The 128,287-nt window shown below is 42.2% G+C and overlaps 2 protein-coding genes and 1 pseudogene across 7 annotated transcripts; all 3 read left to right on the forward strand.

The window, feature by feature from the left end:
- Positions 1-60,403: 60,403 nt before the first annotated feature.
- Positions 60,404-115,662, forward strand: LOC134480543 (uncharacterized). Of its 5 annotated transcripts, XM_063268093.1 has the most exons (7): positions 60,404-60,441; positions 60,595-60,956; positions 103,891-104,159; positions 108,255-108,414; positions 109,749-109,880; positions 110,551-110,734; positions 114,876-115,662. In XM_063268093.1, the coding sequence occupies exons 3-7, from the start codon at positions 104,069-104,071 to the stop codon at positions 114,879-114,881; spliced, it is 573 nt and encodes a 190-aa protein (XP_063124163.1). In that variant the 5' UTR covers positions 60,404-60,441; positions 60,595-60,956; positions 103,891-104,068; the 3' UTR covers positions 114,882-115,662. The 5 variants fall into 5 exon arrangements, with proteins under 5 accessions (XP_063124163.1, XP_063124162.1, XP_063124165.1 ...); XM_063268092.1 differs by lacking the exon at positions 60,404-60,441 and having other exon boundaries at positions 60,531-60,956; XM_063268094.1 differs by lacking the exons at positions 60,404-60,441; positions 60,595-60,956 and having other exon boundaries at positions 103,518-104,159.
- On the forward strand, positions 60,508-81,292 carry LOC134480541 (uncharacterized). Of its 2 annotated transcripts, none has more exons than XM_063268087.1 (5): positions 60,508-61,048; positions 74,652-74,811; positions 76,145-76,276; positions 76,938-77,121; positions 80,502-81,292. In XM_063268087.1, exons 1-5 carry the CDS (start codon positions 61,042-61,044, stop codon positions 80,505-80,507), a joined length of 489 nt encoding a protein of 162 aa, XP_063124157.1. In that variant the 5' UTR covers positions 60,508-61,041; the 3' UTR covers positions 80,508-81,292. The 2 variants fall into 2 exon arrangements, with proteins under 2 accessions (XP_063124157.1, XP_063124156.1); XM_063268086.1 differs by lacking the exon at positions 60,508-61,048 and adding an exon at positions 73,745-73,936.
- Positions 65,446-66,375, forward strand: LOC134480265 (reticulocalbin-1-like; annotated as a pseudogene).
- Positions 115,663-128,287: the final 12,625 nt, after the last annotated feature.

Consider the following 128,287-nt stretch of genomic DNA (forward strand, 5'->3'; position numbering starts at 1 on the left):
CTAGCCAGTGAGGCTAACTGAAGAACAGAGGCTAGCCAGTGAGCCTGACTGAAGAGCAGAGGCTAGCCAGTGAGCCAGGCTGAAGAGCAAAGGCTAGCCAGTGAGCCTGACTGAAGAGCAGAGGGTAGCCAGTGAGCCTGACTGAAGAGCACAGGCTAGCCAGTGTGCCTGACTGAAGAGCACAGGCTAGCCAGTGAGCCTGACTGAAGAGCACAGGCTAGCCAGTGAGCCAGGCTGAAGAGCAGAGGCTAGCCAGTGAGCCTGATTGAAGAGCAGAGGCTAGCCAGTGAGCCAGGCTGAAGAGCAGAGGCTAGCCAGTGAGCCTGACTGAAGAGCAGAGGCTAGCCAGTGAGCCTGACTGAAGAGCAGAGGCTAGCCAGTGAGCCTAACTGAATAGCAGAAGCTAGCCAGTGAAGATGACTGAAGAGCAGAGGCTAGCCAGTAAGCCTGACTGAAGAGCAGAGGCTAGCCAGTGAGCCTGACTGAAGAGCAGAGGCTAGCCAGTGAGCCTGACTGAAGAGCAGAGGCTAGTCAGTGAGCCTATCTGAAGAGCAGAGGCTAGCCAGTGAACCTGACTGAAGAGCAGAGGCTAGCCAGTGAGGCTGACTGAAGAACAGAGGGTAGCCAGTGAGTCTGACTGAAGAGCAGAGGCTAGTCAGTGAGCCAGTCTGAAGAGCACAGGCTAGCCAGTGAGCCAGGCTGAAGAGCAAAGGCTAGCCAGTGAGCCTGACTGAAGAGCAGAGGCTAGCCAGTGAGCCTGACTGAAGAGCAGAGTCTAGTCAGTGAGCCAGGCTGAAGAGCAGAGGCTAGCCAGTGAGCCTGACTGAAGACCAGAGGCTAGCCAGTGAGCCAGGCTGAAGAGCACAGGCTAGCCAGTGATTCTGACTGTAGAGCAGTGGCTAGCCAGTGAGCCTGACTGAGGAGCAGAGGCTAGCCAGTGAGACTGACTGAAGAGCAGAGGCTAGCCAGTGAGCCTGACTGAAGAGCACAGGCTAGCCAGTGAGCCTGACTGAAGAGCACAGGCTAGCCAGTGAGCCAGGCTGAAGGCTGAAGAGCAGTGATTTTAACCTTTATTTCTAAGTTCTTCAGTTTTCCTAAAAGACAAATGTTTGCATCCATAAAGATTGACTTAAAAGGTTCTCCTTGCTCTCTTCTTCTTATCTCCTTTCCTCTTGCTCTTATGATACAATAATTTCCTTACTCTCAATGCCTTACTCTCAACGCTATGCCTTTACTTCTAAGTTCTTCTTGAGTTCTGTTCTCTTCAGTTCAGTTCTGTCTAAAAAGCTTTCTGTCTCTTTGTCCTCAGCATTTGTATATCTTTCTGAACACAGCATCACATGGTGAAAAGTTCACCACAAGTTTGCACAGGAATTCAAATCATAAGTTGGATAATCAGTTTACGACAGAGAATGTTTACATGCACATCCATGAAGAGTAATCATCAGGATAAACTATCACCATCTGTCACTGGCTCTGCATGTTCATGGAGAGTTAAAAGCTGTAATTTTTATGAGAAAAGAATAAGTGAAATTACCTATAGGCAAATCCAGTCAATTATTTATGTTCAGTCCTTGCACCTATAGTAAATCATTAGTTCTCTTTTTATGAACTTTGGTTAATTGGTTTATACCCTCTTAGGATGGGCTCTAATTTGTAGATGCCTGCTTGGTATTGCAGAAGCAATTCACTCATGAAACTTTAAGAAGGAAGAGTTCTCAATGCAATTTTGATTAACAGAGAAAACGTAATAGCTGTCCCATTATAAAGGAGCTTAAAATTTCTAATCTAATTTTAGGAATTCTTATAGAACCATCATAAGAATTAAGAAATCATCTATTTGTCCGTACATCATCACGCCAAGACAATACATCTTCGTTGCTCTGTGGTGATCTGCTCAAAAGAGTGGGGTAAAGAGCATGACAAATACAGAGGCAGATACTTGCAGCCAACCATTTAGCTGAGATCAGGGTCCCCAATGGGGGAGGAAGAGAAAGGATTGAGGGAGCTGAAGGGGTTTACAGCCCCATAAGAAAAACAGTAAGAAACACCCATAGCTCCCAGGGCTGAAACCACCATCCAAAGAGTACACATGGACAGACCCATGGCTATAGCTGCATATGTAGAAGAGGATGGCCTTCTTGGGCACAAATGGGAGGAGATGCCCTTGGTCTTGTCAAGGCTTGATGCCCCAGTGTAGGGAAAACCAGAACAGGGAGGCAGGTAGGCCTGGGTGTTTGGGTAGGTGTGGTAACACCCTCACAGTAGAAGGGGGAGGGGGTCTTATAAGGGGTTTTGTGGAAACCAGGAAAATGGATAACATTCGAAATGTAACAAAAGCCCTCTCTGGGGAAGGGACAGCTGATAAGGTGCTCTGAGCCCCTACTTCCCTGCTGCCTCCCTTTGATCGCGACTGTGGTGCATGGTGTCAGCCTGGGACTCTCCATGGGCTGCTGCTGGCACTGGTCCTGGCGTTCATGCCAAGAGCATGATGAGCAAGGAGCACATGGTTTGTCCTGATTCAGAGCAGGGCCAGTGGCCACCAGAGAATAAGCACAGCTTCCTGTACGATCATGAGGTCTTCCTGGGCAAGGAGGACTCCAAGACCTTTGATAGCTAATCCTGGACGAGAGCAGGAGAAGTTGGGGAAAATTGTTGATCCAATTGACAGTGATTAAGGCAGCCTTGTTACTACTGAGGATCTGAAAGTTTGGATCAAACAGGTACAGAAAAGATACATCAACCAAAATGTGGCTAAACTCTGGAAGGATTATGATAGGGACATAGATGAAAAATCTCCTGGGAAGAATACCAGCAGGCTACCTATGGCTACTTCCTGGGAAACCTTGCTGAATTCCAAGATAGCTCTGATCATCACAACTTTAAAAAGTTGCCTCCACGAGATGAGAGGAGGTTTAAGGCCTTGACGGTGACCTGACAGCTACTCAGTACGGGTTCATTGCTTTTCTGCACTAAGAGGATTTAGAACATATGAAGGAGATTGTAGTTCTGGAAACGCTGGAGAATATCGACAAGAACGGGGATGGTTTTGTGGACTAGGATGAGTACATTGTGGACATCTTTTTCTCACGAGGACAATTGCCCTGAGACCGACTGGGTTTTGCCTGGGGAGCAGTTCAATGATTTCCCAGATCTGAACAAGGATGGGAAACTGGATTAGGATGAGATTCACCATTGGATCCTCCCTCAGGACTATGACCATGCACAGGCTGAGGCCCAGCATCTGGTGTATGAATCAGATAAAAACAAGGATGAGATGCTGACCAAGGAGGAGATTCCACACAACTGGACCATGTTTGTGGGAAGCCATTCCACCAATTACAGGGAAGATCTTACCAAAAATCATGATGATCTTGAAAGAAACTCATCCTCATGTGGCCAACAGTCACATGCTTTCTACGGATATTCTGGGTGATTGCTGTATTTGTCAAGTATATAGCAGTTGTGTCCCTAAACAATAAGAAACCTTTCTAAAGCTCAAAAACATCATACATTGCAACACAAACAATAAGAGTAGGAGATTTAAACATGCCACTTTCATCAATGGACAGATCAGGGAAACAGAAATTAAACAGAGACACAGAAAGACTAACAGGTTATGAAACAAATGGATTTAACATATATTTATATAACACTCCACCCTAAAACCAAAGGATATACCTTCTTCTCAGCATCCCATTGTACCTTCTCCAAAATTGACCATATAATCGTTCACAAAACAGGCCTCAACAGATACAGGAAGGTAGAAATAATCCCATGCCTCGTATCAAAAAACCACGGACTAAGGCTGCTGATCAATAACAACAAATAGGACAGAAAGCCCACATATACATGGAAGTTGAAGTCAATGACAACTTGGTCATTGGAGATATAAGAAAGAAATTAAAGACTTCTTAGAATTTAATGAAAATGAAGATACAACATACCCAAACTTATGGGACACAATAAAAGCAGCGTTAAGAGGAAAACTCATAGCTCTGAGTGCCTGCAAAAAGAAACAAGAGAGAGCATATGTCAGCAGCTTGACAGCACACCTAAAAGCTCTAGAAAAAATTAAATAAACCCTAAAGGAGTAGAAGGCAGGAAATAATCAAACTCAGGGCTGAAATCAAACAAGAAGAAACAAAACCGAGTATCAAAAGAATCAGCAAACCCAGGAGCTGGTTCTTTGAGAAAATCAACGAGATACATAAACGCTTAGCCATATTAACCAGAGTTCACAGAGAGTGTATCCAAATTAATAAAATCAGAAATAAAAGGGAGACATAACAACAAAATCTGAAGAAATTAAAAAGATCATCAGATCCTACTACAAAAACATATATTCAACAAAACTGGAAAATGTGAAGTAAATGGACAATTTTTTATACAGATACCAGGTACCACAGTTAAATCAGGAACAAATAAACCATCGAAACAACCCCATAACTCATAAAGACATAGAAACTGCTATTAAACATCTCCCATCCAAAAAGAACCCAGGACTACATGGATTTAGTGCAGAATTCTATCAGACCTTCATAGAAGACTTCATACCAATACTGTCCAAACTATTCCTCAAAATAGAAACAGACAGAGCACTACCAAATTCCTTCTATGAAGCCACAATTACTCTTATACCTAGACCACACAAAGATACAACAAAGACAGAGAAATTCAGACCTATTTTATTTATGAATATTGATCAAAAATGCTCAATAAAATTCTTGCAAACTGAATCCAAGAACACATCCAAACAATCATCCATCATGGTCAAGTAGGCCTCATGGCAAGGATGCCGGGATGATTTAATATACGGAAGTCCATCAATGAAATTCATCATATAAACAAAGTCAATACCACATGATCATTTCATTAGATGCTGAGAAATCATTTGACAAAATTCATTACCCTTTCATTAATAAAGTCCTGGAAAGATCAGGAATTGAAGGCCTGAATCTAAATATAGGAAAATGCAAAATACATCAAACCTGTACCTAACATCAAACTAAACTTAGAATATTGAAGGAATCCCACTAAAATCAGGGACTAGACAAGGCTACCCACTCTTTCCCTACTTAAGTACAATATGGTACTTAACGTCCTAGCCATAGCAATCAAACAATGAAAGTAGGTCAAAGGGAAAAAATTAGAAGGGATGAAGTCAAAACACTAATATTTGAAGATGATATGATAGTCTACTTAAGCAACACCAAAATTCTACCAGAGAACTACTTAACCTGATCAACAACTTCAGCAAACTGTCCAAGTATAAAATTAACCCAAACAATTCAGTAGTCTTCCTCTACTCAAAGGGTAAACAGGCTGAGAAAGAAATTAGGGAAATGACACCCTTCACAATAGTCCCAAATAATATAAAATAACTTGCTGTTACTTGAACCAAGCAAGTAAAAATATCTGTATGACAAGAACTTCAAATCTCTGAAGAAATGGAAGAAGGTCTCAGAAGATGGAAAGATCTCCCATGCTCATAGATTGGCAGGATGAATATGGTAAAAAATGACCATTTTGCCAAAGGCAATCTACAGATTCAATGCCATCACCATCAGTATTCCTACTCAATTCTTTATAAAGGTAGAAAGTACAGTTTGCCATCATTCGGTATACCATAAAACCCAGGATAGCAAAAACTATACTCAACAATAAAAGAACTTCTGGGGGAATCACCATCTCTGACCTCAAGCAGTATTACAGAGCAATAGTTTGTATGGTATTGGCATATAGACAGGCAGCTCAGGGGAACATGATTGAAGACACAGAAAAGAACCCACACACCTATGGTCATTTGATCTTTGACAAAGGAGGTAAAACATCCAATGGAAGAAAGATAGTATTTTTAACAAATGGTGCTGATTCAACTGGAGGTCAACATGTAGAAGAATGCAAGTTGACCCATTCTTATTACCCTGGACAAAGCTTAAGTCCAAGTGGATCAAGGACCTCCACATCAAACCAGATACACTAAAAGTAATGGATAAAAAGTAGGGAAGAGTCTCGAAGACATGAGCACTAAGGAAAATTTCCTGAACAAAATACCAATGGCTTATGCTTTAAGATCAAGAATCGACAAATGGGACCTCATAAAACTGAAAAGCTTCTGTAAGGCAAAGGACAGTATCATTAGGACAAAAAGGCAACCCACAGATTGGGAAAAAATCTTTACCAATCCTGCATCTGATGGAGGGCTTATATCCAAAGTATACACAAAACAGAAGAAGTTAGAGTACTGAGAGCCAAACACCCCTGTTAATAAATGGGGTTCGGAGCTAAAGAAAACATTCTCAGCTGAGAAATATAGAATAGCTGAAAAGCACCTAAAGAAATGCTCAACATCCTTAGTCATCAGAGAAATGCAAATCAAAACAACCCTAAGAATCCACCTCACACCAGTCAGGATGTCTAAGATCAAAACATCAGGTGACAACAGATGCTGGCGAGGATGTGGAGAAAGAGGAACACTCGTCCATTGTTGCTGGGATTGCAAACTGGTACAAGAACTCTGGAAATCAGTCTGAACGTTCCTGGAAAATTGGACATTGCACTACCTGAGCACACAGCTATACCTGTCCTGGGCATATACCCAAAAGATACTCCAACATAAAACAAACACATATGATCCACTATGTTCATAGCAGCCTTATTCATAATAGCCAGAAGCTGGAATGAACCCAGATGCCCTTCAACAGAGAAATTTATTCGAAAAATGTGGTACATCTGCACAATGGAGTACCACTCAGCTATCAAAAACAATGACTACGTTCAATTCATAGGCAAATGGAAAGAACTAGAAAATATCATCCACAGTGAGGTAATCCAATCACAGAAAAACACACTTGGTATGCTGTTGGGAGCGATGGCCTTGAAGCCCTCCATTATTGATGTTATTATTATGGTTAGAATTAAGTATGACGGGGTTCATGGAAAATCCCCAGCCAGCTGCAGAAGACTAATACAAAAGAGCTGGTCAAGATGAATAATCATATGATAACGTGTGACGTTAAGATACCCAATGTCATGACCTGTAACCTTTCTGAAAAACCAACATCCTGCTGACTAATAGATATTACAAACCTGTGACCTTTCTGACAACCTGTCAACATCAGCCGATTCCCTGACCACATGAATATTGTGTCCTTGGCGTGGGTAAATGTTTCTTACTTCTATCCTCTCTCTGTTACCCTTTTTATGGTACAAATTCAGCCTTGGGGAAAAATAAAATTGTCGCCTTGATCAGACTCTTGTCGTGGAGTCCTTCTTCACATCTCTTGTCCCTCATTCTCTTCCAGATACTCAGCACCCCTTGTTGACAGTATGCACTCATTGATAAGTGGATATTGACCAAAACCTCGAATTACCCAAGATGCAATCTACAGATCTCAGGAAACTCAAGAAGAAGGATGACCAAAGTGCATATGCTCCCACTCCTTCTTAAAATGGGGAACAAAAATATCCATAGGAGGGGATATGGAGGCCAAATCTAAAGCAGAGACTGAAGGAACAGCCATTCAGAGTCTGCCCCACATGTGGCCCATATGTATACAGCCACCAAAACTAGGTAAGATTGATGAAGCTAAAAAGTGCTTACTGAAAGGGACCGGATATACATCTCCCCTGAGAGACACATCCAGAGCATGTCAAATAAAGAGGTCAGTGCTGGCAGTAAACTGCTGAACTGAGAACAGGACGCAGGAAGTCAGAAGAAGGAATTAGAAGAAGGATTCAAAGAGCTGAAGGACTTGCAACCCCATAAGAACAGCAATGCCAACCAAATAAACCACTAGCAAAAGACTATACATGGACTGACCCAGGGGTCCAACTGCATATGTAGGAGAGAATATCCTTGTTGGGGCACCTGTGGAAGGGGAAGCCCTTGTTCTTAACAAGTTTTGACCCTGGGTGCAGGGAAATGTCCGGGAAGGGGTTTCTAAGTGGCATGGATTGGGGGACCATATATATGGGAGAGGGCACGGCAGGGGGGCTTATGGACCAAAAGCTGGGAAAGGGAATAACATTTGAATAAAACATATATATCTATTAAAAAAAACTGAAATTTAAAAAAATTATACTAATACCAAAAAATAATCAAAAAATGTGAATAAAAAAAATTTTAGACCCACACCCGCGGATCCCGGCCCGCAGCAGCTCTCTGCTCCCAAACCCCGTGGGAGAGAGACCTCACCGCCTGATCAGGTGGGCACTCCTGAGGCTGCAGAGCGGAGGAGACCACCAACACTGCCCACCCCTGCCCACATCCCTGGCCCAAGAGGCAACTGTATAAGGCCTCTGGGTTCCCATAGGGGAGGGCCCAGGAGCGGCAGGACCCCTGCGCCTGAGACACTGCCGGAACCTGAAGGAAACAGACCGGATAAACAGTTCTCTGCACCCAAATCCCGTGGGAGGGAGAGCTAAACCTTCAGAGAGGCGGACACGCCTGGGAAACCAGAAGAGACTGCACTCTGTGCACATCCAGACGCCAGAGGAAAACACCAAACGCCATCTGGAACCCTGGTGCACGGAGGCTCCCGGAAAGAGTGGCGCAGATCTTCCCGGTTGCTGCCGCCGCGGAGAGGACTTAGGCAGTACCTCACGAGCAAACTTGAGCCTTTGAACCGCAGGTAGGACCAACTTTTCCCCTGCAAGAAACCTGCCTGGTGAACTCAGGACACACAGAGGCAAAATTCCTGTAGGACCGGGCACTTCCTGTGTTTCAGAGCTGTTTTTAATGATGTTGCTCAGAATGTTTTCTTTCCAGATGATGATTGAGAAGCTAATTTAAAAAAAAATGGTGCCAGGTACCACAAGAGTAACAGAACTGTGCTGTTTTCTCGGGTTTTGTTTTTTTTACTTTTTTTTTTTTTTTAATGGAGTGTGCTGGATGTCTCTACAGTTTTGTTCAGATGACTGCAGAACCTGGAAAAGCTGTTGCTGCTGTTGATGCATAACACACTGCTATTATTGGTCTTTTTATATAAATATAAATATATATATATATATATATATATACAGATATATAATTTGAATTTTTTGAAACTTTACCTGTGCTGTCAACTTTCGAAAAAAGTATCCCCGTTTACTGTGTTGAGTTGGCACTGTACAGAAATTAACAGCCATATTGGTCTAGAAATGTTGAACTTAAGTTTTTTCCATTTGTACAGGGGTAACACACTGTATTAAATATGTAAGGTCTTATATACGTGGGTTTGATTACAAAAACTAATAAAGTATTCTCTAAATTAAAAAAAAATTTTAGGTTTTGGAAAAAGATGAATGCCAGGTATTTGAAAAACTGTATGACGATCGTAAACACTTTAATATACTTGAGAAATTTTTTACATATTAATGAACTGCATCTTTTTTTTAAATAGTGAATGGAAATCCAGTCCCTTCCTGTCTGTGAGTCTAGGTATCCAGATGTAGTGGAATTCATTATTTGTTGAGTCCTGAACCTTTGAGCCTGCTTCTAACACAGCTCATGCCAAGGAAACTAGGCCAAGGTGATATCTAAGCCATTGACCAAACTATCTGGACTAACAATCACACGTGAAATTCCACCTTGTAAATGGGACGAGAGGAATAAAAGATACCTTTAAGGATTTAAAAAACATGAAATGTATCCAAAAATATCCAATAAAAAAGTTTAAAATAAAAATAACTTAGGAAATACAAAATACTGGGGTGCCATTCCACAATCATGATGTGTTTCTTCTTTGATAGCTTACAGGTTAATTTACTTCTCTATAACTGTTTTCTTATTTCAAAGTAAGTAATGGCATCATCTGTGGAGTGATGGTGAGAACAAAAGCTTTGCCGAACTTGAATAATCGATCCCTCCCGAGCATGTGCTTAACATTCTAAGCACAGGGAAATTTCCTGAGGGGATTAAAGAACAAAATCCAAACATAAAACAGGAACAACAAGGATGTAAAAACATTCTGCATGCTGGGTATGAAGGCGTGTTGCAACTTTAATCAGCTTTGTAGGTATTTCTACTAATCCCACAAAGAAACAAAAATCCTATCACAGTCCTAGCAGTTGCATCCAACAAAGAGAGAGCTGTGAGGTATGCCTGCTGCTTCTTTCCCCAGATACCCCTGGGCCTCAGGCCTGCACCCAGTGAGCTGGACCAAGAGCAGCCAGGTTGAAATTCCTGCTGCCATGCCAGGATTCTGCAGGAACATTTCCCTTTGACAACAAGGAACCTGTGTGGAGTAGACCTCTTGGTGAGTCTTCAAGGACTCTATGTGTCCTATTCTACAGGGAGAAGCCCTGCCAGGTCTTTGGCAAGGACAGCCAGTTGTTTGGGTAAGTCTCTGGTCCTGTGGCAGAGGGCGAGGAATGGCAGAAAGAATGGCAGCTCCACTGAGAGCAAAGGCTACCCCTTCTAGGCCTATGACCTCTTAATTAATTTATCTTCTCACCCGATGCCCTATTCACATTTTCTTACTATCATACAACTGTGATCTTGATGAGCAGCTGGGCTCTTGTTTTCTTAATCAGTTCTTTGTTGTCACAGACGTTTTTAACTTACTCCAGCCCCTGAGAATTATTCATACCTTCTGTATGCAGTAGGACCCTTGGTGGGCCTGTCATCTCAAAAATAGAAGATTCGGTAATCCAAAAGATTGGACTCCAGTTTACCTCAGGCCAGGAAAGAAGTCAGCCACCATTAGTAAAAGAGCAAGGGAAAAATTACATACGAAAAACAAGTGGCTTAATCAGTAGAAAAGATCCTCAACTTCTAAGGCCCGCATATCTGCACCCCTCTCTTCTGAGCTTTGTATAGTGATGTTGTATAACTCCAGATGGTAGTAAAAGGCAGAGTTCTTCCCAGAAAGGTCAGACATGATTTTCACTCTTACATCTCTGAGGTGGGGTGGCATTATAGCACACATTCATGTTGAATTATTATAACACCTATGATAAGAAGACAGAATCCATATATCACAATGCCAAATAGACTCCCGCCTGAACGTATGGACCCATTAAAATTGAGGTTCAACCTGAACTCAGGCCATTCCACTCCCTTCCCATCCTCCTGATTCTTATGTTTGCTACAAGTAAAAGATCATGGTGCAGTCCCCAATATTCTCATACCTAGACTTGTCTATTCAGGAAGAATGATATTGGAGAAGTGAAGGCTATATAGTTACAATGTAGTAACACAAGGTCCAAGTTGACATTTGCTCACTGATGTCCAATTTAATTGTCTTGTTATATTTGAGAAAGGGAGGATGTCCTACATAATATATAAAACGGACAGAAATTTATTATTTTATATATGCCCTGTAGTTGATCACTATGTTCCCAAGTAAAAGGAGTTTTTATTGCAAAAAAATAGGATTATAGACCATTGATTTTCTGAAATACATGGATATGTAAATGGAAACAATGTCGGCTTTCAAGGACTACACAGTAAGCAAATATTTCCAGGTTTTATACACTCAGAGGTATAGAAGAAATATATTGGCCTCCAGAAAAAGGGAAAAGCTTAGGAATCGAAATGTGTGTCACATGCATTGTCTCGAGAAGTAGATTTACTTTTAAGAAAAATCTCCCTCCTCCTTGGTCCCTAGAGTTTTGGGTGCTAAAGAAAATCTGTTCTCTAATTCAGGGTTGTAAGCAACCCTCCCCAGCAAAAGCATTGTTGACTTCTAATGAAGCAGAGAGACATATCTAGCTTTGAAATAGAGGTTGCCAAATGGTATTCCCAGTGACACATGGGAGACTGGAGGAAAGGGTCCCCACAGAAATTCATCAGTGTGGGGAGAGCTGGTTAGTAGGTAGGCCATAGAATTTTCCAGTGACATCACCAGTAAGACGTTCACTGGACACTCTATTGTATCTAAGAGAGCCCTAGAATCTTCTGTGATGTCACCAGTGTTGTGGTGACACCAACTGCCTTTGGGATCTTTCTTCAGTTCCCTTTGGGTTCACAAGCAGGCATGTTTCGCCAGCTGCTCAGGCTATTTCGGAAGGAAAGGGGAGATCAAGGAGAGACCACACCAGGTCAGAGGGAAGCTGACCCCGTCTCTAGTGAAACAGGAAGGAGGAAATCATTCTGGGGAAGGCTTGGTGAGTCCTGGGCAGAGTTGGGGAACATCCTCAAGGAGGTAGGTTTGAGATGTGCCTTCTAAGACTAGGCCTTACAAGCTGGAGCCTTGGGATTTTTCAAAGGCAAACCAAGAGTCAGGAGTTCCTGATCTTTAATTTGAGACAAAGCCATAAAGTTGTAAGACTTCAGTGTCTTTTCTTGAAGCTTTTTAACTGTGAGTGTCAATGATTGGCAGGAGGAGGCACTGTGAGATTAACAATGTGACCATCCATGTTTGGGAGTTGAAGCACTTCATCCTCTAGATTACTGTAGGTTACATAAGTCTCTGATGGCGAGAACAAAGAAGGATGCACCCCTAGTCATGAATTGAGTTCTCAGACACTTTGGGCTGGACCACACTTGGTTAGAGCTTGATGGTGGTAAGCATTATGAAGTCATTATGAACTCCAGGATTATCTGCACCACATCTGATATGAGATAACAATGTCGCAGATGTTTATGTCTCAGTCAGATTATAACTTTCAGTGCCGGTGATTGTGTAATAGTGAGTGTGGCACGTGTATGGCATTAGAGGTTGGGAAGAGGGACATAGCTTAAGAATCAACATTTAAGAAAGCTTTTCTGCTCTTTCAGGGATTCACCCAGTCTCTATCATTTCCCCTTCCTCAACCTCCTTTTCGGATTCAGAATGATCTATTCTGCCCATTGGTTCAAATATGCAAATTCAGTTGGGTTTATCTGTCTACAGGTTTTGGTAGGAAGGCATCATCCCAAAATGTCATCAGTAAGCAAGAGGAGTGTCTAAAGGAACTGGAGGAACTCAAATTTGAAATCCAGAAGTGTCAATTCGAGAGGGATGAACTTTATCAAATCCTGGATCTTTATATCTATGATGAGTGGGACCACAGGTAGTCATTATGCCCAGTAACCTGTTCACTGTCTTGCGCTTTCTCTCTGCTACCTCAAGATTTACTCATAGCACGAGAGAGTTTCACCTCTCATCCTGGATTTTAAGGAGCTTTGGCAGGCATTTGCTTGTGAGATGAGCTAGGTGCTGTGTGTTTAGGGTCAACCTCTTTTGTACTTGACCCCGAGCCTCTTGGATTAGCATTGGTTCTGTCAACAGCTAGAAGGACCTGGTCACACTTGCTGCAACTGTGTGTGTGAATGAAATCCCTGCGCGTCATCACTCTTTCCTCTGAATTTCTTCATCATACACTGATTCTATGGCACCTCCATGGATGTAGTTGGCATTCTAAATGTGTTTGGATATGGGTTGGTGTGTATGTATGTGGCAGTATTTGTTGGTGGTTTACTCAGGATCAGGACGTCTGGGACCTTTGATGGGGTCTGAGGATTTGTTTGATCAACAGTTTGCAGGTCATGATAGTGATGAGTACGTGGAGGCCCACACTGATCAACAGAGCACTTTGCTCCTTCTGTATACCTTGGTGGCACCCAGGACTCTCCTGAGGGGAGGGGGTGCTACAAATCCTCTTCCCTGTCAAACTTAGTTATGCCCTCTGGGAATTCATGTAACCATAGAAACCAGGATTGAGTATACCTGCTTTCAAAACAAGAGAAATGTCATCACAGCTTTCTCTTGGGCCCAAAGCTGTGGCACAGACTGGAGGAATCTTCTTCCTGAACTAGTCAATTCCATCATGCTCACCTGGCCAGCTCTTGAAGGTCAGGTCCCTCCAACTGGTACCTTGGCTCTGTTGTCCTGTGCCCAGGATAATAAACTTAACCAGTACAAATACTTTGAAGGAGCAAGTATGTGGAACATACTGAGTTTAAGTAATAGAGAGAACAGTCTGATTTCACCTAATTTGTTTCACCTGCTTTGATCTTTAGTTTTTTATTTTTTTAACTATCCAGGGATTGTTTATTGTGACCTAGAAATGGTCACTGTGGTCTTGACAGTTGTTATTCCCAAACAGGCAGCTCTCAGGCTCTGCCCCCTCCTATATAGTGAGTCTTTGCAGAACCATATCTCTCAGGATTCCAAGGAGTCCTTATTTCAAAACAAATGTTTGCTTATTTACAGAGAAATATTTTCTGTGGATTGAGTCTCACTGTTGGGATTTGGTCTGGTTTTTGACTTTGCCATTTTCTTCCCTTCCACCATTCCTTGAATTTGAAATTTTTTATTATATATTTTTATTTACATTTCACCTAATTCTGAAATCGTGAGTTCAAAACATTATTTGTTCCTTTGGCCATGACCTAACCCAGGCTGCATGTCGAATTGCCAGTCCTTCAATCTGAACATGAGATGAGAATGATGGCTATGCAAATGATGACCAACTCAATAAGTGATGCCATGGAGAGGTACAAGGAGCTCATACAATTGAACAGTTCCTACCGGTGAGTCGCTGACAGAGATGAGAACCCAGCACTAGGCTGGGAATGCTTCTGTCCTGTATGACTTTGAACAAAAGTCAGGGCTCTGGTAGTGTAGTGTCTGACTCTTAACAAGAAGCCTGCCTCCTGGCAAGGGTCTTAGATTTGTAGCTCTTGGACTCAGTTGTCGTACATGTGAGGGGTGTAGAAGACCCTCCAATTGTTATTTTCCCAGTTAAAGTTCCTCTAGATAGAAAAGGTTTGCACCATGATGGGAATAGCAGTCAAATCTGAATCTCTAGGACTCTGACAGGAGATTCAAAGATCTGTGATCCATGAGAAACACATGGAAAGAGTCTATAGCTATTTGGTCTTCAACTACCCCTCAGAGGGGCTTTCCCCACAACGTGAAGATGGTTTCACCATACCATGGACATACGAGCTCCCTTATGGACCATCTCTTCTTCCTTGATTTATATAAACCGTCTTAGTGTCAGGATTTTCAGAAGTACTTTGATTCATGTGGAATGTGGATTCTGGGTTTGACCTCCTCTAATTGGTGCTAACCTGCATAGTGTGGCTCTATTCTGGGGATTTCTGAGGATGAGGACCCTTGAAGGGATGATTGTACTTGCAGGAGTGACAGGCAAATAGAAGCTGGCTGGGTTTTACCATTTTTTGTTTGTGGTTCAGCATCAGGCACTCCCAGCTCCTGCGTGAACAAGCTCAATTGAAGAACAATATACAGATTTTGCTGAATGAGAAGAGAGAACTGCTGGTGGAGCAGACTGAACTGCCAGCATCCTCTGTGGAGACAAAGAGGCTCTGTGAATAGGCCGGAATGAACATCTGTGCCCCCAGTGCCACGCAACAGCAGGTAGGGTTAGGGCTCAGGGTCAGGTTGTCCTCAGGTCTTACCATAAACATAGACAAACCAATGTAACTGTCTATTGACTGATCAATGTCCTGACCTAGGTCTCATCCACGTGTACATTCATGTGATTGTTTACAAGGCTTTCTGTGGAGATAGCCCCTTTTCAAGAAACTGCATGTTTGGAAAGCAAATGCTCCTGCTCTTCGAGAATCTGCACTTCATTAAGGGAGATACGTTGATCACACAGCAGAGCACTACATGCCATTATGTATGGAGGGTGCTATGTGGGAGCCCCTCTTTAGACTAGAGCAGGGCTTTGAGGGATGAAGCAAAAGCCCAGAGCCCATTTTCTTTACAGGGATGGTGTGAGACTCAGGAAGTAAGTAGTTTTCAAGGAGGAGAGCCTGGTGGAAATGCCAAAGAAATGGTTCTCATTGTCATTTGTGGTGGCTTTTGTTCTTCCTCCCCTCATGTCCCTGTATATGAAGATGGTGACTTCATGCTTCACAGATCTTGGGTAACTACAGAGCCTGTGTATCAGCATGTCAGTCCTGTCTTATTTGAGTGCTCCTGGAGACTTAGTCCTTTAAGCCTAGGTCTCTCAACAAACATGAAGCTTCCTGTTTTGTGCTGGCCAGCAGTCTTTGCATCATTCGTCCAGTTCCAAGATGAGCCCCCTCTCTTATTTGTCTCAACACATACTTAAACCATTCAGCTATTTTAAAAATAAGGATTAGATTTCTTCACTTTACCTGAACAGAGTTATCCCCCGGGAAAATTCTGGAGTCTTATTAGCTTCACCATGATATTGCATGGAATCCTAGAGTGTAACCCTCTGCTGACATTGCTTTGCTGACTATATCATGGGCACTGCATTCTTTCAGGATAGATACCCTCTCAATATTGTACACAGTGCTGCATTTCAGAAAATTCACTGTATGTTATTTATTTAGCCTTTTTCTGACTGACATTGAGGTTGTTTTAGTATCACAGGAACTCCAATGTGATGAAATGTTTTGGGAACTGACCATGAGTCACTGTCTTCTCTGATGCTTCCAAAGTCTTCTATGAAGGAAACAGGGTAGTTTTAGTGAGGGGCCTATGATGAGTCAGCATAGAGCTTGATGGAGTCTTTTCCTAGAAATCTCTCTTGGGGATTTGATGATGTGTTGTTTAGGCTATCTGTTCAGAACATGTAACTTACTTGTCGGACCAGCAAGTATCTGCATAGAAAGGTTTCCTGAAGTGGAAATGAGTACAGGCCAGGGCAGCACATCTTGCTTGTGTCTAAGAGACTTGTACACAGCATTGTTCCCACTAATTCCTCACTCAACAGGAAATGTGCTGCATAAGAGCAAAGTTTTCATTTGTGCATGCAAGTGTGTATCTGTGTGTCTGTGTTTGTGTGTGTGTTTGTGTGTGTGTGTGTGTGGTGTGTGTGTGTGTGTGTGTGGTGTGTGTGTGGGTATATGTGTGTGTGTGTGTGTTTTTGCAGTAGTGAACGTATGTTTCCCTCTATTTCCAAGTTTCATGAGAAACTTCACCAGCCATCCACATTCCCAGCCTAGGCAGGACCAAGGGCTATTCATTCCATTTGTGCCCAAGAAGACCAGCCTCTGATACACATGCAGATGAGGCCATGGCACAGTCCCTGTATAGTGATTGGTACTGGTTTAGTCTCTGGGAACTCTGCTTGGCAGCCATGGTTGTTCTCATGGGGTTGCAAGTCCCTTCAGCTCTTTCAATCTTTCTCTAATTCCTCCAACTGAGGTCCAGTTCTCAGTTCAATGGTTTGCTGCTAGCATTCTCCACTGTATTTGACATTATCTGGCTGTGCCTCTCAGGAGACATCTATATCCAGTTCCTGTCAGCCTGCACTTCTTAGCTTCATCCACCTCATCTAGTTTGAAGGCTGTATATGTATAAGCCACATGTGGGGTAGACTCTGAATGGCCATTCCTTCATGCTCTGTTCTAAACTTTGCATCCCTGTCCCTTCAATAGGGATTCTTCTTCTCCTTTAAAGGAAGGAGTGAAGAATCAGCATTTTGGTCATCCTTCCTGAATTTCATTTGGTCTGTGAATCTTGGAGAATTTGAGCATTTGGGCTAATATCCACTTATCAATGAGTGCATACCATGTGTGTGTTTCTGTCATTGGGTTAACTCACTCAGGAGGATATGTTTTAGTTCGTTCTCTTTGCCTATGAATTTCATGAAGTCATTGTTTTTGATATCTCTGTAGTAGTCCATTGTGTAGATGTACCACAGTTTCTGTTTCCATTTCTCTGTTGAAGGGCATCTGGGATCTTTTCATTTTCTGACTATTATTAATAAGGCTGCTATGAACATGGTGGAGCATGTGCCCTGTCGTATGTTGGAGCATCTTTTGGGTATATGTGCAAGAGAGGTATAGCTGGGTCCTCCGCTAGTGCAATGTCTAATTTTCTGAGGAACCTCCAGACTGATATCCAGAATGGTTGTACCAGTCTGCAATCTCACCAACAATGGAGGAGTGTTCCTCTTTCTCACATCCGGGCAAGCATCTTCTATAGCCTGAGTGTTTGATCTTAGCCATTCAGACTGGTGTGAGGTGGAATCTCAGGGTTGTTTTGATTTGCATTTCCCACATAACTAAAGATGTTGAACATTTCTTTTGGTGCTTCTCAGCCACTCCATATTCCTCAGCTATGAATTCTTTGTTTAGCTCTGTTCTGCAATTTTTAATAGGGTTATTAGTCTCCCTGCAGTCCAACTTCATGAGTTCTTGTATATTTTGGATATTAGCCCTCTATCAGTTGTAGGATTAGTAAAGGTCTTTTCCCAATCTGTTGTTTGCTGTTTTGTCCTAACCACAGTGTCCTTTGTCTTACAGAAGCTTTGTACCTTTATGAGGTCCCATTTGTCTATTCTTGATCTTAGAGCATAAGCCATTCGTGTTTTGTTCAGGAAATTTTTTCCAGTGTCCATGTGTTCAAGATTCTTCCCCGCTTTTGCTTCAATTAGTTTGAGTGATCTGGTTTGATGTAGAGGTCCTTGATCCACCTGGACTTAAGCTTTACACAGGGCAATAAGAAGAGGATGATTTGTCCTCCTCCATATGCTGACCTCCATTTGAACCAGCACCCTTGGGTAAAAATGCTATCCTTTTTCCACTGGATGCTTTTGTCTCCTTTGTCAAAAATCAAGGGACCATAGGTGTGCTGGTTCATTTCTGGTTCTGCAGTTCTATTCCACGGGTCTATCTGTTTGTCTCTGTACCAATACCATACAGTTTTATCACTAATGCTCTGTAAACTGCTTGAGTTCAGGGATGGTGATTCCCAGGGAAGTCCTTTTATTGTTGAGGATAGTTTTAGCTATCCTGCGTTACTTGTTATTCCAAATGAATTTGCAAATTGTTCTGTCTAACCCTATGAAGAATTGGAATCGAATTTTGATGGAGATTGCATTGCAACTGTAGGTCACTTTGGGAAAATGGCCATTTTTACTATCTTCATACTGCCAAGCCATGAACATGGGAGATCTTTCCATTTTCTGAGACCTTCTTCAATTTTTTTCTTCATTTCATGAAGTTCTTGTCACACAGATCTTTCACTTGTTTGATAAAAGTCACACTGAGGTATTTTTATATGATTTGGGACTATTATGAAAGGTGTCATTTCCCTAATTTCTTTCTCAGCTTGTTTATCTTTTGTGTAGAGGAAGGCTACTGATTTGTTTGAATTAATTTTATACCCAACCACTTTGCTGAAGTTGTTTATCAGGCTTAGGAGTTCTCTGTTGTAACTTTTGGGGTGTCCCATGTATACTACCCTATCCTCTGCAACAGTGATATTTTGACTTCTTCCTCTCCAATCTGAATCCTTTTGACCTCCCTTTGTTGTCTGAGTTCTGGCTAATGCTGGGGACAACATACAATGGAGACATCTCAGTAGCCCGCAGTAGCTTTTTGTAAAAAATGGTTGTTTGCATTTCTCCAAACCTTAGCCCTGGACAAGGGCTGTATAGATTTCATTTGTGTGGGACTGTCTATCAGTTGTCCTTGGTGTGCACAATTATTGTATTATATCTGACTTTCCTACTTCTTTCTCCTCCTGCTCTGGTGAATTCTGTGAAACTAGATGTTCCTTGATGTTATGATTCTTAGACAATTGGAAATTGATGCATAGGGGCACAGCACAGCACAGCCCTACTGGCCCAGGTGGATACTGTGTGTTCTCATCTTGGAAAAAATGTAATAACTGCAGAATTGTAGTTCTAGATTATGGTTTGACTTGCAAAGACAGCTTGAAGAAAATAAGAGAAAATAAATTAGAGCCAACATTGGGACCCTAAGAAACGAAAAAGTTATTGAAGTTAGTAAGTAAGTTTTACATAATATTATTGACTGGTTAAGGAAGTATAGGATATATAAAATAATATACTAGTAAACTAAGTCTAACTACTGGAACCCTTATGAGAGTCATTGTGTGCAAGGAACAGAACGCTAGTGGAATTAGTGTGCTAAGGGTTAACTTGATTCTTTCTGGCCACTGCCTGGCAGTTTTGCCTATGTCATTTATCATTAGAGTGTCACAGGAAAACGCAATTAGCTGATCTCGGAGCTTTGGACTCTGAAGTATAAAAGTAAAGAGTTAAAGTTTAAATAATGATAAGTTTACAATTATTATTATTATATTGGCCACAGGCCTGGGTATAGGGCAAGCCTGAAACTTTGGAGAACAGTTGTAATTCTTAGTTCTTGGTGAGATGTAGTCATTCTTTGCATTTGATTTGGCAATGATTATAAAATCTCTTTTTTCTACCCGCTTTTGGAATATTAATAAAGGACTGGGGCAAGAGAAAGGCTACAGAACATGTGAAGAGTAAATGAGAGAGAGCATGAGGGAGTGAATGAGAGAGTAAATGACAGAGCAAATGTAAGAACAAATGTGATTGCAAATGCGAGAGCATGAGAAGAGCATGTGAAAAGTGAGTGGAGAGAGAATGTGAAGAGTGAATGAGGGAGCTAATGAGAGAGCTAATGAGAGAGCGAGTCTGAGAACAAATGTGAGAGCCAGGGAGAGAGCAGGAGGAGAGAATGTGAAAATGAGTGAGGAGAGAATGTGAGGTGTGTGTGAAGACTGTGTGTGTGCGTGACAGGAGAGTGCATGTGCTGTGTGTGAGATATGTGTGAGGTGTGTGTGAAGATTGTGTGTGTGCGTGACAGGAGAGTGCATGTGCTGTGTGTGAGATATGTGTGAGGTGTGTATGAAGATTGTGTGTGTGCGTGACAGGAGAGTGCATGTGGTGTGTGTGAGATATGTATGAGGTGTGTATGAAGACTGTGTGTGTGAGTGACAGGAGAGTGCGTGTGGTGTGTGTGAGATATGTATGAGGTGTGTATGAAGAGTGTGTGTGAGAATGAAAGGGTAATGAACAGACATGTGCACGATTGTGGGAGTTTGAGAAAAGAAAACTGCAATAAAAAAAGCAGAGTGCACAAAAGAATGCAGAGTGTGTGCAGCCTCAAGCTGAGAGAGAGAGAGAGAGAGAGAGAGAGAGAGAGAGAGAGAGAGAGAGAATGACTTTAAGCCTTGAAGTTGCCTATCAGTTTGTACCCAAAGAGGAGTCTGTGGATATGTATTATGTGCCTTCCAGATAACCCTGCTTCCAGGTGAGAACTCTGATCCTGTGACCGAGGGCCAGGAAAGGCTGACAGAATGGCTGCTCCCCTGAGGGCAAGGGATAAAACTTTTAGATCTATGACCTCCTAATTTATCTTTTCACCTGAAGACTTATTATTCAAATTTTCTTACTGGGATAAAACTATGATCCTGGTGAGCGTTTTGTCTCTTGGATGCTCAATCAGTTCTTTGTTGTCACAGACTGTTTGAGCTTACTCCAGTCACTGGGACTTATTCACACCTTCAATTTTCCTGAACTTTTCAGATTTCTAACATTTGTGGCAAACTGCGTGGCAAAAGCAATGAGTGTTGAGCACTTCCCTGGGGTCCAGTGCATATGGAGCTATGGGTGTATGGATATGGTAAGTCCCTAGGAGTTACTCTAAGAAAGTAGGACTGTGCTCTTAGTATCCCTGCCTGACCTCACTTCACTTTGCCAGCTTTGTGGGCTTCTACACTGCTGCTCTGAGAAGAACTGAAAACTAAGGGAATAGATGTGTAGCCTCCCATTACCTTTGTAATTGTTAGGATATTAGTAAGATAGGTTTGATTGAAATATACTCTCAAAAATATTAACAAAACCATTGCCTCTTGTGTACCATCTGGATGAAGTACCAAGTTCACAGACATTTCTTCACAAACTTCTGAAAGCCAGCAAATTGGAGCATGAAGAAAGCCAAGTCCAAGGCATTCAAAACCAGCATCCTCACCAATGCAACCAGAAAAGGCTTTGGTAATAGAAGGGAGGTAGTGAGACAGTTGGCCCACATACACTCAGAGAAGACTGTGGCAGGAGAATTGGGAAAGGATTGTGGGAGAGTAATTAGGTATCAGTAGTCAGTGAGCAGAACGTAAAGTGAAAAAGAAAAAATATATGAATAGAAATAAAATAAAGTTCTTTAACAAAATGGGATACAATGTATTGCTGAACTAACTCACCTGTGATTACATTTTCACATGCTTTAACAGATAGAGAGACTAGATGTGATAAAGTAGGATGCTCTTGTCATTTACATATATTATGTATACAAGATAAATGAAGTGGAGAACATGCAGTTCAAAGATCCATTGTTCCCTCACAAGTATGTGGCTCTGCTTCCCTTTATCAGAACTGTGGAGGCCTCTGCTCTTCCAGGGCTCAGGGCTCAACCAAAATGCAGTCCCCTATGATCTCTGGCCAAGTGCTCTTGTGTTCCCAACAGAACTCTGCCTCAGGCTGCAGAGGCACTGAAGGGCCAGCCTTCACCTTCAAGGTGCAACCACTCTTTCAGTCTTTCCAGGCTCTCTGTTACTCAACTGAAGGCTTCAGCAGAGGCCTTTCATCTCAATAACAGAACCTTACCTGAACCAAAATATTGGGAAGCCATTCTACACTCCTGATTGGCTGGTTACCTGAGACCAAACAACATAGCTCTCTTCTTTATGCCTGTTTTCCTGATTTGAAAGTAAATAATGTGATCATCTGTGGTGTTGGTGGTAAGAATAAAATTCTTAACATGAATAATAGGACCATGCAGAGCATGGGCTTCACATTCTAGGTACAGAGTGAAGAGGTAGAGGGAATTACCAAAGAAAACAATAAGAATCCTAACAACAATTACAGAAATAATGAAATGAAATAAAACAAAAACAAAAGCAAAAACAAAAATACTTTGTGGGTGCTGGTATTAAAGGCATGTATTAATTCTGACCAGCTTTGTAGGAATTTCCAATAAAAAACAAACAAACAAACAAACAGCCTTATTACACTTGCAGCAAGTGCAGGAGAGAAAGCTTGGAGAAATCCTGTGTTGCTGCCCCCATGCTGTGATTCTGCAGCAACAACTTCCTTGGGAATAGGAACCTGTATGCAGTGGGATCCCTTGCTGGGCCTATCATCTCAAAAAGAGGGGCTTCCCTAATCCAAACCTTAGAATGCAGTTTACTTCAGGCCAGGAATGAAGTCAACCATCATTAGGGAAAGAGCAAGGGAAAAATTATACAGGAAAAAATATGTGCCTTAATCAGAAAAGATCCTCAACTTCTAAGGCCTCCACAATCTCCACCCCTCTCTTCTGAGCTTGGCATAGTGATGTTGTATAACTCCAGATGGTAGGAAAAGGCAGAGTTCTTCCCAGAAAAGATCATACATGATTTTCACCCTGACATATGTGAGTTGAGGTGGCATCGTATCACAGAGTCAGCACACCCGGGATAAGGACACAGAAGCCACAGATGACAATGCCACATGGACTCCCTCCTGAACTTATGGACCCATTAAAATTGAGGTTTAGCCTAACCTTAGGCCATTCCTCTCCCTGCCCATCCGCCTGATTTTTATGTTTGCTCTGAGTAAAAGATCAGAGTGTAGCCCCAAATATCCTCATGATTGGACTTGGAAATTCAGGAAGAATGATATTGGAGAATGGATGGCTATGTGGTTACAATGTGGTAACTAGGTTCTGACCAGGAACCTCGTCCTTAGCTAATGGGGACTTTAATGCCGGGCTTCCTGCTTGTTCCAGTGCAGGCTAAGACTTCAGGGTCAGGCCAGCTCCTGAGCCCCACACGGCTGCCTGCATACTCTTGTGACTGCATTAGAGCCAGAGTGCTCTCCACCCTATCCTCCTCTCTCCTCTTTGTCACAGCCATGGTCCCCAAGAGCACTTGTCAAACACATTTATACATCTATCTCTATCTCAAAGTCAGGTTCCCAGAGAATGAATCCCCATAGCTGACCATAAATGAGGATTCACTGTGTGTGTGTGTATATATATATAGTATTTTAGAACACAGAATGGGGATTCTTGGTGAAAGCTTCATGGACATGTATTGTAGAACTAGAGTTTTAAAAAGGTTACTCATTGTCAGAGTCCGGATGTGCAGGGCCGGACGTGCCTGAGGGAGAGCCAGAGATAGGACTTGCCAAACCTGCTATCAGTCCCAAGGACATTGACCATCTATATCCACCCCTCCCCTTCCTTCACCCCCCTGAGTGAGATGAGCCACCCTACCTGCCTGCTGAGCTGCTAGAGAGCACGTACTCCTTGCTGATGTAATTTCTCGACGAAAGTAACTGTGCACCATTTGAATTGACCAATCATGTGTAACCGAGAGAATGCCCCTAACCTCCTTTATATAAACCCCCGAGTTTGGAGGCTCGGGGTCGATTCCTCTGTCCCTGTGTGAGATATGTGTCGACCCAGGGTCCCGCTCAGACCCGGGATCTCGTTAATTAAAGCTACCTCTTGCTGTTACATCAAGAATGGCTACTCGAGATTCCTGGGGGCACCCCAGCCCGCGATCGGACCGAGAGATGGGGCTCCCCGTTTTGGGGTATGCTCTTTCATTTGGGGGCTCGTCCGGGATCTGAGCGTGACCCCTCCGGAACCCTGAATGCCACTTGGAGGTACGTTAGTGTGAGTGCTGGAAGGCGGCCGCTGTGTGTGAGTGTGTGTGAATTAAGTCTTGTAGTCTGTGTTTTTCAGTACCGGTTTAAGGTCTTGGTGCACTGTCATGGCAGATGAAGGATTCCTGCCCTGTGCACGGGTGGAAGAAGGATTCCCACCCAGTAGAAAGCTAGCTTGAGAGTGCACTGTCTGGGCAGAAGGAGGATTCCTGCCCTGTGCACGGGTGGAAGAAGGGTCCCCACCCCGAATAGGCGCCTGTGAGTAGATGAAGGATTCCTACTCCGAATAGTCTTTTTTTTTTCTTTTTCCTTTGTAGAAAGCGCACAGGGGGATGCCTCAATCGCACAGGATCTGGGACGCATGAGAACGTTCCACAAGCTGAATTTTGCAGGGAGGACCCGGCAACTGACAGTCAAAAAGATCTGACTGTGTTTAAAATCTTGGACCGACGACTGTGTTTGAAATCATGTTTTGCTTTGTTCGTCGAAGAGTTTTACTTGGTCCCCTTAATGCTTAGTGAGTAAGAAACTTAATCTTATGGACCCTGCTCTAGTGGCGGTGTGTTGGTTGATAGCCAAAGTTAATTTTTAAAACAGTGTTTTATCTGTGCTTGTGCTCGCAGCCAGCTGAGATAAGCTAGAGAAAGATTTAAATTTTGCTTGGGAGTAAGGAATCTTAAAGGCAGAGTTTCAGCCGTTTTGACACTTAGTGAGTAGCTGCCTAAAAGATCAGAAATGCTTTCAACAGGCTATCAAGAAAAAAAAGAGAGAGAGAGAGAGAGAGAGAGAGAGAGAGAGAGGCTGTGTTAGAAATGCTACAGGAGGAACTATCTGAAAAGGCTGAGAGCGAGGTGGAGAGGACTATAAGGAAAACAAGAACAAGAAGAATTTCTGACATTTGCTCACAGTAGGAGAGCGCTCATTTAGAGAAGTTCTTTAAGGGAGCCTGCCTTATCAGGCGGTTGTCAAGGTCAGGATTAATGTTTTCTTTTCCATGGGCCTTTAAACCCAGTGAGACAGTTTGGTAAAGGGCTGCTACTGAGGTCCTGATAGCCCCAGGTGAATTGGTTACGATTCTTTTGTCAGCCACCTGGCATCTAGCACCCAGGTTCTAACCATCTCTCCATCCTTTGGTTATACTCCTTGAGGGAAAAATCTAAGTCTAGAGAGATAGTCGATAACAGATCTGCTGCCTCTCTGCTCACCTTTCCGTTTCATAGACAAAGCTTGTGCTTATTTGTACAATGGCTTTTTGTCCAAGAAGGCCTCCTGGTTTAGCTGTGTGACTAAATGCTGTTTGCCCTCTTCATGCTTGTTAGTAACTGTTACAGGTTTTCTTTACCACTGAGGAAAGACGGGATCCTACTAGAGGCCAGAAAAAATGTTCCAGACACGGAGAGAAGGCCCTGACTTCTGCCTGCTCTCTTCAGACCCCTGAAGGTAGGGAGTGCTCCAGGTCTGCCGCCAGGCTCCAAGGGTGGTCTCTGAGGGGCTGGAAAATGCCCCACCAATTTGGCTAAGATAAGGAAAGGATATGAACAGAAAGTTACAGAAACTTGAAGGGTTAAGCTAAGTCACTGAGAGAGTTATTGTAAGTTGCAGAGAAAAATAGCTGTAGAAGAAGGTGCAGACAGAGAGATTGAAAAAAAGAAAAAAAGAAAGAGTATAAAAAGAGCAGGAAGCTAGGGAAGAAAAGAGACAAAAAGAAGAAGAAGTTAGAGAGCTAAAGTTAGATAAAAGATGAGAGAGGAACATATACTGGCCACAGTAGTTAGGGAACCTAGGAAGATAGTACCTGGCAACAGAAGAGAATTCCTGGCTAAAGATCAGTGTGCCTAATGCAAAGAAAAAGGACACTGGGGCAGGGACTGCCCAAGAAAGAACAAGAGGGGCCACTGGAGAGCTTCTTGGTCCTAGAGTGCTGGACAGGGACCCAATGCTCTGTGCTCCTATGCCCCCCAGTGGGCCAATATCCAAAGACCTTGAGTGCAAGGGGCTACTGGCAACGAACAATACTTATGGACTGCCCGAAGAACAGTGGACCTTGGCGTGGGCCGGGTAACCCACCCACTAATTCATGGTCATCCCTGACTGCCCCTATCCCTTGCTCATGAGAAAATTGCTCTCCAAATTGGCTTGCCTGGGATGAAATCGCTGGGTGAGGCCATGTGTATGCATATCTACAGAATGTGAATGTGGAGCTTAAGACCTGTCTCAGTGCACCAGTACCTGATGCTGGGAGGTGTGTGGCTTAGGGCTGTTCTGCTTGGAACACACCGTTCCTGCCAGCTGGGCACTGGCAATTATCACCCAATCCAGGACTTAAACTGTGATAGAGTGGCTGATGTTTTGCCTTTAAATAGAGTGTCCCAAAAGATGGGACCACGGTCAGCTGCCATGGACTAGGTTCTCCACTGGTTGGGGACAATTTGGTCACTTTGCTGCCCAATCCAGACCTGGAGCCACCACAGTACAGGTGTCAAGCACTGACAGAAGCCCATGGGTGGAGGAAAGACCTCTGCAACTGGCTGATTGACCCCTGCTGAAAGCCGAGGACCTTGTCCACAAACGGGAACAGTTCTCTTCATGCATGAAGGTCAGAGACAAGTGGGTGCTGCCATGGTGGACAACACGATGTCATCTGGGATGGCTGAACTTCTACCCCGCAGCACATCAGCACTTCAGATGCCTTTACCATCTCTTGGATGCCCTGGTGAAGCCAACAACTGCAAGAGACGGCCTCGATAGTCATCAAGAAGATACTGGAAGAAATCTTCCCCCAGTCTGGAGTACCCAAGGTAATCTGGTCAGACAACAGCCCTATTTTCGTTGCCAAGGTATGCCAGGGTGTGGCCAAGTATTTAGAGGTCGATTGGAAATTACATTGTATCTACAGACCTCAAAGTTCAGGACAGGTAGAGTAAATAAATAAAACTCTAAAAGAGACCCTGTCCAAATTAAATTAACCATGGAGACTGGCGCAGACTGGGTGACACTCCGTCCCTCTTGCTCTCTTCAGAGCAAGAAATACCCCTTCCAGATTCAGCCTTACCCCCTTTGAGATCTTATATGGGGCCTCAGCCCCCCTGACTGTATTAGATGATGTTACTGAACCAACACGTCATAGTGCCATAGTAATAATGATTTGTGTGCAAGGCTAAAAGACCTACAGGTGATACAGAAAGAAATCTGCTCACAGCTGACAGCACCCTATGCCCTGGAGACCCCTGAGACATCCCATCAGTTCCAGGTCAGAGACTGCAGCTACACTGAGCCCAGACACTCGAGCCTCGCTGGAAAGGACCATACCTGGTGCTGCTGACCACCCTGACAGCTGTCAATTCTCAGCCCTCACCAGTCGTGTACTAGCTGTTGGGGCTGAGAGTTGGGACCTAGAGGGAAATTCAGTCATGTTTGTCCTGGGTTCTATCAAGATAGGTGTGGGATAGGCTTGATTTCCATTACAAATGATGTAACAGTGCATATGTTAGTACTCTTAATACTTCTTGGGACCGTGCCTCAGGGATCACAGTCTGTATAAGCTTAGAAGTTCTAAAAGCTAGTCATGACCTTGGTGTATAGGCTTAGATAGTGTCCAGATTAGAATCCTCATGTTAAGACAACAATACCAAGCTGTTATGCTAGATGAAGCTGAGTTCTCCATGAAGTTCTAAGATTAGAACTATTAACAAAAAAGGAGAAGCGAATGTAGAACTAGAGTTTTAAAAAGGTTACTCATTGTCAGAGTCCGGATGTTCAGGGCCGGATGTGCCTGAGGGAGAGCCAGAGATAGGACTTGCCAAACCAGCTATCAGCCCCAAGGACATTGACCATCAGTAGCCACCCCCTCCCCTTCCTTCACCCCCCTGAATGAGATGAGCCACCCTACCTGCCTGCCGAGCTGCTAGAGAGCACATACTCCTTGCTGATGTAATTTCGCGCTGAACGTAACTGTGCACCATTTGAATTGACCAATCATGTGTAACTGCGCGAATGCCCCTAACCTCCCCTATATAAACCCCCGAGTTTGGAGGCTCGGGGTCGATTCCTCTGTCTCCTGTGTGAGATATGTGTCGACCCGGGATGCCGCTAAGACCCGGAATCTCCTTAATAAAAGCTACCTCTTGCTGTTACATCAAGAATGGCTACATGTGATTCCTGGGGGCACCCCAGCCCGCGATCGGAGCAAGAGACGGTCCTCCCCATTTTGGGGTACACTCTTTCAGTATCTTTGCTAGATGTCTTTGCACTGGGATCTTTCCACATGACTTAGATATCCTTGCTATGGGGTCATTACCCGTCACCTTGCCATTTCAATTTTGTGTTTCTTTTGGATGCTAACGCTGTTTGACATAAGATCCAAGGATGAACTTCCATAATGGGCTATGGTTTCAGACTTGATTTACAGCCATGTGGCCCTCGGGTTGCTTCCTTTTGATCCTAGAGGTTGATTAATCTTTCCAGCAAGGCTTCCAGTACTTGATAGGATTGTGCTACATGGTGTCAGAGCAGAGTTATACAGAATTCATATACTGGCCTTCCTCTGACAGTGCTTACCCTTGACAAGTCCTCAAACAGGGCAGCGCTTGCAGAAAAAAAAAAACCCTGCAGGCAATAAATCATATATCTGGGTCTACCCCTGGCTCCTTGAGAAATGAAAGAGGAATATGGTCTTGGCTTACTGGTAGTCTTGTCCCAAGACTAGGGAAGGGGACTCCAGAGAGCACTAAGCCTTCTCCACATCCATCAAAGTCTGTATAGCCTGTGGCTTTCATTTGGTCGGTGTGGTGATCTTAAAATGTACTAGGTATTTCTGCCATGTTATGTCTCTATACCTACACATGACCTCAGGTATACAGTCACATTGGAAATATACAAAACCTTGCATCTGAATTGTAAAATTCAATGTGTGTTATATTTAAAATACCACAATAATTGAGTGGCCATTGCTACAGTAAATATTATAAGGGAGTTCCTACCCGACCGTAGATCATTTAGTTCCCAAATAAAAGACACAAAACTTTTAGATTTATAATAAGCTTTAAAGTACTAGAACTGGGCAGACATCAACCCTCTGTGCTATTTTTTCTGCTTCCCTGTCAATAACCCTGAGGTATAGCTTGCCGTGCTCTGCCTGGGCCACGCCTGTTCTGACAGGCTGGCCCTCATGGCAATACACTCATGATCCACCTACCCTATGGGGTGGTGTCTCCTTCCTTCTCCGCCATGTCCTTTCCCTCTCCTCGTGGACCCTGCCTGAGCCCCCAGGCCCAGGGAAACTTTACTCTGTCCCTTCTCTTCTGCCCAGCGCATGTTGTAGGGATTTTATTAACCAATCAGGGATAACTTAGGAGGCAAAAAGAAAGAAAGAAAGAAAGAAAGAAAGAAAGAGAAAGAAAGAAAGAAAGAAAGAAAGAAAGAAAGAAAGAAAGAAAGAAAGAAAATCTGGTATACATGAGGATCTCCTTGTCTTGGAGCAACCAGACCTTAGGGTACAGAATTTACCATTTGAATATACAGCAGCAGCAGACATATTATAGGCCGATCTACTTTGTAGTTGGACTCAAAGCTTGGCTCTCACACCCATTGGATGTTCAACTGTGGAGAAGTTATTTTATCTTTGTGTGATTCAATTCCCTTATCTGCACAGTGAGGACGATAACGAGTGTTAATTCACAGAGTTGTCTTGGGGACTGACGAGTTAATATATCTAGTATTTAAACATGAAACACCATCTACTTTGCATAATTAATAAAAGTCTGTGGAAAGGGCAAAGTAATAAAGGCAGAAGAACATTTGATTTGGAAATGGGGCCATACAACTACATCTAATAACAAATTGAGAATCAGGGAATGGTGGAAGACTAAGGCCAGAGAATTAGGAAATCAAGGCCAGCCTGGGCTGCGTAATAAGATCCTATCTCAAAATATCAAGACAAGTCATGGTCGTAGTAATAATAAATCAAGAAATAGCCATTGTAAAGAATTTACAAAAAGCAAAGCAGTGGAGCAGAGTGGATGCTGTGTGTCAAATCCCTCTGCTGTCCATCTCTGGGACCAAGTATGCATCAGATCAGTGACAGGAATGGGGTGCTCAGAGCCTGGAGCAAAGGGATGCTGGCTGCATGGCCACATTTGAACAGTGCTAAAGCAGGACTAAATGCTAAGAAAAAAAAGCCATATGCAAACCATGTAAATTTTAATGTCCTCCAGAAAGGCAAAACCACAATAATTTTACTGTTTGTCAAGATGCTTGTGTCACCAAACTTCTAATATTGGTAAGGATGTGAAAAACTCTTGTGATGCAAACCAGTTGCCAATAAGAATAGCAACTACTGTCCTGACCAAGGTGACCTGGATGCTGTCAAATAGGCCGAGGCAGCCTGGACAGCCATCAGAGTATGTTTAACACACAGATATCTGTCATTTCAAAAGGGGAAAATTGAAGCCTGACTTTTCCCCCCACTTTTTGCAAAACCAAGAATACTCCAGCATTGAGGCTTACAAATAAAAATGTGCCAAGAAACTTCATAGAATATGCATTTCTCTTGTGTGTGCTCCTGAGTGTGTGTGTTTTGTTTGTGTTTTGTGTGTGTTTTGTGTATGTGTATGTGTGAGTGAGTGTGTATGTGTGAGTGTGTGTGTTTTGTGTGCATGTGTGTATGTCTGTGTGTATGTGTGTGAATGTGTGTGTGAGTGTGTGTGTTTTGTGTGCATGTGTGTGTGTCTGTGTGTATGTGTGTGAGTGTGTGTGTGAGTGTGTGTGATTTGTGTGCATGTGTGTGTGTGTGTGTGTGTGTGTGTGTCTGTGTGCACAAATGCTTCAATTATCTGCTATGGTGAATACTATCCCCAACTCAATTATGAAAGTTAGTATTAAGCTGTGAGTAGTATGTGGAGAGTGTTCACAAAGAATAATTAGGAGTCCTCTTCTGTTAAGTTGTCTGAGACTTCCAAATGCTGCATGCTGTGAGTGGGCCTCACATCTCAGCACACTAATTCTATTAAGTACAATTCCCGTGTGTTTTTCTTAAAAAATTTTCTATGAAAACCTTTATTAATTTTTTCTCCCATTCATTTTTTGTGTTGGGGACAAGGGTCTATGTTTTGGTTTTTTTTCGTTTTTTCTTTTTTTTTTCTTCCTTAATTTAGGTCCACAGGATTTTCTGTAGCATTTGAGGAAGTCCTAGACTTAGGACACTGGATCCATATACTTTAGGGAATTAGCCAGTTCACTGAGCACATTTTTTGTTTGTTTGGTTTCTGTGTTTCTTTTGAGATCTCACTGTGGGAACAGAGGAAGTCCTGAGGAACTGCAGCCCTAAGTGGATGTGTGCTATAAACCTGATATGACCATGCCATGGACCCAAAGCCATTTATCCATGGGGAAAAGGCAAAGGCCCCCATAACCCTTGAGGCTCAGAGACATGACAAAGCCTTCTCAGGATGGTGTTGATAGTGTGTGCAGAAAAAGTCTACTCTACCTTTCTCCCTGTCCCCATCAGGATATTTACAGCCTGAAGACTGCCAGCTGCAGAGACTGCTCCCACTGAGATTAGCTAAATCTGCCCCTTGTCAGTTACATATGCATAGTCCTCCCCTCCTTGTTTATCTGCATGTAATCCCCACCTCCTTGCTTCCCTGTGCAGAAACCCTGCTTCCTGGCCAGCTCTATACAATAAACCTGCTGAGTTTCTGGGATGCTGCATTTTCTCCAGCTCAGGGACCCAGCCTTCCCCATGTATGTGTGTCCAATGTCATTCTTCATTTCCTCCTCACCCACATCAGGCCCAAGTCCCTGGAGCCACACAAAGGACTTGGCAATCTCAGTCTGCTCCACTTTGAAGGAAGTGCTTTCTACACTGAAATCTAAAGCACACAGTGGGTTCAGCTCCCTCTCAAGTGTCTTTGGTGAGGGTTGGGGTGGGTGTGAGACCAGTTGCATTCTGACTATTGCAGTAGAGTAAGGATTCACAGTTTGCTTTTGGTGAAGGTGAGCTCCCCAAGAGGCTATCATTGCCAACGTTTTCCCAAGTCACCTTCTAGGAGGTCAACTGACTCCTAGGTGAGTCTTTGGTTACACTGCTTCAGTTTTCTGTGGCTACACTGTCCAAATGGCACCCACTGGTCACACATGGCTATTTGAGATGAACTGATCTTAGAACTAAAATCTGCCTCTTTAGTCACAGCAGGTAAACCAGGAGGCAAACAGCCAGCCAGAATCCATAGCCAGAAACACAGCAGATATAGAATATTTCTATCATCTAGAAATTTCTCCTGGACTGCAGTGGTCTAGGTTCTTGGTGTCTGGTTTTTCCTTTAGGGAGAATTATTTGCCGTACTAATATCAAAAGGTTTATTTTTAAAGCAACTTTACCAAAATATGACTTACTCACCCCCAAATTAATCCAGTTTAAGTCTACAATGTAATGGTTCCCCATAAATCTATCCGAGTTCGATGGTAGACCACGGAACAAAAGAAAGACAGTTTATGCAGTTATGTAAAATGGTATGCATCAATATTGACCACTGCATAATTATACTGTACTACTTTTGATTTCTTCAAAATTCAGGCCTTTTATTGATAGTTTTATAAAAATACATTATCCTAGAGTTGAGAAAATATTATACAATATTTCATCTGTGCTTTTTATTTCATTGAGACTTTAATATTTTTGCATCTTTTGCTAGTATTGTTAGATTCTTTATAAGAGTTTTATTTTGTGGATTTTTTTGCCGATCTGGTCACTATTTGATGCCATTTCAATGTTCTCAGGATTTTGATGACAATAATACCACAATGATAAAGTGATACTCATTTTCTTGAGCCATTTACATATGTATATACACACATATGGGAAGTTATGTATACATATTTCTATGCTATACTGTGTAGAATACAATTCTATTATACGTCAACATATACAGTTTGCTCAATATGATTTCTGTGACTGTTATCCGTCATAGGGAAATATTAAGAGCCTGAATAAACATGGACAATATTTGCAGAATGCACATAAAATTGAAGATGGTATATAAGCAAAAATGTGAAGTATATCACTTAGAGCTTTCATATCGAATGCACTTTAAAATTTTCAATAGATTAAAAAAATTTAAGTCATCTTTACCCAGTTTCATTTTTTTTTCACAATGTATCTCCTGGATGATTTGAATTATATATGCTGCTCAAGATCCTTTTAACAACAGTAACCTAATGCCTTAAATGTGTTTCTGATATTTCTATTCACTTGATCACTGTTCAATAATTGTACCAAGTTGATAGCTGTAATTTTTTATGACTTTAAGAATGTAAATTTCATGTGTGTGTATACACTTTTGATCCTAACTCTTTGGAGGCATAAGCAGGTGGATTTCTTTTTTGAGTCAACCTGGTCTACATAGGAAAACCCTATCTTAAAAAAATCAATCAATGAATAAGCAAATAAAAGAAGAATTTAAAACACTTGAAATTAATATGAACACAACCACATCTTTAATAACAATTGATTTTTTATTGCAGATAATTCATATAATCTAAAATGTTATATAGTGTCATAGGGGAACTCAATTTCATCATAAAATAAACCTGCTTTTCTCTTTTTATTGGTTGCTCTTAGTTAACATTTTCATACACATATATAATTTATCCTGATTATTCTCTCCCCCACATCGTCTCATCCCCTCCCCTATGACTTAAACTTATACAGTCTTCTAAATTTAGGCTTTCCAAATTCAGGATTTCTCTTTTATTTATTATACATTCCTTTACTTTTCCATCTACAGTTTATGATATCTTAATAAGAAACCCATTCTATCATTAGCATTATCTCAGTGTTTGGTAGGAGACATTCACATTCTTCAGTAGCTTGTCATCAGTGCAGGAAATGACATCGAGGTCTCTCTCTGTATCTGTCTCCCTCTCTGTCTCTCTGTCTCTTCTGTCTCTCTGTCTCTCCGTCTCTCTCTGTCTCTCTGTCTCTCTGTCTCTCTCTCCATCCCCTCCCCAGTTGTTTTGTTTTCTAATACAAGGTCTCACACTTTAGTCTAGCCTTGAACTCAAGGCAATCCACCTACCTCAGCCTTGTGAGTGTTGGGATTCCAGGCATACACCAGTGAATTCACTTGCCCAGTGAATTTTGTGACTCTCGTACATCCCTTTACCATTTCTGAATTATTTTTAATATTGCTGTGACCTTTTTCTAGCTTCTAGATGTACATACATTAACTTGATTAGAACGTTTTATTTTTAAAGATTTATTTATTTATGTACATGAGCACTCTGTTTGCGAGTGTGCCTGCCTGTCAGAAGAGAACTTCAGACAGAAGAGGGCATTGGGTCCCACTACAGATAGTTGTGGGTCACCATGTGGTTGCTGGGAATTGAACTTGGGAGCAATGGAGAAGCAGCGCTCTTAACCACCAAGCCATCTCTCCAGCCTGATAAAAAAGATTCTAAATTTCATTCTTTTAGTGTTTGTTTGCATCTTTCTTCTTGAGAACACTGTGATGGAATGTCCAAATGGTAATTGGTGGCGGTTGGTAGAAGGAGCCATATGTGTGATGCTGCCATATGTGTGAGGGGCTGGCAACAAGGTGCAGAGCCAAGACCATGGCCCGGTGCCCTGAGGCTCGCCTGCTGGATGTGGGCTCACAGCCAGGTGAGGATGCCTTCAGGTGAGGACAGCAGGTGGTGGCTTGCGCCCTGCTGAGCCGGCCTAGGAGAGTGGCAACCACAATCACCATGCCCAAGCCTCCAGCCTGGGGCACCTGGAAGATCCGGAGGCTTCGGCCGCCGTTAGGTCACGGTGGGCCTGGGGGCCTCAGAAGCAGCCCTGGGCCTCCTCAGAGCCCTGAGAGGGACTGACGGGCTTGGGCGCAGCCGGGAGCTCCTCAACAGGCGCCTCCGCGTGTCGCACTTCCGCGTGTTGTCTGCCCCACGGAGTGGGCACACGTGTCCTTCCCACCCCGCCGTTCGACCGCGCCCGAGCCGGGCCTCAGGGCACGCGGAGCTCGTGGGTGAGCGCGGGGCCTGAGGGGGCGGGGCGCTCGCGTTATATTTCGCGCCCTCAGCAGCGCGTGTGCCTGGGCGAGTTTTCCTTCTGCGGGTGCCGGCAGCCAGGGCGCCTCCGCCCAAGCTGACTCCTCTCTCTCCCTCTCCGACCCCGGCAGGGCCCAGAGGTGATTCTGCCTGCACGATGTCCTCCTTGCTGGAGGCGAGCTCTTCGCAGGCGCCACGTCGCAAACAAAAAGAGAGAAAAAAAGAAAAGAAAAAGCAGAAGAAGAGACCAGGGAAGCCGGCCTTAGCGGCCTTGGGGACACCTCGGCCACGGGAGGACGCGCTATGACAGCGGCGGGGTTTCCAACGGAGACTGCAGCCTCTCAGTGTCCAGGAACGAAGCCCAGGCCAGCCCTGCCAGGGGACCTCGAGGCGTGGAGCTCGCGCTGACCCTAGCCCGACCTCCGGTCTGGTCCCCAGGGACAGCAAGCAGCAAGCAGGGCGGGCTGCACCGCCAGAGCAACAGAATCAAGGTAGGTAGGAGACCCGCCTCTGTCCTTGGCTGGTTCTGGCCCCGCCCCCTCCCCTCCCCACCCTCCCCTTCCCCCTGTCCTGGGAAAGCAGTGGCAGAAGGAGGCAATGCAAAGTGAGCCCATTGGGTAGGGGAAGGGAGGGTTCAGGGATGTATGGAGAGCTGAAGTAGGGATTGGAAAGCCCAAGGCATTGGGAAAGAATGGAGAGGTAATCTGGAGTGTGCTGTTAATGGACGGGGATCCTGGGAAAATATTTTCTTAAAACCTCAGGCAATGAATGTATTATTTAATAGATTTCTTCTGATCTACTTTGAAATTGGTTGCCCCTTGCAAGAGATTGTATTTGGAGGATGTAAAATACCCTCCTTCAATTACTCGGAGAAAGGGAACATAAACACAGATTTCCTCTTTTTTAGCCTCCAAAGCTCTGAGAGATTACAGTTCTGCATAATTTAATTCTTTCCTGCCTGCTATGAGCAGACCTCCAGATCAGCAAGTTCCTTTGGAATGGTTTTGCTTGTTTTTGTTTATTTTCCATGGTGCTGATTAGAAAGCCATGAATTTTAAATTTCGAGAGGTGACACCCAGAGTTTATGGTGGTTTCCTTCACACATTGCAGTGTAGTTGCAGCATAAAAAAAATACTTCTTGTGACAAGAAGTGGAAAAAGAAAGTTGATGAGCAATGAAAAGTAGAGCCTTGAGCCAGATCAGCCATTTGGCTTCCTCAAATATGGAGCAAGCATGGAATGTGGCTTTTTCAGAATAGAGGGGGTTTTTAGGATTGGGCAGTGAATGCTGTCTGGGGCTAACCCGTCCCTTTTGTGGCTGACAACCCTTAGGAGAAGGTCAGTATGTGCCAACAGCACAGAGTGGGCACTGGTGGTGTTTGAACTCAGAAGTGCTCAGGAACTGTGAAAGTTTCTCTGTTATCACCCTGGAGCCATCTAGTGAAAAAGACCACTGTGATGCTGTGTAAGAGGCCATTGTGAGGGCTGGAGAGATGGCTCAGTGGGTAAGAGCACCAAGTGTTCTTCCAGAGGTCCTGAGTTCAAATGCCAGCAACCACATGGTGGCTCACAACCATCTGTAATGAGTACTGATGCCCTCTTCTGGTGTGTCTGAAGACAGCTGCATTGTCTCACATATAAATAAATAAATCTTACAAAAGATTGTCATCTACTGCAGTTTCTATGTGGACAGGGCTTAAAGATCAAGTACATTGCCTGTCTTTAAAGATCAAGTGTATCACCTAACTTTTAAACCAAGAAATGTAGTGTCTTTTTTGCTGCTTCTGTACCTTTTAGTGATGTATCTTTTCTCCTATTACGTCGTTTGTTTCCGTGATAGTTGTTTTCAAGTGTATATGATTATCAATCCTATTTGCAGAGCTATTCAATATTTCTGTTTTCATTGGTTAAATATTTGTGGTGAATTTACATTGTTATATCAGTAAAATGCTATGTGAAAATTTTAGAGAATATACCGGTTTGGGTAATTGTAATAACCTTTCCCCTTAGTGGTGGCCTGTTTACACATTGAAAAGACTGGAATGTATTACCATCCAGAGCAGGATTGATAGGGAAGCACAAAGGACAGCGACAGTGTTGTTCCCTTTGACAGTTGTGGGAGCAAAGAATGAAGTGTGAGTTGCCTCTTTGTGACTTACAAAATTGAGACTGAGTATCATTACTGTAGAAGCCCATGGAAAAAATGATGAAGTTTTCAGAAATCACCAGTTAAAGAAATGGTGATATTGCTTATATTGAATTCTGAGTTTCAAAGTTATGTTTCATTTCTCTTTATTCCATAATGAAGCTTTTTATTAATTTTTTTATTCACCATTACACCCTTAGATGCACAGGGCTAGGATTGTAGTAGGTGCTCAATAAATCTCTGACCATCAGGGCAGAGGAATGATAAGAAAGGATGTATTTTCTGTAAGTTCTGTTACTTTCGGGAACAAGTGGTTTTCGGCTTACCATTCATAGCTTGGTATCTTGTCCCACATACGACAACTTGACAGAACCCCCTTTCTGGCCATTATGTTGAACTTATTTTTCTCTTAATCATTCTTGAAAATCATGGAAGTAGTGTGGAAACTTGATTGTACCTGCAGTATAGCAAAAGAGGCCAGTCTAGATAGATAAGCAGTTAAGTTTCTCCATGAGGTGATGTCTTAAAACATCTAGACTTTAGGAATTTAGTGTTGTGTTTTCTAAAGATACATCGTACAGTACACAGATAACATCGTAATAGAATAAAGGAGTCTTTTGATTTAGCCCCAAATTCCATAAAGCAATGACTACTGTACAGTTCTCTTGGCCATATGAATAGCGGAAATTATATTTCACTTTTTTAAAGAAACAATGAAACTACTTAATCTTAAGCAAAGCCAATGGGAAAAGTTTGCTGTGGTGTTTCTCTTTGGTTTCTTGTGCTCTTTCTAGAGGACGACTTTAAGAAGTCAGGGCGGTCAGGTGGTCAGCGTGGTCAGGCAGTCATGAGTAGATGGTTAAGCAATGTGCTAGGGCCCCATAGGCCAGTGAGCCAGGCTGAAGAGCAGAGGCTAGCCAGTGAGCCTGACTGAAGAGCAGAGGCTAGCCAGTGAGCCTGACTGAAGAGCAGAGGCTAGCCAGTGAGCCTGACTGAAGAGCAGAGGCTAGCCAGTGAGCCTGACTGAAGAGTAGAAGCTAGCCAGTGAGCCTGACTGAAGAGCAGAGGCTAGCCAGTGAGCCAGGCTGAAGAGCAGAGGCTAGCCAGTGATCCAGGCTGAAGGCTGAAGAGCAGTGATTTTAACCTTTATTTCTAAGTTCTTCAGTTTTCTTAAAAGTTTCTACAAAGTTTTGCCTCCATAAAGTTTGGCTTAAAAGGTTCTCCTTGCTCTCTTCTTCTGATCTCCTTTCCTCTTGCTCTATGTCACAATAATTTCCTTACTCTCAATGCCTTACTCTCAACGCTATGCTTTACTTCTAAGTTCTTCTTGAGTTCTGTTCTGTTCTGTTCTGTTCTGTTCTGTCTAAAAAGCTTTCTCTCTCTTTGTCCTCAGCATTTGTATATCTTTCTGAACACAGCATCACATGGTGAAAAGTTCACCACAAGTTTGCACAGGAATTCAAATCATAAGTTGGATAATCAGTTTATGACAGAGAATGTTTACATGCATATCCATGAAGAGTAATCATCAGGATAAACTATCACCAGCTGTCACTAGCTCTGCACATTCATAGAGAGTTAAAAGCTGTAATTTTTATGAGAAAAGAATAAGTGAAATTACCTATAGGCAAATCCAGTCAATTATATATGTTCAGTCCTTGCATCTATAGTAAATCATTAGTTCTCTTTTTATGAACTTTGGTTAATTGGTTTACACCCTCTTAGGATGGGCTCTAATTTGTAGATGCCTGCTTGGTATTGCAGAAGCAATTCACTCATGACACTTTAAGAATAGAAGAGATTTCAATGCAATTTTGATTACCAGATAAAACATAATAGCAGTCCTATTATAAAAGCTTAAAATTACTAATCTAATTTTAGGAATTCTTATAGAACCATCCTTAGGAATTAAGAAATCATCTATTTGTCTACAGATCATCACTCCAAGACAATACATCTTCGTTGCTCTGTGGTGATCTGCTCAAAAGAGTGGGGTAAAGAGCATGACAAATACAGAGGCAGATGCTTGCAGCCAACAATTCAGCTGAGATCAGGGTCCCCAATGGAGAAGTAAGAGAAAGAATTTAGGGAGCTGAAGGGCTGTACAGCCCCATAAGAACAACAGTAAGAAACAACCAGAGCTCCCAGGGCTGAAATCACCATCCAAAGAGTACACATGGACAGACCCATGGCTACAGCTGCATATGTAGAAGAGGATGGCCTTCTTGGGTACAAATGGGAGGAGAAGCCCTTAGTCTTGTCAAGGCTTGATGGCCCAGCGTAGGGGAAAACAGAACAGGGAGGCAGGTAGGCCTTGGTGTTTGGGTGGGTGTGGTAACACCCTCATAGTAGAAGGGGGAGGTATGTTATAAGGGGTTTTGTGGATGGGATACCAGGAAAAGGGATAACATTTGAAATGTAACAAAAGCCCTCTCTGGGGGATGGACAGCGGCTAAGGTGCTCTGAGCCCCTACTTCCCTGCTGCCTCCCTTTGATCACGACTCTGGTGCCAGATGTCAGCCTGGGACACTCCATGGGCTGCTGCTGGCACTGGTCTTGGCGTTCAGGGCCAAAAGCATGATGAGCAAGGAGCACTTCGTTTGTCCCGATTCAGAGCAGGGCTAGTGGCCACCAGAGAACAAGCACAGCTTCCTGTACGATCATGAGGTCTTCCTGGGCAAGGAGGACTCCAAGACCTATGATAGCTAATCCTGGACGAGAGCAGGAGAGGCTGGGGAAAATTGTTGATCCAATTGACAGTGATGGAGGCGGCCTTGTTACTTCTGAAGACCTGAAAGTTTGGGTCAAACAGGTACAGAAAAGATACATCTACCATAATGTGGCTAAACTCTGGAAGAATTATGATAGGGACATAGAGGAAAAGATCTCCTGGTAAGAATACAAGCAGCCACCTATGGCTACTACCTCGGAAACCTTGATGAATTCCAAGATAACTCTGATCATCACAACTTTAAAAAGATGCCTCCAGGGGAATCACTATCCCTGAATTCAAGCAGTATTACAGAGCAATAGTGATAAAAACTGCATGGTATTGGTACAGAGACAGACAGATAGACCAATGGAATAGAATTGAAGACCCAGAAATGAACCCACACACCTATGGTCACTTGATTTTTGACAAAGGAGCCAAAACCATCCAATGGAAAAAAGATAGCATTTTCAGCAAATGGTGCTGGTTCAACTGGAGGTCAACATGTAGAAGAATGCAGATTGATCCATGCTTATCACCCTGTACAAAGCTTAAGTCCAAGTGGATCAAGGACCTCCACATCAAACCTGATACACTCAAACTAATAGAAGAAAAACTAGGGAAGCATCTGGAACACATGGGCACTGGAAAAAATTTCCTGAACAAAACACCAATGGCTTATGCTCTGAGATCAAGAATCGACAAATGGGATCTCATAAAACTGCAAAGCTTCTGTAAGGCAAAGGACACTGTGGTTAGGACAAATCGGCAACCAACAGATTCGGAAAAGATCTTTACCAATCCTACAACATATAGAGGCCTTATATCCAAAATATACAAAGAACTCAAGAAGTTAGACCGCAGGGAGACAAATAACCCTATTAAAAAATGGGGTTCAGAGCTAAACAAAGAATTCACAGCTGAGGAATGCCGAATGGCTGAGAAACACCTAAAGAAATGTTCAACATCTTTAGTCATAAGGGAAATGCAAATCAAAACAACCCTGAGATTTCACCTCACACCAGTGAGAATGGCTAAGATCAAAAACTCAGGTGACAGCAGATGCTGGCGAGGATGTGGAGAAAGAGGAACACTCCTCCATTGTTGGTGGGATTGCAGACTGGTAAAACCATTCTGGAAATCAGTCTGGAGGTTCCTCAGAAAATTGGACATTGAACTGCCTGGGGATCCAGCTATACCTCTCTTGGGCATATACCCAAAAGATGCCCCAACATATAAATAAGACACGTGCTCCACTATGTTCATCGCAGCCTTATTTATAATAGCCAGAAGCTGGAAAGAACCCAGATGCCCTTCAACAGAGGAATGGATACAGAAAATGTGGTACATCTATACAATGGAATATTACTCAGCTATCAAAAACAACGGCTTTATGAAATTCGTAGGCAAATGGTTGGAACTGGAAAATATCATCCTGAGTGAGCTAACCCTATCACAGAAAGACATACATGGTATGCACTCACTGATAAGTGGCTATTAGCCCAAATGCTTGAATTACCCTAGATGCCTAGAACAAATGAAACTCAAGACGGATGATCAAAATGTGAATGCTTCACTCCTTCTCTAAAAGGGGAACAAGAATACCCTTGGCAGGGAAGAGAGAGGCAAAGATTAAAACAGAGACTGAAGGAACTCCCATTCAGAGCCTGCCCCACATGTGGTCCATACATATACAGCCACCCAATTATACAAGATGGATGAAGCAAAGAAGTGCAGACCGACAGGAGCCGGATGTAGATCGCTCCTGAGAGACACAGCCAGAATACAGCATATACAGAGGCGAATGCCAGCAGCAAACCACTGAACTGAGAATAGGACCCCCGTTGAAGGAATCAGAGAAAGAACTGGAAGAGCTTGAAGGGGCTCGAGACCCCATATGTACAACAATGCCAAGCAACCAGAGCTTCCAGGGACTAAGCCACTACCTAAAGACTATACATGGACTGACCCTGGACTCTGACCTCATAGGTAGCAATGAATATCCCAGTAAGAGCACCAGTGGAAGGGGAAACCCTGGGTCCTGCTAAGACTGAACCCCCAGTGAACTAGACTGTTGGGGGGAGGGCAGCAATGGGGGGAGGGTTGGGAGGGGAACACCCATAAGGCAGGGGAGGGGGAGGGGGATGTTTGCCCGGAAACCAAAGAATTATTATTAAGTATTAAATAAATTTAAAAAAAACTGAAAACAACAAAAAAAATGTAAGTTAAAATTATCCAATAAAAAGATTCAAAGCCAAAAAAAAAAAAAGGTGCCTCCACGAGATGAAATGAGAGGAGGTTTAAGGCCTTGACGGTGACCTGACAGCTACTCAGGTCAGGTTCATTGCTTTTCTGCACTAAGAGGATTTAAAGCATATGAAGGAGATTGTAGTTCTGGAAACCCTGGAGGATATCGACAAGAACGGGGATGGTTTTGTGGACCAGGATGAGTACATTTTGGACATCTTTTTCCCATGTGGACAATTCCCCTATGACAGACTGGGTTTTGTCTGGGGAGCAGTTCAATGATTTCCTAGATCTGAACAAGGATGGGAAGCTGGACTAGGATGAGATTCACCACTGGATCCTCCCTCAGGACTATGACCATGCACAGGCTGAGGCCTGGCATCTGGTATATGAGTCAGACAAAAGCAAGGATGAGATGCTAACCAAGGAGGAGATTCTAGACAACTGGACCATGTTTATGGGAAGCCAAGCCACCAATTATGCGGAAGATCTTACCAAAAATCATGATGAACTTTGAAAGACATTCATCTTCGTGTGGCCAATGGTCACAGGCTTCCTGCGGATGTTCTGGGTTATTGCTATATTTGTAAAGTGTATAGCAGTTGTGTCCCTAAACAATGAGAAACCTTTCTAAAGCTCAAAAAAAATCATATATTGCACCACAAACAATAATAGTTGGAGATTTAAACACACCACTTTCATCAATGGACAGATCAAGGGAACAGAAATTAAACAGAGACATAGAAAGACTAACAGAAGTTATGAAACAAATGGATTTAACTTATATTTATAGAACATTCCATACTAAAACGAAAGGATATACCTTCTTCTCAGCATCTCATGGAACCTATTCAAAAATTGACCATATAATCGGTCACAAAACAAGCCTCAACAGGTACAGGAAGATAGAAGTAATCCCATGCATTTATCAAAAAACCACAGACTAAGGCTGCTGATCAATAACAACAAATAGAACAGAAAGCCCACATATACATGGAAGTTGAAGTCAATAACAACTTGTTCATTGGAGACATAAGAAAGAAATTAAAGACTTCTTAGAACTTAATGAAAGTGAAGATACAACATACTCAAACTTATGGGACACAATAAAAGCAGTGCAAAGAGGAAAACTCACAGCTCTGAGTGCCTGCAAAAAGAAACAGGAGAGAGCATCTGTCATCAGCTTGACGGCACACCTAAAAGCACTAGAAAAAAAATTAAATAAACCCTAGAGGAGTAGAAGGCAGGAAATAATCAAACTCAGGGCTGAAATCAAACAAGAAGAAACAAAATTGAGTATCAAAAGAATCAGCAAACCCAGGAACTGGTTCTTTGAGAAAATCAACAAGATAAATAAACACTTAGCCATACTAACCAGAGGTCACGGAGAGTGTATCCAAATTAATAAAATCAGAAATAAAAGGGAGACATACAACAAAATCTGAAGAAATTAAAAAGATCATCAGATCCTACTACAAAAACATATATTCAACAAAACTGGAAAATGTGAAGGAAATGGACAATTTTCTATACAGATACCAGGTACCACAGTTAAATCAGGAACAAATAAACCATCTAAACAACCCCATAACTCCTAAAGAAATAGAAACTGCTATTAAACATCTCCCATCCAAAAAGAGCCCAGGACCAGATGGATTTAGTGCAGAATTCTATCAGACCTTCATAGAAGAGTTCATACCAATACTGTCCAAAATACTCCGCAAAATACAAACAGACAGAGCACTACCAAATTCCTTCCATGAAGCCACAATTACTCTTATACCTAAACCACCCAAAGATACAACAAAGATAAAGAAAATCAGATCAGTTTGCTTTATGATTATTGATGCAAAAATGCTCAATAAAATTCTTGCAAATTGAATCCAAGAACACATCCAAATGATCATCCATCATGATCAAGTAGGCCTCATGGCAAGGATGCAGGGATGGTTTAATATACAGAAATCCATCAACGAAATTCACCATATAATCAAACTCAAAGGAAAAAAAACACATGATCATTTCATTAGATGCTGAGAAATCATTTGACAAAATTCATTACCCTTTCATTAATAAAGTCCTGGAAAGATCAGGAATTAAAGGCCCATATCTAAATATAGGAAAATGCAAAATACATCAAACCAGTAGCTAACATCAAACTAAACTGAGAAAATTGAAGGAATCCCACTAAACCAGGAACTAGACACGGCTGACCACTCTTTCCCTACTTTTTCAATATGGTACTTAAAGTCCTAGCCATAGCAATCAAACAATGAAAGTAGGTCAAAGGGAAAAAATTAGAAGGGATGAAGTCAAAATACTAATATTTGAAGATGATATGATAGTCTACATAAGCACCACCAAAATTCCACCAGGGAACTACTTAATGTGATCAACAACTTCAGCAAACTGTCTGAGTATAAAATTAACTCAAACAATTCAGTACTCTTCCTCTACTCAAAGGGTAAGCAGGCTGAGAAAGAAATTAGGGAAATGACAGCCTTCACAATAGTCCCAAATAATGTAAAATAACTTGCTGTTACTTGAACCAAGCAAGTAAAAAATCTGTATGACAAGAACTTCAAGTCTCTGAAGAAATTGAAGTAGATCTCAGAAGATGGAAAGATCTCCCATGCTCATAGATTGGCAGGATGAATATGGTAAAAAATGGCTATTTTGCCAAAAGCAATCTACAGATTCAATGCCATCACCATCAATATTCCTACTCAATTCTTTATAAAGGTAGAAAGTGCAATTTGCCATCATTTGGTATACCATAAAACCCAGGATAGCAAAAACTATACTCAACAATAAAAGAACTTCTGGGGGAATCACCATCTCTGACCTCAAGCAGTATTACAGAGCAATAGTTTGTATGGTATTGGCATACAGACAGGCAGATCAGTGGAATATAATTGAAGACACAGAAATGAACCCACACACCTATGGTCATTTGATCTTTGACAAAGGAGTTAAATCATCCAATGGAAGAAACATAGCATTTTTAACAAGTGGTGCTTGTTCAACTGGAGGTAAGCATGTAGAAGAATGTAAGTTGACCCATCCTTATTGCCCTGGACAAAGCTTAAGTCCAAGTGGATCAAGGGCCTCCACATCAAACCAGATACACTAAAATTAATCGAAAAAAAGTAGGGAAGAGTCCCGAAGACATAAGAACTAAGGAAAATTTCCTGAACAAAATACCAATAGCTTATGCTTTAAGATCAAGAATCGACAAATGGGCCCTCATAAAACTGAAAAGCTTCTGTAAGGCAAAGAACAGTGTCATTAGGACAAAAAGGCAACCTACAGATTGGGAAAAAATCTTGACCAATCCTGCATCTGATAGAGGACTAATATCCAAAGTATACACAAAACACAAGAAGTTAGAGTACAGAGAGCCAAACATCCCTGTTAATAAATGGGGTTCGGAGCTGAAGAAAACATTCTCAGCTGAGGAATATCGAACAGCTGAAAAGCACATAAAGAAATGCTCAACATCCTTAGTCATCTGGGAAATGCAAATCAAAACAACCCTAAGAATCCACCTCACACCAGTCAGGATGGCTAAGATCAAAAACTCAGGTGACAACAGATGCTGGCGAGGATGTGGAGAAAGAGGAACACTCCTCCATTGTTGCTGGGATTGCAAACTGGTACAAGCACTCTGGAAATCAGTCTGAAGGTTCCTCAGAAAATTGGACATTCCACTACCTGAGCACACAGCTATACCTGTCCTGGGCATATACTCAATAGATGCTCCAACATACAACAACAAACATGCTGCACTAAGTTCATAGCAGACTTATTCATAATAGCCAGAAGCTGGAATGAACCCAGATGCCCTTCAACAGAGGAATGGATTTGAAAAATGTGGTACATCTACACAATGGAGTACCACTCAGCTATCAAAAACAATGACTACGTTCAATTCATAGGCAAATGGAAAGAACTAGAAAATATCATCCACAGTGAGGTAATCCAATCACAGAAAAACACACTTGGTATGCTGTTGGGAGCAATGGCCTTGAAGCCCTCCATTATTGATGTTATTATTATGGTTAGCATTAAGCATGACTGGGTTCATGGAAAATCCACAGCCACCTCAGAAGACTAATACAAATGTGGTGGTCAAGATGAATAATCATATGATAATGTGTGATGTTAAGATACCCAATGTCATGACCTGTAACCTTTCTGAAAAACCAACAGCCTGCTGACTAATAGATATGACAAACCTGTGATCTTTCTGACATCCTGTCAACATCAGCCGATTCCCTGACCACACGAATATTGTGTCCTTGGCGTGCGTAAATGTTTCTTACTTCACCCCTCTCTCTCTTACCTTTTTATGGTACAAATTCATCCTTGGGGAAAAATAAAATTGTCACCTTGATCAGACACTTGTCTTGGCGTCCTTCTTCGCGTCTCTTGTCCCTCATTCTCTTCCAGGTACTCAGCACCCCTCATTGACAATATGCACTCATTGATAAGTGGATATTGACCAAAACCTCAAATTACCCAAGATGCAATCTACAGATCTCAGGAAACTCAAGAAGAAGGATGACCAAAGTGCAGATGCTCCCACTCCTTCTTAAAAAGGGGAACAAAAATATCCACAGGAGGCCAAATCTAAAGCAGAGACCGAAGGAACAGCCATTCAGAGCCTGCCCCACATGTGGCCCATATATATACAGCCACCAAAACTAGGTAAGATTGATGAAGCTAAAAAGTGCTTACTGAAAGGGACCGGATATACATCTCCCCTGAGAGACACATCCAGAGCATGACAAATAAAGAGGTCAGTGCTGGCAGTAAACTACTGAACTGAGAACAGGATGCCCTTTATGGGAATTAGAGGAAGGATTCAAAGAGCTGAAGGGCTTGCAACCCCATATGAACAGCAATGCCAACCAAATAAACCACTAGCAAAAGACTATACGTGGACTGACCCAGGGGTCCAACTGCATATGTAGGAGAGAATAGCCTTGTTGGGGCACCTGTGGAAGTGGAAGCCCTTGTTCTTAACAAGGTGGGACCCTCAGTGCAGGGGATTGTCCGGGAAGGGGTTTCTAAGTGGCGTGGATTGGGGGACCATACATATGGGAGAGGGCACGGCAGGGGGGCTTAAGGACCAAAAGCTGCAAAACGGAATAAGTTTTGAATAAAAAATGTATATATATTTAAAAAACTAAAATTTTAAATAATGATAATAATACTAAGAAATATTCAGAAAAAGAAACTGTGAATAAGAAAGAAATTTTAGGATTTGGAAAAAGATGAATGCCAGGTATTTGAAAAACTGTATGATCATGGTAAACACTTTAATATACATGAGAAATTTTTTTACATGTTAATGAACTGCATCTTTTGTTTAAATAGTGAATGGAAATCCAGTCCCTTCCTGGCTGTGAGTCTAGGTATCCAGATGTAGTGGAATTCATTATTTGTTGGTCCTGAATCTTTGAAACTGCTTCTAACACAGCTTATGCCAAGGAAACTAGGCCAAGGTGATATCTAAGCCATTGACCAAACTATCTGGACTAACAATCACAGGTGAAATTCCACCTTGTAAATGGGAGGAGAGGAATAAAAGATACCTTTAAGGATTTAAAAAAGATGAAATGTACCCAAAAAAAATCCAATAAAAAAGTTTAAAATAAAAATAACTTAGGAAATACAAAATACTGGGGTGCCACTCCACAATCATGATGTGTTTCTTCTGTGATAGCTTACAGGTTAATTTACTTCTCTATGACTGTTTTCTTATTTCAAAGTAAGTAATGGCATCATCTGTGGAGTGGATGGTGAGAACAAAAGCTTTGCCTAACTTGAATAATCGATCCCTCCTGAGCATGTGCTTAACATTCTAAGCACACGGAAATTTCCTGAGGGGATTAAAAAACAAAATCCAAACATAAAACAGGAACGACAACGATGTAAAAACATTCTGCACTCTGGGTATGAAGGCATGTTGCAACTTTAATCAGCTTTGTAGGTATTTCTAATAAACACACAAGAAACAAAAATCCTATCACAGTCCTAGCAGTTGCATCCAACAAAGAGAGAGCTGTGAGGTAGTGTGTGCTGCTTCTTTCCCCAGATACCCCTGGGCCTCAGGCCTGCACCCAGTGAATTGGACCAAGAGCAGCCAGGTTGAAATTCCTGCTGCCATGGCAGGATTCTGCAGGAACATTTCCCTTTGACAACAAGGAACCTGTGTGGAGGAGACCTCTTGGTGAGTCCTCAAGGACTCTACATGTCCTATTCTATAGGGAGAAGCCCTGCCAGGTCTTTGGCAAGGCCAGCCATTTGTATGGGGAAGTCTCTGGTCCTGTGGCAGAGAACGAGGAATGGCAGAAAGAATGGCAGCTCCACTGAGATCAAAGGATAACCCTTCTAGGCCTATGACCTCCTAATTAATTTATCTTTCACCCGATGCCCTATTCACATTTTCTTAATCTCATACAACTGTGATCTTGATGAGAACTGGGCTCTTGTTTTCTTAATCAGTTCTTTGTTGTAACAGACCTTTTTAACTTACTCCAGCCCCTGAGACTTATTCATACCTTCTGTATGCAGTAGGACCCTTGGTGGGACTGTCATCTCGAAAATAGAAGGTTCGGTAATCCAAAAGATTGGACTCCAGTTTACCTCAGGCCAGGAAAGAAGTCAGCCACCATTAGTAAAAGAGCAAGGGAAAAATAACATAGGAAAAACAAGTGGCTTAATCAGTAGAAAAGATCCTCAACTTCTAAGGCCCGCACATATGCACCCCTCTCTTCTGAGCTTTGTATAGTGATGTTGTATAACTCCAGATGGTAGTAAAAGGGAGAGTTCTTCCCAGAAAGGTCAGACATGATTTTCACTCTTACATCTCTGAGGTGGGCTGGCATTATAGCACACATTCATGTTGAATTATTATAACACCTATGATAAGAAGACAGAATCCGTATATCACAATGCCAAATAGACTCCCACCTGAACGTATGGACCCATTAAAATTGAGGTTCAACCTGAACTCAGGCCATTCCACTCCCTTCCCGTCCTCCTGATTCTTATGTTTGCTACAAGTAAAAGATCATGTTGTAGTCCCCAATATTCTCATGCCTAGATTTGTCTATTCACGGAGAAGGATATTGGAGAAGTGATGGTTATATAGTTACAATGTAGTAACACAAGGTCCAGGTTGACATTTGCTCACTGATGTCCAATTTAATTGTCTTGTTATATTTGAGAAAGGGAGGATGTCCTACATAATATATAAAACAGACAGAAATTTATTGTTTTATATATGCTCTGTAGTTGATCCCTATGTTCCCAAGTAATAGGAGTTTTTATTGCAAAAAAATAGGATTATAGACCATTGATTTTGTGAAATACATGGATATGTAAATGGAAACAAGGTCGGCTTTCAAGGACTGCACAGTAAGCAAATATTTCCAGGTTTTATACACTCAGAGGTATAGAAGAAATATATTGGCCTCCAGAAAAAGGGAAAAAGCTTAGAAATCGAAATACATGTCACATGCATTGTCTCGAGTAGTAGATTTACTTCTAAGAAAAATCTCCCTCCTCCTTGGTCCCTAGAGATTTGGGTGCTAAGAAAAATCTGTTCTCCAATTCAGGGTTGTAAGCAACCCTCCGCAGCAAAAGCATTGTTGACTTCTAATGAAGCAGAGAGACATATCTAGCTTTGAAATAGAGGTTGCCAAATGGTATTCCCAGTGACACATGGGAGACTGGAGGAAAGGGTCCCCACAGAAATTCATCAGTGTGGGGAGAGCTGGTTAGTAGGTAGGCCATAGAATTTTCCAGTGACATCACCAGTAAGCCGTTCACTGGACACTCTATTGTATCTAAGAGATCCCTAGAATCTTCTGTGATGTCACCAGTGTTGTGGTGACACCAATTGCCTTTGGGATATTACTTCAGTTCCCTTTGGGTTCACAAGCAGGCATGTTTCGCCAGCTGCTCAGGCTATTTCGGAAGGAAAGTGTTGATCAAGGAGAGACCGCACCAGGTCAGAGGGAAGCTGACCCCCTCTCTAGTGAAACAGGAAGGAGGAAATCATTCTTGGGAAGGCTTGGTGAGTCGTGGACAGAGTTGGGGAACATCCTCAAGGAGGTAGGTTTGAGATGTGCCTTCTAAGACTAGGCCTTACAAGCTGGAGCCTTGGGATTTTTCAAAGGCAAACCAAGAGTCAGGAGTTCCTGATCTTTAATTTGAGAGAAAGCCATAAAGTTGTAAGACTTCAGTGTCTTTTCTTGAAGCTTTTTAACTATGAGTGTCAATGATTGGCAGGAGGAGGCACTGTGAGATTAACAATGTGACCATCCATGTTTGGGAGTTGAAGCACTTCATCCTCTAGATTACTGTACGTTACATAAGTCTTGATGGCGAGAACAAGGAAGGATGCACCCCTAGTCATGAATTGAGTTCTCAGACACTTTGGGCTGGACCACACTTGGTTAGAGCTTGATGGTGCTAAGCATTATGAACTCCAGGATTAACTGCACCACATCTGATATGAGATAACATTATCCCAGATGTTTATGTCTCAGTCAGGTTATAACTTTCAGTGCCAGGGGTCCTATAATAGTGAGTGTAGCATGTGTATGGCATTAGAGGTTGGGAAGAGGGTCATAGCTTAAAGTCCACCTTCAAAATAGCTTTTCTGCTCTTTCAGGGATTCACGCAGTCTACCATTTCATCTTCCTCAACAGCCTTTTGGTATTCAGAATGGTCTTTTCCTCCCATGGGCCATCAAATATGCAAATTAACTTGGGTTTATCTATCTACAGGTTTTGGTAGGAAGGCATCATCCCAAAGTGTCATCAGTCAGCAAGAGGAGTGTCTAAAGGAACTGGAGGAACTCAAATTTGAAATCCAGAAGTGTCAATTCGAGAGGGATGAACTTTACCAAATCCTGGACCTTTATATCTATGATGCTTGGGACCACAGGTAGTCATTATGCCCAGTAACCTGTTCACTGTCTTGTGCTCTCTCTCTGCTAACCTGAGATTTCCTCATAGCACGAGAGAGTTTCACCTCTCATCCTGGATTTTAAGGAGACTTGGCATGCATTAGCTTGTGAGGTAAGCTAGGTGCTGTGTGTGTTTAGGGTTAACCTTTTTTGTAGTTTAGCCTGAGGTGGTTGGAGAGGCATTGGTTCTGTCCACAGCTGGAAGGACCTGGTCACACTTGCTGCAACTGTGTGTGTGAATGAAATGCCTGCACGTCATCACTCTTTCCTCTGAATTTGTTCATTATACACTGATTCTATGGCACCTCCATGGATGTAGTTGGCATTCTAAATGTGTTTGGATATGGGTTGGTATGTATATATGTGGATGTATTTGTTGGTGTTTTACTCAGGATCAGGATGTCTGGGACCTTCGATGGGGTCTGAGGATTTGTGTGATGGACAGTTTGCAGGTCATGATAGTGATGAGTACGTGGAGGCCCACATTGATCAACAGAGCACTTTGCTCCTTCTGTATACCTTGGTGGCACACAGGACTCTCCTGATGGGAGGAGGTGCTATAAATCCTCTTCCCTGTCAAACATAGTTATGCCCTCTGAGAATTCATGTAACGATAGAAACCAAGGATTGAGTATACCTGCTTTCAAAACAAGAGAAATGTCATCACAGCTTTCTCTTGGACCCAAAGCTGTGGCACGGACTGGAGGAATCTTCTTCCTGAACTAGTGAATTCCATCATGCTCACCTGGCCAGCTCTTGAAGGTCAGGTCCCTCCAATTGGTACCGCAGCTCTGTTGTCCTGTGCCCAGGATAATAAACTTAACCAGTACAAATACTTTGAAGGAGCAAGTATGTGGTATATACTGAGTTTACATAATCGAGAGAACAGTCTGATTTCACCTAATTTATTTCACCTGCTTTGATCTTTAGTTTTTTATTTTTTTCAACTATCCAGGGATTGTTTATTGTGACCTAGAAATGGTCACTGTGGTCTTGACAGTTGTTATTCCCAAACAGGCAGCTCTCAGGCTCTGCCCACTCCCATATAGTGAGTCTTTGCAGAATCATATCTCCCCAGGATTCCAAGGAGTCCTTATTTCAAAACAAGTGTTTGCTTATTTACATGGAAATATTTTCTGTGGATTGAGTCTCACTGTTGGGTTTTGGTCTGGTTTTTGACTTTGCCACTTTCTTCCCTTCCACCATTCCTTGAATTTGAACTTTTTTATTTACATTTCACCTAATTCTGAAATCATGATTTCAAAACATTATTTGTTCCTTTGGCCATGACCTAACCCAGGCTGGATGTCGAATTGCCAGTACTTCAGTCTGAACATGAGATGAGAATGATGGCTATGCAAATGATGACCAACTCAATAAGTGATGCCATGGAGAGGTACAAGGAGCTCATACAAGTGAACAGTTCCTACTGGTGAGTCGCTGACAGAGATGAGAACCCAGCACTAGGCAGGAAATGCTTCTGTTCTGTATGACTTTGAACAAAAGTCAGGGCTCTGGTTCTGTAGTGTCTGACTCTTAACAAGAAGCCTGCCTCCTGGCAAGGGTCTTGGATTTGTAGCTCTTGGACTCAGTTGTCGTACATGTGAAGGGTGTAGAAGACCCGCCAATCGTTATTTTCCGCATTAAGGTTCCTCTAGATAGAAAAGGTTTGCACCATGATGGGAATAGCAATCAACTCTGAATCTCTAGGACTCTGACAGGATGTCTATGATCCATGAGAAACACATGGAAAGATTGTATAGCTATTGGATCTTCTATCCTCCCTCAGAGGGCATTTGACCTCTACTTGTAGATGACTTCAGCATACTATGGACATATGAGCTCCCTTATGGACCATTTCTTCTTCCTTGATTTATATAAACCGTCTTAGTGTCAGGATTATCAGAATTACTTTGATTCATGTGGAATGTGGATTCTGGATTTGACCTCCTCTAATTGGTGCTAACTTGTATAGTGTGGCTGTATTCTGGGGATGTCTGGGGATGAGGACCCTTGAAGGGATGATTGGACTTGCAGGAGTGACAGGCAAATAGAAGCTGGCTGGGATTTACCATTTTTTGTTTGTGGTTCAGCATCAGGCACTCCCAGCTCCTGCGTGAACAAACTCAATTGAAGAACAATATACAGATTTTGCTGAATGAGAAGAGCGAACTGCTGGTGGAGCAGACTGAACTGCCAGCATCCTCTGTGGAGGCAAAGAGGCTCTGTGAAGAGTCCGGAATGAACATCTGTGTCCCCAGTGCCAAGCAACAGCAGGTATGGTTAGGCCTCATGGTCAGGTTGTCCTCATGTCTTACCATAAACATAGACAAACTGTCTATTGGCTGATCCATGTACTGTCTTCTGTCTCATCCAAGTGTTCATGTATGTCATGGTTTACAAGGGTTTCCGTGGAGATAGCCCTTTTTCAAGAAACTGCATGTTTGGAAAACAAATGCTCCTGCTCTTTGAGAATCTGCAGTTCATTAAGGGAGATAGGTTGATAACACAGCACAGCACTACATGCCATTATGTGTGGAGGGTGCTATGTGTGGCTTGTGTGTTTGCGAGTTAGTATTAGTGTGTCTGTGTGTCTGTGTGTGTGTTTGTGTGTGCACACATGCATGCATGCTTCCATTGACAGTACACTCATCTGATGACCAGGATAAGGAAGGATTAGAGGACAGAATGCAGGACATTCTGAAGCAGAAAGAACCGATCACCCAGGAAAGTGGCTTGGGAGGAACATTGTAGAAGCATTTTGATATCTTTGAGATCAGTCAGGAACACAGACTGGCAGAAGCCAATTGGATTTCCTGTCCCTATATAACTATCCTTTTTGGATGGCTGACCACTGACAAGGTTTTCCCCATCAGTCACCTAAAGAACTGCCAAGAGTATTGTTCTGGTTCAGTTTATGTGAATTTTGTCCATGACACAATATGTATAATCCTCAGGATTTCTTTGTATTTTGTACTTCTTTCTTCCTGTTAACTCTCTGATAAGATCTGAGGACATTTTCTCTTCTGTCCTCTCACAAATTGCATTACAATAACCATAGTCTTACAGGGGTGCTGTTATGTATCTACATCACAATAAACTTTACTGTTCCTAGTGTGTGCTATGAGGATTTGCATGGTGCACATTCTCAGTGATTACAGGATCTGTGCAGTGAGCATGAATTTGAAGTGAGATGGCTTCTCTGTGTATTTTCAGATTCTGTGGTTACAAATTGAACATAGGCAGGTTCCTTCAGTGCTAACATAATCAGAACTTTCACCACAATTCTGGGCATATTCTCCAGAAGGAATCCACATGGTATTCTAGGTTGCTCATACCATTCTTGAACTCAGATTCAGACCCAGCTACAATGTTATTATTCAATATAATATACCTGGACCAGTGACAAAATATGCTCATTTTTCTCTAAATTCCAGCACAGTGCATAGTCCACAGTTCAAATTCTAGCAGTTTCAAAAGGTGAGATATAAATCCAAGCCCAGGTACTCTATGACACTTGGGGATGCAGGGACTGACCTCAGCTGACAGGTCATGCTTGATTGTCCAACTGAATAGAGCTGATATAAGAGGGAGAGCTGAATTGACAACCACTCACTAAACCGTTTTCCCTTGCTCTGCTAGGTCTGAAATTCTCCAGCAGAAACTTGAACAAGACACAGACCAGGACAAGATCGCCCTTGGAGAAAAGAGCTACAGGAGGAGAACTAAGTGTGCACAGCAAATACACCACTATTGCATCTCATCTCTAATGTCCATAGCAATTGTGGGCTGCATTTTCCTCCTTTAGTTTAACTTCTTTGGATTGAATAGGCTGTCCTTTCACCTCCCCTCTCTCCAGTACGTGTGCACTTTTGGAGGGACCCAGAGAAGGGCTGATGCATATCAATCAAGAGCTGCTGGTCATCCAGAAAGACTGTGCACGTGTAAATTTAAACTTGTCCTGATGGGTCATCCAGAAGAGTTTCATGGAGATCAGTTCACAATATTGGAAAGACTTTGTGACAAAGTCTGTAATATCATTTATACTCAGTATTGGTAGGCTTTTTCCTTAATTCCCCCACTCCAACAAAACAGACCTACTTCCACTCCTCTTCAAAAGATTATTGCCATCACTAACTGCTTGTCTACTATGTCTCCAAGGCAAGCCACAGGCCATAAGTCTATTCTGCAAAAGGAGCAGCAAAAAATGCTTACTGCAATTCCTCTATTTAAAGTTTGGTTAATTTTTAATTGTTTTGGTTATTTGGTTTTCCTTCTATTCATTTGAAGATTTGTTATTTATCTGTTGTTGTTTTGTTCATTTGCGTTTCTATTTTGATAAGGATATAGACTGTATATATTGACTACATGCATCTGGTTACTATCCAGTAAATTGGATGTATTCTGGTGAATAAAGGGGTAATCTCAAACTCTTCACTCTTAAGAACCTTCTTTATTGATCATTAGTGTCTATATCTGAAGTCCCACAGCTGTCAGGGAGGGATGGATCTGTGCATTCTCATGGGGACTGGGCATCAGTCTTACTTCCCAGTAAGAAAGAGATTCAAAGGCAGTTACGCAGTCACTGTTCACTGTGTTTCCAACTCTATGAATTTCAAGTTCATCATGCATAGATTACCCACTGTGTATGCTTGCTGTCAAATATATAGTTACCTCTAAATTATACTCTGTGGATGAGAGTGTTGAACAAATTAATGGGATATAGATTAATTTTTCTGTAATATCTCCCAAGAAATATAAACATGGTATAATTGAGTTGAAAGCAATCGGGAAGCCTGCACCCAAATTCCGTGGCAGAGAGTGCTGAACACCCAGGAATGCAGATAATCCTGAGACCACAGGACCGAAAGCCACTTCAGCCCAGCTCTGCCCACATCTCTGGCCCTATATTAATCTGCATGCTGCCTCTGGAAACAGGAATAGAGGAGCAGTCAGCGGCAGGAACCTGCTTGGTTCAGCCTGGACCCAGAACCTACCTGGGCCCTGAGCATATTTGAAGAAAACCAGAAGCATACAATTCTCTGTTTCCTGATTGTGGCTTTTTTTTTTTTTTTGAAGCTCTAAACACCATTTTGTTGTTGTTGAATTTTAATTGGATAGTTTTTCATTTCAAATTCAAATGTTATTCCTTCCTTGTTTTCCAGAAATAAGTCTGAATACCATCGCCCTCCCCCTCTTCTATAAAGGTATTCCCATCACCTCCATCCACTTTCCCAGCCTAGGCAGGACCAAAGGCTGCTCATTCCATTTGTGCCCAAGAAGACCATCCTCTGATGCACATGCAGATGGGGCCATGGCATGGTCCCTGTATAGTGATTGGTACTGATTTAGTCTCTGGGAACTCTGCTTGGCAGGCATGGTTGTTCTTATGGGGTTGCAAGTCCCTTCAGCTCTTTCAATCTTTCTGTAATCCCTCCAACTGAAGTCTAGTTCTCAGTTCAATGGTTTGCTGCTAGCATTCGCCACTGTATTTGACATGATCTGGCTGTGCCTCTCAGGAGACATCTATATCCAGTTCCTTTCAGCCTGCACTTCTCAGCTTCATCCACCTTATCTAGTTTGAAGACTGTATGTGTATAGGCCACTCGTGGGGTAGACTCTGAATGGCCATTCCTCCAGGCTCTGTTCTGAACTTTGCCTCCCTATCCCTTCAATAGTGATTCTTCTTCTCCTTTAAAGGAAGGAGTGAAGCATCAGTATTTTGGTCATCCTTCCTGAATTTGATTTGGTTTGTGAATCTTGGGGAATTCCAGCATTTGGGCTAATATCCACTTATCAATGAGTGCATACCATGTGTGTGTTTCTGTGATTGGGTTAACTCACTCAGGATGATATTTTCTTTTTTTTTTTTAACTTGAGTATTTCTTATATACATTTCGAGTGTTATTCCCTTTCCCGGTTTCCAGGCAAACATCCCCCTCCCCCCTCCCCTTCCCCATAGGTAATGGATTCACAGTTTGCTTTTGGTGAAGGTAAGCTCCCCAAGAGGCTATCATTGCCAACGTTTTCCCAAGTCACCTTCTAGGAGGTCAACTGACTCCTAGGTGAGTCTTTGGTTACACTGCTTCCGTTTTCTGTGGCTACACTGTCCAAATGGCACCCACTGGTCACACAGGGCTATTTGAGATGAACTGAACTTAGAACTAAAATCTGCCTCTTTAGTCACAGCAGGCAAACCAGGAGGCAAACAGCCAGCCAGAATCCATAGCCAGAAACACAGCAGATATAGAATATTTCTATCATCTAGAAATTTCTCCTGGACAGCAGTGGTCTAGGTTCTTGGTGTCTGGTTTTTCCTTCAGGGAGAATTACTTACTGTACTAATATCCAAAGGTTTATTTTTAAATCTACCCGAGTTCGTTGCTAGACCACGGAACAAAAGAATGAGAGTGTATGCAGCTATGTAAAATGGTATGCAACAGTATTGACCACTGCATAATTATACTGCACTAATTTGAATTCTTCAAAATTCAGGCCTTTTATTGATAGTTGTACAAAAATACATTATCCTAGAGTTGAGAAAATATACAGTATTTCATCTGGGTTTTTTTTTTCATTGAGACTTTAATATTTTTGCATCTTTTGCTAGTATCGTTAGATTCTTTATAAGAGTTTTATTTTTTGGAGTTTTTTTATTTTTTTTTTTTTTGTTTTTTGCCAATCTGGTCAGTATTTGATGCCATTTCAACGTTCTCAGGATTTTGATGAAAATAATACTACAATGATAAAGTGATACTCATTTTCTTGAGCCATTTACATACGTATATACACACATATATGGGAAGTTATATATACATATTTCTATGCTATACTGTGTAGAATACAATTCTATTATACGTCAACATATACATTTTGCTCAATATGATTTCTGTGAAAGTTATCAGTCATGGGGAAATATTAAGAGCCTGAATAAACATGGACAATATTTGCAGAATGCACATAAAATTGAAGATGGTATATAAGCAAAAATGTGAAGTATATCACTTACAGCTTTCATATCGAATGCACTTTAAAATTTTTAATAGATTAAAAAATTTAAACCATCTTTACCCAGTTTCTTGTTTTTTTTCGAAATGTGTCTCCTGGATGATTTGAATTATATATGCTGCTCAAGATCCTTTTAACAACAGTGACCTAAAGCCTTAAATGTGTTTCTGATATTTCCATTCACTTGATCACTCTTCAATATTTGTACCAAGTTGATAACTGTACTTTCTTTTTTATCACTTTAAGAATGTAACTTTCATGTGTGAGTATACACTTTTGATCCTAACTCTTTGAAGGCATAAGCAGGTGGATCTGTTTTTTGAGGTCAACCTGGTCTATATAGGAAAACCCTATCTTAAAAAAAATCAATCAATAAATAAGCAAATAAATAAAAAGAATTTAAAACATTTCTAATTAATATGAACACAAACACATCTTTAATAACAATTGATTTTTTATTGCAGATAATTCATATAATCAATTTACAAAATGTTACATAATGTCATATGGGAACTCAATTTCATTGTAAAATAAACCTGCTTTTCTCTTTTAATTGGTTGCTCTTAGTTAACATTTTTATACGCATATATAATTTATTCTGATTTTTCTCTCCCCACATCGTCTCATCCCCTCCCCTATGACTTCAACATATACAGTCTTCTAAATTTAGGATTTCCAATGTCTGATTTCTCTTTTAATTATTATACATTCCTTTACTTTTCCATCTATAGTTTATGATATCTTAATAAGAAACCCATTCTGTCATTAGCACTCTCTGTGCTTGGTAGGAGACATTCACATTCTTCAGTAGCTTGTCATCAGTGCAGGAAATGACATCGAGCTCTCTCTCTGTTTCTGTCTCTCTCTATCTCTGTCTCTCTGTCTCTGTCTCCCTCTCTGTCTCTGTCTCCCTCTCTGTCTCTTCTGTCTCTCTGTATCTCTGTCTCTCTCTCCATCCCCTCCGCAACTGTTTTGTTTTCTAATATAAGGTCTCACACTTTAGTCTTGAAATCAAGGCAATCCACCTACCTCAGCCTTGTGAGTGTTGGGATTCCAGGCATACACCATGTTGCCCAGTGAATTTTGTGACTCTCGTACACCCCTTTACCATTTCTGAATTACTTTTAATATTGCTGTGACTCTTTTCTAGCTACTAGATGTAGATACATTAACTGATTAGAAGGTTTTATTTTTAAAGATTTATTTATTTATGTACATGAACACTCTGCAAGTGTGCCTGCATGTCAGAAGAGAGATTCAGACAGAAGAGGGCATTGGATCCCACTACAGATAGTTGTAGGTCACAATGTGGTTGCTGGGAATTGAACTTGGGAGCACTGGAGAAGCAGCGCTCTTAACCACCAAGCCGTCTCTCCAGCCTGATAAAAAAAAGATTTTAAATTTCATTCTTTTCGTGTTTGTTTGCATCTTTCTTCTTGAGAACACTGTAATGGAATGTCCAAATGGTAATTAGTGGCGGTTGGTAGAAGGAGCCATATGTGTGATGCTGCCATATGTGTGAGGGGCTGGCAACAAGGTGCAGACCCAAGACCATGGCCCTGAGCACTGAGGCTCGCCTGCTGGATGTGGGCTCTCAGCCCCATCAGGATGCCTTCAGGTGAGGACAGCAGGTGGTGGCTTGTGCCCTGCTGAGCCAGCCTAGGAGAGTGGCAACCACAATCGCCATGCCCAAGCCTCCAGCCTGGGGCACCAGGAAGCTCCAGAGGTGATGGCCGCGGGTTGGTCACGGTGGGCCTGGAGGCCAGAAGAAGCCGCCCCGGCCTCCGTGGGCCCTGAGAGGGGACTGACGGGCCTGAGCGGAGCCCGGAGATCCACACCACGCGCCTCCGCGTGTCGCGCCTCCCCGTGTTGTCTGCGCCACGGAGTGGGCACACGTGTCCTTCCCACCCCGCAGCTCGACCGCGCCCGAGCCGGGCCTCAGGGCACGCGGAGCTCGTGGGTGAGCGCGGGGCCTGAGGGGGCGGGGCGCTCGCGTTATATTTAGCGCCCGCAGCAGCGCCTGTGCCTGGGCGAGTTTTCCTTCCGCGGGTGCCAGCAGCCCGGGCTCCGCCGCCCAAGCTGACTCCTCTCTCTCCCTCTCCGACCCCGGCAGGGCCCAGAGGTGATTCTGCCTGCACGACGTCCTCCTTCCTGGAGACGAGCTCTTCGCAGGCGCCACGTCGCGAACAAAAAGAGAAAAGAAAAAAATGAAAAGAAAAATCAGAAGCTGACAGAGAAGGGGGCGGTAACGGCGTTGGGGGTCACCTCGGCCACGGGAGGGCGCGCTAAGACAGTGGCGGGGTTTCCAAGGGCGACTCCACCCTGAAGTTTCCAGGGAAGAAGCCGAGGCTAGTCCTGCCAGGGGACCTGGAGGCCTGGCGCCTGGGCGGACCCCTAGCCCGACCTCCTGTCTGCTCCCCAGGGACAGCAAGCAGCAAGCAGGGCGGGCTGCACCTTAAGAGCAGCATCATCAAGGTACATAGGAGACCCGCGTCCCTCCTACAGCTCCTTCTGGGCCGCCCCCACCCCAGCCCTGGGAAAGCAGTGGCAGAAGGAGGCAATGCAAAGTGAGCCCATTGGGTAGGGGAAGGGAGGGTTCAGGGATGTATGGAGAGCTGAAGCAGGGATTGGAAAGCCTATGGCATTGGGAAAGAATGGAGAGGTGCTCTGGAGTGTGCATGAGAGCTGTGCTCTGACATCCCCAGAGCAACTTGGGGTTGTCACCTCTCTCTAGATTGACTTAGAATTAAATGACCTGTACCTGCCAGGGCAGGACAGGCTTTTCAGAGGCAGCTTAGCCTGGTGGCACACTCCCTGTAATTTTTCCATTGTATGTTAAAGGATGGGGATATTGGGAATATATTTTCTTAATACCTCAGGCAATTTATGCAGATTACAGTTCTGCATAATTTAATTCTTTCCTGCCTGCTATGAGCAGGCCTCCAGATCAGCAAGTTCCTTTGGAATGGTTTTCTTGTTTTTGTTTATTTTCCATGGTGCTGATTAGAAAGCCATGAATTGTTTTGTGAATTTTAAATTTCAAGAGGTGACACCCAGAGTTTATGGTGGTTTCCTTCAAACACTGCAGTGTAGTTGCAGCATAAAAACATACTTCTTGTGACAAGAACAGGAAAAAGAAAGTTGATGAGCTAAGGAAAGAGGAGCCTTGAGCCAGATCAACCATTTGGCTTCCTCAAATATGGAGCAAGCATGGAATGTGGCTTTTTCAGAATCGAGGGGGTTTTTAGGATTGGGCAGTGAATGCTGTCTGGTGCTAACCCGTCCCTTTTGTGGCTGACAACCCTTAGGAGAAGGTCAGAATGTGCCAACAGCACAGAGTGGGCACTGGTGGTGTTTGAACTCAGAAGTGCTCAGGAACTGTGAAAGTTTCTCTGTTATCACCCTGGATCCATCTAGTGAAATAGACCACTGTGATGCTGTGTAAGAGGCCATTGTGAGGGCTGGAGAGATGGCTCAATGGGTAAGAGCACCAAGTGTTCTTCCAGAGGTCCTGAGTTCAAATGCCCGCGACCACATGGTGGCTCTCAACCATCTGTAAGGAGTACTGATGCCCTCTTCTGTTGTGTCTGAAGACAGCTGCATGGTCTCACATATAAATAAATAAATCTTACAAAAGATTGTCATCTACTGTAGTTTCTGTGTGGACAGGGCACAGTTGAAGGGGCTTAAAAATCAAGTACATTGCCTGTCTTTAGAGATCAAGTGTATCATCTAACTTTCAAACTAAGAAATGTAGTGTCTTTTTTGCTGCTTCTGTACTTTTTAGTGATGTAACTTTTCTCCTATTACGTCATTTGTTTCCATGATAGTTGTTTTCAAGTATATATGATTATCGCTCCTATTTGCAGAGCTATTCAATATTTTCATTGGATAAATATTTGTGGTGAATTTACATTGTGATATCAGTAAAATGCTATGTGAAAATTTTAGAGAATATACGGGTTTGGGTAATTTTAATAACCTTTCCCCTCAAGTGGTGGCCTGTTTTCACATTGAAAAGACTGGAATTCATTACCATCCATAGCAGGATTGATAGGGAAGCGAAATGGACAGTGACAGTGTTGTTCTCTTTGACAGTTGTGGGAGCCAAGAAAGAAGTGTGACTTGCTTTTTGTGACTTACAATATCAAGACTGAGTATCATTACTGTAGAAGCCCATGGAAAAAATGATGAAGTTTTCAGAAATCACCAGTTAAAGAAATGGTGGTTTTCTTATATTGAATTCTGAGTTTCAAAGTTATGTTTCATTTTTCTTTATTAGTTAATGAGGCTTTTTATTAAGCTTTTTATTCACCATTACACCCTTAGATGCACAGTGCTAGGATCGTAGTAGGTGCTCAATAAATCACTGACCATTGGGGAGGAGGAATGATAAGAAAGTATGTATTTTCTGTAAGTTCTGTTAGTTTTGGGAACAGGTGGTTTTAAGTTGACCAGTTATAGCTTGGTATCTTGACCCACATAACACAACTTGACAGAACCCCCTTTCTAGCCATTATGTTCAACATATTTTACTCTTAATCATTCTTGAAAATCATGGAATTAGTGTGGAAAATTGATTTTACCTGCAGTATAGCAAAAAAGGCCAGTCTAGATAGGTAAGCAGATATGTTTCTCCATGAGCTGATGTCTTAAAACATCTAGATTTAGGAATTTAGTTTTGTGTTTTCTAAACATACATCGTACAGCATACAGATAACATCGTAATAGAATAAAGGAATCTTTTGATTTAGCACCAAATTCCCTAAAGCAATGACTACTGCACAGTTCTCTTGGACATATAAATAGCCTAAATTATATTTCACTCTTTTAAAGAAATAATGAAAGCACTTAAGGTTAAAGCAGAGCCCATGGGAAAAGTTTGCTGTGGTGTTTCTCTTTGGTTTCTTGTGCTCTTTCTAGAGAATGACTTTAAGAAGTCAGGGCGGTCAGGTGGTCAGTGTGGTCACGTAGTCATGAGCAGATGGTTAAGCAATGTGCTAGGGCTCCATCGGCCAGTGAGCCCAGCTGAAGAGGAGAGTCTAGCCAGTGAGCCTGACTGAAGAGCAGATGCTAGCCAGTGAGCCTGACTGAAGAGCAGAGGCTAGCCAGTGAGCCAGGCTGAAGAGCAGAGGCTAGCCAGTGAGCCTGAATGAAGAGCAGAGGCTAGCCAGTGAGCCTGAATGAAGAGCAGAGGCTAGCCAGTGAGCCTGACTGAAGAGCAGAGGCTAGCCAGTGAGCCTGACTGAAGAGCAGAGGCTAGCCAGTGAGCCTGACTGAAGAGCAGAGGCTAGCCAGTGAGCCTGACTGAAGAGCAGAGGCTAGCCAGTGAGCCTGAATGAAGAGCAGAGGCTAGCCAGTGAGCCTGACTGAAGAGCAGAGGCTAGCCAGTGAGCCAGGCTGAAGAGCAGAGGCTAGCCAGTGAGCCTGAATGAAGAGCAGAGGCTAGCCAGTGAGCCTGAATGAAGAGCAGAGGCTAGCCAGTGAGTCTGACTGAAGAGCACAGGCTAACCAGTGAACCTGACTGAAGAGCACAGGCTAGCCAGTGAGCCTGACTGAAGGCTGAAGAGCAGTGATTTTAACCTTTATTTCTAAGTTCTTCAGTTTTCCTAAAAGACAAAAGTTTCCCTCCATAAAGTTTGACTAAAGAGGTTCTCCTTGCTCTCTTCTTCTTATCTCCTTTCCTCTTGCTCTTATGACACAATAATTTCCTTACTCTCAAGGCCTTCCTCTCAACGCTATGCCTTTACTTCTAAGTTCTTCTTGAATTCTGTTCTCTTCAGTTCAGTTCTGTCTAAAAAGCTTCTCTCTCTTTGTACTCAGTATTTGTATATCTTTCTGAACACAGCATCACATGGTGAAATGTTCACCACAAGTTTGCACAGGAATTCAAATCATAAGTTGGATAATCAGTTTACGACAGAGAATGTTTACATGCATATCCATGAAGAGTAATCCTCAGGATAAACAGTCACCATCTGTCACCAGCTCCGCACATTCATGGAGAGTTAAAAGCTGTAATTTTTATGAGAAAAAAATAAGTGAAATTACCTATAGGCAAATCCAGTCAGTTATTTATGTTCAGTCCTTGCACCTATAGTAAATGATTCGTTCTCTTTTTATGAACTTTGGTTAATTGGTTTATACCCTCTTAGGATGGGCTCTAATTTGTAGATGCCTCCTTGGTATTGGAGAAGCAATTCACTCATGAAACTTTAAGAATAGAAGAGATCTCAATGCAATTTTGATTACCAGAGAAAACATAATAGCAATCCTATTATAAAAGCTTAAAATTACTAATCTAATTTAGGAATTCTTATAGAACCATCATTAGGAATTAAGAAATCAACTATTTGTCTATACATCATCACGCCAAGACAATACATCTTCGTTGCTCTGTGGTGATCTGCTCAAAAGAGTGGGGTAAATAGCATGACAAATACAGAGGCAGATGCTTGCAGTCAACCATTTAGCTGAAAACAGGGTCCCAAAGGGAGAGTTAAGAGAAAGGATTGAGGGAGCTGAAGGGGTTTACAGCCACATAAGAACAACAGTAAGAAACACCCAGAGCTCCCAGGGCCTAAACCACCATCCAAAGAGTACACATGGACAGACCCATGGCTACAGCTGAATATGTAGAAGAGAATGGCCTTCTTGGGCACAAATGGGAGGAGAAGCCCTTGGTCTTGTCAAGGCTTGATGCCCCAGTATAGAGGAAACCAGAACAGGGAGGCAGGTCGGCCTGGGAGTTTGGGTGGGTGGTAACACCCTCACAGTAGAAGGGGGAGGCCTGTTATAAGGGGTTTAGTGGATGGGAAACCAGGAAGAGGGATAACATTTGAAATGTAATAAAAGCCCTCTCTGGGGATGGACAGCGGCTAAGGTGCTCTGAGCAACTACTTCCCTGCTGCCTCCCTTTGATCACGACTGTGGTGTATGGTGTCAGCCTGGGACTCCCCATGGGATGCTGCTGGCACTGGTCCTGGTGTTCAGGGCCAAGAGCATGATGAGCAAGGAGCACATGGTTTGTCCCGATTAAGAGCTGGGCGAGTGGCAACCAGAGGACTAGGACAGTTTCCTGTACCATCATGAGGACTTCCTGGGCAAGGAGGACTCCAAGACCTTTGATAGTAAGCCTGGACGAGAGCAGGAGAGGCTGGGGAAAATTGTTGATCCAATTGACAGTGATGGAGGTGGCCTTGTTACTACTGAAGACCTGAAAGTTTGGATAAAACAGGTACAGAAAAGATACATCAACCAAAATGTGGCTAAACTCTGGAACGATTGGGATAGGGACATATACGAAAAGATCTCCTGGGAAGAATACAATCAGGCCAACTATGGCTACTACCTGGTTAACCTTGCTGAATTCCAAGATAGCTCTGATCATCACAACTTTAAAAAGTTGCCTCCATGAGATGAGAGGAGGTTTAAGGCCTTGACGGTGACCTGACAGCTACTCAGGACGGGTTCATTGCTTTTCTGCACTAAGAGGATTTAGAACATATGAAGGAGATTGTAGTTCTGGAAACGCTGGAGAATATTGACAAGAACGGGGATGGTTTTGTGGACTAGGATGAGTACATTGTGGACATCTTTTTCTCACGAGGACAATTGCCCTGAGACCGACTGGGTTTTGTCTGGGGAGCAGTTCAATGATTTCCCAGATCTGAACAAGGATGGGAAACTGGATTAGGATGAGATTCACCATTGGATCCTCCCTCAGGACTATGACCATGCACAGGCTGAGGCCCAGCATCTGGTGTATGAGTCAGATAAAAATAAGGATGAGATGCTGACCAAGGAGGAGATTCTAGACAACTGGACCATGTTTGTGAGAAGCCATTTCACCAATCACAGGGAAGATCTTACCAAAAATCATGATCATCTTTGAAAGACACTCATCCTCATATGGCCAATGGTCACAGGCTTTCTACAGATATTCTGCGTGATTGCTATATTTGTCAAGTATATAGCAGTTGTGTCCCTAAACAATGAGAAACCTTTCTAAAGCTCAAAAAAATCATACTTTGCACCACAAACAATAATAGTAGGAGATTTAAACACCCCACTTTCATCAATGGACATATCAGGGAAACAGAAATTAAACAGAGACATAGAAAGACTAACAGAAGTTATGAACCAAATGTATTTAACATATATTTATAGAACACTCCACCCTAAAACCAAAGGATATACCTTCTTCTCAGCATCCCACGGTACCTTCTCCAAAATTGACCATATAATCGGTCACAAAACAGGCCTCAACAGATACAGGAAGATAGAAATAATCCCATGTATCCTATCAAAAAACCACGGACTAAGGCTACTGATCAATAACAACAAATAGGACAGAAAGCCCACATATACATGGAATTTGAAGTCAGTGACAACTTGGTCATTGGAGACATAAGAAAGAAATTAAAGACTTCTTAGAAGCAAATGAAAATGAAGATACAACATACTGAAACTTATGGAACACAATAAAAGCAGCGCTAAGAGGAAAACTCATAGCTCTGAGTGCCTGCAAAAAGAAACAAGAGAGAGCATATGTCAGCAGCTTGACAGCACACCTCAAAGCTCTAGAAAAAAATTAAATAAACCCTAGAGAAGTAGAAAGCAGGAAATAATGAAACTCAGGGCTGAAATCAAACAAGAAGAAACAAAACCGAGTATCAAAAGAATCAGCAAACCCAGGAGCTGGTTCTTTGAGAAAATCAACAAGATAAATAAACGCTTAGCCATACTAACCAGAGGTCACAGAGAGTGTATCCAAATTAATAAAATCAGAAATAAAAGGGAGACATAACAGCAAAATCTGAAGAAATTAAAAAGATCATCAAATCCTACTACAAAAACGTATATTCAACAAAACTGGAAAATGTAGAGGAAATGGACACTTTTCTATACAGATACCAGGTACCACAGTTAAATCAGGAATAAATATACCTTCGAAACAAACCCGTAACTCATAAAGACATAGAAACTACTATTAAACATCTCCCATCCAAAAACAGCCCAGGACCAGATGGATTTAGTGCAGAATTCTATCAGACCTTCATAGATGACTTCATACCAATACTATCCAAACTATTCCGCAAAATAGAAACAGACAGAGCACTACCAAATTCCTTCTATGAAGCCACAATTACTCTTATACCTAAACCATACAAAGATAAAACAAAGATAGAGAAATTCAGACCTATTTGATTTATGAATATTGATCAAAAAAGCTCAATAAAATTCTTGCAAACTGAATCTAAGAACACATTCCAACGATCATCCATCATGATCAAGTAGGCCTCATGGCAGGATGCAGGGATGGTTTAATATACGGAAGTCCATCAACGAAATTCATCATATAAACAAAGTCAAAACCACATGATCATTTCATTAGATGCTGAGAAATCTTTTGACAAAATTCATTAATAAGTCCTGGAAAGTTCAGGAATTCAAGGCCTGAATCTAAATATAGGAATATGCAAAATACATCAAACCAGTAGCTAACATCAAACTAAACTGAGAAAATTGAAGGAATCCCACTAAAATCAGGGAGTAGACAGGGCTGCCCACTCTTTCCCTACTTTTTAATATGGTACTTAAAGTCCTAGCCATAGCAATCACACAATGAAATTAGGTCAATGAGAAAAAATTAGAAGGGATGAAGTCAAAACACTAATATTTGAAGATGATATGATAGTCTACTTAAGCAACACGAAAATTCCACCAGAGAACTACTTAATGTGATCAACAACTTCAGCAAACTGTCCAAGTATAAAATTAACTCAAACAATTCAGTAGCTTTCCTCTACTCAAAGGGTAAACAGGCTGAGAAAGAAATTAGGGAAATGACACCCTTCCCAATAGTCCCAAATAATATAAAATAACTTGCTGTTACTTGAACCAAGCAAGTAAAAAATCTGTATGACAAGAACTTCAAATCTCTGAAGAAAGAAATTGAAGACGATCTCAGAAGATGGAAATATCTCCCATGCTCATAGATTGGCAGGATGAATATGGTAAAAAATGGCTATTTTGCCAAAAGCAATATACAGATTCAATGCCAACACCAACAATATTCCTACTCAATTCTTTATAAAGGTAGAAAGTACAATTTGCCGTCATTTGGTATACCATAAAACCCAGGATAGCAAAAACTATACTCAACTATAAAAGAACTTCTGGGGGAATCACCATCTCTGACCTCAAGCAGTATTACAGAGCAATAGTTTGAATGGTATTGGCATACAGACAGGCAGATCAGCGGAACATAATTGAAGACACAGAAATGAACCCACACACCTATGGTCATTTGATCTTTGACAAAGGAGTTAAAACATCCAATGGTAGAAACATAGCATTTTTAACAAATGGTGCTGGATCAACTAGAGGTCAGCAGGCAGAAGAGTGCAAGTTGACCCATCATTATTACCCTGTACAAACCTTAAGTCCAAGTGGATCAAGGACCTCCACATCAAACCAGATACACTACAAGTAATAGATAAAATTAGGGAAGGGTCCCGAAGACATAAGAACTAAGGAAAATTTCCTGAACAAAATACCAATGGCTTATGCTTTAAGATTAAGAATCGACAAATGGGGGAACCTCATAAAACTGAAAAGCTTCTGTAAGGCAAAGGAGAGTGTCATTCAGACAAAAAGGCAACCAACAGATTGGGAAAGAATCTTTACCAATCCTGCATCTGATAGAGGGCTAATATCCAAACTATACACAAAACACAAGAAGTTAGACTACAGAGAGCCAAACAACCCTGTTAAGAAATGGGGTACAGAGCTAAAGAAAACATTCTCAGCTGAGGAATATCGAATACCTGAAAAGCACCTAAAGAAATGCTCAACATCCTTAGTCATCTGGGAAATGCAAATCAAAACAGGCTGAGAATCCACCTCACACCAGTCAGGATGGCTAAGATCAAAAACTCAGGTGACAACAGATGCTGGTGAGGATGTGGAGAAAGAGGAACACTCCTCCATTGTTGCTGGGATGGCAAACTGGTACAAGCACTCTGGAAATCAGTCGGAAGGTTCCTGAGAAAATTGGACATTGCACTACCTGAGCACACAGCTATACCTGTCCTGGGCATATACCCAAAAGATACTCCAACATAAAACAAACACATATGATCCACTGAGTTTATAGCAGCCTTATTCATAATAGCCAGAACCTGAAGTGAACCCAGATGCCCTTCAACAGAGGAATGGATTCGAAAAATGTGGTACATCTACACAATGGAGTACCACTCAGCTATCAAAAACAATGACTACGTTCAATTCATAGGCAAATGGAAAAAACTAGAAAATATCATCCACAGTGAGGTAATCCAATCACAGAAAAACACACTTGGTATGCTCTTGGGAGCGATGGCCTTGAAGCCCTCCATTATTGATGTTATTATTATGGTTAGCATTAAGTATGACTGGGTTCATGGAAAATCCCCAGCCAGCTGCAGAAGACTAATACAAATGTGGTGGTCAAGATGAATAATCATATGATAACGTGTGACGTTAAGATACCCAATGTCATGACCTGTAACCTTTCTGAAAAACCAATATCATCCTGCTGACTAATAGATATGACAAACCTGTGACCTTTCTGACAACCTGTCAACATCAGCCGATTCCCTGACCACATGAATATTGTGTCCTTGGCGTGGGTAATTGTTTCTTACTTCTCTCCTCTCTCTGTTACCCTTTTTATGGTACAAATTCAGCCTTGGGGAAAAATAAAATTGTCGCCTTGATCAGACTCTTGTCTTGGAGTCCTTCGTCACGTCTCTTGTCCCCCATTCTCTTCCAGATTCTCAGCACCCCTCATTGACAGTATGTACTCATTGATAAGTGGATATTGACCAAAACCTCAAATTACCCAAGATGCAATCTACAGATCTCAGGAAACTCAAGAAGAAGGATGACCAAAGTGCAGATGTTCCACTCCTTCTTAAAATGGGGAACAAAAGTATCCATAGGAGGGGATATGGAGGCCAAATCTAAAGCAGAGACTGAAGGAACAGCCATTCAGAGCCTGCCCCACATGTGGCCCATATATATAGAGCCACCAAACTAGGTAAGATTGATGAAGCTAAAAAGTGCTTACTGAAAGGGACCGGATATACATCTCCCCTGAGAGACACATCCAGAGCATTTCAAATAAAGAGGTCAGTGCTGGCAGTAAACTAGTGAACTGAGAACAGGACGCCCTTTATGGGAATTAGAGGAAGGATTCAAAGAGCTGAAGGGCTTGCAACCCCATAAGAACAGCAATGCCAACCAAATAAACCACTAGCAAAAGACTATACATGGACTGACCCAGGGGTCCAACTGCATATGTAGGAGAGAATAGGCTTGTTGGGGCACCTGTGGAAGTGGAAGCCCTTGTTCTTAACAAAGTTGGACCCTGAGTGCAGGGGAATGTCCGGGAAGGGGTTTCTAAGTGGCATGGATTGGGGGACCATATATATGGGAGAGGGCACGGCAGGGGGTTTATGGACCAAAAGCTAGGAAAGGGTATAACGTTTGAATAAAACATATATATCTATTAAAAAAACTAAAATTTAAAAAAATGATACTAATGCCAAAAAATAATCAAAAAATGTGAATAAGAAAGACAGTTTAATATTTGGAAAAAGATGAATGCCAGGTATTTGAAAAACTGTATGACCATGGTAAACACTTTAATATACGTGAGAAATTTTTTACATGTTAATGAACTGCATCTTTTTTTTAAATAGTGAATGGAATTACAGTCCCTTCCTGGCTGTGAGGCTAGGTATCCAGATGTAGTGGAATTCATTATTTGTTGAGTCCTGAAACTTTGTGTCTGCTTCTAACTCAGCTTATGCCAAGGAAACTAGGCCAAGGTGATATCTAAGCCATTGACCAAACCATCTGGACTAACAATCACAGGTGAAATTCCACCTTGTAAATGGGAGGAGAGGAATAAAAGATACCTTTAAAGATTTAAAAAAAATGAAATGTACCCAAAAAAATCCAATAAAAAAGTTTAAAATAAAAATAAATTAGGAAATACAAAATACTGTGTTACCATTCCACAATAATGATGTGTTTCTTCTGTGATAGCTTACAGGTTAATTTACTTTTCTATGACTGTTTTCTTATTTGAAAGTAAGTAATGGCATCATCTGTGGAATGATGGTGAGAACAAAACCTTTGCCTAACTTGAATAATCGATCCCTCCTGAGCATGTGCTTAACATTCTAAGCACAGGGAAATTTCCTGAGGGAATTAAAGAACAAAATCCAAACATAAAACAGGAACAACAATGATTTAAAAACATTCTGCACTCTGGGTATGAAGGCCTGTTACAACTTTAATCAGCTTTGTAGGTATTTCTAATAAACACACAAAGAAACAAAAATCCTATCACAGTCCTAGCAGTTGCATCCAACAAAGAGAGAGCTGTGAGGTAGTGTGTGCTGCTTCTTTCCCCAGATACCCCTGGGCCTCAGGCCTGCACCCAGTGAGCTGGACCAAGAGCAGCCAGGTTGAAATTCCTGCTGCCATGGCAGGATTCTACAGGAACATTTCCCTTTGACAACAAGGAACCTGTGTGGAGGAGACCTCTTGGTGAGTCCTCAAGGACTCTACATGTCCTATTCTGCAGGGAGAAGCCCTGCCAGGTCTTTGGCAAGGCCAGCCAGTTGTCTGGGGAAGTCTCTGGTCCTGTGGCAGAGGGCGAGGAATGGCAGAAAGAATGGAAGCTCCACTGAGAGCAAACGATAACCCTTCTAGGCCTATGAACTCCGAATTGATTTATCTTGTCAGCTGATGCCCTATTCACATTTTCTTACTATCATACAACTGTGATCTTGATGAGCAGCTGGTCTCTTGTTTTCTTAATCAGTTCTTTGTTGTCACAGACCTTTTTAACTTACTCCAGCCCATGAGACTTACTCATACCTTCTCTATGCAGTAGGACCCTTGGTGGGCCTGTCATCTCAAAAATAGAAGGTTCAGTAATCCACAAGATTGGACTCCAGTTTGCCTCAGGCCAGGAAAGAAGTCAGCTACCATTAGTAAAAGAGCAAGGGAAAAATTACATAGGAAAAACAAGTGGCTTAATCAGAAGAAAAGATCCTCAACTTCTAAGGCCCGCACATCTGCACCCCTCTCTTCTGAGCTTTGTATAGTGATGTTGTATAACTCCAGATGGTAGTAAAAGGCAGAGTTCTTCCCAGAAACGTCATACATGATTTTCACTCTTACATCTGTGAGGTTTGGTGGCATTATAGCACACATTCAGGTGGGATTATAAAACCTAGGATAAGAAGACAGAATCCACATATCACAATGCCAAATGGACACCCTCCAGAACTTATGGACTCATTAAAATTGAGCTTCAACCTGACCTCACGCCATTCCACTCCCTTCCCGTCCTCCTGATTGTTATGTTTGCTAGAAGTAAAAGATCATGGTGCAGCCCCCAATATTCTCATGCGTGGACTTGGCTATTCAGGAAGAATGATATTGTAAAAGTGATGGCTATGTAGTTACAATGTAGTAACACAAGGTCCAGGTTGACATTTGCTCACTGATGTCCAATTTAATTGTCTTGTTATATTTGAGAAAGGGAAGATATCCTACATAATATATAAAATGGACAGAAACTTATTCTTTTATATATGCCCTGTAGTTGATCCCTATGTTCCCATGGAAAAGGAGTTTTTATTGCAAAAAAAATAGGATTATAGACCATTGATTTTGTGAAATACATGGATATGTAAATGGAAACAATGTCGGCTGTCAAGGACTGCACAGTAAGCAAATATTTCCAGGTTTTATACACTCAGAGGTATAGAAGAAATATATTGGCCTCCAGAAAAAGGGAAAACCTTAGGAATGGAAATGTGTGTCACATGCATTGTCTCAAGTAGTAGATTTACTTTTAAGTAAAGTCTCCCTCCTCCTTGGTCCCTAGAGATTTGGGTGCTAAGAAAAATCTGCTCTCAAATTCAGGGTTGTAAGCAACCCTCCCCAGCAAAAGCATTGTTGACTTCTAATGAAGCAGAGAGAAATATCTAGCTTTGAAATAGAGGTTGCCAAATGGTATTCCCAGCGACACATGAGAGACTGGAGGAAAGGGTCCCCACAGAAAATCATTAGTTTGGGGAGAGCTGGTTATTAGGTAGGCCATAGAACTTTCCAGTGACATCACCAGTAAGCACTTCACTGGGCAATCTATTGTATCCAAGAGATCCCTAGAATCTTCTGTGATGTCACCAGTGTTGTGGTGACACCAACTGCCTTTGGGATCTTTCTTCAGTTCCCTTTGGGTTCACAAGCAGTCATGTTTCGCCAGCTGATCAGGCTATTTCGGAAGGAAAGGGGAGATCAAGGAGAGACCATACCAGGTCAGAGGGAAGCTGACCTCCTCTCTAGTGAAACAGGAAGGAGGAAATCATTCTGGGGAAGGCTTGGTGAGTCTGGGCAGAGTTGGGGAACATCCTCAAGGAGGTAGGTTTGAGATGTGCCTTCTAAGGCTAGGCCTTACAAGCAGGAGCCTTGGGATTTCTCAAAGGCAAACCAAGAGTCAGGAGTTCCTAATCTTAAATTTGAGAGAAAGACATAAAGTGGTAAGCCTTCAGTGTCTTTTCTTGAAGTTTTTTAACTGTGAGTGTCAATGAATGGCAGGAGGAGGCACTGTGAGATTAACAATGTGACCATCCATGGTTGGGAGTTGAAGCACTTCATCCTCTAGATTACTGTAGGTTACATAAGTCTATGATGGCGAGAACAAGGAAGGATGCACCCCTAGTCATGAATTGAGTTCTCAGACACTTTGGGCTGGAACACAGATGATTAGAGCTTGATGGAGCTAAGCATTATGAACTCCAGGATTAACTGCACCACATCTGATATGAGATAATATTATCCCAGATGTTTATGTCTCAGTCAGGTTATAACTTTCAGTGTCAGGGGTCCTATAATAGTGACTGTGGCACGTGTATGGCATTAGAGGTTGGGAAGAGGGTCATAGCTTAAAGTCCAGCTTCAAAATAGCTTTTCTGCTCTTTTTGGGATTCACCCAGTCTACCATTTCATCTTCCTCAACTGCCTTTTGGTATTCAGAATGGTCTTTTCCTCCCATGGGCCATCAAATATGCAAATTCACTTGGGTTTATCTATCTACAGGTTTTGGTAGGAAGGCATCATCCCAAAATGTCATCAGTCAGCAAGTGGAGTGTGTAAAGGAACTGGAGGAACTCAAATTTGAAATCCAGAAGTGTCAATTCGAGAGGGATGAACTTTACCAAATCCTGGACCTTTATATCTATGATGATTGGGACCACAGGTAATCATTATGCCCAGTAACCTGTTCACTGTCTTGTGCTCTCTCTCTGCTAACCCAAGATTTCCTCATAGCACGAGAGAGTTTCACCTCTCATCCTGGATTTTAAGGAGAGTTGGCAGGCATTAGCTTGTGAGATAAGCTAGGTGCTGTGTGTTTGGGGTTAACCTGTTTTGTAGTTGAGCCTGAGGTGGTTGGAGATGCATTGGTTCTGTCAACAGCTGGAAGGACCTGGTCACACTTACTGCAACTGTGTGTGTGAATGAAATGCCTGCAGGTCATCACTCTTTTCCTCTGAATTTGTTCATTATACACTGATTCTATGGCACCTCCATGGATGTAGTTGGCATTCTAAATGTGTTTGGATATGGGTTGGTATGTATATATGTGGATGTATTTGTTGGTGTTTTCCTCAGGATCAGGACGTCTGGGACCTTTGATGGGGTCTGAGTATTTGTGTGATGGACAGTTTGCAGGTCATGATAGTGATGAGTACGTGGGCCCACATTGATCTACAGAGCACTTTGCTCCTTCTGTATACCTTGGTGGCACACAGGACTCTCCTGAGGGGAGGAGGTGCTATAAATCCTCTTCCCTATCAAACATATTTATGCCCTCTGAGAATTCATGTAACAATAGAAACCAAGGATTGAGTATACGTGCTTTCAAAACAAGAGAAATGTCATCACAGCTTTCTCTTGGGCCCAAAGCTGTGGCACAGACTGGAGGAATTTTCTTCCTGAACTAGTCAATTCCATCATGCTCACCTGGCCAGCTCTTGAAGGTCAGGTCCCTCCAATTGGTCCCTTGGCTCTGTTGTCCTGTGCCCAGGATAATAAACTTAACCAGTACAAATACTTTGAAGGAGCAAGTATGTGGTACATACTGAGTTCAAGTAATCGAGAGAACAGTCTGATTTTACCTAATTTGTTTCACCTGCTTTTGATCTTTACTTTTTTATTTTTTTAACTATCCAGGGATTGTTCATTGTGACCTAGAAATGGTCACTGTGGTCTTGACCGTTGTTATCCCCAAACAGGCAGCTCTCAGGCTCTGCCCTCTCCTATATAGTGAGTCTTTGCAGAACCATATCTCCCCAAGATTCCAAGGAGTCCTTATTTCAAAACAAATGTTTGCTTATGTACATGGAAATATTTTCTGTGGATTGAGTCTCACTGTTGGGTTTTGGTCTGGTTTTTCAGTTTGCCACTTTCTTCCCTTCCACCATTCCTTGAATTTGAACTGTTTTATTATATATTTTTTATTTACATTTCACCTAATTCTGAAATCATGAGTTCAAAATGTTATTTGTTCCTTTGGCCATGACCTAACCCAGGCTGGATGTTGAATTGCCAGTCCTTCAATCTGAACATGAGATGAGAATGATGGCTATGCAAATGATGACCAACTCAATAAGTGATGCCATGGAGAGGTACAAGGAGCTCATACAAGTGAACAGTTCCTACCGGTGAGTCGCTGACAGAGATGAGAACCCAGCACTAGGCAGGGAATGCTTCTGTCCTGTGTGACTTTGAACCAAAGTCAGGGCTCTGGTTCTGTAGTGTCTGACTCTTAACAAGAAGCCTGCCTTGTGGCAAGGGTCTTAGATTTGTAGCTCTTGAACTCAGTTGTCCTACATGTGAAGGGTGTAGAAGACCTTCCAATTGTTATTTTCCCCATTAAGGATCCTCTAGATAGAAAAGGTTTGCACCATAATGGGAATATCAATCAACTCTGAATCTCTAGAACTCTGACAGGATGTCTATGATCCATGAGAAACACATGGAAAGATTATACAGCTATTGGATCTTCAACCACCCCTCAGAGGGGATTTCCCCACTCCGTGAAGTTGTTTTCAGCATACTATGGACATATAAGCACCCATATGGACCATTTCTTCTTCCTTGATTTATATAAACCGTCTTAGTGTCAGGATTTTCAGAAGTACTTTGATTCACAGGGAATGTGTCCTCTGGATTTGACCTCCTCTAATTGGTGTTAACTTGTATAGTGTGGCTCTATTCTGGGGATTTCTGGGGATGAGGGCCCTTGAAGGGATGATTGGACTTGCAGGAGTGACAGGCAAATAGAAGCTGGCTGGGATTTACCATTGTTTGTTTGTGGTTCAGCATCAGGCAATCCCAGCTCCTGCGTGAACAAGCTCAATTGAAGAACAATATACAGATTTTGCTGAATGAGAAGAGAAAACTGCTGGTGGAGCAGACTGAACTGCCAGCATCCTCTGTGGAGACAAAGAGGTTCTGTGAAGATGCTGGAATGAACATCTGTGTCCCCAGAGCCAAGCAGCAGCAGGTAGGGTTAGGACTCAGGGTCAGGCTGTCCTCATGTCTTACCATAAACATAGACAAACCAATGTAACTGTCTATTGACTGATCCATGTCCTGACCTAGGTCTCATCCAAGTATTCATTCATGTGATGGTTTACAAGGCTTTCTGTGGAGATAGCCCCTTTTCAAGAAACTGCATGTTTGGAAAGCAAATGCTCCTGCTCTTCTAGATTGTGCAGTTTATTAAGGGAGATGGGTTGATCACACAGCACAGCACTACATGCCATTATGTGTGGAGGGTGCTATGTGGGAGCCCCTCTTTAGACTAGAGCAGGGCTTTGAGAGATGAAGCAAAAGCCCAGAGCCCATTTTCTTTACAGGGTCATGTGAGATTCCAGGAACAAATAGTTTAGAAGGAGGAGAGCCTGGTGGAAATGCCAAAGAAATGGTTCTCATTGTCATCTTTTGGTGGATTTGTTCTTTCTCCCCCATTTTCCCTGTATATCGAGACCATCTCTTCATGCTTCCTGAATCATGGGTACCTGACAGAGCCTGAGGAGCAGCATGTCAGTCCTGTTTTGTTCGAGTGTTGCTGGAGAGTTCATATCTTGACCTTATACTCTGTAGATGCTTGGAAAAGCAGGGATGTGGAAAGGTGTTCTCAAAACCTGACAATTGGCATGAGAGATTTGAGACTTCAAGAACAGAGTTATCTACCCCCATTCTCACCAAGAAGAGTGCTATCTAGGCCTTTTTATTCCTCTCGGAAAGAATGGCTGAGTAGTGATTCTCTCTTAAAATACATGCTTTGAATAGTCTATATTATGTTGTTCCTCCAGCATGATGGGATCTTCATTGTTTTCTGCCGACTTGTGATTTTTGGTGTGTGTGTGTGTGTGTGTGTGTGTGTGTGTGTGTGTGTGTGTGTGTGTGTGTGTGTTTCTTTGTGCATAATTGCACAGGTGAGTCTCTATTGCCATGTTTCATGAGAAAAAGAATATAAAAGTTCCCTTTGCATCCATGAATATCAAATATAGCACTCCAATCACTTGGAATCTCCACCTAACTCTGTACAGCAAAAGAACCCAAAACACTTGTAAAGTTAGATTTTAAAGTGATTGGGGAAAAATGATTGGTCTGCATCGAAATCCTTTGGAGCACATCAAAGGAATGGAGTACATGGAGGTAAGGGGGGCTGCTTTATAAAATGCATTGATTTATGATCCTTCTCTGTTCTTTGTGAATTGTGAAAGCCCACTGGAAGATTGTGTCACTCACTGTGTCTTCTCCAAGGTTGCTTTCCACATTGCCTGCTACCATTTCTTTCCAGCTACCTTGGCACACTACAGCTTCCCCTGGGAGTTTGGCTTGGATTTCATTCATTGAGAATTTGAGTTGCTTGGAGTTGTATCATCATCCAGCAAAAGTCCCATAGCTATGCTGTGGTGCAAGAACAGGGCAGTTTCAGGAGCCCCTTTAGGTGCACAGATAATCTAAAGCGCTCCCCTATGTTATCTGTGTAGCATTCTGCAAGTGCTGTCAATCACCATCATTTTCTCTCAGTTAATTTCAGCCTCAATGGAGTTAGGAGAAATGATGAAATTCAGACGGGTCTGTTAGTGGACAATCAGAAAGGCCTGTGAGAAGCCATGTTCTTTAAGTGGAAAAGAAGTGTTAGTTGACCCAGAGATCCCAGAGAAAAGATTAGGTGTCCAACTAGAGCAACTAGAGCACATCTGGGTTGTAGTGGTCCAAGGAGGGAAACTGTATGAGAGGTTGGAGCCCTTCAGTGGATTATGACTCAGTGTGAGACAATCCATGTAAGCATTTATTTATTTACTCCAAATATCTGTGACACAATCACATTATAGGTAGAAACATTGTTCATATGAATCCTGGTTATGGAGATTTCCTATGATTCTGGGGGCATAGCTTTGGGCATGAAGTCACTCAGGCTATGGTAAAGACAGCTCCTATTAGAAGAAGCTGCACTCTATGGGGAAAGTCTGAAACAGTGAACAAGAACAGGAGTCTAGTCCACCACCAACATATGATCCTTTGCTGGGAAACAAGACTGCTCTACTCAGCCTTGGGAACTTGCTAAGCCAGACTGGTAAAAGGGAAAGAACCCTGATTCTATGTTGGTTTATGGGAGGGCAGCACAACACTGACTGAGCTGTCTATAGGCTAAGACAACTATGTACATATCCCACTCAACATTTGTTTTTATGCCTCCAGAGTATCCTGGGGAATCATTCTATTAAGTATTAAAAGGGAAAGTAAACACTGCAATGTGCTATGTTTATATTGTGTAAACACAAATGGCTTGCATGTTTGCCAGTTTGTATTAGTGTGTCTGTGTGTGTGTTTGTGTGCACACATGCATGCATGCTTCCATTGACAGTACAGTCATCTGATGACCAGGATAAGGAAGGATTAGAGGAAAGGATGCAGGACACTCTGAAGCAGAAATAACCGATTAACCAGGAAAGTGGCTTGGGAGGAACATTGTTGAAGCATTCTGATATTTTTGAGAGCAGTCAGGTAGGAACACAGACTGGCAGAAGCCAATTGGATTTCCTGTCCCTATATAACTATCCTTTTTGGATGGCTGACCACTGACAAGGTTTTCACCATCAGTCACCTAAAGAAATATTCAGAGTATTGTTCTGGTACAGTTTATGTGAATATTGTCCATGACACAATATGTATAATCCTCAGGATTTCTTTATATTTTGTACTTCTTTCTTCCTGTTAACTCTCTGATAAGATCTGAGGACATTTTCTCTTCTGTCCTCTCACAAATTGCATTACAATAACCATAGTCTTACAGGGGTGCTGTTATGTATCTCCATCAATATAAACTTTAATGTTCCTTGTGTGTGCTATGAGGATTTGCATGGTGCACATTCTCAGTGATTACAGGATATGTGCAGTGAGCATGGATTTGAAGTGAGATGGCTTCTCTGTGTATTTGCAGATCAGTTGTTACAAATTGAACCTAAGCAGGTTCCTTCAGTGCTGACATAATCAGAACTTTCACCTCAATTCTGGGCATGTTCTCCAGAAGGCATCCACATGGTATTCTAGGTTGCTCATACCATTCTTGAACTCAGATTCAGACCCAGCTACAAGGTATTATTCAATATAATAAACCTGGACCAGTGACAAAATATGCTCATTTTTCTCTCAATTCCAGTACAGTGCATAGTCCACAGTTCAAATTCTAGCAGTTTGAAAAGCTGAGATATAAATCCAAGCCCAGGTACTCTAGGACACTTGGGGATGCAGGGACTGACCTCAGCTGACAGGTCATGCTGGATTGTCCAACTGAATAGAGCTGATGTAAGAGGGAGAGCTGAATTGACAACCACTCACTAAACCTTTTTTCCCTTGCTCTGCTAGGTCTGAAATTCTCCAGCAGAAACTCGAACATGACACAGTCCAGGACAAGATCTCCCTTGGAGAGAAGAACTACAGGAGGAGAACTAAGTGTGCACAGCAAATACACCACTATTGCATCTCATCTGTACTGTCCATAGCAATTGTGGACTGCATTTTCCTCTTTTATTTTAACTTCTTTGGATTGAATAGGCCTTACTTTCACCTCAGCTCTCTCCAGCAAGTGTACACTTTTGGAGGGACCCAGAAAAGTGCTGATGCACATCAATCAAGAGCTGCTGGTCATCCAGAAAGACTGTGCACGTGTAAATTTGTACTTGTCCTGATGGGTCATCCAGAAGAGTTTCATGGAGATCAGGTCACAACATTGGAAAGACTATGAAACAAAGTCTGTAATATCATTTATTCTCAGTATTGGCAGGCTTTTTCCTTAATACCCCCACTCCAACAAAACAGACCTACTTCCACTCCTCTTGAAAAGATTATTACCATCACTAACTGCTTGTCTACTATGTCTCCAAGGCAAGCCACAGGCTATAAGTCTATTCTGCAAAAGGAGCAGCAAAAAATGCTTAGCGCAATTCCTCTATTTAAAGTATGCTTGAGTTTTGATTATTTTGGTTTTTTGGTTTTCCTTCTATTCATTTGAAGATTTGTTATTTATCTGTTGTTGTTGTTTTGTTCATTTGCTTTTCTATTTTGATAAGGATATAGACTGTATATATTTACTACCTGCATCTGGTTACTATCAAGTAAATTGGATGTATTCTGGTGAATAAAGGAGTAATCTCAAACTCTTCACTCTTAAGAACCTTCTTTATTGATCATTAGTGTCAACATCTGAAGTCCCACAGTGATCAGGGAGGGATGGATCTCTGAATTCTCATCGGGACTGGGCATCACATCACTTCCCAGTTAGACGGAGATTCAAGGGCAATTACACAGTTCACTGTGTTTCCAACTCTGTGAATTTCAACTTCATCATACATATATTACCCACTGTGTATGCTTGCTCTCAAATATATAGTTACCTCTAAATTATACTCTGTGGATGAGAGTGTTGAACAAATTAATGGGATAAACATTAATTTTTCTGTAACACCTCCCAGGACATATAAACCTGGTATAAGGGAGTTTAAAGCAATCGGGAATCCTGCACCCAAATTCCATGGCGGAGAGTGCGGAACTCCCACGAATGCAGATAATCCTGAGACCACAGGACAGAAAGCCACTTCTGCCCAGCTCTGCCCACATCTCTGGCACAATATTAATCTGCATGATGCCTCTGGAAAGAGGAATAGAGGAGCAGTCAGCGGCAGGAACCTGCTTGGTCCAGCCTGGGCCCAGAACCTACCTGGGCCCTGAGCATAGGGCCCTGAGCATATTTGAAGAAAACCATAGGCATACAATTCTCTGTTTCCTTATTGTGGCTTTTGTTATTTGAAGCTCTAAACACCATTTTGTTGTTGTTGAATTTTAATTGGATATTTTTCATTTCGAATTCAAATGTTATTCCTTCCTTGTTTTCCAGAAATAAGTCCGAATACCATTGCACTCCCCCTCTTCTATAAAGGTATTCCCTTCACCATCCATCCACTTTCCCAGCCTAGGCAGGACCAAGGGCTGCTCACTCCATTTGTGTCCAAGAAGGCCATCCTCTGATACACATGCAGATGAGGCCATGGCACAGTCCCTGTATAGTGGTTGGGTAGTGGTTTAGTCTCTGGGAACTCTGCTTGGCAGGTATGGTTGTTCTTATGGGGTTGCAAGTCCCTTCAACTCTTTCAATCTTTCTGTAATTCCTCCAACTGATGTCCAGTTCTCAGTTCAATGGTTTGCTGCTAGCATTTGCCACTGTATTTGACATGATCTGGCTGTGCCTCTCAGGAGACATCTATATCCAGTTCCTGTCAGCAATGCACCTCTTAGCTTCATCCACCTTATCTAGTTTGGAGGCTGTATGTGTATAGGCCACTCATGGGGTAGACTCTGAATGGCCATTCCTCCAGGCTCTGTTCTAAACTTTGCCTCCCTATCCCTTCAGTAGGGATTCTTCTTCTCCTTTAAAGGAAGGAGTGAAGCATCAGCATTTTGGTCATCCTCACTGGATTTCATTTGGTCTGTGAATCTTGAGGAATTTGAGCATTTGGGCTAATATCCACTTATCAATGAGTGCATACCATGTGTGTGTTTCTGTGACTGGGTTAACTCACTCAGGAGGATATGTATTAGTTCATTCTCTTTGCCTATGAATTTCATGAAGTCATTGTTTTTGAGATCTCTGTAGTACTCCATTGTGTAGATGAACCACACTTTCTGTTTCCATTCCTCTTTTGAAGGGCATCTGGGATCTTTTCATTTTCTGACTATTATAAATACAGCTGCTAAGAACATGGTGGAGCATGTGCCTTGTTGTATGTTGGAGCAGCTTTTGGGTATATGTGCAAGAGAGGTACAGCTGGGTCGTCAGTTAGTGCAATGTCAAATTTTCTGAGGAACCTCCAGACTGATATCCAGAATGGTTGTACCAGTCAGCAATCTCACCAACAATGGAGGAGTGTTCCTCTTTCTCACATCCGTGCAAGCGTCTTCTGTCGCCTGAGTGTTTTGTCTTAGCCATTCAGACTGGTGTGAGGTGGAATCTCAGGGATGTTTTGATTTGTATTTCCTTTATTACTAAAGATGTTGAACATTTCTTTTGGTGCTTCTCAGCCACTCCATATTCCTCAGCTGTTAATTCTTGTTCAGCTCTGAACCGCAGTTTTTAATAGGATTAGTAGTATCCCTACAATGCAACGTCATGAGTTCTTTGTATATTTTGGATATTAGCCCTCTATCAGTTGTAGGATTAGTACAGGTCTTTTCCCAATCTGTTGATTGGTGTTTTGTCCTAACCACAGTGTCCTTTGTCTTACAGAAGCTTTGTACCTTTATGAGGTCCCATTTGTCTACTCTTGATCTTAGAGCATAAGCCATTCGTGTTTTGTTCAGGAAATTTTTCCAGTGTCCTTGTGTTCAAGATGCTTCCCCACTTTTGCTTCTATTCGTTTGAGTGTATCTGGTTTGATGTAGAGGTTCTTGATCCACCTGGACTTAAGCTTTCTACAGGGCAATAAGAAGAGGATGATTTGTACTCCTCCATATGCTGACCTCCAGTGGAACCAGCACCATTTGCTGAAAATGCTATCTTTTTTTCCACGGGATGATTTTGTCTCCTTTGTCAAAAATCAAGTGACAGTAGGTTTGTGGGTTCATTTCTGGGTCTGCAGTTCTATTCCACTGGTCTATCTTCCTTTCTCTGTACCAATACCATACAGTTTTCCACAAGTGCTCTCTAATACTGCTTGAGTTCTGGGATAGTGATTCCCCCTGAAGTCCTTTTATTGTTGAGGATACTTTTAGCTATCCTGGGTTTTTTGTTATTCCAGATGAATTTGCAAATTATTCCTTCTAAACCTATGAAGAATTGTATTGGAATTTTGATGGGGATTGCACTGAATCTGTAGGTCACTTTGGGAAAAATGGACATTTTTTACCCTCTTCATCCTGTCAACCCACGAGCATGGGAGATCTTTCCATTTTCTGATATCTTCTTCAATTTCTTTCTTCATATACATGAAGTTCTTTTCACACACATCTTTCACTTGTTTGATAAATTCACACTGAGGTATTTTTATGTTATTTGGGACTACTATGAATGGTGTCATTTCCCGAATTTCTTTCTGAACTTGTTTATCTTTTGAGTAGAGGAAGGCTACTGATTTGTTTGAGTTAATTTTATACCCAGGCACATTGCCGAAGTTGTTTATCAGTCTTAGGATTTCTCTGGTGTAACTTTTTGGGTGTCTCAATTATACTGTCCTATCGTCCTCAATAGTGATAATTTTCTTCTTCCTTTCCAATCTGTATCCCCTTGACCTCCTCTTTTTGTCTGATTGCTTTGGCTAATGCTGGGGACAACATACAATGACAGGGACTGCCAGCAGTAGGCCGGGATGGAGACATCTCAGAAGCCTGCAGCAGCTCCTTGTAAAGTAGGGTGGCTTCTGGAACCCTGAGTATCAGGAGACACATCCCACCAGGGGCCCACCATGTGAAATAAGAGGCTGCCTACAGTAGTCCGGGATGGAGACATCTCAGTAGCCCACAGTAGCTCTTTGTAAAAACTGGTTGTTTCCATTTCCCTAACCTTATCACTGGACAAGGGCTGTATAGATTTCATTTGTGTGTGACTGCCTATCAGTAGGTCTTGATGTGCACAATTATTGTATTATATCTGACTTTCCTACTTCTTTCTCCTTCTGCTCTGGTGAATTCTGTGAAACTAGATGTTCCTTGATGTTATGATTTTAGAAAATTGGAAATTGATGCATAGGGGCACAGCACAGCATAGCCCTAGAGGCCCAGTTGCATACTGTGTATTCTCATCTTGGAAAAAATGTAATAACTGCACAATTGTAGTTCCAGAATAAGGTTTGACTTGCAAAGATAGCTTGAAGAAAATAAGAGAAAATGAATTAGAGCCAACATTGGGACCCTAAGAAAGGGAAAAGTTATTGAAGTTAGGATATAAATTTTCCATAATATTTCAGACTGGTTCCTGGATATGGAAGTATAGAATATATAAAATAATATACTAGTAAACTAAGTCAAGCTACTGGAACTCTTATGAGAGTCATTGTGTGCAAGGAACAGAAAGCTAGCTGAATTACTGAGCTAAGAGTTACCTTGATTCTTTCTGGCCACCGCCTGGCAGTTTTGCCTATGTCGTTTATCATTAGAGCTTCACAGGAAAGTGCAGGTAGCTGACCTCGGAGCTTTGATCTCTGAAGTATAAAAGTAAAGAGTTAAAGTTTAAATAACGATAAGTTTACAATTATTATCATTATATTGGCCACAGGCCTGGGTACAGGGGAAGCCTGAAACTTTGGAGAACAGTGTAATTCTTAGTTCTTGGTGAGATGTAGTCATTCTTTGCATTTGATTTGGCAATGATTATAAATGTCTTTTTCCTACCCGCTTTTGGATTATTAATAAAGGAGTGGGGCAAGAGAAAGGCTACAGAACATGTGAAGAGTAAATGAGAGAGAGCATGAGGAAGTGAAGGAGAGAGTAAATGACAGACCTAATGTAAGAACAAATGTGAGAGCGATGAGAGAGCATGAACCTGCCAATGTGTGTAGCTTTACCTTATTACCTCATCATGTGAAATAGCCAATCATATGTGAACATGTCTATGTGTCTCGTTTGAATCCACCAATCCCCGTAACTATGCATCTGCTTCTGTACGCCTGCTTCTGCTTCCCCAAACCCTATAAAAGCCCCATGCTGGAGCTGCTGGGCGCGCTAGTCCTCTGAAGAGACTGTGTGCCCGCAGGTACCTGTGTTTTCCAATAAACCCTCTTGCTGATTGCATCCGAGTGGCCTCGGCTCGGTCATTGGGCGCTTGGGGCTCCTCCTGAGGGAAAGGTCCTCTCGGGAGATCTTTCATTTGGAGGCTCGTCCGGGATTCGGAGATCCTCCGCCCAGAGATCATCGACCACCCACCGGGAGGTAAGCTGGCTGGCGTTTGTCTTGTCTGTCCCCTCTTGTCCTGTGAACAATTGATCAATAGGCTCAGATCTGGGGACTATCTGGGTGGGCCAGAGAAGGAGCTGACGAGCTCAGACTTCTCCCCCGCAGCCCTGGAAGACGTTCCAAGGATGGTTGGAGGAGAGGGAGGTCTGGATCCGTGGCGCCTCCGTCCATTTTCGGAGGGATCCGGACCCTCGATGACTCCGTCTGAATTTTATTGGAGTAGAGGATCCAAGACCCTCGGTGACTCCGTCTGAATTTTTGGTTTCAGTTTGGTACCGAAGCCGCGCGGCGCGTCTGTCTGTTACTTGTTTGACTGTTGGAATTGTTTATCTTCTTTGTGACCTGACTATGGTTTTCTGGACGTGTTGGTGTCTGTTGTTTGTGTTCTGTTTTTGTGTTTGGTATCCCAGAAGCATCTAAGGTGAAGCTGCAGTTTGGGCCAGGTACTGAAGGTACCAGGCACCTGTGGAAATTGCTTATAGGATGCTTTGTCTTGGTCTTGTTTCTCTGGTTTGTTTTCTGTGAAATTGTCAAGTGTCTTTTTGGCTTTTGTTTCGTGTTTGAATTTGGACTGACGACTGTGTTTAAAATCTTGGACTGACGACTGTGTTTGAAATCATGAAACTGTTTGCTTTGTTCGTCAAAGAATTTTACTTGGTCATCTTGGTGCTTAAGTTAAAAATTGAAAATAATTTGCTTGAGAGAAATTGTTTTCTGCCAGGGAGTTTTGTCTCTCTCTCTTGAGCCTCCTCCCCAAGGAGAGATGCCCCAGGTTGGGGGGGGGGGGAGAAAAGCCCCTAAAATTGTTTCAAAAAAAATCTACAACAAACTGTGAAAAACTTTGTTTTGCCCATCAAAATTTAGAATTCAGACTTTGGCTGTGGCCAAGGTCAGGATTAATGTCTTCTTTTCCATGGGCCTTTAACCCAGTGAGACAGTTTGGTAAAGGGCTGCTACTGAGGTCCTGAAAGTCTCAGGTCAACCGATTACAATTCTTTTGTCAGCCACATGGTATCTAGCACCCAGGTTCTAACCATCTCTCCATCCTTTTGTTATTAGTTGTTACTAGAAGCCTAGTGTCATTTGGAGGCTGGTTCTCTTGAGAGGCAAAGCCACCAAGCCGACGCTGAAGAGAGATACTCCTTGAGGGAAAATCTAAGTTTAGAGAGATAGTCGATAACAGATCGGCTGCCTCTCTGCTCACCTTTCTGTTTCATAGACAAAGCTTGTGCTTATTTGTACAATGGCCTTTTTGTCCAAGAAAGGCCTCCTGGTTTAGCTGTGTGACTGAATGCTATTTGCCCTCTTCAGTGGATCTCTATTCTCAAGATTCTCTTGTTTCCCCACCATCCCATTTGAGATGCTTGTTAGTAACTGTTACAGATCTTCTTTACCACCGAGGAAAGACAGAATCCTGCTAGAGGCCAGAAAGAATGTTCTAGACATGGGTGGAAGGCCCTTACTCCTGACTGACTTCAATATGCCTGAAGGTAGGGAGTGCTCCAGGTCTGCTGCCAGGCTCCAAGGGTGGGTCTCTGAGGGGCTGGAAAACGCCCCACCAATCTGGCTAAGATAAAAAAAAAGATATGAAGAGAAAGTTAGAGAAATTTGAAGGGTTAAGCTAAGTTGCTGAGAGTTAGTATAAGTTACAGAGAAAGTAAGGTTGAACAAACAGACAAAAAAGAATAGGAAATTAGAGAGCTAAAGAGAGATAAAAGACAAGAGAGGAACATGTACTGGCCACAGTCGTTAGGGAACCTAGGAAGACAGTACCTGGATACAGAAGAGAATTCCTGGCTAAAAGTCAGTGTGCCTGATGCAAAGAAAAAGGACCCTGGGTCAAGGTCTGCCCCAGGAAGAACAAGAGGGGCCTCTCCAGTGGCTCTTAGGCAAGCCTCTTGGTCCTAGAGTGCTGGCTATGCAAAAAGATAGAAGGAAAGCCTGTCCAGTTGTTGTGTGAATGCCGGGGGCCTAACACTCTGTGCTCCTACGTCCAAATGGACTAGTGTCCGGAGAAAGACCTTGGGTACAGGGGGCTACTGGCAACAAACAATACTTGTGGACTGCTCAGCTTTGTAGGTATTTCCAATAAAAAGCAAACAAACAAACAAACAGCCTTATTACAGTTGCAGCAGGTGCAGGAGAGAAAGCTGGGAGATATCCTGTGCTGCTGCCCTCATGCTGTGATTCTGCAGCAACAACTTCCTTGGGAATAGGAACCTGTATGCAGTGGGATCCCTTGCTGGGCCTGTCATCTCAAAAATAGGGGCTTCGCTAATCCAAAACCTTGGAATCCAGTTTACTTCAGGCCAGGAATGAAGTCAACCATCATTAGGGAAAGAGCAAGGGGAAAATTACATAGGAAAAAATATGCGCCTTAGTCAGAAATGATCCTCAACTTCTAAGGCCTCCACAATCTCCACCCCTCTCTTATGAGCTGTGCATAGTGATGTTGTACAACTCCAGATGGTAGGAAAAGGCAGAGTTCTTTCCAGAAACAATCATACATGATTTTCACCCTGACATCTGTGAGGTGAGGTGGCATCATTTCACAGAGTCAGCACACCCGGGATGAGGACACAGAAGCCACAGATGACAATGCCAAATGGACTCCCTCCTGAACTTATGAAACCATTAAAATTGAGGTTTAGCCTAACCTTAGGCCATTCCACTCCCTGCCCATCCAGCTGATTTTTATGTTTGCTCTGAGTAAAAGATCAGAGTGTAGCCCCAAATATCCTCATGATTGGACTTGGAAATTCAGGAAGAATGATATTATAGAATGGATGGCTATGTGGTTACAATGTGGTAACTAGGTTCTGACCAGGAACCTCGTCCTTAGCCAATGGGGACTTTAAGGTGGGGCCTCCTGCTTGTCCAGTGCAGGCTAAGACTTCAGGGTCAGGCCAGCTCCTGAGCCCCACACAGGGCTGCCTGCATACCCTTGTGATTGCATTAGAGCCAGAGTACTCTCCACCCTATTCTCTTCTCTCCTCTTTGTCACAGCCATGGTCCCCAAGAGCACCTGTCAAACACCTTTATACATCTATCTCTATCTCAAAGTCAGGTTCCCAGAGAATCAATCCCCATAGCTGACCATAAATGAGTATTCACTGTGTGTGTGTGTATATATAGTATTTTAGAACACAGAATGGGGATTCTTGGTGAAAGCTTCGTGGACATGTGTCTTTGCTAGATGTCTTTGCACTGGGATCTTTCCACATGACTTAGATATCCTTGCCATGAGTTCATTACCCATCCCCTTTCCATTTCAGTTTCGTTTTTCTTTTGGATGCTACTGCTGTTTGACATAAGATCCAAGGATGAACTTCCATACTGGGCTATGGTTTCAGACTTGATTTACAGCCATGTGGCCCTCGGGTTGCTTCCATTTGATCTTAGAGGTTGATTAATCTTTCCAGCAAGGCTTCCAGTACTTGATAGGATTGTGCTACATGCTGTCAGAGCAGAGTTATACAGAATTTATATGCTGTCCTTCCACTGATGGTGCTTACCTTTGCCAAGACCTCAAAAAGGGCAGCGCTTGGAAAAATACACTGCAGGCAAAGAAATCATATATGTGGGTCTACCCCTGGCTCTGTGAGAAATGACAGAGGAATATGGTCTTGGCTTACTGGAAGTCTTATCCCAAGTCTAGGGAAGGGGACTCCAGAGAGCACTAAGCCTTCTCCTCATCCATCATAGTCTGTATAGCCTCTGGCTTTCATTTGGTTGGTGTGGTGACCTTAAAATGTTCTAGGTATTTCTGCCATGTTCTGTCTCTATACCTAGACATGACCTCAGGTGTACAGTCACATTGGAAACATAAAAAGCCTTGCACCTGAATTGTGAGATTCAATGTGTGTTATATTTAAAATACCACAATAATTGAGTGGCCATTGCTACAGTAAATATTATTAGGGGGTTTCTACCCCACCGTAGATAATTTAGTTCCCAAATAAAAGACACAAAACTTTTAGATTTATAATAAGCCTTAAAGTATTAGAGCTGGGCAGAAATCAACCCTCTGTGCTATTTTTTCTGCTTCCCTGTCCATAACCCCGAGGTATTGCTTGCCATGCTCTGCCTGGGTCACTCCTGTTCTGACAGGCTGGCCCTCATGGTAATACACTCACGATCCACCTGCCCTATGGGGTGGTGTCTCCTTCCTTCTCCTCCATGTCTTTTCCCTCTCCTCGTGGACCCTGCCTGAGTCCCCAGGCCCAGGGAAACTTTGCTCTGTCCCCTCTCTTCTGCACAGCCCTTGTTGTAAGGATTTTATTAACCAATCAGGGATAACATAGGAGGCAAAAAAAAAAAAAAAATCTGGTATACATGAGGATCTCCTTGTCTTGGAGCAACCAGGCGTTAGGGTACAGAATTTAGCATTTGAATATACAGCAGCACAGACCAACCCATTATATGCCGATCTACTTTGTAGTTGGACTCAAAGCTTGGCTCTCACACCCGTTAGATGTTCAACCCTGGAGAAGTTATTTTACCTTTGTGTGACTCAATTCCCTTATCTGCACAATGAGGATGATAACGAGTGTTTAATTCACAGAGTTGTCTTTGGGACTGATGAGTCAATATATTTAGTAGTTAAGTAGTGGCTATCATTGCCAACGTTTTCCCAAGTCACCTTCTAGGAGGTCAACTGACTCCTAGGTGAGTCTTTGGTTACACTGCTTCAGTTTTCTGTGGCTACACTGTTCAAATGGCATCCACTGGTCACACATGGCTATTTGAGATGAACTAAACTTAGAACTAAAATCTGCCTCTTTAGTCACAGCAGGCAAACCAGGAGGCAAACAGCCAGCCAGAATCCATAGCCAGAAACACTGCAGATATAGAATATTTCTATCATCTACAAATTTCTCATGGACAGCAGTGGTCTAGGTTCTTGGTGTCTGGTTTTTCCTTCAGGGAGAATTACTTGCTGTACTAATATCCAACGGTTTATTTTTAAAGCAACTTTACCAAAATTTGACTTACTCACCCCGAAATTAATCCAGTTTAAGTCTACAATGTAATGGTTCCCCATAAATCTATCCGAGTTCGACGGTAGACCACAGAACAAAAGAAAGACAGTTTATGCAGTTATGTAAAAATCGTATGCATCAATATTGACCACTGCATAATTATACTGTACTACTTTTGATTTCTTCAAAATTCAGGCCTTTTATTGATAGTTTTACAAAAATACATTATCCTAGAGTTGAGAAAATATTATACAATATTTTATCTGGGCTTTTTATTTCATTGAGACTTTAATATTTTTGCATCTTTTGCTAGTATTGTTAGATTCTTTATATGAGTTTTATTTTGTGGATTTTTTTGCCGATCTGGTCACTATTTGATGCCATTTCAATGTTCTCAGGATTTTGATGACAATAATACCACAATGATAATGTGATATTCATTTTCTTGAGCCATTTATATATGTATATACACACATATGGGAAGTTATGTATACATATTTCTATGCTATACTGTGTAGAATACAATTCTATTATACGTCAACATATACAGTTTGCTCAATATGATTTCTGTGAATGTTATCAGTCATGGGGAAATATTAAGAGCCTGAATAAACATGGACAGTATTTGCAGAATGCACATAAAATTGAAGATGGTATATAAGCAAAAGTGTGAAGTATATCACTTAGAGCTTTCATATCGAATGCACTTTAAAATTTTTAATAGATTAAAAAAATTTAAATCATCTTTACCCAGTTTCATTTTTTTTCACAATGTATCTCCTGGATGATTTGAATTATATATGCTGCTCAAGATCCTTTAAACAACAGTAACCTAATGCCTTACATGTGTTTCTGATATTTCTATTCACTTGATCACTGTTCAATAATTGTACCAAGTTGATAGCTGTAATTTTTTATGACTTTAAGAATGTAAATTTCATGTGTGTGTATACACTTTTGATCCTAACTCTTTGAAGGCATAGGCAGGTGCATCTCTTTTTTGAGTCAACTTGGTCTACATAGGAAAACCCTATCTTAAAAAAATCAATCAATGAATAAGCAAATAAAAAAGAATTTGAAACACTTGAAATTAATATGAACACAACCACATCTTTAATAACAATTGATTTTTTTTATTGCAGATAATTCATATAATCCAAAATGTTATATAGTGTCATATGGGAACTCAATTTCATCGTAAAATAAACCTGCTTTTCTCTTTTCATTGGTTGCTCTTAGTTAACATTTTCATACACATATATAATTTATTCTGATTATTCTCTCCCCCACATCGTCTCATCCCCTCCCCTATGACTTAAACTTATACAGTCTTCTAAATTTAGGCTTTCCAAATTTAGGATTTCTCTTTTATTTTTATACATTCCTTTACTTTTCCATCTACATTTTATGATATCTTAATAAGAAACCCATTCTATCATTGGCATTATCTCAGTGTTTGGTAGGAGACATTCACATTCTTCAGTAGCTTCTCATCAGTGCAGGAAATGACATCGAGGTCTCTCTCTGTCTCTGTCTCTGTCTCTGTCTCTGTCTCTGTCTCTGTCTCTCTCTCTCTCTCTCTCTCTCTCTCTGTCTCTGTCTCTCTCTGGCGCTGGCTCTCTGTCTCTGTCTCCCTCTCCGTCTTTCTCTGTCTCTCTGTCTCTCTCTCCATCCCCTCCCCAATTGTTTTGTTTTCTAATACAAGGTCTCACACTTTAGTCTAGCCTTGAACTCAAGGCAATCCACCTACCTCAGCCTTGTGAGTGTTGGGATTCCAGGCATACACCATCTTGCCCAGTGAATTTTGTGACTCTCGTACATCCCTTTACCATTTCTGAATTATTTTTAATATTGCTGTGACCCTTTTCTAGCTTCTAGATGTAGATACATTAACTGATTAGAAGGTTTTATTTTTAAAGATTTATTTATTTATGTACATGAGCACTCTGTTTGCGAGTGTGCCTGAATGTCAGAAGAGAGCTTCAGACAGAAGAGGGCATTGGATCCCACTACAGATAGTTGTCGGTCACAATGTAGTTGCTGGGAATTGAACTTGGGAGCACTGGAGAAGCAGCGCTCTTAACCACCAAGCCATCTCTCCAGCCTGATAAAAAAGATTTTAAATTTCATTCTTTTCGTGTTTGTTTGCATCTTTCTTCTTGAGAACACTGTGATGGAATGTCCAAATGGTAATTATTGGCGGTTGGTAGAAGGAGCCATATGTGTGATGCTGCCATATGTGTGAGGGGCTGGCAACAAGGTGCAGACCCAAGACCATGGCCCTGTGCCCTGAGGCTCGCCTGCTGGATGTGGGCTCACAGCCCCATCAGGATGCCTTCAGGTGAGGACAGCAGGTGGTGGCTTGTGCCCTGCTGAGCTGGCCTAGGAGAGTGGCAACCACAATCGCCCTGCCCAAGCCTTGAGCCTGGGGCAGCTGGAAGCTCCGGAGGCGATGGCCACAGTTAGGTCACGCTGGGCCTGGGGGCCGCAGAAGCCGCCCTGCGCCTCCTCAGAGCCCTGAGAGGGGACTGACCCGCCTGGACTGAGCCCGGAGCTCCGCACCACAGGCCTCCCGGTGTCGCGCCTCGCCCCGTTGTCTGCCCCACGGAGTGGGCACACGCGTCCTTCCCACCCCGCCGTTCGACCGCGCCCGAGCCGGGCCTCAGGGCACGCGGAGCTCGTGGGTGAGCGCAGGGCCTGAGGGGACGGGGCGCGCGCGTTATATTTGGCGCCGGCAGCAGCGCGTGTGCCTGGGCGAGTGTTCCTTCCGCAGGTGCCGGCAGCCGGGCGCCGCCGCCCAAGCTGACTCCTCTCTCTCCCTCTCCGACCCCGGCAGGGCCCAGAGGTGATTCTGCCTGCAAGATGTCCTCCTTCCTGGAGACGAGCTCTTCGCAGGCGCCACGTCGCGAACAAAAAGAGAAAGAAAAAAAGAAAAGAAAAAGCAGAAGAAGAGACCAGGGACGGGGACCTTAGCGGCTTTGGGGGTCAGCTCCGCCTGGGGCAGGCGCGCTATGACAGTGGCTGGGTTTCCAACAGACACTGCAGCCTCGCAGTGTCCAGGGAAGAAGCCCAGGCCAGCCCTGCCAGGGGACCTCGTGGCCTGGCGCTTGCCCGGACCCCTAGCCGGACCTCGGTCTGGTCCCCAGGGACAGCAAGCAGCAAGCAGGGCGGGCTGCACCGCCAGAGCAGCAGAATCAAGGTAGGTAGGAGACCGGCGTCCCTACTTGCCTGGTTCTGGCCCTGCCCCCCCACCCCCCTTCCCCCTGTCCTGGGAAAGCAGTGGCAGAAGGAGGCTATGCAAAGTGAGCCCATTGGGTAGGGGAAGGGAGGGTTCAGGGATGTATGGAGAGCTGAAGTAGGGATTGGAAAGCCCATGGCATTGGGAAAGAGTGGAGAGGTAATCTGGAGTGTGCTGTTAAAGGACTGGGATCGTGGGAAAATATTTTCTTAAAACCTCAGGCAATGAATGTATTATTTAATAGATTTCTTCTGATCTACTTTGAAATTGGTTGCCCCTTGCAAGAGATTGTATTTGGAGGATGTAAAATACACTCCTTCAATTACTCGGAGAAAGGGAACATAAAGAGATTTCCTCTTTTTTAGCCTCCAAAGCTCTGAGAGATTACAGTTCTGCATAATTTAATTCTTTCCTACCTGCTATAAGCAGGCCTCCAGATCAGCAAGTTCCTTTGGAATGGTTTTCTTGTTTTTGTTTATTTTCCATGGTGCTGATTAGAAAGCCATGAATTGTTTTGTGAATTTTAAATTTCAAGAGGTGACACCCAGAGTTGATGTTGGTTTCCTTCACACATTGCAGTGTAGTTGCAGCATAAAAAAAAAAAAATACTTCTTGTGACAAGAAGTGGAAAAAGAAAGTTGATGAGCTAAGAAAAGAAGAGCCTTGAGCCAGATCAACATTTGGCTTCCTCAAATATGGAGCAAGCATGGAATGTGGCTTTTTCAGAATCGAGGGGGTTTTTAGGATAGGGCAGTGAATGCTGTCTGGTGCTAACCTGTCCCTTTTGTGGCTGACAACCCTTAGGAGAAGGTCAGAATGTGCCAACAGCACAGAGTGGGCACTGGTGGTGTTTGAACTCAGAAGTGCTCAGGAACTGTGAAAGTTTCTCTGTTATCACCCTGGAGCCATCTAGTGAAATAGACCACTGTGATGCTGTGTAAGAGGCCATTGTGAGGGCTGGAGAGATGGCTCAGTGGATAAGAACACCAAGTGTTCTTCCAGAGGTCCTAAGTTCAAATGCCAGCAACCACATGGTGGCTCACAACCATCTGTAATGAGTACTGATGCCCTCTTCTGGTGTGTCTGAAGACAGCTGCATTGTCTCACATATAAATAAATAAATCTTACAAAAGATTGTCATCTACTGCAGTTTCTATGTGGACAGGGCACAGTTGAAGGGATTAAAGATCAAGTACATTGCCTGTCTTTAAAGATCAAGTGTATCATCTAACTTTTAAACCAAGAAATGTAGTGTCTTTTTTGCTGCTTGTGTAGCTTTTAGTGATGTATCTTTTCTCCTAGTACGTCCTTTGTTTCCATAATAGTTGTTTTCAAGTATATATGATTATCGCTCCTATTTGCAGAGCTATTCAATATTTTCATTGGTTAAATATTTGTGGTGAATTTACATTGTGATATCAGTAAAATGCTATGTGAAAATTTTAGAGAATATACCGGTTTGGGTAATTTTAATAACCTTTGCCCTCAAGTGGTGGCCTGTTTTCACATTGAAAAGACTGGAATTCATGACCATCCATAAAAGGATTGATAGGGAAGCACAATGGACAGCAACAGTGTTGTTCCCTTTGACAGTTGAGGGAGCCAAGAAAGAAGTGTGACTTGCTTTTTGTGATTTACCAAATCAAGACTCAGTATCATTACTATAGAAGCCCATGGAAAAAATGATGAAGTTTTCAGAAATCACCAGTTGAAGAAATGGTGGTGGTTTTGCTTATATTGAATTCTGAGTTTCAAAGTTATGTTTCATTTTTCTTTATTCCTTAATGAGGCTTTTTATTAAGTTTTTTAATCACCATTACACACTTAGATGCACTATGCTAGGATCGTAGTAGGTGCTCATTAAATCACTGATCATTGGGGAGGAGGAATGATAAGAAAGTATGTATTATCTGTAAGTTCTGTTAGTTTTGGGAACAGGTGGTTTTAGGTTTACCATCATACTTTGGTATCTTGTCCCACATAAGACAACTTGACAGAACCCCCTTTCTGGCCATTATGTTCAACTTATTTTTCTCTTAATCATTCTTGAAAATTATGGAAGTAGTGTGGAAAATTGATTGTACCTGCAGTATAGCAAAAAAGCCCAGTCTAGATAGGAAGCAGTTATGTTTCTCCATGAGCTGATGTCTTAAAACATCTAGATTTTAGGAATTTGGTGTTGTGTTTTCAAACATACATCTTACAGCATACAGATAACATCGTGAGAGAATAAAGGAATCTTTTGATTTAGCACCAAATTCCCTAAAGCAATGACTACTGCACAGCTCTCTTGGCCATATGAATAGCCGAAATTATATTTCACTCTTTTAAAGAAATAATGAAAGCACTTAAGGTTAAAGCAGAGCCCATGGGAAAAGTTTACTGTGGTGTTTCTCTTTGGTTTCTTGTGCTCTTTCTAGAGAATGACTTTGAGAAGTCAGGGCGACCGGTCAGGTGGTCAGTGTGGTCAGGCAGTCATGAGCAGATGGTTAAGCGATATGCTAGGGCCCCATAGGCCAGTGAGCCCAGCTGAGAAGCAGAGTCTAGCCAGTGAGCCTAACTGAATAGCAGAGGCTAGACAGTGAACCTGACTGAAGAGCAGAGGCTAGCCAGTGAGCCAAGCTGAAGAGCAGAGGCTAGCCAGTGAGCCTAGCTGAAGAGCAGAGGCTAGCCAGTGAGCCTGACTGAAGAGCAGAGGCTAGCCAGTGAGCCCAGCTGAAAAGCAGAGTCTAGGCAGTGAGCCAGGCTGAAGAGCACAGGCTAGCCTGTGAGTCTGACTGAAGAGCAGAGGCTAGCCAGTGAGCCCAGCTGAAAAGCAGAGTCTAGGCAGTGAGCCAGGCTGAAGAGCACAGGCTAGCCTGTGAGTCTTACTGAAGAGCAGAGGCTAGCCAGTGAGCCAGGCTGAAGAGCAGAGGCTAGCCAGTGAGCCTGACTGAAGAGCAGAGGCTAGTCAGTGAGCCTAACTGAAGAGCAGAGGCTAGCCAGTGAGCCTGACTGAAGAGCAGAGGCTAGCCAGGGAACCTGACTGAAGAGCACAGGGTAGACAGTGAGCCTGACTAAAGAGCACAGGCTAGCCAGTGAGCCTGACTGAAGAGCAGAGGCTAGCCAGTGAGGCTGACTGAAGAGCACAGGTTAGCCAGTGAGCCAGGCTGAAGAACAGAGGCTAGCCAGTGACCCTGACTGAAGAGCAGAGGCTAGCCAATGAGTCTGACTGAAGAGCAGAGGCTAGACAGTGAGCCAGGCTGAAGAGCACAGGCTAGACAGTGAGCCTGACTGAAGAGCAGAGGCTAGCCAGTGAGCCTGACTGAAGAGCACAGGCTAGCCAGTGAGCCAGGCTGAAGACTGAAGAGTAGTGATTTTAACCTTTATTTATAAGTTCTTCCGTTTTCCTAGAATTTCTACAAAGGTTTGCCTCCATAAAGTTTGACTTATAAGGTTCTCCTTGCTCTCTTCTTCTTATCTCCTTTCCTCTTGCTCTTATGACACAATAATTTCCTTACTCTCAATGCCTTACTCTCAACGCTATGCCTTTATTTCTAAGTTCTTCTTGAGTTCTGTTCTCTTCAGTTCAGTTCTGTCTAAAAAGCTTTCTCTCTCTTTGTCCTCAGCATTTGTATATATTTCTGAACACAGCATCACATGGTGAAAAGTCACCACAAATTTGCACAGGAATTCAAATCATAAGTTGGATAATCAGTTTACGACAGAGAATGTTTACATGCATATCCATGAAGAGTAATCATCAGGATAAACTGTCACCATCTGTCACTGGCTCTGCATGTTCATGGAGAGTTAAAAGCTGTAATTTTTATGAGAAAAGAATAAGTGAAATTGCCTATAGGCAAATCCAGTCAATTATTTACGTTCAGTCCTTGCACCTATAGTAAATCATTAGTTCTTTTTTAATGAACTTTTGTTAATTGGTTTATACCCTCTTAGAATGGGTTCTAATTTGTAGGTGCCTGCTTGCTATTGCAGAAGCAATTCACTCATGAAAGTTTAAGAAGGAAGAGTTCTCAATGCAATTTTGATTACCAGAGAAAACATAATAGCTGTCCCATTATAAAGGAGCTTAAAATTACTAATCTAATTTTAGGAATTCTTATAGAACCATCATAAGAATTAAGAAATCATCTATTTGTCTGTACATCATTAGGCCAAGACAATACATCTTCGTTGCTCTGTGGTGATCTGCTCAAAAGAGTGGGGTAAAGAGCATGACAAATACAGAGGCAGATACTTGCAGCCAACCATTCAGCTGAGAGCAGGGTCCCCAATGGAGGAGTAAGAGAAAGGATTGAGGGAGCTGAAGGGGTTTATAGTCCCATAAGAACAACACTAAGAAACACCCAGAGCTCCCAGGACCGAAACCACCATCGAAAGAGTACACATGGACAGACCCATGGCTACAGCTGCATATGTAGAAGAGGATGGCCTTCTTGGGGACAAATGGGAGGAGAAGCCCTTGGTCTTGTCAAAGCTTGATGCCCCAGTGTAGAGAAAACCAGAACAGGGAGGCAGATAGGCCTGGGTGTTTGGGTGGGTGTGGTAACACCCTCACAGTAGAAGGGGGAGGGGGTTTTATAAGGGGTTTTGTGGAAACCAGGAAAACGGATAACGTTTGAAATGTAACAAAAGCCCTCTCTGGGGAAGGGACAGCGGATAAGCTGCTCTGAGCCCCTACTTCCCTGCTGCCTCCCTTTGATTGCGACTGTGGTGCATGGTGTCAGCCTGGAACACTCCATGGGCTGCTGCTGGCACTGGTCCTGGCGTTCATGCCAAGAGCATGATGAGCAAGGAGCACATGGTTTGTCCCGATTCAGAGCAGGGCGAGTGGCCACCAGAGAATAAGCACAGCTTCCTGTACGATCATGAGGTCTTCCTGGGCAAGGAGGACTCCAAGACCTTTGATAGCTAATCCTGGACGAGAGCAGAAGAGGCTGGGGAAAATTGTTGATCCAATTGACAGTGATGAAGACAGCCTTGTTACTACTGAAGACCTGAAAGTTTGGATCAAACAGGTACAGAAAAGATACATTAACTAAAATGTGGCTAAACTCTGGAAGGATTATGATAGGGACATAGATGAAAAATCTCCTGGGAAGAATACAAGCAGGCTACCTATGGCTACTACCTGGGAAACCTTGCTGAATTCCAAGATAGCTCTGATCATCACAACTTTAAAAAGTTGCCTCCATGAGATGAGAGGAGGTTTAAGGCCTTGACGGTGACCTGACAGCTACTCAGGACGGGTTCATTGCTTTTCTGCACTAAGAGGATTTAGAACATATGAAGGAGATTGTAGTTCTGGAAACGCTGGAGAATATTGACAAGAACGGGGATGGTTTTGTGGACTAGGATGAGTACATTGTGGACATCTTTTTCTCACGAGGACAATTGCCCTGAGACCGACTGGGTTTTGTCTGGGGAGCAGTTCAATGATTTCCCAGATCTGAACAAGGATGGGAAACTGGATTAGGATGAGATTCACCATTGGATCCTCCCTCAGGACTATGACCATGCACAGGCTGAGGCCCAGCATCTGGTGTATGAGTCAGATAAAAATAAGGATGAGATACTGACCAAGGAGGAGATTCTAGACAACTGGACCATGTTTGTGAGAAGCCATTTCACCAATCACAGGGAAGATCTTACCAAAAATCATGATGATCTTTGAAAGAAACTCATCCTCATGTGGCCAACAGTCACATGCTTTCTATTCTGGTTGATTGCTATATTTGTCAAGTATATAGCAGTTGTGTCCTTAAACAATGAGAAACCTTTCGAAAGCTCAAAAAAATCATGCATTACACCACAAACAATAATAGTAGGAGACTTAAACACAACACTTTCATCAATGGACAGATCAGGGAAACAGAAATTAAACAGAGACACAGAAAGACTAACAGGTTATGAAACAAATGGATTTAACATATATTTATAGAACACTCCACCCTAAAACCAAAGGATATACCTTCTTCTCAGCATCCCATGGTACCTTCTCCAAATTGACCATATAATCGGTCACAAAACCGGCCTCAACAGATACCGGAAGATAGAAATAATCCCATGTATCCTATCAAAAAACCACGGACTAAGGCTGCTGATCAATAACAACAAATAAGATAGAAAGCCCACATATACATGGAAGTTGAAGTCAATGACAACTTTGTCATTGGAGACATAAGAAAGAAATTAAAGACTTCTTAGAATTTAATGAAAATGAAGATACAACATACCCAAACTTATGGGACACAATAAAAGCAGCGCTAAGAGGAAAACTCATAGCTCTGTATGCCTGCAAAAAGAAACAGGAGAGAGCATATGTCAGCAGCTTGACAGCACAACTAAAAGCTCTAGAAAAAATTAAATAAACCCTAGAGGAGTAGAAGGCAGGAAATAATCAAACACAGGGCTGAAATCAAACAAGAAGAAACAAAACCGAGTATCAAAAGAATCAGCAAACCCAGGAGCTGGTTCTTTGAGAAAATCAAAAAGATACATAAACACTTAGCCATATTAACCAGAGGTCACAGAGCGTGCATCCAAATTAATAAAATCAGAAATAAAAGGGAGACATAACAACAAAATCTGAAGAAATTAAAAAGATCGTCAGATCCTACTACAAAAATGTATATTCAACAAAACTGGAAAATGTGGAGGAAATGGACAATTTTCTATACAGATACCAGGTACCACAGTTAAATCAGGAACAAATAAACCATCGAAACAACCCCATAACTCATAAAGACATAGATACTGCTATTAAACATCTCCCATCCAAAAAGAGCCCAGGACCAGATGGATTTAGTGCAGAATTCTATCAGACCTTCATAGAGGACTTCATACCAATACTGTCCAAACTATTCCGCAAAATAGAAACAGACAGAGCACTACCACACTCCCTCTATGAAGCCACAATTACTCTTATACCTAAACCACACAAAGATACAACAAAGATAGAGAAATTCAGACCTATTTGATTTATGAATATTGATCAAAAATGCTCAATAAAATTCTTGCAAACTGAATCCAAGAACACATCAAAACAATCATCCATCATGGTCAAGTAGGCCTCATGGCAAGGATGCAGGGATGGTTTAATATACGGAAGTCCATCAACGAAATTCATCATATAAACAAAGTCAAAACCACATGATCATTTCATTAGATGCTGAGAAATCATTTGACAAAATTCGTTACCCTTTCATTAATAAAGTCCTGGAAAGATCAGGAATTGAAGGCCTGAATCTAAATATAGGAAAATGCAAAATACATCAAACCTGTACCTAACATCAAACTAAACTGAGAAAATTGAAGGAATCCCACTAAAATCAGGGACTAGACAAGGCTGCCCACTCTTTCCCTACTTAAGTACAATATGGTACTTAACGTCCTAGACATAGCAATCAAACAATGAAAGTAGGTCAAAGGGAAAAAATTAGAATGGATGAAGTCAAAACACTAATATTTGAAGATGATATGATAGTCTACTTAAGCAACACCAAAATTCTACCAGGGATCTACTTAACCTGATCAACAACTTCAGCAAACTGTCCGAGTATAAAATTAACCCAAACAATTCAGTAGTCTTCCTCTACTCAAAGGGTAAACAGGCTGAGAAAGAAATTAGGGAAATGACACCCTTCACAATAGTCCCAAATAATATAAAATAACTTGCTGTTACTTGAACCAAGCAAGTAAAAAATCTGTATGACAAGAACTTCAAATCTCTGAAGAAATTGAAGAAGGTCTCAGAAGATTGAAAGATCTCCCATGCTCATAGATTGGCAGGATGAATATGGTAAAAAATGACCATTTTGCCAAAGGCAATCTACAGATTCAATGCCATCACCAACAATATTCCTACTCAATTCTTTATAAAGGTAGAAAGTGCAATTTGCCGTCATTTGGTATAAAATAAAACCCAGGATAGCAAAACTATACTCAACAATAAAAGACCTTCTGGGGGAATCACCGTCTCTGACCTCAAGCAGTATTACAGAGCAATAGTTTCTATGGTATTGGCATACAGACAGGCAGCTCAGTGGAACATAATTTAAGACACAGAAAAGAACCCACACACATATGGTCATTTGATCTTTGACAAAGGAGGTAAAACATCCAATGGAAGAAAGAGAGCATTTTTAACAAATGGTGCTGAGTCAACTGGAGGTCAACATGTAGAAGAATGCAAGTTGACCCATTCTTATTACCCTGTACAAAGCTTCAGTCCAAGTGGATCAAGGACCTCCACATCAAACCAGATACACTAAAATAATGGATAAAAAGTAGGGAAGAGTCTCGAAGACATGAGCACTAAGGAAAATTTCCTGAACAAAATACCAGTGGCTTATGCTTTAAGATTGAGAATCGACAAATGGGACCTCATAAAACTGAAAAGCTTCTGTAAGGCAAAGGACAGTGTCATCAGGACAAAACGGCAATCCACAGATTGGGAAAAAATCTTTACCAATCCTGCATCTGATGGAGGGCTTATATCCAAAGTTTACACAAAACAGAAGAAGTTAGAGTACAGAGAGCCAAACACCCCTGTTAATAAATGGGGTTTGGAGCTAAAGAAAACATTCTCATCTGAGGAATATAGAATAGCTGAAAAGCACCTAAAGAAATGCTCAATATCCTTAGTCATCAGGGAAATGCAAATCAAAGCAACCCTAAGAATCCGCCTCACACCAGTCAGGATGTCTAAGATCAAAAAATCAGGTGACAACAGATGCTGGTGAGGATATGGAGAAAGAGGAACACTCGTCCATTGTTGCTGGGATTGAAAACTGGTACAAGAACTCTGGAAATCAGTCTGAACGTTCCTGGAAAATTGGAAATTGTACTACCTGAGCACACAGCTATACCAGTCCTGGGCATATACCCAAAAGATGCTCCAACATACAACAACACATATGATCCACTATGTTCATAGCAGCCTTATTCATAATAGCGAGAAGCTGGAATGAACCCAGATGCCATTCAACGGAAGACTGGATTTGAAAAATGTGGTACATCTACACAATGGAGTACCACTCAGCTATCAAAAACAATGACTACGTTCAATTCATAGGCAAATGGAAAGAACTAGAAAATATCATCCACAGTGAGGCAATCCAATCACAGAAAAACACACTTAGTATGCTGTTGGGAGCGATGGCCTTGAAGCCTTCCATTATTGATGTTATTATTATGGTTAGCATTAAGTATGACTGGGTTCATGGAAAATCCCCAGCCAGCTGCAGAAGACTAATACAAATGTGGTGGTCAAGATGAATAATCATATGATAACGTGTGACGTTAAGATACCCAATGTCATGACCTGTAACCATTCTGAAAAACCATCATCCTGCTGACTAATAGATATGACAAACCTGTGACCTTTCTGACATCCTGTCAACATCAGCCGATTCCCTGACCACACGAATATTGTGTCCTTTGTGTGGGTAAATGTTTCTTACTTCTCTCTTCTCTCTGTTACCCTTTTTACGGTACAAATTCAGCCTTGGGGAAAAATAAAATTGTCGCCTTGATCAGACTCTTGTCTTGGAGTCCTTCTTCACATCTCTTGTCCCTCATTCTCTTCCAGATTCTCAGCACCCCTCGTTGACAGTATGCACTCATTGATAAGTGGATATTGACCAAAACCTCAAATTACCCAAGATGCAATCTACAGATCTCAGGAAGCTCAAGAAGAAGGATGACCAAAGTGCAGATGCTCCCACTCCTTCTTAAAATGGGGAACAAAAATATCCATAGGAGGGGATATGGAGGCCAAATCTAAAGCAGAGACTGAAGGAACAGCCATTCAGAGTCTGCCCCACATGTGGCCCATATGTATACAGCCACCAAAACTAGGTAAGATTGATGAAGCTAAAAAGTGCTTACTGAAAGGGACCGGATATACATCTCCCCTGAGATACACATCCAGGGCATGTCAAATAAAGAGGTCAGTGCTAGCAGTAAACTACTGAACTGAGAATAGGACGCCATTTATGGGAATTAGAAGAAGGATTCAAAGAGCTGATTGGCTTGCAACCCCATATGAACAGCAATGCCAACCAAATAAACCACTAGCAAAAGACTATACATGGACTGATCCAGGGATCCAACTGCATATGTAGGAGAGAATATCCTTGTTGGGGCACCTGTGGAAGGGGAAGCCCTTGTTCTTAACAAGGTTGGACCCTGAGTGCAGGGGAATGTCCAGGAAGGGGTTTCTAAGTGGCGTGGATTGGGGGACCATAGATATGGGAGAGGGCACGGCAGGGGGGCTTATGGACCAAAAGCTGGGAAAGGGAATAACGTTTGAATAAAACATATATATCTATTAAAAAAACTGAAATTTAAAAAATGATAGTAATACCAAAAAATAATCAAAAAATGTGAATAGGAAAGAAATTTTAGGTTTTGGAAAAAGATGAATGCCAGGTATTTGAAAAACTGTATGACCATGGTAAACACTTTAATATACTTGAGAAATTTTTTACATGTTAATGAACTGCATCTTTTTTTTAAATAGTGAATGGAAATACACTCCCTTCCTGGCTGTGAGTCTAGGGATCCAGATGCAGTGGAATTCATTATTTGTTGGTCCTGAACCTTTGAGTCTGCTTCGAACTCAGCTTATGCCAAGGAAACTAGGCCAAGGTGATATCTAAGCCATTGACCAAACTATCTGGACTAACAATTACATGTGAAATTCCACCTTGTAAATGGGAGGAGAGGAATAAAAGATACCTTTAAGGATTTAAAAAAGATGAAATGTACCCAAAAAAATCCAATAAAAAAGTTTAAAATAAAAATAACTTAGGAAATACAAAATACTGGGGTGCCACTCCACAATCGTGATGTGTTTCTTCTGTGATAGCTTACAGGTTAATTTACTTCTCTATAACTGTTTTCTTATTTCAAAGTAAGTAATGGCATCATCTGTGGAGTGATGGTGAGAACAAAAGCTTTGGCTAACTTGAATAATCGATCCCTCCCGAGCATGTGCTTAACATTCTAAGCACAGGGAAATTTCCTGAGGGGATTAAAAAACAAAATCCAAACATAAAACAGGAACAACAACGATGTAAAAACATTCTGCACTCTGGGTATGAAGGCATGTTACATCTTTAATCAGCTTTGTAGGTATTTCTAATAAACACACAAGAAACAAAAATTCTATCACAGTCCTAGCAGTTGCATCCAACAAAGAGAGAGCTGTGAGGTAGTGCCTGCTACTTCTTTCCCCAGATACCCCTGGGCCTCAGGCCTGCACCCAGTGAGCTGGACCAAGAGCAGCCAGGTTGAAATTCCTGCTGCCATGGCAGGATTCTGCAGGAACATTTCCCTTTGACAACAAGGAACCTGTGTGGAGGAGACCTCTTGGTGAGTCTCAAGGACTCTACATGTCCTATTCTACAGGGAGAAGCCCTGCCAGGTCTTTTTGGCAAGGCCAGCCATTTGTATGGGGAAGTCTCTGGTCCTGTGGCAGAGAAGGAGGAATGGCAGAAAGAATGGCAGCTCCACTGAGATCAAAGGATAACCCTTCTAGGCCTATGACCTCCTAATTAATTCATCTTTCACCCGATGCCCTATTCACATTTTCTTAATCTCATACAACTGTGATCTTGATGAGCAGCTGGGCTCTTGTTTTCTTAATCAGTTCTTTGTTGTAACAGACCTTTTTAACTTACTCCAGCCCCTGAGGCTTATTCATACCTTCTGTATGCAGTACGACCCTTGGTGGGACTGTCATCTCAAAAACAGAAGGTTCAGTAATCCAAAAGATTGGACTCCAGTTTACCTCAGGCCAGGAAAGAAGTCAGCCACCATTAGTAAAAGAGCAAGGGAAAAATTACATAGGAAAAACAAGTGGCTCAATCAGAAGAAAAGATCCTCAACTTCTAATGCCCGCACATCTGCACCCCTCTCTTCTGAGCTTTGTATAGTGATGTTGTATAACTCCAGATGGTAGTAAAAGGCAGAGTTCTTCCCAGAAAGGTCAGACATGATTTTCACTCTTACATCTCTGAGGTGGGGTGGCATTATAGCACACATTCATGTTGAATTATTATAACACCTATGATAAGAAGACAGAATCCATATATCACAATGCCAAATAGATTCCCTCCTGAACGTATGGACCCATTAAAATTGAGGTTCAACCTGAACTCAGGCCATTCCACTCCCTTCCCATCCTCCTGATTCTTATGTTTGCTACAAGTAAAAGATCATGGTGCAGCCCCCAATATTCTCATGCCTAGACTTGTCTATTCACGAAGAATGATATTGGAGAAGTGATGGCTATATAGTTACAATGTAGTAACACAAGGTCCTGGTTGACATTTGCTCACTGATGTCCAATTTAATTGTCTTGTTATATTTGAGAAAGGGAGGATGTCCTACATAATATATAAAACAGACAGAAATTTATTATTTTATATATGCCCTGTAGTTGATCCCTATGTTCCCAAGGAAAAGGAGTTTTTATTGCAAAAAAATAGGATTATAGACCATTGATTTTGTAAAATACATGGATATGTAAATGGAAACAATGTCAGCTTTCAAGGACTGCACAGTAAGCAAATAATTCCAGGTTTTATACACTCAGAGGTATAGAAGAAATATATTGGCCTCCAGAAAAAGGGAAAAGCTTAGAAATCGAAATACATGTCACATGCATTGTCTCTGGTATTAGATTTACTTTTAAGAAAAATCTCCCTCCTCCTTGTTCCCTAGAGATTTGGGTGCTAAGAAAAATCTGTTCTCCAATTCAGGGTTGTAAGAAACCCTCCCCAGCAAATGCATTGTTGACTACTAATGAAGCAGAGAGACATATGTAGCTTTGAAATAGAGGTTGCCAAATGGTATTCCCAGTGACACATGGGAGACTGGAGGAAAGGGTCCCCACAGAAATTCATCAGTGTGGGGAGAGCTGGTTAGTAGGTAGGCCATAGAATTTTCCAGTGACATCACCAGTAAGCCGTTCACTGGACACTCTATTGTATCTAAGAAATCCCTAGAATCTTCTGTGATGTCACCAGTGTTGTGGTGACACCAACTGCCTTTGGGATATTACTTCAGTTCCCTTTGGGTTCACAAGCAGGCATGTTTCGCCAGCTGCTCAGGCTATTTCGGAAGGAAAGTGTTGATCAAGGAGAGACCGCACCAGGTCAGAGAGAAGCTGACCCCCTCTCTAGTGAAACAGGAAGGAGGAAATCATTCTTGGGAAGGCTTGGTGAGTCGTGGGCAGAGTTGGGGAACATCCTCAAGGAGGTAGGTTTGAGATGTGCCTTCTAAGACTAGGCCTTACAAGCAGGAGCCTTGGGATTTTTCAAAGGCAAAACAAGAGTCAGGAGTTCCAGATCTTTAATTTGAGAGAAAGCCATAAAGTTGTAAGACTTCATTGTCTTTTCTTGAAGCTTTTTAAATGTGAGTGTCAATGATTGGCAGGAGGAGGCACTGTGAGATTAACAATGTGACCATCCATGTTTGGGAGTTGAAGCGCTTCATCCTCTAGATTACTGTAGGTTACATAAGTGTGTGATGGCGAGAACAAGGAAGGATGCACCCCTAGTCATGAATTGAGTTCTCAGACACTTTGGGCTGGACCACACTTGGTTAGAGCTTGATGGTGCTAAACATTATGAAGTCATTATGAACTCCAGGATTATCTGCACCACATCTGATATAACAATGTCGCAGATGTTTATGTCTCAGTCATATTATGACTTTCAGTGCCGCGGGTTGTTTAATAGTGAGTGTGGCACGTGTATGGCATTAGAGGTTGGGAAGAGGGACATAGCTTAAGAATCAACCTTTAAGAAAGCTTTTCTGCTCTTTCAGGGATTCACCCAGTCTCTACCATTTCCCCTTCCTCAACCTCCTTTTCGGATTCAGAATGTTCTTTTCTGCCCATAGGCCATCAAATATGCAAATTCACTTGGGTTTGTCTGTCTACAGGTTTTGGTAGGAAGGCATCATCCCAAAATGTCATCAGTAAGCAAGAGCAGTGTCTAAAGGAACTGGAGGAACTCAAATTTGAAATCCAGAAGTGTCAATTCGAGAGGGATGAACTTTATCAAATCCTGGATCTTTATATCTATGATGAGTGGGACCACAGGTAGTCATTATGCCCAGTAACCTGTTCACTGTCTTGCGCTCTCTCTCTGCTACCTCAAGATTTACTCATAGCACGAGAAAGTTTCACCTCTCATCCTGGATTTTAAGGAGAGTTGGCAGGCATTTGCTTGTGAGATAAGCTAGGTGCTGTGTGTTTAGGGTCAACCTCTTTTGTACTTGACCCTGAGCCTCTTGGATTAGCATTGGTTCTGTCAACAGCTAGAATGACCTTGTCACACTTGCTGCAACTGTGTGTGTGAATGAAATGCCTGCACGTCATCACTCTTTCCTCTGAATTTGTTCATTATACACTGATTCTATGACACCTCCATGGATGTAGTTGGAATTCTAAATGTGTTTGTATATGGGTTGGTGTGTATGTATGTGGCAGTATTTGTTGGTGGTTTACTCTGGATCAGGACGTCTGGGACCTTTGATGGGGTCTGAGGATTTGTTTGATCAGCACTTTGCAGGTCATGATAGTGATGAGTACATGGAGGCCCACATTGATCAACACAGCACTTTGCTCCTTCTGTATACCTTGGTGGCACACAGGACTCTCCTGAGGGGAGGAGGTGCTATAAATCCTCTTCCCTGTCAAACATAGTTATGCCCTCCGGGAATTCATGTAACAATAGAAACCAAGGATTGAGTATACCTGCTTTCAAAACAAGAGAAATGTCATCACAGCTTTCTCTTGGGCCCAAAGCTGTGGCACAGACTGGAGGAATCTTCTTCCTGAACTAGTCAACTCCATCATGCTCACCTGGCCAGCTCTTGAAGGTCAGGTCCCTCCAACTGGTACCGTGACTCTGTTTTCCTGTGCCCAGGATAATAAACTTAACCAGTACAAATACTTTGAAGGAGCAAGTATGTGGAACATACTGAGTTTAAGTAATAGAGAGAACAGTCTGATTTTACCTAATTTGTTTCCCCTGCTTTGATCTTTAGCTTTTTTTTATTTTTTTAACTATCCAGGGATTGTTCATTGTGACCTAGAAATGGTCACTGTGGTCTTGACAGTTGTTATTCCCAAACAGGCAGCTCTCAGGCACTGCCCCCTCCTATATAGTGAGTCTTTGCAGAACCATATCTCTCAGGATTCCAAGGAGTCCTTATTTCAAAACAAATGTTTGCTTATTTACATAGAAATATTTTCTGTGGATTGAGTCTCACTGTTGGGTTTTGGTCTGGTTTTTGAGTTTGCCATTTTCTTCCCTTCCACCATTCCTTGAATTTGAAATTTTTTATTATATATTTTTATTTACATTTCACCTAATCCTGAAATCGTGAGTTCAAAACATTATTTGTTCCTTTGGCCATGACCTAACCCAGGCTGCATGTCGAATTGCCAGTCCTTCAATCTGAACATGAGATGAGAATGATGGCTATGCAAATGATGACCAACTCAATAAGTGATGCCATGGAGAGGTACAAGGAGCTCATACAAGTGAACAGTTCCTACCGGTGAGTCGCTGACCGAGATGAGAACCCAGCACTAGGCAGGGAATGCTTCTGTCCTGTATGACTTTGAACCAAAGTCAGGGCTCTGGTTCTGTAGTGTCTGACTCTTAACAAGAAGGCTGCCTCCTGGCAAGGGTCTTAGATTTGTAGCTCTTGGACACAGTTGTCGTACTTGTGAAGGGTGTAGAAGACACTCCAATTGTTATATTTCCCAGTTAAAGTTCCTCTAGATAGAAAAGGTTTGCACCATGATGGGAATAGCAATCAACTCTGAATCTCTAGGACTCTGACAGGAGATTTAAAGATCTGTGATCCATGAGAAACACATGGAAAGAGTCTATAGCTATTGGGTCTTCAACTACCCCTCAGAGGGGCTTTCTCCACAATGTGAAGATGGTTTCACCATACCATGGACATACGAGCTCCCTTATGGACCATCTCTTCTTCCTTGATTTATATAAACCGTCTTAGTGTCAGGATTTTCAGAAGTACTTTGATTCATGTGGAATGTGGATTCTGGATTTGACCTCCTCTAATTGGTGCTAACCTGCATAGTGTGGCTCTATTCTGGGGATTTCTGAGGATGAGGACCCTTGAAGGGATGATTGTACTTGCAGGAGTGACAGGCAGATAGAAGCTGGCTGGGATTTACCATTTTTTGTTTGTGGTTCAGCATCAGGCACTCCCAGCTCCTGCGTGAACAAGCTCAATTGAAGAACAATATACAGATTTTGCTGAATGAGAAGAGAGAACTGCTGGTGGAGCAGACTGAACTGCCAGCATCCTCTGTGGAGACAAAGAGGCTCTGTGAAGAGGCCGGAATGAACATCTGTGACCCCAGTGCCACGCAACAGCAGGTAGGGTAAGGCCTCAGGGTCAGGTTGTCCTCAGGTCTTACCATAAACATAGACAAACCAATGTAACTGTCTATTGACTGATCCATGTCCTGACCTAGGTCTCATCTAAGTGTTCATTCATGTGATGGTTTACAAGGCTTTCTGTCGAGATAGCCCCTTTTCAAGAAACTGCATGTTTGGAAAGCAAATGCTCCTGCTCTTCGAGAATCTGCACTTCATTGAGGGCACAGCACTACATGCCATCATGTATGGAGGGTGCTATGTGGGAGCCCCTCTTTAGACTAGAGCAGGGCTTTGAGGGATGAAGCAAAAGCCCAGAGCCCATTTTCTTTACAGGGATCGTGTGAGACTCAGGAAGTAAGTAGTTTTCAAGGAGGAGAGCCTGGTGGAAATGCCAAAGAAATGGTTCTCATTGTCATTTGTGGTGGCTTTTGTTCTTCCTCCCCTCAAGTCCCTGTATATGAAGATGGTGACTTCATGCTTCATAGATCTTGGGTAACTACAGAGCCTGTGTATCAGCATGTCAGTCCTGTCTTATTTGAGTGCTCCTGGAGAGTTCATAACTGGGCCTTAGAACCTGAAGCTGTTTAGAAGAGCAAGGATGTGGAAAAGGTTTCTCAAAGGCTGAGGGTTGGCATGAGAGACTTGAGACTTCAAGAACAAAGTTATCCATATGTACCCCCAATTCTCACCAAGAATGGTTCATTGCTGTGCTGACCTGCATCTTAGGGAGCATGCGGGGAGGCCAGTTCATGACATGCAGTTTTGTCCAGTCATTATCTAACTTAGTCCTTTAAGCCTAGGTCTCTCAACAAACATGAAGCTTCCTGTTTTGTGCTGGCCAGCAGTCTTTGCATCATTCGTCCAGTTCCAAGATGAGCCCCCTCTCTTATTTGTCTCAACACATTCTTAAACCATTCTGCTATTTTAAAAATAAGGATTAGATTTCTTCACTTTACCTGAACAGACTTATTCCCCGGGGAATATTCTGGATTGTCTTATTGGCTTCACCATGATATTGCATGGAATCCTAGAGTGCAACCCTCTGCTGACATTGCTTTGCTGACTATATCATGGGCACTGCATTCTTTCAGGATAGATACCCTCTCAATATTGTACACAGTGCTGCATTTCAGAAAATTCACTGTATGTTATTTATTTAGCCTTTTTCTGACTGACACTGAGGTTGTTTTAAAGCACAGGAACTCTAATATGATGAAATAAATGTTCCTGGTAACTGACCGTGAGTTACTGTCTTCTCTGATGCTTCCAAAGTCTTCTATGAAGGAAACAGGGTAGTTTTAGTGAGGGGCCTATGATGAGTCAGCATAGAGCTTGATGGAGTCTTTTCCTAGAAATCTCTCTCTTGGGGATTTGATGTTGTGTTGTTTAGGCTATCTGTGCAGAACATGTAACTTACTTGTCGGACCAGCAAGTATCTGCATAGAAAGGTTTCCTGAAGTGGAAATGAGTACAGGCCAGGGCAGCACATCTTGCTTGAGTCTAAGAGATTGTACACAGCATTGTTCCCACTAAATCCTCACTCAACAGGAAATGTGCTGCATAAGAGCAAAGTTTTCATTTGTGCATGCGAGTGTGTATCTGTTTGTCTGTGTTTGTGTGTGTTTGTGTGTGTGTGTGTGTGTGTGTGTGTGTGTGCGTGTGTGTGGTGTGTGTGTGGGTATATGTGTGTGTGTGTGTGTGTGTTTGCAGTACTGAACGTGTGTTTCCCTCTATTTCCAAGTTTCATGAGAAAAGTACTCTAAGCGTTCACTTTACATCCATGAAACATGAAATAGAGCTGCCCAGTCATTTGGCATCTCCATCTAGCTCTGTACAGCAAAAGGACACTTAAATTACTAATTTATTCTTTCCAAAAATTTCACAATGAATCATCTTGTGAAGTCTGGGGGAGGAGTGGAAATATGTTCAAGTGAGTCATATTTCACAGGGGTAACAAATGGTACAGACCTAGAGCTTGCAGGTCCCTTTTTGTTATGGTGTAGAAGCAGGACAATAAAATCCTTTAGAAATGCAACCCCCAAAAAGAGGACACAAAAACACCTGTAAAGTTAGATTTTCAAGTGATTAGGGGCAAAACTACTGATCTGTATTGAAATCCTTTGGAGCACATCAAAGGAATGGAGTACTGGGAGGTAAGGGCAAGGCTTCTCTAGAAAAATCCATGAGTTTATTCTGCTTCTCTGTTCATTGTGAATTGTGAAAGCCCACTGGAAGGTTATGTCACTCACTGTGTCTTCTCCAAGGTTGCTTTCCACATTGCCTGCTACCATTTCTTTCGAGCTACCTTGGCACACTACAACTTCCCCTGGGAGTTTGGCTTGGATTTTATTCATTGAGAATGTGAGTTGCTTGGAATTGTATCGTCATCCAGAAAAAGTCCCATAGCTGTGCTGTGGTGCAAGAACAGGGCAGTTTCAGGAACCCCTTTAGGTGCACAGATAATCCAAAGCGCTCCTCTATGTTATCTGTGTAGCATTCTGCAAGTGCTGTCGATCAACATCATTTTCTCTCAGTTAATTTCAGCCTCAATGGGTTAGGAGAAATGATGAGCTTCAAATGGGTCTGACAGTGTAAGAACAGGTAGCCCTATGAGAAGCCATGTTCAGAAAGTGGAACAGAAGTTTTAGTTAACCCAGTGATTCCACAACAAGGAGTAGGTATTGCCATTGCAACTAGGGAGCATCAATGTTGTAGTGGTCCCAGATTAACCTTGAAGGAGAATCTATCCAGATGTCCATCAGCCAAGGAGTAAAAGTGTACCATACGATGGAGCCCTTCCATAGATTCTGATTCAGTGTGAGATAATCCATGCAAGCTTTTACTTACTTATTCAAATTATCTGTGGAACAATCACATTATGGGAAATATTTGTTGATTTGGATCCTGGTTATGGAGATTTCCTATGATTCTAGCTTTGGGCATGAAGTCACTCAGGCTATGGTAAAGACAGCTCCGATTAGAAGAAGTTGCACACTTTGGGGAAAGTCTGAAAGAGTGAACAAGAACAAGAGTCTAGTCCACCACCAACATATGATCCTTTGCTGAGCAACAAGACAGCTCTACACAGCCTTTGGGACTTGCTAAGCCAGATTGTTAATGGGGAAAGAACCCTGAGTCTATGACGGTTTATGGGAGGACAGCACATCACTGACTGAGCTGTCTATAGGCTCTGGCCACTATGTACATATCCCACTCAACATTTGTTTTTATGCCTCCAGCGAATCCTGGGGAATCTTTACATTAAGCATTAATGTTCAGGTAGGAACACAGGCTGGAAGAAGCCATTTGAATATCCTTCCCTATATAAATACCCTTTTTGGGTGGATGACCACCCCACCTGGATTTCAGCCTCAGGCAGTTAAAGAGCTACTCAGAGTATAGTTCTGGTACAGTTCATGTGAATTTTGCCCATGAAACAATATATATGATCCTCTGTATTTCTTGCTATGTTCTACTCCTTTCTTCCTGTGATCTCTCCGGAAAGATCTGAGGACATTTTCTCTTCTGTCCTCTCACAAATTGCCTTACACTAGCCATAGACTTACAGGGGTGCTGTTCTGTTTCTACATCACAATCACCTTTAATGTCCACGTGTACGCTGGGAAGATTTGCATGGAGCACATTCTCAGTGATTACAGGATCTGTGTGGTGAGCATGAATTTGAAGTGAGATGGCTTCTCTGTGTATTTGCAGATACAGTGGTTACAAATGGAAACTAGACGGGTTCCTTCAGTGCTAACATAATCAGAAATTTCACCTCAATTCTGGGCATGTTTTCCAGAAGGAATCCACATGGTATTCTAGGTTGCTCATACCTCTCTTGAACTCAGATTCAGACATAGCTAAAATGTTATTATTCAATGTCATATACCTGGACAAGTGGGAAAAACTGCTCATTTTTCTCTTAATCCCAGTACAGTGCATAGTCCACAGTTCTAATTCTAGCAGTTTGAAAGGTGAGATATAAATCCAAGCTCAGGTACTCTATGACACTTGGGGATGCAGGGACTGACCTCAGCTGACAGGTCATGCTGGATTGTCCAACTGAATAGAGCTGATGTAAGAGGGAGAGCTGAATTGACAACCACTCACTAAACATTTTCCCTTGCTCTACTAGGTCTGAAATTCTCCAGAAGAAACTCGAACATGACACAGTCCAGGACAAGAACTCCCTTGGAGAGAAGAGCTACAGGAGGAGAACTAAGTGTGCACAGCAAATACACCACAATTGCGTCTCATCTGTAGTGTCCATAGCAATTGTGGACTGCATTTTCCTCCTTTAGTTTGATTTCTTTGGATTGAATACGCTGTATTTTCACCTTGCCTCTCTCCAGCAAGTGTACACTTTTTGAGGGACTCAGACAAGTGCTGATGCACATCAATCAAGAGCTGCTGGTCATCCAGAAAGACTGTGCATGTGTAAATTTGTACTTGTCCTGATGGGTCATCCAGAAGAGTTTCATGGAGATCAGTTCACAATATTGGAAAGACTTTGTGACAAAGTCTGTAATATCATTTATACTCAGTATTGGTAGGCTTTTTCCTTAATACCCCACTCCAACAAAACAGACCTACTTCCACTCCTCTTGAAAAGATTATTACCATCACTAACTGCTTGTCTACTATGTCTCCAAGGCAAGCCACAGGATATAAGTCTATTCTGCAAAAGGAGCAGCAAAAAATGCTTAGTGCAATTCCTCTCTTTAAAGTTTGGTTAATTTTTAATTGTTTTGGTTATTTGGTTTTCCTTCTATTCATTTGAAGATTTGTTATTTATCTGTTGTTGTTTTGTTCATTTGCTTTTCTATTTTGATAAGGATATAGCATGTATATATTGACTACCTGCATCTGGTTACTATCAAGTAAATTGGATGTATTCTGGTCAATAAAGGAGTAATCTCAAACTCTTCACTCTTAAGAACCTTCTTTATTGATCATTAGTGTCAACATCTGAAGTCCCACAGCTATCAGGGAGGGATGGATCTCTGCATTCTCTTGGGGAGTGGGCATCAAATCACTTCCCAGTCAGACTGAGATTCACAGGCATTTAAACAGTCACTATGCACTGTGTTTGCAACTCTGAATTTCAACTTCATCATGCATACATTACCCACTGTGTATGCTTGCTGTCAAATATATAGTTACCTGTAAATTATACTCTGTCGATGAGAGTTTTGACCAAATTAATAGGATAAACATTAATTTTTCTGTAATACCTCCCAGGACATATAAACATGGTATAAGGGAGTATAAAGCCATCGGGAATCCTGCACCCAAATCCTGGGGCAGAAAATGCTGAACACCCAGGAATGCAGATAATCCTGAGACCACAGGAGAGAAAGCCACTTCTCACCAGCTCTGCCCACATCTCTGGCCCAATATTAATCTGCATGATGCCTCTGGAAACAGGAATAGAGGAGCAGTCAGTGGCAGGAAACTGCTTGGTTCAGCCTGGGCCCAGAACCTACCTGGGCCCTGAGCATATTTGAAGAAAACCATAGGCATACAATTCTCTGTTTCCTGACTGTGGCTTTTTTTGATTCGAAGCTCAAAATACCATTTTGTTGTTGTTGATTTTTAGTTGGATATTTTTCATTTCGAATTCAAATGTTATTCCTTCCTTGTTTTCCAGAAATAAGTCTGAATACCATCGCCCTCCCCCTCTTTTATAAATGTGTTCCCTTCACCATCCAGCCACTTTCCCAGCCTAGGCAGGACCAAGGGCTGTTCATTCCTTTTGTGCCCAAGAAGACCATCCTCTGATACACATGCAGATGAGGCCATGGCACAGTCCCTGTATAGTGGTTGGGTAGTGGTTTAGTCTCTGGGAACTCTGCTTGGCAGGTATGGTTGTTCTTATGGGGTTGCAAGTCCCTTCAACTCTTTCAATCTTTCTGTAATTCCTCCAACTGATGTCCAGTTCTCAGTTCAATGGTTTGCTGCTAGCATTTGCCACTGTATTTGACATGATCTGGCTGTGCCTCTCAGGAGACATCTATATCCAGTTCCTGTCAGCAATGCACCTCTTAGCTTCATCCACCTTATCTAGTTTGGAGGCTGTATGTGTATAGGCCACTCATGGGGTAGACTCTGAATGGCCATTCCTCCAGGCTCTGTTCTAAACTTTGCCTCCCTATCCCTTCAGTAGGGATTCTTCTTCTCCTTTAAAGGAAGGAGTGAAGCATCAGCATTTTGGTCATCCTCACTGGATTTCATTTGGTCTGTGAATCTTGAGGAATTTGAGCATTTGGGCTAATATCCACTTATCAATGAGTGCATACCATGTGTGTGTTTCTGTGACTGGGTTAACTCACTCAGGAGGATATGTATTAGTTCATTCTCTTTGCCTATGAATTTCATGAAGTCATTGTTTTTGAGATCTCTGTAGTACTCCATTGTGTAGATGAACCACACTTTCTGTTTCCATTCCTCTGTTGAAGGGCATCTGGGATCTTTTCATTTTCTGACTATTATAAATACAGCTGCTAAGAACATAGTGGAGCATGTGCCTTGTTGTATGTTGGAGCAGCTTTTGGGTATATGTGCAAGAGAGGTACAGCTGGGTCCTCAGCTAGTGAAATGTCTAATTTTCTGAGGAACCTCCAGACTGATATACAGAATGGTTGTACCAGTCTGCAATCTCACCAACAATGGAGGAGTGTTCCTATTTCTCACATCCGTGCAAGCATCTTCTATAGCCTGAGTGTTTGATCTTACCCATTCAGACTGGAGTGAGGTGGAATCTCAGGGTTGTTTTGATTTGCATTTCCCACATAACTAAAGATGTTGAACATTTCTTTTGGTGCTTCTCAGCCACTCCATATTCCTCAGCTATGAATTCTTTGTTTAGCTCTGAACTGCAATTTTTAATAGGGTTATTAGTCTCCCTGCAGTCCAACTTCATGAGTTCTTGTATATTTTGGATATTAGCCCTCTATCAGTTCTAGGATTAGTAAAGGTCTTTTCCCAATCTGTTGGTTGCTGTTTTGTCCTAACCACAGTGTCCTTTGTCTTACAGAAGCTTTGTACCTTTATGAGGTCCCATTTGTCTATTCTTGATCTTAGACCATAAGCCATTCGTGTTTTGTTCAGGAAATTTTTTCCAGTGTCCATGTGTTCAAGATTCTTCCCTGCTTTTGCTTCTATTAGTTTGAGTGATCTGGTTTGATGTAGAGGTCCTTGATCCACCCGGACTTAAGCTTTACACAGGGCAATAAGAAGGGGATGATTTGTACTCCTCCATATGCTGACCTCCATTTGAACCAGCACCCTTTGCTAAAAATGCTATCCTTTTTCCACTGGATGCTTTTGTCTCCTTTGTCAAAAATCAAGGGACCATAGGTGTGCTGGTTCATTTCTGGGTCTGCAGTTCTATTCCACTGGTCTATCTTCCTGTCTCTATACCAAAGCCATACAGTTTTATCACTAATGCTCTGTAAACTGCTTGAGTTCAGGGATGGTGATTCCCAGGGAAGTCCTTTTATTGTTGAGGATACTTTTAGCTATCCTGCGTTACTTGTTATTCCAAATGAATTTGCAAATTGTTCTGTCTAACCCTATGAAGAATTGGAATCGAATTTTGATGGAGAGTGCATTGCAACTGTAGGTCACTTTGGGAAAATGGCCATTTTTACTATCTTCATACTGCCAAGCCATGAACATGGGAGATCTTTCCATTTTCTGAGATCTTCTTCAATTTCTTTCTTCATATCATAAAGTTCTTGTCACACAGATCTTTCACTTGTTTGATAAACGTCACACTGAGGTATTTTTATATGATTTGGGACTATTATGAAAGGTGTCATTTCCCTAATTTCTTTCTCAGCTTGTTTATCTTTTGTGTAGAGGAAGGCTACTGATTTGTTTGAGTTAATTTTATACCCAGCCACTTTGCTGAAGTTGTTTATCATGCTTAGGAGTTCTCTGTTGTAACTTTTGTGGTGTCCCATGTATACTACCCTATCCTCTGCAACAGTGATATTTTGACTTCTTCCTCTCCAATCTGTATCCTTTTCACCTCCCTTTTTTGTCTGAGTTCTGGCTAATGCTGGGGACAACATACAATGGAGACATCTCAGTAGCCCGCAGTAGCTCTTTGTAAAAACTGGTTGTTTCCATTTTCCAAACCTTAGCCCTGGACAACGGCTGTATCGATTTCATTGGTGTGTGACTGCCTATCAGTTGGCCTTGGTGTGCACAATTATTGTATTATATCTGACTTTCCTACTTCTTTCTCCTTCTGCTCTGGTGAATTCTGTGAAACTAGATGCTCCTTGATGTTATGATTCTTAGACAATTGGAAATTGATGCATAGGGGCACAGCACAGCACAGCCCTAGTGGCCCAGGTGGATACTGTGTATTCTCATCTTGGAAAAAAATGTAATAACTGCAGAATTGTAGTTCTAGATTAGGGTTTTACTTGCAAAGACAGCTTGAAGAAAATAAGAGAAAATGAATTAGAGCCAACATTGGGACCCTAAGAAAGGAAAAAGTTATTGAAGTTAGGAAGTAAGTTTTACATAATATTATAGACTGGTTAAGGAAGTATAGAATATATAAAATAATATACTAGTAAACTAAGTCTAACTACTGGACCCCTTATGAGAGTCATTGTGTGCAAGGAACAGAGCGCTAGTGGAATTAGTGTGCTAAGGGTTAACTTGATTCTTTCTGGCCACTGCCTGGCAGTTTTGCCTATGTCATTTATCATTAGAGTGTCACAGGAAAATGCAATTAGCTGATCTGGGAGCTTTGGACTCTGAAGTATAAAAGTAAAGAGTTAAAGTTCAAATAATGATACGTTTACAATTATTATTATTATATTGGCCACAGGCCTGGGTATAGGGCAAGCCTGAAACTTTGGGGAACAGTTGTAGTTCTTAGTTCTTGGTGGGATGTAGTCATTCTTTGCATTTGATTTGGCAATGATTATAAAATGTCATTTTTCTACACGCTTTTGCATCATGAATAAAGGAGTGGGGCAAGAGAAAGGCTACAGAACATGTGAAGAGTAAATGAGAGAGAGCATCAGGGAGTGAATGAGAGAGTACATGACAGAGCTAATGTAAGAACAAATGTGAGAGCGAATGAGAGAGCATGAGAAGAGCATGTGAAGAGTGAGTGGAGAGAGAATGTGAGGTGTGTTTGAAGAGTGTGTGTGAGAATGAAAGGGTAATGAACAGACTGTGCATGAGAGTGGGAGTTTGAGAAAAGAAAACTGCAATAAAAAAGGCAGAGTGCACAAAAGAATGCAAAGTGACTGTAGCCACAAACTGTGTGTATGTGTGTATGTGTGTGTGTGTTAGAGAGAGAGAGACAGAGACAGAGACAGAGAGACAGAGTGAGAGAGACAGAGAGAGATTCAGAGTGAGAGAGAGAGAGACAGAGAGAGAGAGAGAGTGACAGAGAGAATCACGTTAAGCCTTGAAATTGCCTATCAGATTGTACCTAAAGAGTAATCTGTGGATATGTATTATGCGCCTTCCAGATAACCCTGCTTCCTGTTGAGAACTCTGATCCTGTGACAAAGGGCCAGGAAAGTCTGAAAGAACGGCTGCAACCTTGGGGCCAGAGGATAAACTTTTTGGCCTAGACCTCCTAATTTATCTTTTCACCTGAAGCCTTAATATTAAAATTTTCTTACTGGGATAAAACTATGATCCTGGTGAGCGTCTTGTTTCTTGGATGCTCAATCAGTTCTTTGTTGTCACAGACTGTTTGAGCTTACTCCAGTCACTGGGACTTATTCACACCTTCAAGTTTCCTGAACTTTTCAGATTTCTAACATTCGTGGCAAACTGAGTGACAAAAGATATGAATGTTGAGCACTTCCCTGGGGTCCAGTGCATATGGAGCTATGGGTATGTGGATCTGGTAAGTCCCTAGGAGTTACTCTAAGATAGTAGGACTGTGCTCTTAGGACCCCTGCCTGACCTCACTTCACTTTGCCACCTTTGTGGGCTTCTACACTGCTGCTCTGAGAAGAACTGAAAACTAATGGAATAGATGTGTAGCCTCCCATTACCTTTGTCATTGTTAGGATATTAGTAGGATAGGTTTGATTGAAATATACTCTCAGAAATATTAACAACCATTGCTTCTTGTGTACCATCTGGAGGAAGTACCAAGTTCACAGACAGTTCTTCACAAATTTCCCAAAGCCAGCAAATTGGAGCATGAAGAAGCCAAGTCCAAGGCATTCAAAACCAGCATCCTCACCAATGACCCCAGGAAAGGCTTTGTTAGAAGAAGGGAGGTACTGAGACAGTTGGCCCACATACAGTCAGAGAAGACTGTGCCAGGAGAATTGGGGAAGGATTGTGGGAGAGAGTAATTAGGTATCAGTAGTCAGTGAGCAAGATGTAAAGTGAAAAAGAAAAAAATATATAAATAGAAATAAAATAAAGTCTTTAACAAAATGGGACACAATGTATTGCTGAACTAACTCTACTGTGTTTAAACTTGCACACATTTGAAAATCTAGAGAGACTAGATGTGATAAAGTAGGATGCCCTTGTCATTTACATATACTATGTTCACAGCAAAGATATATGAAGTAGATAACATGCAGTTCAAAGATCCACTGTTCCCTCACATCTGTGTGGATCTGTTTCCCTTTATCAGGACTGTGGAGGCCTCTGCTCATCCAGGTGTCAGGGCTCAACCAAAATGCAGTCCCCTATGATCTCTGGCCAAGTGCTCTTCTGTTCCCAATAGAACTCTGCCTCAGGCTGCAGACGCACTGAAGGGCCAGCCTTCACCTTCAGGGCACAACCACTCTTTCAGTCTTTCCAGGCTCTCTGTTTCTCAACTGGAGGCTTCAGCAAAGGCCTTTCATCTCAATAACAGAAGCTTACCTAATCCATAACATTGGGAAGCCATCCTACACTCCTGATTGGCTGGTTACCTGAGACCAAACAACATAGCTCTCTTCTTTCTACCTGTTTTCCTGATTTGAAAGTAAATAATGTGATCATCTGTGGTGTTGGTGGTAAGAATAAAATGCTTAACATGAATAATAGGCCCATGCAGAGCATGGGCTTCACATTCTAGGTACAGAGTGAAGAGCTAGAGGGAATTACCAAAGAAAACAATAAGAATCCTAAAAACAATTACAGATAATCAAACGAAATAAAACAAAAGCAAAAGCAAAAAAAAATACCTTGTGGGTCCTGAAATTAAAGGCATGTATTGACTCTGCTCAGCTTTGTAGGTATTTCCAATAAAAAGCAAACAAACAAACAAACAAACAGCCTTATTACAGTTGCAGCATTTGCAGGAGAGAAAGCTGGGAGATGTCCTGTGCTGCTGCCCCCATGCTGTGATTCTGCAGCAACAACTTCCTTGGGAATAGGAACCTGTATGCAGTGGGATCCCTTGCTGGGCCTGTCATCTCAAAAATAGGGGCTTCCCTAATCCAAAACCTTGGAATCCAGTTTACTTCAAGCCAGGAATGAAGTCAACCATCATTAGTGAAAGAGCAAAGTAATAATTACATAGGAAAAAATATGTGCCTTAATCAGAAAAGATCCTCAACTTCTATGGCCTCCACAATCTCCACCCCTCTATTCTGAGCTTGACATAGTGATGTTGTATAACTCCAGATGGTAGGAAAAGGCAGATTTCTTCCCAGAAAAGTCATACATGATTTTCACCCTAACATATGTGAGGTTAGTTGGCATTGTTTCACAGAGTCAGTGTAGCGGGGCGCAATAACATTCGCCACCACAAGATGGCACTGGCTTCCACTGTGCCCCACGTGGAAGGCCGAGATAGTTTCGCCATTACAAGATGGCACTGGCCTCCTCCCCGCCAACCGACTTCCTTTCAGGAAGTTAACTGTGTGCGCATGTGCAAGAGTGCCTTCGTGCCAGGTCTTTGCCCACTCCGGGGCGTGCCTAATGAGATCATGGGTAAGCAACCAATCAGGTGTGGATGCGCCGCGCTAGGGTGTATATAAGCCGCGCCATGCTGGCGCCCCGCCGCCCTCTGTTATTAATAAATATAAGCATTTTGGCTACAGAAGGATTCGTGTGTTCCCGCGTATTCTTGCTGGCGAGAGACAGCGTAGGACATTTGGTGCCGAGAACCCGGGACGCCACGCCATCGCCAGGCGCCAAGAGGGGGTCTTCCACCTGCGGAAGGAATCCAGAACTGTAGTGTTTAAAAGGTAGGCCCTGAGAGACATGCGTCTTGATTTGTTCTACTTCATTCCCCTGCTAGATGCGGTGGAAGTTTTTATTATCGTTTTGGCAGCCCTCGGGCTTTCTTTATTGGCCTTTGAGTTTCTAGCTACTGCCAGATGGCGTCAGAGGTCGCATGGGAGCTGCCCAGCTGTAATAGCAAAGCAGAGAGTGCTGGAGGAGGTACAAGGCGGCATGTCAGAAACAGCGTTGGGTAAAAAATTAAAGAGCTCAAGGAAAAAAGATAATAAGCAGACAGTCCCCTCTGAAGACTTCAGATCTGCGGAGGCGAGAGATTGGGGAAAAAATGCCCCGGGAGAGAAAAAAGGAGGAGATAAAAGGAACACAGTATTTTAGGAGAAAAATTTTGTCTTTGTGCTTGTAAAAGGTGTGATTAGGCTCTGGAAGCTTCACAGAGTCATACTGATCAGACTTGATAGAGGTAGACCGCCTGAAAATTTATTCAGGAGAATCAAACAAAAGGACATCTCAACGCCCACGCACAGCTTGATGGAGTTAATGTAATTGGGTTGTGAGTAAAAATATTCAGGACTGTGTTTCACTTCCATACCATTTGTGAATGTCAGTCGGGCTGCTTAGATATCCCGTAATATATCTCAGTATCTTACAGGAATTTGGTTTCAACACGTTGATGGACTAGTCCAGGAATTGAGACAATCCATCAACTCCACTCGAGTGGATAGTCACCATGGAAGTGGTGGGAAAGGGAAAATCCTCCCTCTCTGCTGATACCATCTGTTTTTTCCCCTCTTTGTCTATTGTCTGTCCTTGGTGCACCAAGCTGTCCCTGTATGTCAGTTTATGTCTGTGGTTTTTGTTTCTTGTTGCTTAAATGTTTTATGTTTCATGTTCAAAAGAAAAAATGGTGAAAACTTTATCTGTCAATCGTTCACATCTTGATTTGGTTTTAACTCGTTTCAAAAAGGAACAAATGAATAAAAAGCAGCTTCTATCGGCCTTTGAAGCCCTGCACATGTAGCCAGGAGTCTAGGTCAGCTGGAGAAGCTGCCCAGGGGCTAAGCGTCTGCACGAGCTGATCTTAAAGGCGCCAGCAGCTCCTCAGCTTCTTTGGTGCAAGAGCTGATAGCTGTTTCTCTTAGAAAAATCCCTGACTTCTTCTTTGACTCAACAGGTGACAAGGTGCTTCTCTTAAAATCATAGCTAAAAAGGTAAAAATGGTGTTTGGTCTAAATATTAAGATATGTGTAGCCACTTCAATTTTGTTTCTCATTGGTTTTAAATGTATAAATATGCTCTACGTGCCTTGGTTATGGGCTATTGTCTTTCAAGTTATTAGATATGGTTAAAAAGGTATAACATTGGTAACAGAAAGTTGGCTTAAAACTAATTTGGATAAAGTCATTCTAGACCACATGTGACATGGGCCAACCTAGGGAAACAGGTCTAAATTGAGATAATATTTTTATGGAATTCTTATTCTAGAAACCAGGCTTCTAAAAGATTTTAGGGCAATGTCTCTTTGTTCAGGTATTGGAGACCACACCATCGTGCATTCATTTGTAGGAATTGACAGTCAAACTTTGTAACGGTGTTTTGGAGACTGGATTTTAGAGGCTAGTTTGTTAGAAGTTGAGTTTTGCTTTCCAAAGTTGTGATTTGCCCTGAAGTTATCTGTATTTTGATGCTAATTCCACTGCCCCAAGAACAGCTGCCTAGTCACATACTCAGGACTCAGGTGACTTTCCAAAGTTGTGGCTGTGTTCTGGTGTTACAAGGAGAACTTAAAGATTGTGATTAAGGATTGCCAGTGTTACATTGACTAACTCAAATTTATTTGAATTAAGAAAAAAATCAAACAGATAGAGATTGTTACAAGATTTACGAAGGATTGATGAGGTTTTGAAACTTGTGAGAGCATTACAGCCAGTTTGTTTACTCCAACTGCCATTTCAAGATTGATTCAGAGGATTGTTTTTATGCAATTTATTTACGTCCTGGCGATTGTGAGTTTCCATTTCGTGAGCTTGCTTATAATTTTAGAGAGCCCATAAAGTGATATCATTAAAAATTTTTACAAAAGAATGGCTAATAGCCTTATATTATGTAATTTTGTCACTTCTTCAATGTAAGAAGTCAGAACTTTAAATCTTTCAGTGTATATGGAAACTTTTACTACAAACTTTTGCTCTCAAAATGAGCTTTAAAATTTGGGGAGTAGCTGTTGCACTACTCCAGAAAAGAATATTTGAAACTAATTTTAAGCTTCTAAGGATATGTTAATTGGCTAAGTACCTCACCTTACCAGAGGACTTAGGTCTTTGTTATCCACATTGGAGATAAAGCTTCAGTTGTGTTAATACAAAATTGTAGGCTAGAGTCATGGAAGTATTTTAAAAAGAAACCTGGTAAAACATCTTATTCCAAACAACAGTTAAATTGGTTATTACAAAATACTGATATTTGGCCTATTACATATACAAATTTTTCAGGCAAAACTGATAATTTTACTCTTTACATGCTTTTGTACTTCCTATATATTTGTGCATACAACCCATAGGAAATGAGCTTACTGTGTTTATAGGTGGTTCATCTAATGAAAAGGCTACATGTATGATTGGATCACTTGTTTATTCTCTTGAGTTTCTGCTGCTTCAACACAGATTATTAATTTCTGTGGTTTAGCCACTGTTTTTAAATCAAGCTTTCAATTCACATACTGATAGCCAATGTATGGCTTGTGGTTTACAATTGATTTCAATTACTTAATTCTTTACTAGAGACAGGTTTTCTATTTAAAATCAATTTCAGTGTGATTGTCTGACAACTCACTGTCCTTTCAGTGTCTGGCTCAGACAACTAAACAAAACCATAGCCCCAGCTCTTTGAAAATGGTAATGGAGTTAATATGGAAAGAAGAAGACTCCATTTGCTTACTTTCAATTTCCAGCCTCACCCTCCCAGTTCAGGGATTTCTAGTACAACTAAATCTAGGCAATATTTACAGGTTTTGACATTTCTAATTAATGCTTATGTTTAGGTAAATAAAGCTGGTGAGGGGCTGAAGAGATGGCTTAGTGGTTAAGAGCACTAAGTACTGTTCCTTAACAGACCATTTAAGAACTCAAACTAGATTGCCTAGACTCCTTAACAAGGGAGGACAATGATACCAGACAGATTATAGGCCTTACATAGGAACAATTAGTCAAAAAATCTCATTCTTTATATATCCAAAACAATAATGCTAGAAACAATAATTTGGTATACAAGTCAATTTATAAATACAAGTGCTCAGTGTCCTCAATTCAATCCTCGAGGACTTACCTTAATAAATAATATCTTAACTATATCTTAATAAATAAAAAGGGGGAGTTATCCCTGTATGCTAAATAATGCTCCTTTTATTTCAATTTTAAAATTTGGATGCAAAACTTTATGGCACCCTACAACTAGGCATACTTCTGCCTAGGTGAAATATAAAGATTCACATATTGACATGATCCTGTCCAGATATTGTATATGGGGAAGAGGGAATGTTTGTGTTTTTTCTACAGGATGCTACAAGAGTGTGCCAGCTGCCAGAGGTGGTTGCTGAGACTTGCTGATCCTGGTTACATAAAGATTCAGCTCCCCTGGTTCGGGTCCCTGGAGTCATTCCTCTGCCCTGAGAAGAAGATGGAAGATTCCCCCTCATCTTTTGTCATCACAGAGATTTTGGCGTTGCTGCAGTCCGTGTTACCGCTGCGTGTGTCCCGTCCCACTGTGGCCTGCTCTCTGACCCTCTGCGCACTGCTGCTTGCAGGAAAAGACTGGACTCCAGCCGTTGCTGCCCCCCTCATTCCCCTGGTGACTCTTGCTGCCTTAACTGGTATTGTCATCTTGCAGTCTATACCTTCACAGGAATGCCACCTGCATAAAGCTGCTGTGGACTGGGGAACTCTGTCCTGGTTATGCAGATCTCAGACATGGTTCCATTGCCTGCTGGTTGTTCCAGAGAAGAATGACTGATCCCGAACTGTCCTGGGAAAGACCTTGACACTTTCGCTGCTATTGTAGCAGCCATTTACTGCTATAGCCATTGTGTCTACAGTGTCTGGAGTTACCCTCCCCCAATCTATGGTTAGAGAAGCACAGTGGGTGAACTTTCCGGAGTAGTTGTTAACAATTGGGAATTCTAAATTTTATTATAGGAGCGGCTTGACTATGGCCCTTGGTGGTAACAGCTGAGGTGAACCAGATGAGGTGCCCACTACTTATCTGGAGTGGCTCTGTTTGGTGCAGCCCTATGCTGTGGATTAGTGTTCATGCTATGGTTGGTTTGCAAAATCAGATCTCAACAGAAACTTGACGAGTTCGTTGTCACTCAAGCACTTGTGGCCATTGAACAAGGGCCCCCCCGCTGAAATTTGGTTATCTATCTTCAAAAATTAGTCGGTATCTGAGTTCTCTGCTCTTGCACCCCATGGATCTGTGGATCCATTGCACTGGGATGAGAGACACTCAATGATTCTTTGATCAGCCCTTCCACATCGCTGAGGTTTCCTCATTGCACGCGATAGGATGATCATGACTTCCCCACTAACTCATTTTCTGGCTGGCCTCTTTTTAGAGTTTGCCCTAGGTCACTTAACAGTTACTGTCACACAGCACTGTGGTATGCAGAGATGGGCAACTTTCCTCATGCACAGTACATGGGGCCCGGTGGCGATAGGGTTACCCTTCGACAGATAAGGCTGTGACATAGAGGAACGACCTAAGACAGGAGCCACAGCAGATGGACATAACTGCAGAGACCTAGACCAGCCTAGAAAATAATTTATTATTAATTAATAAAATAATAAGGGGTAGATGTAGAGGGCCGCAATAACATTCGCCACCACAAGATGGCGCTGGCTTCCACTGTGCCCCATGTGGAAAGCCGAGATAGTTTCGCCATTACAAGATGGCGCCAGCCGACTTCCTTTCAGGAAGTTAATTGTATGCGCATGTGCAAGAGTACCTTTGTGCCAGGTCTTTGCCCACTCTGGGGCGTGCCTAATGAGATCATGGGTAAGCAACCAATCAGGTGTGGATGCGCCCCGCTATGGTATATATAAGCCGCAACATGCTGGCGCCCCGCCGCCCTCTATTATTAATAAATATAAGCATTTTGGCTACAGAAGGATTCGTGTGTTCCCGCGTATTCTTTTTTTTTTTTTCTTTTATTAACTTAGGTATTTCTTATATGCATTTCGAGTGTTACTCCCTTTCCCGGTTTCCGGGCAAACATCCCCCTCCTCCCTCCCCTACTTTATGGGTGTTGCCCTCCCCATCCTCCCCCCCTTGCCACCCTCCCCCCAACAATCTAGTTCACTGGGGGTTCAGTCT

Source organism: Rattus norvegicus, chromosome 9 (genome assembly GCF_036323735.1).
Source record: "Rattus norvegicus strain BN/NHsdMcwi chromosome 9, GRCr8, whole genome shotgun sequence".
Classification (NCBI taxonomy): Eukaryota; Metazoa; Chordata; class Mammalia; order Rodentia; family Muridae; genus Rattus; species Rattus norvegicus.

Excerpts from the sequence above, each read along its gene's own strand:
- LOC134480541 (XM_063268086.1), top strand. The coding sequence starts at position 73,807 with ATGTTTCGCCAGCTGATCAGGCTATTTCGGAAGGAAAGGGGAGATCAA. Across the intron at positions 73,937-74,651 it reads ATCATTCTGGGGAAGGCTTG|GTTTTGGTAGGAAGGCATCA; the intron begins GTGAGTCTGGGC and ends ATCTATCTACAG. Across the intron at positions 76,277-76,937 it reads CAAGTGAACAGTTCCTACCG|CATCAGGCAATCCCAGCTCC; the intron begins GTGAGTCGCTGA and ends TTTGTGGTTCAG.
- LOC134480543 (XM_063268090.1), top strand. The coding sequence starts at position 107,400 with ATGTTTCGCCAGCTGCTCAGGCTATTTCGGAAGGAAAGTGTTGATCAA. Across the intron at positions 107,530-108,254 it reads ATCATTCTTGGGAAGGCTTG|GTTTTGGTAGGAAGGCATCA; the intron begins GTGAGTCGTGGG and ends GTCTGTCTACAG. Across the intron at positions 108,415-109,748 it reads TATGATGAGTGGGACCACAG|GCTGCATGTCGAATTGCCAG; the intron begins GTAGTCATTATG and ends GACCTAACCCAG.